The sequence below is a fragment of the Coffea eugenioides genome, chromosome 3 (genome assembly GCF_003713205.1).
Source record: "Coffea eugenioides isolate CCC68of chromosome 3, Ceug_1.0, whole genome shotgun sequence".
Classification (NCBI taxonomy): domain Eukaryota; kingdom Viridiplantae; phylum Streptophyta; class Magnoliopsida; order Gentianales; family Rubiaceae; genus Coffea; species Coffea eugenioides.
Genome location: NC_040037.1, coordinates 5,466,265 through 5,589,043, shown reverse-complemented (window position 1 = coordinate 5,589,043; position 122,779 = coordinate 5,466,265). Strand labels below are relative to the sequence as shown.

Below are 122,779 nucleotides of genomic sequence, written 5' to 3'. Positions count from 1 at the left end.
TTTAACTCCAACTTTCTTAAGATACCAACCGTTGGGTGATTTATAGAAAACTTTATGCTATTACCTTTTCCGGACCTTCCAGTGTCTTGTCTTTTTTTCTTTTGGGGTCTAAAATTACTCTTTTCTTGTATTTTGCCCATAGATGTTAAGAGTTATTTATCTAGATTGAGGCAATGGTTATGTTTTTCGATGGTTAATTCTTTGCAAATTGTCTTTGCTCTAGCATTAGTTGTTTATCTTTACAAACATTGTTAGTAAGAAGTTGTATTATTCTTCGTGATCATGAAACTTCAATTTTTGTTGCTCTTGCACCTTACTCTTAACTATTATGGAATTTTTCGGGTTGACTAATTATATCATGTAATTACGTTCATTTTCAAAGTAGTGAGTTGGGACCCGCCTGAACTAGGATTGATTCCTAAATTTTTTGATGAGTTTGAGTATGAGCTATCATATTTGTAAACCTAATAGGGACTCAAATTTGGGTTCAAAAGAATTATACCTTATGCAAGTTGATCAGTTTGAGCTTAATAGATTTCAACTTATAAAGCCTAATTGACGGGCCTAAATACAACTACTGTGGTAAAAGTGAAACAACAGCTTTGCAGGGTTTGGAATACTAAGTTAACGACCAAAGTTTTAACTCGGACTGGACCGATTAGACCTGTTGATTAAACTAGTAACCGGTCCGGTTAAGTTTCCAAGCTCGTTGGGGGACTAAAAACCATTTCATTCATGTAGAAATGGAAGAATCTGACGGTTCAATGGTCATCCCATTAAATCTTGATGGGTTCTAATGAATTGGCTGTTAAATTATCCAAATGCAATCGTGAACAAAATTTGGTCACTTCACTCCAATGAATTAAAGACCACGTTTAACTTTTCACCTTGGCAAGGAATGCTTCGTCTCCTTAACTAATATACACAAATTTAAGTACTTCATTTCACCATTTCTTTCTATCCTCTCCATTTTCTTATAAATTTCACAGACAATTATGTATTTATTCATTTCTGTCTTTACCTTCTCTAACACAATTTATATCAAATGCTATGTGGTAGTGTATTTTTTCGACAAAAATAATTCTTTTCTTTGACCTTTTCTGCAAATTTACGGAGTTTAATTTGATGAAGTTTTCATTGTTTGACGATAAAGTATAAACTTAGAAAAGATTGAGATGTATTTAAATTGATTCACATGAGCAATAATTACTCGTAATTAACTATTAACAGTTGTAGAATTTTTTTTCTATGATTTTATTGACACAACTCTAAAATATTGGGTCCGTTTGGAAGGTGTGTTTTTCGTATATTTGTATACAATTTTACTGTAACTTATAGTAAAATTTGTAGAAAAATTTTGTGGAGAAATTAAAAAAAAATTTATTTTTATTTTCCTTTTCTTTTTCTTCCATTTTTTTCTTTCATTCCTCTCCTTGTCTTCTTCTTACCATCACTACTGCTCCAACCACCATTGGTCAGCACCCCCATCTTTGCCGCCTCTTTATTCCACTTTTTGTATCTTTCTCCCTCTTCCTCTCCCACTCCTCTTCCCTCTTTCCTGTAGAACTCAAAAAATTTCACCAAAAAGTTATAGAAGATAAAATTTAATGGAACTAATATATATGGGGAGGCAATTTACACATATACAAATATATGTGTAATAATATATTAATCACACACTAAAATAACAAGACCATTAAATTTCACTCTTTTCAACTAATACAATAATAAGACTTCCTATTTATATAAGACTATATGACTCGATAAACAAGTTTTATGACCACAAGAAATTTCCTAACAAGATGTTAATTCCTAAACAATAAAACTACCATAATTTAAATCCAATAAAACTACTAAAAATTTGACTTGACTAAACCACTACTAAATAACAATATGAAAATTTCTATTTTTGAGCTTTGATTTAATATGCCAGTATTGCCTCCTTTAAATCAATCTCTTTCTTGGATCAGATCAAACAATCATGATCAATCATCTCCCTTGCAAATTCTGCCAGTATCAATCTGAACTAATTTTTCATTGTCAAATACTTTTCTCGTTGCAATAATTTACACACTTGGATAGACTATTTTCGTCACACAATTTGAGGTCAATTTATTGATAACTCATCACCTTGTGATTTTCGCAATCACAACTTAACTGACAGGATCGTTCTTAGATTTCCGTCTTCATACTCACAATCAATTTGACAATTTTCGAACCAATCTTATGATCCAATCTTAAAAAACTGGATATTTTGTTGCTTGAAGACCAAAATTGCTGGAAGAGATTCTAGTAATTGTGTTTGGATAGCTACATTTTTTCAAATAATATTTCACTTGTATCATAAATACATTTTCCAACCCATCTTTTTATATTTTCAACCACCTTTTTATCTCACATACTTTATATCACAAAAAGTGTTACGGTAATTATTTCAAATAATATTTTATCCAAACACACTATTTTGGGATTTTCTTGTGTGTTTTTTCCCTAAATCCAAAATCCACACTCTGCTTAGAGTATATTAAATGTGTCAATCACAACTCAATTATCTTGACCTATCCATACCCGCCCATCAATAACCCATTGATCAAAACCTGCCTATCAATTTTGAATGGGTTTATATAGGTACCCAATTATACCACCATCAACTGGACCTATTGGAGAATTGATGAGGACTGAACTACCATCGGATCAGATGAGTGCACTACGCACCTGTATGGATTTAAACCACTTAAAGTGGTAAGCCACATATAGTGGCAAATGGTGGGAGGCAAGGTTAGAATCCTTGACCTCCCACCCCACCAAGCCTTAAAGGCTATGGTGGTGGCCAATAACCCAAAGGCTGTTGGTTAATTAAACCCATTTAATTGGTGGGTAGTGAGTTGATTCGACTCACCCATTTATACCAATTTAAAAATAATTATACATTTAAATTCAACTTTTAGTGAGTGTTAAGCAAATAAATTTGAATTTCTTACTAATCTAATAATAATAAAATACCATTATTTCTTATAAAAAAATATTCAAAAAAATAAAAAAATAAGTAACATTTTAAATGATTCATAATGGATAATTGGGTATACCCATACCCATTTATTAAATGGATATAAATGGGTGCCCATTTATACACATTTATTTAAATGGGTATAAATGGTTTGAAATTTAGTGAGACTTTTAACCATTAACTAGTGGAGGGTATTTTGGGATTTTTAGCAGATTTGTTACGAAAATTTCTGCTCTAACAGTATCGGTAGCCTTATAGTATGAGAAGGAAGTTTCTACAAGTATTTTAATTTAGATAAGTAATATATTTAAATTAATGGCTCGGCTAACCGGTGGTCAATCGGCACTCATTAATAGGAGTCTTAGACCATCATATGTTAGTTTTTTTTTTAAAGTTTAATTAATTTGGAAAAGTGTCTAAAAATAGAGGTGCTATAATTGTGATTACGTATACATAAATTATAAGTTAGATGTAATTTAATGCCTCATTTGATAATCTAATTCAGTACTTAAACTTAATTGATTCAAATTTTAATATGTTTATATGCGTTTGATAACCCAAACTATGATAACCCAAACTAGAATATCTGAATTAATTAAGTGACACTGAATTTTCTAAATAAAACTTGCCTTCAAAATTAAATGATAAACTATTCACTTATCATTGAATGTGATATACACTCAAATGTATCAAATTTAATACTTAACAATTCAATAACTTAATAGATTCAAATTTCAGATATCAGATTTCATATTTCAGTTTTTAGATTTCAGTTTTATTAAACACACCCTCAGTGTACTAATAAGTGCCCAGAACATTAGAATAATTCTTAAACTAATATACAATATATTTATGATGTCAATTTTCAAGTCAAACGATGATTTTATTGAACCAATGAGTCTTTAATGAGTCAATTTTTGGGCCAGTCAACAATTTTATCAAAAATCATGCTATAGACACAAAAGGGACCTAAAGTCCATTTGACTTCTAATAGTTCTTTTTTCTTCTTTTCTCAAAACCCTCACTCAATTCCTTTTCTTTTTTTTTTTTACTCTTACAAAATTGCACTTCTTCAATCGAAAGCCGTATCCCAAATTAGGGCAATCGTCGCCGTCGTTACTAGTGCGGTTCGTAACATTGCAGTTGTCATCATCGCCGGCATAATCAGTCTCATCCTCACCGTTGACGTCAATCGACAGTTATCATCGCCTCAATAATTGTTCCCATCCTCATCGTTGTCATCAATTGACAGTCACCATCAAAAGTCATTGATTAGACGATTTTCCTTCTTTTGTAAGTAGTTACTCTTTCAATTTTATAAGCTATGGAATTAGAAAACTCGAATTTATCTTGGATTTGTGTCTAATCTATCTAGGATTTCTTAATTTGTTTTTATCCTAGGCATTTTGGTAATTTTAAAAAGCAAATGATAATTTTCGACTCTATTGAATGACACCTTCTCCCCAATTCTCATGTTTTCCATAAGTTGTGCCCTACTTTGTAAATATTAACTTCTACTTTGCCCTTATAGCAAATTTTCCCTAAAAGAAAATTCCCTAAACAAATTTAGGAGGGCAAAAGAAATAGGAGGAAATAATAAATCAATAAATGAATAAGACATTAACACTTTCCAATTGTCTTCCCTTCCCTAATCATTTTGTTTCGTTGTTTAGTTTGCTGACATAGTTGTTTCTCTAAATTCAGATTTTCGCATCCAATTTACAATGGAATCCCCAAATTTGCCAGAGGCAGACCAAGTAACGGGTCAGCAAATTAAATTACCCGAAATTCCAGGTCAAATTATCCCCGACATACTTTCAAGACTACCAGTAAAATCATTGTGTCGATTCAAATGCGTTAGTAAGTCATGGCAGAATCTAGTATCTGATCCCAAATTCAGTCTCAAAACCAATGTTTCCCGGGCAATTTTCTGGATAGAAACCAGCCCATTTCTATATTCTGTGAACCCTGATCTTCTTGGTGAAAACATCCTCAACCCATTATCTGAAATCCCATATCGGCCAAATCAAAACCAAGTAATTCTTGGTTCTTGTAAAGGCTTCATACTCTTCAGCTATTCTACCTCAATATACTTATGGAATCCCTCCATTAGATGTTGTAAAAAGGTTCTCCGACTTAGCCTACTGAGGGAGAATTACACAGTAGTCGCCTCAGGAATTTGCTTTGATGAAGTTAGTGATGATTATAAGATAGTTATCCTACTTTCTCCCATTACTGGTAGAAGGATAATTTTGCTTGCTAGTTTAAGAAGTCAAGCGTGGGCAGAAATCAATCATCCGCATTCGATGTTTTCAGCTAAATCTGGCCCTGTTGTTAATGGAAAAATACATTGGGTAGTTAGAGAAGAGAAAGGTGATCGCGACTTGATTTTTTACTTTGACAAAACAACAAATCGTTTTGTCAAGTTGCCAATGCCAGACAACAATGTTGGTGATTCTACTGACATTTTTAGATTAGGTGTTTTAGATGGATGTCTAACTTTGTCGCGATTTGGGAATATTTGGGATCTTGAGCATATTACTGAGGTCTTAATCATGAAAGAGTATGGTGTGAAGGAGTCGTGGATGACTTTGTGCCGCATACCAATGAAAGGTCCACGGATTTGGTCTCCTCCATTGTTTTATATCAAGGGATCAAGAGACGAAGTTTTGATCTCGAATGGTCTCAGTGTAGTGGTTTTCAGTTTGAAAGATCAGACAATGAGGGAGTTTCCCTTTGCAATGATGCCGCATGACTTTTGTATGTATGTTGAAAGTCTAACAACAATCCCTGAACGGCTTCGTGATCAAAGGCGGGAGCAAAATGCCAGTGGAAGCATGGAAAGAGCTGCTGAAACTTGAGGATCAGGTATGTACTTCTTTTATAGCTGATCTGAATTTAGATGGTTTTCAATTTTTTCTGGGCTTAATTTGGTTTATATGCCTGAGAAATAGGAAGTATTAAATTGATTTTTTAAAAAAAAACAAATTGCTGATATACCTATTACTTTGAAACAGAAGTAGCATTTTTACCATTGCTTCAGGTGGGGCTTATGTTCATGTTTTTGTTCTGTTTAAACTTTGATTAGTGCTTCTCGTTTTTATTGGGTATTTCGTAAAAATGGACTCAGAACATATAGAAAAATGGACTAAGAACATATACATTATGGACTCGGAACCACTGGCGATGACTGATGGCAGTTTATTTTTCTATATTCAGGTCGATTATGAGAGATAACAGCTGCTGGATATCTGATGTTGAACCAACACCATAGCAAACTGGACACCTGCAAATTATATCGGCGTTCCTATGAACAGATCATTCGTCCATTTTGGACAAATTTGTCACTTGATGTTGTATCATTGTAAGCTTCTTTTGTTAATCCAGGAATTGATAGACTAAGCCTAGAGTAATTGTGAAAGTTCGGACCAACAATGTTTTAGCGTAGTTCCTACAATGTTTTGAAACTTCATTTGACAAGTTTGCAGTTCTTTGTTTGATTTTGTTTTCAGACTAATATTCGTCTCTTGGAATTTGTGCTACTCAGGCTGTGTATATTTATCTATCGGAATAGTAGGTGGAGTGGAATTGTATCCTATGAAAATATGGCTTGATTTGCAAATGATACAATCCAAAATCCTAAGTTAGAGCTCCAAGTCTGTGTTTTCTTATGTAGGATCTGTCGTCTTGTGCTTTTACATTATTCCTAATTCTTATGGATGGAAAACGAATATGAAATCCAGGTTCAAGCAAGAAGAGAGAGTTGGTTTATGTAGATACTAAAATCCAAGTTCTGCAGGGATCAAGAATACAAGTGCTGGATTTCTAATTTTTGAACTTTCCTCAGTAGGAAAAGTGAAACAGGTTATTGAGTCAAATTGGGTTTATTAATTTTCTGAATTCACCTCCTCAGTACCATCATTGACACAGGGACCACGCAACGTCAAATTCAATTACCAAACATCCCCACTGAAATATTTTGGGAAACGCTACCAAATCAACATAGATTGTGAAAGTTGTTGTGTGTTAGTCTGTAAAACCTCAATTCTTGAAGATTTGAACCACCTTTTAGGGTGAGAAACCTCGATAACACCAATAGTGGTATAAAAGCATGATTACACGCAATTCTGCCCAATTAAACAGCTAGCTTTTCTCGTACGATCAGGTTAATGATCGAATCTCACCTCAGTTCAGATTGACAAATGCGTTGGAGCCAATCTTTTTTTTTTGTGTGTTTAAACCAAGAACGGAGATGTGTTATTTGACAATGTTTGGAATGATGTATGCGCATTTAATCCGAAAAAGGAGTCAGTCTTGCATCTTGTTGAATTGCCAGACGAAACCCAAAAAGTTCTGAATCCAGTGCTATAATGCATTTGGATGTGTTTGTTGAAAGTTTAGCAGCTTTTTGTGATACAATTTATTAGCTTTCAGTGAATTTTAATCCTTTTTTATTCTTGGCACTTTATTGACATTTTTTTATGTAATTTTTATTGTTATTGAAATATATATATATATTTTTAAATAAATAGTTTCAGAGGCACCCAATCAGCTGCGCCACTGAGGAATTGGATATGGATTTATGATCAATTATTTGGATTTATCGTGCACAAATTGAATAAAAAGGGAAGGTGTTAATTTATAAGTATGTGTAAAAGTTTATTGGTTACAAGAAGTTTATTGAACATTATAACTTGACCCAATGATTATCCTGATGACTAGGTTCAACCTCGAGCTCAATCAATGTCTAGAACACAGCAAGGGTTTAGTGGTACATTGTTTCAAAACTTCATATGACAATTTTCCAATTCTCTATATTTCTCCTTTTTAGACTTACAAAAAAAATGCTCTTGTCTATCAGAATAGTAGATGGATTCGAATTGTATCCTAGAAAATAGTAGCTTGGTTTGCAACTACTACAAATTCCTATCCTAATAAAGCAAGTCGAATAAATAGGAGGAAATCTTGGTTTTTATAGACACTAAAATCCAAGTTGTAGAGGGTTCAAAAGTCTTTAAAAAGTCTAAGTACTGGATTTCTATATTTTGAACCTTCCTTAGTAGGTAAAGTGAATTAATTTATTGAGAAAAGTTATGGTTAATTTTCTGAGTTCTCCTCATGATCATTAGCACGGCGACCATGCATTCTGAACTTCAATTAGGGCACATACCCTTCGAAATATTTTGGGAAATACTCTCGCATTTACCAGTTAAGTCTCTTTTGAAGTTTAAGGCCGTTTGCAAGTCATGGTATGCTTTAATATGTGATAAGAAGTTTGTTCTTTCAAATTACGAGGGAAGGAAGCGAGGAGGAGCCTTAATTTTCAAGAGGGAGGCACGCGATTCCTGTTCTATAGAGGTAAACTATTCTATAAATCATGAACTTGTAATTGAGAAAATTGTTCCATGTCCATTAGGTCTCGGTCTAGTTAAAATTCTGGGATCAAGTAATGGCTTGGTTCTTTTCTGTGATAACAAGTTCATGTATGCATGGAACCCCTCAACTAGGACCTGTAAAGAAGTAAGCAGTCTCCGTGGTTTAGAACTCGAATCCATCTGGAGCATAAAGGCCTCTGGATTTTGCTATGATAATTCTTCCGATGATTACAACGTAGTACTAGTCAAGGAAGAAGAGATTATGTCTTTGAGTCTCAAAAGCAGAAAGAACTGGACAACAGTTGCAACCTGCGCTTATGAAATTCTTTCCAGCACTAGTGCTATAGCCCCCATAGTGAATGGAAACCCGCACTGGCTAGCAAACCATAAGAAAAGTGATCGAAATATTCATGGAGAGTTGATTGTTTATTTCGACACCAAAACCAATGATTTGATAGAGTTGCCTGTACCCGAGCTGAGAAATACAGAAGAAAAGTGGATATCAGGTTTGGGTGTTGTTGATGGATGCTTATGCATGATTCGTCCAAACAATGATCAAGGAGAGGTGTTGGTGATGAAGGAATACGGAGTGGGAGAATCTTGGACGACTATCTTTGGATTCCCACCTCGTTTGCAATTGACAAAGGGATTGGAGCCAATCTTTTTTACCAAGAATGGAGATGTCTTGTTTGCTCATGGTTCTAAACATGCATGGGCGTTTAATCCCAAGAAGGAGTCAGTCTTGCATCTTGTTCAATTGCCAAAGAAGCCCACAAACTTCTCAATGCAGTACTATGATGTGTTTGGATGTACGTATGTTGAAAGCTTAGCACCTATTCCTAATTAGCTTTAGGGTGTGTTTGGTACAACATAGAATTGTGCTTGGATTGGATGGCACATTTTCTATAGAATTAGCATTTTTTTTTTGTAAGACTATAGAATTAGCATTGAATTCTAATTCCAAGAAATTAGCACAGATAAGGAAGAAATCTGTTGTAGTGAATTATATCTCATCCAATATATTTGTGTGTTTATGCCTTTCAATTTGATTATTGTTGCTCTAAACATTTCTTTCTTACTCTTAGTACATGTGGAGTTGCAGAAGAAATTAATATTGATATTGGTACTTCTAACAATCAAGATTGCTTCTTTGAACTATAAAATGATCTGCTTACCACATTTCTTTGGGAACTTGGACATTTTTTTATTGATCCTGAGGCTTTTGGAAAAATCACCTTTGATTAGAAGTAAACTAATAATACTACTGCTAGCTACCACCATTATATTCATCTCTTAATTTTCTATCACTTGCTTTTAGCTTGATTCCCAATATTAACTAGTAGTACTTCTTAATTGCTATCTGCTGCTTATGTTTAAATGTCTCCTATCCTAGTAATTCCTGAGCCTGTCATGTTTAATTATAGGTTAGTGCCATCTTCTGGCTATTGATGGGACCATTACCACAATTTTCGACAAAAATTTTCTCCATTTTTATGTACTTGGACATTTTTTATATGCTGTTTTGTAGGATTATGTACAACAACAGCTAGAAACAAGTAGGATAAGGCTTAACTTGAGCAAGACATTCAAAGAGCACATGCTCAGGTTGGTTAATACATGAGAAAGATGCACTTCAATTTTTAAACCAAGTGGATGACACATTTTTATAGACATTACACTTCCATTTTTAAACCAAATGGATAACACCTTTTTATTGACTTTCTTATGCCTTGTGGAGATGACTATTTTTTGACATTTTTCACAGAGCAGGGATTTTTCTCAGGTGGAGATGGTGCTCCTAGTGTGAATTTTACGTATCTTTTCTGTGACCACCTTTTATTTTCATGTTTTTTTTTTGTGCCTTCTTTTTTTTGTTCTAATTTTGGTTAGAACTAGTATATTTTTTGAAGAAATTTTGGTAGTCATATTTAGAGTACTTTAGAAATTAGTGAAATTTAATCCTTTTAGTTCTTTGACCTTTGTTTTTTTAGTGTTTTATTGTTACCGTATCTGCTGGTTTTAGGAATTTCTATTTAAATATTGTGATTTTGTGTTGTAATGGTTAATATTATTATCGTAGTTGATACTTGGCACTATATTATTTTTTGCACATTGGCCTCAGTGGCGCCCAATTTAACTGTGCCAATGTGGAATCGGGTTTGGATTTATGATCAATATTATGATAGGTTTATCTTCAATAAATTTTAAAAGAAGTTGAAGGTTAATTTATAAGTACTTGTAACTTTAATGGGGAGAAGGATCAATAACAGGCATCAACAGGAGACCTTTGCCTGTCTGTGATTCTAGCCCAAGAAAGACAATTTATAATAGGGATAATTTCAGAAACCTCCCTCGAGGTTTCTGACAATTTCATCTAATACCCTTGAGATTTTCAATCTTACACTTACCTCCCTTGACCCTATAAAATGACCATAATAACCATAATATATTAATATTTTTCATTCAATTAAATAATACGCTCCTAATCTTGTACATAGGAATGCACCACACAATTAAATATTTAATGGAAACAAAAACAAGGTCACTTATAGAATAACTAATTATGTCCTCAACATAATTCTAACATATTACAAATTAATTTTAGTTTGGTTTGAAAGATTTAAAGATGAATAGAAGAAGATGTAAGTTGAAGATTTAAATATAATAGGCATGAAATGGTAGTCCAACATTTGAGGGATGGGTTATTATATTAATGCAGCTAGTGAAATCTTTTAAGTTTAACAGTATTGATTTTTTTTCTTTTGTAACTTAGATTGAGATTTTAGAATTTAAGAACTAATGGTAGCGGTGGTCATGATGATAATGGTACTAATTTGAGATATAGGAATATGAAAGGTTTAAAATAGTAGAGATGAAGGTTGAAAGTAGGTTTGAGATTTTGTGCATATTCCATATATTTTTAAATGGAATTTTATAAGAAGATAAAATGAACTTCACAATTTTATGAGGGCAATTTGGGTTATTCATTCAAAATTTTGACCATTGAATAGTTTTTGTTACCAAAATGATAAATTCAAGGGAGGTATGTGTAATTTTTAAAACTTCAAGGGTACTAAGTGAAATTGTTAAAACTTCAAGGGAGGTTTCTGAAATTATTCCTTTATAATATTTACCACGTACGGCAAGTAATGATTTTCGCTGATCGTGAAACGGATGCGGATACCTATTTATTCCAATCCTATGTCCATATAAAATATGAGGTCGATTTTACAGCTTATAAACAAATGGACAATATTCTAAAAGTCGTAGAACTAGTTATGTGAATACTTATCTATTCATATCCTATGTCTATATAGAATATAAAGTCGATTTTACAGTTTATAAGCTGTCTGACTCAAATAGAATTAGTCACAAATAATAAAACGGATGCGGATATCTATCTATTCTATGTCCATATAGAATGTGAAGTCGATTTTATAGCTTATAAACTTACAGCTTATAAACAAATGGACAATATTCTAAAGGCCGCTAGAACTGGTTAATTTGACAGAAAATTTGCTCAAATTGAATGGAAATTGCCGGTGAAATCACTGATCACATCTCAAATGAAATTACTATAGACATACTAACAAGATTGTCTGTGAAGGCTTTGATAACCATCCGTGCCTTAGGTCCGAATATCGGAGGTGGCAATCGAGTCCATGCTAGAATCCAGTTTCAAAGTTATAAATACTTCATCCATCTAGTCATTTCACGTAATTGATTCTGTCCAGCCTCAAGTACCAACACTCTTTTAGTTGACCCGCTGCATTACTCGAATAGCAATCTCAAGAAATTAGGAGTTTTCTCCGAAACAAAAGAAAAGAATAAAATAAAACTAAATATGTAGGTATATTTTTTTTATAAAAAAAATACAAATATATTTAAAAAAATATTAAAATAGTAGAGTCTAGCCGCGATGCTGCCCATGGATGCTAAAGTTAGGAAATCTGCGACAGTGAAAGTTACTGTACATATTTATTATTAAAAGTTACTCTTCTTAACCTTGATTGTATAATTACAACCATGGAAGTTACTAATTGTTTTTTTGGGCCGAAAGTTACCAATTGTTCTCAACTTTGATTGTATTCTAATACAACTCAACGACTTGGTAATGTTCTTTCCTTATTTCATACATTCAAACTTTTGTATGCGCCTATGAATCTCAAATCAAAATCTGTGGTGCTATTGATTCATCCCCGTCAACGAGAGTGTCGTCTTCCAGACTCTAGATCCTTTGATTCCAGAAAACAATTTTGGAACTCCATTGGCATTGAAGCACATCTGTGATTGTGCCAAAGATGAGAAAAGGGAAGAGAAGCCGAGTTGCAAGACCGGAACACATTCCAGAAGACATCATCGTCGAGATACTTTCAAGGCTACCCGTGAAAACTCTCATGAAATTCAAAATAATCTGCAATCAATGGAAATCTCTCATATCCCACAAGATTTTCAGTCTTCGTAACGACGGAAGATGCCGTGAAAAACCCTTGTTTTTCTTCAGAAGGTTGAACAAGGATCTCACGGGAACCAAAGTCAGTACTTCCTGGTCACTAAACAGCGATCTCCATGTTGAAGAGTTTGATAACCCTTTCTCTGGGTACGAATTTCTTGGCTCTTGTGATGGTCTGCTGCTTTTTGGCTATGGGAAAAACATATTTTTATGGAACCCTTCCACTAGATATTCCAGAGCCGTTCACCATCTTCTTTCCTTGGGACATGGTTATCGCAGGGTGCTGGCATCTGGATTTTGTTACGATGATTCTGTTGATGATTACAAAGTAGTAATAATAATCTCTCAACCTAGGAAATCTGAACGAACAATATATGCCTTTGTTTCTCATCTAAAAAGCATAACTTGGACAAAAGTAATTTGCCCTTACGAGGTTCTCCGGACGGATTGGGTTGCTCCATTGGTGAGGGGAAATTTGCATATTTTAGCCCAAGAAAAAGAAGGAAAAAATGGTGGAAACCAACATCCAAATGCTCCACAGCAGTTGATTCTTTGCTTTGATACAAAAAGGGACGAATTCAAATTGTTGCCAAAACCAGACCCTAAGCATTACGAACAAAATCTTGTACATGGATTGGGCGTTATAGAGGGATGTCTTTGCATGGTTCGTCCGGATAAATATGGCAGGGAGCTTTTAACCATGAGGGAATATGGGGTGAAAGAATCTTGGACAATTTTGTTTACAATTGTAAACTCGCACTTGAATGCTCCAAGATATTCCTTGGTACCTGTGTTTTTGACGAATAAGGGGGAAGTTGTAATGGTGGAAAATCACCAAAAAGTACTGGCATACGATCTGAAAAGTAGAAATCTGCTTGATGTCAGGCAGCAAAAGTATCCCGAAAGTAGTCAATTGTTTGGTTTTCCTTACGTTGAAAGTGTGGCAGATGGGAATCAAGAAAGGCCACCGAGAAGGAAGAGAAACAACGACAGATTGGATGATTTTATTTACTTTAGTTATTTAGATCACCTTTAATTTGTTTCTTCATTTTTTATAAATTCATAACGCTATTTGAGACCTACGTATTCTTTTAGGGAAGACTGCATATGTCTTTATTCTTTGCTCTTTTTCGTTTTCCTTGAATGTTTGTAATCTTACCTTTATACGTGATGTTTTCATTTGTGGAATTTGTGATTTTCATTTTCTCAACACACGAATTATTCTCTTCAATTGCGTGGTTCAATAACTAATATCCCTAGTTTTTCCCCTTTAAAATTCATTCAAGTGCGACATAAAATTGTATTGTTTCTTGTAATTTGGTCCAATTTCGTGGTAAGGTGTCAAAATTTTGACAAATGCATCATATATCCACTTACTAGCTTTTTTCTCCACACTCCCTTTAGCTGAAGTAAATTAGGTGTAGGTAGTTTGGCAAATCAGTTCAAGAAGCTTCCAAACGGCACCTCTTCTTTGCAGTTGGGAATTTTCCTAATATGATGACCATAACTGGTCTTGAATATCTCAATCCAATGTCTCGTAATTTCTTATGTTTCCAAAAAGAATCTGTCTATTTCTTTTGGCAACAGATATTATAATTTGATTAGATTAAGAATTTCAAAAGGAACAGAATTAACCCTCAGAATTGCTTCTATTAACTAATCAAATTCTTAACTTGTCTTACATTCAAAGAAAGTTCCATGGCATGGACATTTAATTTTGGAGCCAGAGCCAAATTTGTCAGAGAATTTTCCGCCAGAACTCATTCTTGAGATACTCTCAAGACTACCAGTGGAGTCTTTATTGAGATTTAAGTCTGTTTCCAAGCAATGGCTTTCAACAATATCCGATAAGAAGTTCAATTTTGCTGGAAAAGAAGAACTTTTGCTCTTCTCGTCCAATAAGAAAACACCACCTAACTCTTTCTAAGACCATCAATTTGGTTTCCAATCCTCGTCCAATGGGCTAGATGAATTTGGACCCAAACCTGATATTTTTTAGGCCCTCAAAATGTGGTGCCCTATAGCCTGACAATAGCAAATGGTCTCAAACACCGCCCAGATAACGGTCTGCTTTACACACTGGATGGATTCCTTTAACGGTTTCATTGATTTTGATCCCAAGGCCCATGACTAGGGCTATAATCTAACAGTTGCTCGCAACCGAGCTAAATCAAGCTACTCGTGAGCAAAAATCAATCAAAAACTCGATTCGAACTCGGATTAATTGAATTCGAGTAGCACAATAGGCCAAGCAAATCAAATTCGAATATCTAATAGTAAGTTTCGAAAGCTAATCAAACCTTATCGAGTTATTTAATGTTTATTCTTTAATACATCATTATTATGAAATTACCTGACGCTATTATGAAATTACCTGAGCGTCTACAAGAGTGGTTAAATTTACAAAATGTTTTCGGTCATATGAAATTTTTTGAAGGGCGATAATGCCTTTTCGCTCAAAAATTATCAAAAAAATGAATCTCCAAATCTTCCTGACTCAAGCTTGATAAGGCTTGCATTGATTCAAGCACCATGCAAGTCGAGTTTGAGAGCTCTGAGTTCTGTTAGCAATGCATCGAGTTCGAGTTCAAGCTCCAGTAATATTACTCGCTCAAACTCAAGTATCTTTTCTGCATATCGAGACGAGTTTGAGTATAGTGATACTCGAACTTAATTCAACTCGATTACATTCCTACCGATAACATTTGAACATCGTGGCGCTATACAAGATCGTTTTGCTTGCCTGCAATGATAATTCGTGACGTGTCAAAGTAAATTACTCCTTTTCATTTTCTTATAAAATTAAATTTATTTATTCAAGAATAAAAATTTTAACAAATATTTTTCATAAAATACAATTTTTTCTCCTTTTTTACTTAATAAATAAAAGGTTTTGAATCCAAAATCTCAACCCTCCCCTTTTGAGAAATACTCAACTTACGTTTTTGTAATAACTAATGCTATGTCCAATCTTTTGTTGTTAAACTTTTGATATGTCAGATTTTTTAACGCTCCTAGTGATATAAGACAATACCGAAAAATCGTCAACCATCTGATAAAATAAGGCCTCCTTTCACAAAAAAAAAAAAAAGAAAGGAAAAAAAGGATAAAGGCTTTCTAGAGTTGATTTATTAAAATTCAATGTCGTTTCTCCAAATGACATCATCGATTGTAACAACTAGAACTTGCAATTGTTTCACAATGCTGTCATCCAACAACTAGAAGTTGCAAATTATGAAACCGAGTTTTATAAGCCACCATACTTTCCATTTTCTTTAACATGAATGGGAGATTCTTTATAGCCAAACATCTGTAACATTTGAGTCTATAACTTTAGTTATCGTGTCTGTTGAAAAATGAAACTCCATTTAGCCTATAACAATCACATATTATTTCCTCTTGGGATCAAAATGATACTTTTCATGATGTCACTGATTTAGTGCAAACACTGTAGTACTTCTAATGGTGATTCTCTACTTTACACACCACACCTAATCATGGTGTTAATGAAAATTTCATATTATATAGTGTCTACTTTGTGACTTCAATAATTCCCACAAATACTAACAATAATTGGTCAAATTCCAAGCCGTGGACCCAATTGCAACATCCTAAACCAAGTCCATACATTGAGGACGAATGGAGTCTGCTATGCTGCTCCTAGTAGAGATAATAAATTTGTATTGTTAGGTTAGGTGTTGAGGACTAAGCAAGTGTTTTGATAGACCCACCAATAAAAGACTTCAACATGTCCTGCTCAATTGGTTAACACTATTTGTAATTCTTCTTTTACTTGTTTGGTCTTGTGGTAGAGTCCCTATCAGTATTTGATAAAGCCTCCACTCGTTTGTACCAGTGGCCTTAACTTTTTCTTATTAGCCTTATAACGTACTAATGCATTTCAGTGTTCCCCACTCAAAAATGAGGTCGATTTGATCTTCTACTCTTGGTTTTTTTTTTTTTTTGTCCCTTCCCTTTCTTGCATATTTCTTGTTTATAGTGGATGCAAGCAAACGAAAAGACTTATCCCTTGTATAATAGTTTATAAACTAATGAAACATGCACTGTAGCGAACTAGCCGATCGGTATGCGTTAAAAGTTTAATTCCATATCCTCTTATTTCAACCTATACACACACTCACACACATGTATATGTGTATATGTAAATGTGTGTATATATATGTGTGTGTATGTATACATATATACATATATATATATCTGTGTGTATAAAATAAATTCTTACACAAACTTTTTGCACAATTTTTTAGGTGTTGCATCGAGCTTCTAAGTCCACAAAATTTATGCGCAAAATTAAACATATATGCGAATTCTAATGAATCAAATGGGTTCCAGCATATATAGGAATATAAATTCTCCATTGTTTATGATTTCACCAGCATCAGACACAGCTATTCCCTCATTACTTGCTATGTTGGGGACTAGGACCCATACGTAACACATTGTTCCCCCATTTTCGGTAGTCAAATTAGGATTAGTACCTTATGAGCCTAGCACCTGCTTCAGGCTGGGAAAGATTCAAGTACAACTGAGTAGAGTTGCGTTGTGACGTAATTTAAACCTGTTCAGATTCAGGGTTGACAAGAAGTTCTTCGAATCTGCGATCTAAAGCAAGTTATCCACACGTTGAGGATGATAAAAAGGCAAATGATAGAGTTATAGGTAAAGACATTATTGCAGGGGTGACAAAATTTCTGGTTCTTGGATTCTGATAGACATTATTGAGTCTTTATGATGTAAGGATTTCTACGATCAATCAAACAACTTGTCCAAGTAGTAGCACGCAGACAGTAAATGTGGCATTTTTTGGGCCTTTTCCATTCCATATTGGACTATCTTTTCTGTCAATATGGCCTCCAGAAGTGAAAGGTTCCATCTGGTTTGGTATAATCAATAGTTTTGATGGTAACATTTCAAACTTGTTCATGAAATAGTACTGTTTTAGCATTTTCTTCAACAATCATGGGGAATCTCTTACTCTTCCCAATCTCTAAAAGATACAGTGTTTATGAGGTGGCAATAATTTTGTGCCCTATCTTCATAGAACTACTTTTCAACATGATATCATAACTTCAAGCTTGTGGTTTTCTTTTCCTACTGAATGGGGAAGTTCTTACTTTCTTTGTAAAGATGTTTGAAACTATAAGCTTTTCCAGATGCCATTACCGGCTGAAGAGATATGGCTATTACTGTGCATTTCTTGGATTTATATTCTTCTATGTGCTGTTCATAAAGAACTTAAACCCTAATTGGTATAGAGAAAACATGTGTACTGATTTTGCAAATTTTTTTCCCCTTTGACATAACAAGTGTACTGATTTTGTAAATCAGAGTCAAATTGAATATCTGATTTATCAAACTCAAAGTTGCAAAAGGTTCTAGTAATTGAAGTTTTTGGATTAAACGTGTCAATTCAAGTTCATCCTTTACTAAATAGTTAATAGAGAAGAACTGGATTTGACTTGAATGAACTTTTATAAACTTTTGCCTTATCAAGCACAAGTTCAATCTTTCAAAAAAAAAAAAAAAAAAAGCACTCAGTTTCTTCGTTAGTTTAGGATATGCACATTGTATTTTGTGTAATCAATAAAATTCAAGAAGCTTGAGACTGACTTTAATGGTCTCACAGCCTCAGTCCTTAAAGAGTTAAATTCAATTATAACTTGAATAGCTCGAACTGTATCCCAACCCAGTCAAAACCAAGTTGATTAATCCAACTTTGGACTAATTAAACTGATTAATAGCAAAAAATTGTTTGTTAATTAATCGTACGTTAGTTAGTCCACGAAGCATAAGACTGGACCATCCAGGTGACGTATGAATTCTTGTAACACATTCAAATTTCTTGAAAATAGAAGTACAATAGGAGACATTTCGGACGGAGGAGTCGTAATCTGAGAGTTATGCAATTTCTTCTTGGATCAGATCAATCCCACATTCCCACTTGTTGTGGACTTCAGAGCTGTTGGACCAATAATCATGCTCTTAGGTTTATATTGTTAACAAGTTTTTTACCCGTTCGTTGAACGGGAATTTTCAAAAAATAATAAACTATTTAGTCAATTTTATAAAAATGTCGATATGAAATACAAACTTAATGTATATTTTATTATAACCTTTCTTAAGTATATTACTATATGCACATTGTAATATAAAATATTCTTATAATATAAATTTGAACATCTAATTCAGTAAATAATAATTCAAAAATGAAAAAATAACATTCGACAATACCATAACATTCAAAAACTTGAAAATAAATAAAAAGTACAGTAAATAATATCAAATAATATTCTACTCTTCAGAAACTTATTTTTGTTTTTCTTTTGTTTGAACATTCTCCTCGATTTGTCCATGCAAATCAGCATTTATTGATTTTCCATTATCAATGCATGATAGCAAAGCAGAATAACTAAGAATAAAAAAATAAATGATTTATCGCATTTAAGGCTGTGTATAACAATACATAAAGATTATAATTTAAGAAAGTAAAATAGTATATTAAATCTACCTTCTCATGCATATCTTTTTATGAGGATTCCCTTCCTCTGTGATTTTTGTTGAACCCTCTGATGAATGATTCAGATGAAGAGTATTGAAATGTTATTTATTAAAATCATCTATTATACTAATTGGGATCTGGGAAGAAGATGCTTCAAGTTGGTATTGGTTGTCAGTTCCGCCAATCTAATAATGATTTATCAAAATTAAAGGCAAAAATATTATGTGAGATATAATATGTGAAATATAAGAGAAATTTATTACTAATTCAAGATATATTACTAATCCTATGTGTTCATAAAAAAACAAACAGAAAATAAAAACAAAAAAAAACAAAATTCAAGATATGTTACTAAACTTTTATAATTGAAGATCAACATGCCTTTTAAAAAAAAATATGTATTGAAAGAAGATGTATCTGATAATCAAGAGGAGTGGAAACCCAAAATCGATACTTTAATGTGCCAACCGCATGTACTGAAAATACCTAACCATGAATTTGATGCTTGAAATCAATATATTAGAGGCTATATGTAGTGTAGGCATAAGAAATAAGAATTGATAAGAATATAAAGAGATGTTGATAAGAACATTAAAAGTATGTTTATCTTGATTTAAGTTGTTTAAGGTACATAACTTTGAGTAGGAAATAAGAATCCTATAATAGTAAGAATTCTTATAGGAAATAAAAGTGTGTTATCAAGACAGATTTTACCTACTTTGAAAGACCACCTCAACGATATCGAGTCCTTTAAGTGCATGGACTCCTGTGGCGTGGGTCCACACCCTAAATACTCCCCACATCTGAGCAGAGAAGTATTGTGAATCCTATAACCTAGCAATGAGTATAACCTGCATGTTTTGATTAACAACGAACGGATTTATAGGAATTTACAATCCGGTGCTCATATAGGAATTTATATTTGACCGTACGGGGCAAATACATATAGTTAATTGGATTCAATTAACTTTTTCTTTTCCATAAATTTCGTGTTATGCATTATGTCTTGATAACGCACTTAATAATAAAATTTATTAAGAATATTATTTCCATTCTTGTAGTGATAACAATTCTTATTTACTTTGGTTCCCTATACAGTACACAAATTATTGGCATGAATTTGGAGATATATTTAATAGAGATATTTATGTCTCTTTTATTTATATCGCATTACTTTTCAGTTCCTTTTTTGAGTAGGAAATAAGAATCATATAATATTAAGAATTCTTATAGGAAATAAGAATTGATATATATCTAAACAAAAAAGGAGCAAGCCACGTAAGAAACTACTTGCCGTCTCGTTAAGGCACGTAGGAAAGAGAAAATATGAAGGGATAAGAATGAGGATACGACTTTATTATATATATATATATATATGATTAACCTAGATGGTTGTGATATGAAGTTGGTAAGCAGATTGATAAACATATTGGCTAGTTTTCATTCTTTTCTATTCATTTTTCTCCTTAGATGAACAAATCAAGTAGTCAACCAATATGGTTTCTTGTTACATGTATAAATTAAAGTCATTATTGCCATATGACTAGCTTTTCACATTGCTAAACAGTGGACAATCTCAAAAGACTTGGTAATATAATTGCATTATTATAGCAAAGGATGCTCCCACCCTGTGAGAAAGATCTAAAACTTTTCTTGATTGGCAGTAGCATATTAATGGTAGAAACAGGCAATGCATAAAAATAATGGTAGGGTCATAACCTAATTCTTCTAATAATGTCAATTTAATACTTTATCAACATGCCTAGGACCACTACTATTTGCTTTCGTCATCTTTTCTTTAATTTCCTGATTTCCTTTCCTTTCATTTGGTGGAGATGTTGTCATATCAATGATGAATTCTTAGCGTACCATGACTTTTACTGGTGCACGCCCTCTTCTAGTCCAAGGAAAAAATGCACTTTTCATCCCCAATGTATGAGGTGTTGAACAATTTCATTCCTAAAATTTCAGTCAAAACACATTTCATCCTCATAATTTTATAATTTTGATAAATTTCATTCCTAAAGTTTCATGAAACACATTTCATCATCATATTTTCATAAATTTGATCAATTGAGGACAATCGAATGATTGTTAACCAATTTGAAGAATATCATCACATGACTAGTATGTCCTGTTAATAATTGTAATGTTAATACCTAATTCGGTCATTTATTAAATTACATAAATAATATTGAGTGTGTTCGGATAAGAGATTTTGTTTTTTAAATTTGTGATATGATATATGTGAGATAAAAAATAGATTGGATGATAGGTAAACAATTTGAAAAACACGTATATGATGCAACAAAACAAAATTTTGCTAATAAATGACAATCTAAACAATTCTTTCTTTCACGTTAATATTTTTCTCCAATTGGTTGCAATGGAATTATTTGAAAATTTTCTCCAATTGGCTATAATAGGGTTGTTTCTTCCCCATGATGTTGTTTCCTCTCAAACTTTTGTACAATTTGTGATTAAGAAGAGAGTAATACTGGCTAAAAATTGTTTTTTAAATAATAAAGTGAATTAAAAAATTATTTTTGAGTTTTTGTTGATCCAATGTTTTGTTGTATTTTACTAATCGGCATGCTATGGTCAAGTGATGATATTCCATTCAAATCGCTTGACAATCCATCAATTGTCCTTAATTAGTCAAATTTATGAAACTATTACAATGAAATGTGTTTGCATAAAATTTTAGGGACGAAATCGATCAAAATTATAAAATTATGTGGATAAAATGAGTTTTGACTGAAACTTTAGGGGCGAAATTGTCCAATACCCTAAACAATGAGGATGAAAAGTGCATTTTTCCCTCCAGTCTAATCACATTTGCTACCTGCATGAGATGAATAGCATATTCCTAGAACAAAATATAAGCCCCAATTCATGGAATAGCAAAGAAAAAGTATTAAAAAAAAAAAAAAAAAGGAAACTAATGCCTTTAAAGCAAGCAGAAGCATAATTCAAGAGTAAGAAGTAAATGGAGAAGAAATACTTCATGGGATAGTTGTTGCTTAGTGCTTCTTACTTCTAAACACCTTATCCTATCACAAATACGCTACTTTTAGGTGGTTCATGTCGTTAAGTCTGGTATTTGGCTTGACTCATGGCTTTAATTGGATAATATGCGTAATGAAATCATCAACCTCTTAGAAGTGTGAGAAAAAAATGAATTATGAGCATTTAATTAAGGAAGAAGTGGAGATAGACCTGCTTCATCTGAAAATATTATACTCGCAATATTCATACAAAATTCCCCAAAAAGTCATTTTGATAAGCATGAGACTGGAAGATCAAACCAAATTCATTTTGATGAAGATTGGTGTTGCTGACACTGGGTAGAAATATATTTAATTAGTCATATTACGTCAAATTGTGGAATTGGAAAACCATGTCTACCTTCTACAACTCAGGCGTTTCATTGTTTCTTTTCCGTTTAAAATTTCAGTACATGAATCGTGTCAAAAACGAGGGGGCTTAAACTTTACATCCCTGTGAGAGTGCCTAAACTACTTCTATCATACTACGGTGTCGTTTGCGAATGCGATGACTTATAAAGAACCATTTTTGACATAAGTATTTTTAATAAAAATGCTTTTGAATTACTAAAAATTAGGCTATTTAAATTACAGAAAATTAGTTACCAAACACTCTAAAGATACTTTCAGTACTTAAAAGCGCTCTTTTTGCAGATGCATTGCAATTCCAAATGGAGTCTACATCTTTTTGAGACTTTGACTTAAACAATTTTTTTTTTAAAAAAATAGCCAATTTAAAGTAATGGAGCACATTCATATTTTTATTTGACTTTTCCTTGTGATGACAGAAATAAAAAAAAATTACAAAGGAAACGTGAAATTAAGACACCATTAGCACGATAATCTTCTACTAGCCCGTAAGAATATCAAACCTTTTTTTTATGTACAAAGTAATAAGTTCATTAACCTTCAATGAAATCAGCCATTAGCTCGTAAGTATAAAGGCCTAAATAAGTCAATATATAACTAGAGTACCACAACAACTTGTTTCCCCTTAAAAGTCACATGATTTGGTTAACAACACCAAGTTTAAGAGGAGAAAGGCTCATAAACAAATGAACTAGAATTTGGTTCACGGGATAACAGTTGTAGGCGGCTTGGATATGAGAAATATAGCTTGCAAATCCAGATTTTCTTTCCTTCATTCCCTTGTTTTTTTAATCATTTGCTCACGGATAATGTTCTATGATGTGGATCTGACATAAAGGTGAATTCAAATTTAGCAAGGAAAAACTTTGCTTTACAGGAACAAGGCGTACAAAAATTTTCCATCTTCAGTACAATAAGATGCAATTGTGCAGCGATAGCTAACGCACTACAGCCACTGTTATGTGAATGAAATGTGTTTCTCCGACTGTCCAATCCCTTTGCTGACTTTCTTGAAAGAAGCTAAATGGATTACACAACATCAAGTAGTGCATTTTGTGCCCAAACTTACTTAATGAATAGAACAACCCCAAAACTACATGCGAAATTTGGTTGAAGAAAGAGACACGACACTAAATCTCTAGTTAATTAGTGTAAAGAGATTTACGAGTTAGTGGAAGAAAAAATTATAATTTTTGTCACAAAAAGCTATGCGTTTTGCCATGCATTTTGATGGAAAGATGACTTAGAAATGCCTTTTGCCTTCATACACTAGAAATAATAATTACCATTTCCAATGTACTAATTCTTTCGTGGAAAGCAGTGTACATGGCTAATGACAAAATATGCATGTATGGCTTTTTAATTTACTACTATTTGATTTTGATTTTTTTTCCCTGTCTCGTCCGGGAGAGGTCTTAATCGGATCTTGTCCCCTGACCCTTGTTGCTATGCGAGGGGCAATTTTCTCTTGTTTCTTTCAATAAGAGCTACCAAATGATTTCTGGTCTCAAAGGCCGCATTGTCGTTTGTACTCCATCTCCAAGTTTATAGCTCTTTTACTAAAAAATTGCTGTGCATATACAAAATAGATTGTACATTATTCCTTTTTTTGCCTTAGATTCTGATTACCAAACACATTTTTTCTCCTATTCTGTGACAAATTTACTTTTTATCTTCAATTCCATCCATCGATTTCCTCTTCTTCTGAATTTATTTGTTTCTTTGAATTTTTTCCCCCTTTCAGCTGCTTGATCCAAAGCCTTATGATTTATTCTATCTTTCACTAATTTGAAAATTTGTTAATCATCAGTCCATTCTGGATCGTTCACGTCATCAATGTATCAACTAATCAAATTTTTAATGCAAAACATGAAAGCTAATATTCATGACATGATTCCTTGAGACAGACATAATTATGGCCCTTGAAACAGAAGGGTCCCCTATGATTTTCTGCATGCCCTTAAATAAAAGACTCTAATTGTGAATGGTCTGAGACTCTTAGAGGAGGAACACAATAAAATGAAAGGAAGCAATTTTGCAACGTCATGCACACTCAATTTTAAAAGTTAATGCTATAACTATATCTTCGCTTAACCTTGATTATTCATGATGATGGTAATGATGAATCATGATCGATCATACAATGCCCACTAAGACCAGTACTTGTTATTTTGTGTCACCCTTTCATGCACCACTGTACAGAACAACAACCCAACAGTATGAAAAGAAATTCTCCGAAGCCCTTTATCAGGAATTCATGACCACCACCTCAGAGTTCCTATCAATCTCCATTACATTTCTTCTTTATGTATTTCTTTTTTTTTCTTTTCTTATGTGGATTATGGTAATGAATCTCTACACGTGTTTGAACTCACCAAACAAGTTTCCTAATTTATATCTTGTGCTGTGGCTAAAAAATTGCTGCTTTTCAGACTTGGCAGTAAGTGGTTAGTGCTAATTAGTTGTCGGTCTCTTAAATATGGAACTCTTCCAATCTCTCAATGACTTTTTGATTGCTATACTAATTGAACTTTGGCACATTGGGTTAATAGGTTAATTTTATGTTATCAAAGAACAACATGAAATAATGTAAAAGAAACAAAAGGGCATCACAAATTGGATTCCGCTTGGTGTTACAATGATTGTTTTTTTTTTTTTTTCAATTTTGGACGCAACATAAAGCATAGAAAGCATTTATGGTACATCAAACTTGTTAATCATTTCTGCATTCTACATTTAAATATTCGCTGACAGGAGTTGTCATTTTTTCCTAAAGTTTTTCCAAACGAAGTTGTAACTTGTACGATTTTAAATATGTTAGGTGTTCTTTATTGTGGACTTATCTAACCGGTGCAGCTTAAAATAATGGAGTAAAAGTAATAATAATGAGGACTCTCATGAACAAAGTCCAAATTTATTTTGACAACTTCATCATTTATTAAGATCTTCGAATATGAGAGGAAAGGAGTGTAAATGAGAGATTCTGAACTCGACACCTCCTATTTACACTAGAAAAAAAAAAGATTATTGACTTAAGTACAGTTGGTTCGACAAATAAAATGTTTATGACTTGAAGCCTTATTTGCAATATGGAATGGATGCTTCACAGTTATTATTTTAAATAGATAACGTCTCTTTCTCTATGTGATAATTATTTAGTAAAACAGATTTTGATCTTATAATGTTCATCAATTAACTCACAATTTAGCACATAGACTACTATAAGGTGTGTAACAGTAGCTCATCTTGGTAGCCCACCAAACAAACAGGACCCGACGTAAAGGTGTTTAGGCTAATGAATGAAATAAAGTAGCAAATTTGCATGGCTAAATAATTTTAGTAAGGAATATTCTCTTGTATCAGTATTGTACATAAAAGAATGATTCCATTTGCTTCCAACGTTGGGATCTCATCTACTGAAAAATATGGCAAGAATGTTCAATCCTAAAACGGTGCCCAGCTCCTAAATTGACCAAAATTTTCAATACCAAAGTGCCCAGCAATTTGGATGCTACAAGGCCTTCGTGCTATACATCTTTGTTTGTCAGGTGAACTTTTCTTTATTCTTCAACTAAAAATACAACATGATTCAGCTCTTCTATTAATTATTGTAGATTCTAGTCCTTTGGTTAAAACTTAAATAAACATGAACAAACAATAGTGGAAGTGTTTGGCACGTTAAATTTCCTTATTTTTTTATTTAATTTATAAAACATATGCAAAAGATATACGTGAAACATATATGAATAATCTAGAAATAGGCTTGTCTTTGAGTTTCTTTTCGTTGGTTCAGTCAACCAAAAGATGATTGTTTATTGATACAGCAAGTTATCATATATCGTTTCAAAAATGTGTTTTTCTTGGCCTTCAATGATATAATGTTGCAAAATAACATTTTTAATCAAATGAATATATATATTCTCGCATATATTAATAGGAACATATCTAATTCGTGCCATAGCATTAACATCAACGGGGCATCCACGCCAAACAAATTGAAAGCCCCCCTAATCACAAAAAAAAAAAAAAAAAAAAAAAAAAAGAGAAGTCCAGTATTCTAAAGCAAACTAGCTTCAAAGATCAATCAGTCATAGGGCAAAATACCTTATTAAGGAAATACAAACCAACTTTATGTTTAAGCTTCTTGTTCTATCGGTCACATTAAGTTCCTAACAAAGATAATTGAGGCTCCAAATACAGATAAGATTTTGCATTTTCAGTTGTCAAATCATGGTTGCATAAATTTTGTTTTTATCATTGTAAAATGCTACTCCTACTACAATCTTCCACCATTCAGTCATTTACAGGATGTATCCAAAATTACACCGTTTTCTCGACAGTCCATTTCACCAAAAAAAAAATCTTGAAACTGTGATCTTTGGAGGTGGACCAGTCAACTTTAAATAAGAGTAATCAAACTCCAAATTGTATTAGTCATGCCTGTTCTTTTGGGTTGCTTTTTTCTTTTAAAAAGGAGATATAATAGTGACTTCCTGAAATAAGAAAGAAAAGAAAAGCGTCTTAGGGATAGAACATTTCTTCACACAATCTGTTGACTAGATACATGAAAAGTAAGTAATTCTCGTGATGATCACTCTTATTCTTTCAAATAAAAATGGAATGTCTCACTAAAAGGACCAATAGTTTGAGAGTAACTTAATCCCCCACGTTATTATTATTATTATTATTTTTAAACAATCCTTCACGTTATCCTATATTTTTTTTTTTTTACCATTTCGAGATTTTTTTTTTTGGCTGGAAAGAAAAATTTTCAAAATGGTGTAATTTGTTACCGAATTGCTCATCAATTTTGCCATTGAAACCAAACAAGGAATAAGGCCCTAGTGATCAAAAAGTTGAATCAGGATTAGAACCTATTAATTCTCGGAGAAAAAGAATAGGAGAGGCCATTCATCAAGTCTTAAAGTTTGGGCAATGGCTTTTTGATGAAAATAAAGCATGTCTTAGCAATGTGCCAATTTTATGGGTTCCTCATAAATATTCACGTACTATTTCAATTTATGTTCTAATGGTCCATTTTTAACATTTTGGAAAGAGTTCTTGGTTCTATGTATAGTAATAGTCTTTTGGGCATTTGCAACTTTCAAGCAAACGGTCCTAGATGGTCCTGGACATTTATGTAGTCTAGCAACGTATTGTTGTAACATGTAAGTAGGGGTGTTCACGAATCGAGCCGCTCACGATCAACTTGTAAGTAGGAGTGTTCACGAATCGAGCCGATCGCCAGCTCGAGCTCGAGTTTAAAAACATTAAACTCGTTGGCTCGCGAGTTCAATTATATATTTTTTTTTATTTTTTATTTTTTATTTTAATAGTAAAATTACACATATATCCCTAATATTTTATTATTTGTTAAAAAATTATTATTTTATTCTTTTTAAAAATAAATAATTTTTTTTAAAAAAAATAAATTTTTTATTTTTTTTTTATTTTTTAAGCTCGAACTTGAACTTGACATTTTGAGCTCGTCGAGCTCGAGCTCGAGTTCGAGTTTCACAAAATTAACTGGAGGCTCGACTCGATTAAGCCAAAGTTCGGCTCGACTCGACTCGTTTGCACCCCTACTTGTAAGGACCAACATCCTTTTATTACTTCACTGGTTTTCACCGCGCATGCGACAGCAGGTTTGTTTACCTAATCCTTCAGCATTTTCCAGCATTAATGCATCAAGCAATTGGATTTTGCTAGAAGCCTACATGTCTAGTTCCAGATACTTTCATTGCTAGTTCCCATAAAGAACGCCACATTAATTTCTTCAAAAATGCACTTTCAATTTGCATATGTATGGCTGTTACTAGGTCACTCGCAAAATAGCTTACATGTTGCAAACGCCAGACAGGCTATTGTTAATATTTCACTTTGTACCATCAATAGATGATTAACTAATTCTTACTTAATTGCATCAACTTGTGTTTTGGACCGATTAACTTTTGATAATAACAAATCGATCTCTCGAATGAGGAGGCTGAAATGCCACAATCTGCTAGGTAATTTCCATCGGTCCCTATTTAAAAGTCACATGTCTAGTACAAAGCAATTTAATTAGGGTTTTGTTTCGTTATTCCTTTACTTTTTTTTTTGTTTGGTACAATAAATAGAGCTCTGTTTTGTATGAATACTAGGTGTTATTTTCCAATTTGCGTGAAAAAATGGTCCATAAAGTCCTAGTCCGTAAACCTAGTATTAGATTTGCAGCATCGTACTGTTTTAACAACTCACTGAATCTTAATCACTATGGTTGGCCAAATGGTCAGGAGACAAGTTGCATTGTTGTGCTGTCCTAACAATTCATTGGATGATTCCTCACAAGTTGCAGCATCAATTTTACTCTATACATAATAACCTCATATTGGGTGCAAAAAACATCATAATCTAATATGGCGTATACATGCATGCATTGCTATCTGACAAGAAATAAAACAGTAAAGCATTTTAAGACAGGATAACAGTTGAACTCAGTAAACGATTCAGAAGAGTTAATACAGGCTTATGACTCCAAAATTGTTCCATTTTTTGGCCTCCTTTTACATATGCAATATGCGGTTTTCGTAATTCTAGGTTTCTACTAGAATTGAAGCCATCGGAGATATGAATAATGCTAGGATGCCAGCTGAAATACAATTAATGTGTCAAATATTTTTGTGTTAAAAAAAATTCTTGACAACTAATAACTTTGTATGGGAAAAAAAAAAGGCAACATAGGGTATGTGAAGAGGTGATTTTTGGTGGGTAGTTGAACCGACCAAAATCAGGCTCCTCTGAGATGAAGTGATGTGTATTCTCGTGTCCGAAGTGAATGGCGGGGCTTCTCCCTTGGGATCACTCCGACGATCAAGTTAGTATGAGAACGAGAGAAAAGCAGTAGTATTGTCAAATGAATAGTATGCTTACTTGCGAAATGTACAGGAGGGGTATTTATAGAGTGGGAGTGGAGGTCAGGGCGGAGGGTTCATGCTGGTGGGACCCACGTCCTGACATTACGGCTCTGTTCCCTGCCAGGAGGCCTGACTCTGACACTGTAGCCGCCTGGGCTGGATGACGGGGTTCCTGCGCAGTAGTCATTAAGGTCACCCAGTGCTTTTCAGATAAAGCACTGGTCCTGGGTGTTGTCAGGGGTGTTGACATCATCAGCGTCTAGCCGAGGTGACAGCCAGAGGTGCAGAGGTCATCCAAGTAGGAGACCATGGACCGAGCCGAGCTCAGGGTCCGGATCGGGGAATGACTGTGTTCGTGTAGAGACGAAACGAGGTCACCTCGGCAACAAGGTACTGCCGAGGTGAGCACCCTCAATAAGCCCCCCAAGCCTCGGGAGCTCCGGGCTAGGGAGGTACCGAGGCTTCCTTGTGCCGAAGTCATGAAGAGTCGGGGTCCCGAAACTGCTCCGGAAGATGCGGGGACGGGACACGTGGGCGAGTCAGTGGCCAGGACGTGGCCACTGGTAACCGTCGCGTCGTGAAGTAGTGGGACGTTTCGTGCAGATGGAGTGTCAGTTGAAAGGACGAGTCATTAATGAGGAGAGAGAGGGGCACGTCCTTTTGAATTCGAACGTGGTTGCCTTTTCGCATTCTTGCCGCCTCTTCGGTTTCCCCCCGACTCCCTATAAATAGGGGGTCCTTTTCACCATATGGCCCATCACTTTCTTACTCAATCTCAGACTTGTAAAATTCTTGAGCGTCGCCGAGGTCAGTCCAGCCAGCCGAGATATCAACCGAAGTCATCCACTTCGTCAGATTCCGTAGTCAACAGTAAGTATCTTTCTCTTCATCTCATCATTCATTCATGGCCAAAACGGCTAAAACCCACAAAGAAACTGTGAAACCGAGCTACCAGGCCGAGAAGGTGCCGGACACTTCGGAGGAAACGGCTTCGTCCAGCTCTGGGGGATCGATGTCCGGTGCTGCGGAGGGTTCAGCCGAGGTGGAGATCGTCGAGGCAGCCTCGGTGTCAGAGTCATCCGAGATGAGTGAAGCGGGTTCCGAGGTTGTCTTCAATAACGAGTTCGGACCTCAGATACCCCATGATGAGGGAGTACTGGAGCCAGTAGCTCCGAAACACGCGGACAAAATTGACTTCGGCAAGATGCCGAAGTTCAGAAGTCGAGTGGGGGAAGACAGGGCTCACAAGGTGATAAGAAAGTACCCTTTCAGGCCGGGGTACATCATCACCTCGCCCGGACCAGATGACTCAGCCGAGAAGCCCCCCATGGGGACTGTGGCAGTCTACATCCAGCAGCTGGAAGCCGGGCTGAGGATGCCGACGTCGAGGTTCTTCAGGGACACACTTCGCCACTTCGGCATGAGGATTACTCAGCTCGTCCCAAACGCGGTCCGCATTCTCGTAGGTTTCGAGATGCTGTGCCGACATCAAGAGGTGACCCCGACCGTGGACCTCTTCCGCCGATGTTACACCTTCAAGGCACATGGGACAGATAAGGGATGGTTCTATGTCTGCAATCCGAACAAAACCATCCCGAAACTAGTCGTCGGCGCCCCCAGTTCAATAAAAAATTGGAAGCGTGACTTCATCTTCGTCTCGGCCGTGGACTTCCCACGGGGCTTTTGGTGGAAGCCCATCAAATCGAAGGCCGACGCCTCCGCGGGGGATCTCGAAAAGGAGTCCTTCCAGAAATTGATGGGGTCCGGACTTCGGATCTTCAGCTTGGACAACCCCGAGGCCGTGCTGGTCGATGGGGGAATTAGCCGAGCTTTACTGCCTCCCAACAAGACTCCCTTCTTTTCCATTAAACTTAAGAAACCCTGTAATTTTTCTTTCATGGCTTTTTCTTTTACCTCGGCTATAGCAAATGATAATATTTGTTCTTTGTGCAGTGACCAAACTGTCCGATATCATCACGTCGAGCTCAGGTGCCGAGGTGGCAAAGAGGTCGACAAGGAAGAGATCGGGCGAGACATCGGCGCCTCCGCCCAAGAAGAAATCGCAAGGGCAGTCCTCTAAGACCTCGGCGGAGAAGACCACCCCCACCACGGCAGCCCAGAGCAGCTCGGCGGCTGCGGCCACAGGGTCCGCCTCTTCGGTGCCAGAAGGGGTGCCAATAGTGGTGACCACGGCACGTCCACCTCCACATGGCCGAGGCAAACAGTTGAAATCTCCGGTCAACGCGGTGACGGCGTCCTCACTATGGAACCGTTACCAAAGCCCCCCGGTGTTTTCTGGGAAAGAAAAATCTCACCCCGGCGAGCATTGGTGTCCGGACTGGTCGCTCAAGGTCAACGACCGATGCAGCCACCCTCGGGTTGCCCAAGACCTGGTGATGCAGTCCACCTTGCCGAGAGACTTGGATTTCACCAGGAAGCTGACTCCGGCCGAGATGCTCCAAAGCGTCATGGTGACCACGGCCTCCAACACAGCCTTTGTGGCCGAGATGGCACATCGGTACTGTGAGTTGCTTGAGGAGCAAGACACCGGCAAACTGCAAGATCAGATTGCCAAATTGAAGAAAAAGCAAGTAGTGTCTGAGTCCGAGAAGTCCGAGTTTCAGAGACGGCTTCAAGAGGCCGAGACTAAGGAGGAAGAGTCCGAGGCCACTATCAATAGTCTGAGGTCGGCTCTGGAGGAAGAGCAGAAGAGGTCGGAGGAGGCGAAGAAGACCCATGAGCAGGCTCTCGAGAGCGCAAGGATCTCGGCTGTTGAGGATTTTCGGAGGTCCGAGACCTTCCTTGGGGATCTCGGCCAACTGACGAGGCCGAGCTTCATGCTTGGCTTCACGTCGGCTATTGATGAGGCCGCGACTCACCTCTCCTCCGAAGCTTTGGAGTCTTTGAAGAATAGTGCCAATTATAATGAAGACTCCAAGGAACTGTGCGATCGGATGGCCGATGGCATTCAGGCTGGAAGGAACTTGGCCGAAATCCAAGATGAGTTCAACAAATGGCTAGCTGAGCTCGACGAGGCCTTTGAGGAGGAAGGAGGAGAAGAGGCTGGGGGCGACGTCGGCGAGGAAGAGCAAGGAGTAGGAGAAGAGGCTCACCCCGACGGGGAAGAAGCCGCGGAGGCAACTGGCCAAGAGGGAACCGAGGCGGAGGCTTAGCTTATAGGGTTTTAAATGTAAAACCGAGGTGGGAGATGCTTAGCAGTACTCCTGACCTCGGTCTTTGTCTTCTTTTTGTAATGCCTCTTCTTATTTGAATGAAAGGTCTATTTCTTCGTACTTCGGCTCCTTTAGTTTCTTGATTCGTCCCCTATTTGTCCCCCTTATTTTTTAATAGCAGATGTATGCATCTCAGTATTGAAAAATAACTAAGTAGCTGAAGTGATAACTTAGTAAAAACTTCAAACATAATACAGTCTGAGGTTCTCGGCATGCCAAGTCCTCGGCACTAGAGAGCCATCTCGGTAACTCAGTTTACAATACCCACTTAGACTAGATCCCACAACTCGGTAAGGACCCTCCCATTTCGGACCTAATTTCCCTTGTGGTTCTGCTCGGCTGACCGAGTTTTTTCTAAGCACCAAGTCTCCTGGCAGGAATCGCCGATGCTTGACGCGGGCATTGTAGTAGTGGGCCAGGGTGTTCTTGTAGGAAGCAATCCGAGCTGAGGCAATGTCCCTTTTCTCGTCGACGAGGTCGAGATCCAACTGTCTCTCTTCTTCGTTCACCTCGGCTACATAGGCTGTCAGCCGAGGATTGGGTGTAAGGATCTCAGCAGGGATGACAGCCTCAGCTCCATAGGTCAAGGAGAAGGGCTTCTCTTGCGTGGAAGACCTCGGCGTTGTCCGATATGACCACAGAACACTGGGGAGTTCCTCAACCCAAGACGATCCAACTCGGTGCAGTCGGGTCTTGAGGCCATGCAAGAGAGTTCGGTTGAAATTTTTCGCCTGACCATTGGCCTGAGGGTGGCCTACCGAAGTGAAGTGTTGTTTGATGCCGAGGTTCTCACACCAAGTCTTAAATGGGTTCTCGGCAAACTGTCTTCCATTGTCCGAGATGATGATCTGAGGTATGCCGAAGCGGCAGATAATGCATTTCCAAAAGAATTTTTAAATGGCCAGCCATGTGATGGTCCGTAGGGGCTCGGCTTCAACCCACTTAGTGAAATAATCCACAGCGGTTACCAGGAAGGTATAGCCCCCGACCGCTTTAGGGAAAGGACCGATGATGTCTGTCGCCCATTGCTCAAACGGCCAGGATGAGGTGATTGGAACCATGAAATTCGAGGGTTGGTGAAGCTCAGGGGCGTGGGCTTGGCAGGATGGGCAACTGAGAACAAGATTTTGGGCATCTTGTCGAATGGAAGGCCAGAAATATCCAAGAAGTAAGGTCTTCCTGGCTAACATCCTGTGGCCGACGTGAGCTCCGCACAAGCCTTCGTGTATCTCATGGAGGACCTAGCGTCCTGCCTCGGGTGTAACGCACCTCAGCCAGGGGCCAAAGTATGAGCGTTTATACGGTTCTCCATCGCGGAGCGCGTACCGAGCAGATTTGCGTTGTATTTTCCTTGCCTCGACTCGGTCCTCGGGGAGGATCCCCTGCCTTAAAAAAAGGATGAACGGGTTCATCCAAGTATCTTCCGAGTGCACGGGGCAGGCCACCTCTTCCATGTATCCCAACTCGCTCAGCACTTCCACCAAGATGGTCTTGTTGAGGTCAGAGAATGAGGTGGAAGCCAGCCCGGATAAGGCGTCAGCCCGCCTATTCTGGGAGCTGGGGATTTTTTGGATCTCGAAAGACTCGAAGTACGCGATGAGTTGGTGGACTTTGGATAGATACCGTTGCATTGTTTCGTCCTTGGCCTCATACTCACCAAGGACTTGGCAGACTACGAGTTGGGAGTCGCTGCGGACGTGGATCCGCTGTGCACCAAGCCTGCGGGCTAATTGGAGCCCCGCAATCAAGGCCTCATACTCGGCCTCATTGTTGGTGGCCGGGAAGTCAAAGCGGAGGGCGTATGAGCACACTTCTCCCTAGGGGCCCTCTAGGAGCAGTCCTGCTCCACTTCCATCCCCATTAGAGGATCCGTCCACATACAACATCCACAGGTGTGTGGTGGACACTTCGGCAATGGCGGAAATGGAGTCTCGACCTTCCGTGAAGGTGAGCTCGGCCAAGAAGTCGTCTAAGGCTTGAGCTTTTATGGCGGTGCGCGGCTCATACGACAGGTCGTACTCCCCCAACTCAACGGCCCACTTGGTGAGGCGCCCGCAGGCCTCGGGCCGCACCAGTATCTGTCGGAGAGGCTGGTCGGTCCTGACGGAGATGGGATGAGCTAAGAAATAGGGTTTCAACCGCCGGGCGGCGTGAACTAGTCCTAGCACAAGTTTTTTCACTTGAGTGTATCGAGTCTCCGGCCCACGGAGAACTCGGCTGACATAGTAAACTGGCACTTGGGTGCCCTCATCCCGGATAAGAACAGCGCTGACAGCCTCGTCGGCTGCGGAGAGGTAGAGGTAGAGCTTCTCCTCGGGCCGAGGTGAAGCGAGAGTGGGTAGGTGATGGAGGTATTGCTTCAGCTTGTCGAAAGCAGCCTGGCACTCTTCCGTCCAGGCAAACTGATCAGCCTTCTTGAGCACCTTAAAGAAGGGCAGAGCTTTCTCAGCTGATTGGGACAGGAAGCGATTCAGCGCGGCCAGGCGTCCATTCAGCCGTTGGACTTCTCGGATGTTCCGAGGTGGGGACATGTCCTGAATGGCCTTGACCTTGTCGGGGTTGGCCTCGATTCCCCGGTGGGAAACCAGATACCCCAAGAATTTTTTCGAGGTGACGCCGAAGACGCACTTCTTGGGATTCAGCTTCATCCTCGATTCTCGCAGGACACTAAAGAGATGATCCACGAGGTCCAATATCCCACCTGGCTGTCCAACCCAGTCATGGTCAAAAAGGACACCGGTGGATGGAGAATGTGTGTAGACTTCACCGAACTCAACAAGGTCTGCCCCAAAGATTGCTATCCTCTGCCGAGGATAGACGCCCTCGTCGACTCGGCGATGGGGTATGTAGTCCTCTGCTTCCTAGATGCCTTCAAAAGGTATCATCAAATAGGAATGAATGAGGAGGACCAAGAGAAAACGGCGTTCTACACCGACCGAGGTACTTATTGTTACACTACCATGCCCTTCGGGCTAAAGAACGCCGGGGCGACCTACCAAAGGCTGATCAACCGACTCTTCAAGAATCAGATCGGCCGCAATGTGGAGGCCTATGTGGATGATATCCTCGTCAAAAGTCTCGCCACTTCATCCTCGAGTCTCGCAAGACACCAAAGACTTCCCTCACGTCTGACAGAAAGGATGAAGTGGCGAGACTTTTGACGAGGATGTCATCCACATAGGCCTCCACATTGCGGCTTATCTGATTCTTGAAGAGTCGGTTGATCAGCCTTTGGTAGGTCGCCCCGGCGTTCTTTAGCCCGAAGGGCATGGTAGTGTAACAATAAGTACCTCGGTTGGTGTAGAACGCCGTTTTCTCTTGGTCCTCCTCACTCATTCCTATTTGATGATACCCTTTGTAGGCATCTAGGAAGCAGAGGACTACATACCCCATCGCCGAGTCGACGAGGGCGTCTATCCTCGGCAGAGGATAGCAATCTTTGGGGCAGGCCTTGTTGAGGTCGGTGAAATCTACACACATTCTCCATCCACCGGTGTCCTTTTTGACCATGACTGGGTTGGACAGCCAAGTGGGATATTGGACCTCGTGGATCATTTCGGCCGGCAAGAGCTTGTCGACCTCATCCAATATGGCCTTGCTACGTTCGGGGCCGAAGTGCCTTGGTTTTTGCCGCACAGGTCGGGCCTGTGGGTTAACGTTGAGTTGGTGAGTCATGAGCTCGGGTAGCACTCCGACCACTTCATCTGCGGACCACGCGAAGACGTCTTGGTGGTCCTTGATCAGGGAGATCATTTCTTCTTTCAGGGGTGAGGGGAGTCCGGCCCCTACTTGGACCACTTGGTCAGGTTTCGCCTCATCCAAGACCACTTGTTCCACCTCATCCCCGGGCTCAAGCCTGTTGGGCTCTCCTGCCCTCTGAGGGTCGACGCAGTCTATGGAGAGGACCGCGGGCCTCTTTTCTTCTGACCTCGACGAGAGCCGGGGTGTGACTGCTGCTTGAATGGTAGCGAGGTAGCATTCTCGGGCGGCGCCCACATCGCTGCTCACCTCGGCCACCCCCTCAGGTGTTGGGAACTTAAAGCTTAGGTGATAGGTGGAGTATACGGCTCTCAAGGCGTTGAGCGTGGGCCGACCTATCAGCATGTTATAGGGGGAGTCTGCTTTGACCACTGCAAAACTGACAGGCACGGTTCGGCAGCGTGGATGTCGCCCGATTGTTACCATCAGGGTCACCATGCCCTCAGGGTGGACGACGTGTCCCCCGAATCCAACGAGGGGAGTTCTGACAGGAGTGAGTTGCTCCCTGGTCAGTTTCAAACTCTCAAAAGTTCGGTAGTACAAGACGTCTGCCGAGCTTCCGGGGTCAACATAGACCTTTTTGACTATGTAGTTGTTGGTGAGGATCTCAATCACGAGGGCCTCATGGTTGCTGGAAGCGGCGGGGACGGGGTCAGTGGGACCATAGGTGATGACCTCGGACAACCGAGAGCTCGGCTCGGCCACCTCCATCCCGGCCTGGCGGTAGGTCCGCTTCCGGGAGTTCTGGCTGTCTCCTCCCGTTGGTCCTCCCGCGATCGTGTTGATCACCACGGCGATGTTGGGGCCGTAGCCCGGTGATCCGTCACGTGGAGGCTGCTTGTCCTCCCTACGATCCTCGGGACCTTGGCAGTGCATGCTCGTGTCCCGCCTGTCATCTCGGCGGGGGCCCCAGTTCTCCCGGTGGGAGACGCTTCGGTTGAAGCCTCCATCCTTGCGGACGAATTGCTTCAGGTACCCTTGCCGGATCAAATTCTCGATCTCTCACTTCAGATCGTTGCAGTCTTCAGTCCCGTGCCCAACATCCCGGTGGTAGGCACAATAGAGGTTTGAGTTCCTCTTATCTCTCCTTCCCGGAATTTCAGGAGGGTTTCGGTCGAGGTGATTCTGCCTCATCACAGCCAGGACATGGGTCCGGCTGGAATTGAGGGGTGTCATCTCGGCGTCCGAGGTGGACGACCTTCCTTTTACGATCCGGTCGAAGACACTTCGGCGGCCTCGGAACTGAGTCGACGAGCCACTGGGGCCTTGTTCGACTCGGCCGGCGTCTTTTTTCCTCCGGGAATCTTGCCCGGTACGAGCCGCTTGAGCCTCTCGCTTCATGCGGTTTAGATCTTCACTTCGGATTCCCTGATCTACTCGATCCCAGAGTTCCCGAAGTGTGTGGGGGTAATCCCGGTGTATCTCAGTATTGAAGATTCCCGCGATCAGCCCATTGGTGAAGGCAGCTATGGTTACCTGCTCATGCTGAACAGGTATCTGCACGTTCTCCTCATTGAACCTCTGCACGTAGGAGCGCAGTGACTCGCCGGGGGCTTGCTGCAGGTTCAAGAGGTAGGCTGAAGTCTTCGTAATCGGACGAGATGATACAAAGCGGTGAATGAACCGATCAATCAACTCATCGAGTGAGGAAATGCTCCTCGGTTCTAAACCCCAGAACCACTTTCGGGCCGTGCCCTGCAGGAAAATGGGGAAAGCTCGGCAAATTACTGCGTCGGGGACGCAATAGAGCCGAAAAGCGGAGAGGAAGGCGCGGAGGTGATTCTCGGGGTCACCTCGGCCATCGTAGGAACGCAGGGCGGGAAGTTTAAAGTTTGGGGGGACCATCTCCCCATTGATGTCATTCGTGAAGGGCGGTGCCCTCAGATATTCGGCTGCTAAGCCTCCGGGACGCCGAGGTGGGTCCTCAGCTCGTTTTCCCAGTAGGCCCCGGGAAAACGCCCGGAAAATGGAAGCGATCTTAGACGTCGCCTTGGAAGGGGCGCGTCTGGAAGTGCTCCGAGAGTGGTGCCCCTCATCGGAGTCTTCGCCGGAAGGCACTTCAGGGGACTTCGTCGGTCTCCTCTTGGAGGATTCAGCTTTTTCTTTCCCCTGCCTCTTGAAGTACCTCCCCAGTTCTTCGAAAATGTTTGGGTTATCAGCCACGAATTCGGCCATCTTGGCGATGGCGTCTTCGTTGTTGGGCTGGGTCCTTGGGGACCCTTGTTCTTCAGAAATACGATCTTGCTGGGCTCCTGATGTTTGCCCAGCCCCGGTTGAGGTGACTCTTCCACTTCTGGAGCGCGTGGATCTCATTTTAGCAGTAATCTCGTTCCCACAGACGGCGCCAATTGAAGAGGTGATTTTTGATGGGTAGTTGAACTGACCAAAATCAGGCTCCTCTGAGATGAAGTGATGTGTATTCTCGTGTCCGAAGTGAATGGCGGGGCTTCTCCCCTGGGATCACTCCGACGATCAAGTTAGTATGAGAACGAGAGAAAAGCAGTAGTATTGTCAAATGAATAGTATGCTTACTTGCGAAATGTACAGGAGGGGTATTTATAGAGTGGGAGTGGAGGTCAGGGCGGAGGGTTCATGCTGGTGGGACCCACGTCCCGACATTACGGCTCTGTTCCCTGCCAGGAGGCCTGACTCTGACACTGTAGCCGCCTGGGCTGGATGACGGGGGTCCTGCGCAGTAGTCATTAAGGTCACCCAGTGCTTTTCAGATAAAGCACTGGTCCTGGGTGTTGTCAGGGGTGTTGACATCATCAGCGTCTAGTCGAGGTGACAGCCAGGGGTGCAGAGGTCATCCAAGTAGGAGACCATGGACCGAGCCGAGCTCAGGGTCCGGATCGGGGAATGACTGTGTTCGTGTAGAGACGAAACGAGGTCACCTCGGCAACAAGGTACTGCCGAGGTGAGCACCCTCAGTATGTAAATTAACTTGCATTGGAAAGATAGAGCAGACAATTATTAATTAACGTCGTATTGCCTTCTTGACAACTAATAACTTCACATAGCAGAAAAAAAAAAAGGAACATACGATATAAATTAACTGATCACATTGGAAAGATAAAGCACACAATTATTAATTAACGTCGTATTGCCTTCCTCTCACGTTAAAAGAAACAAATAAGAGGTTGTAATTGATGTACCAGATTATGAAATTAATAGTGAAATTAATGCTTTTTGGAACAAGTGACGGCACCCATATTAACATAAAGAAAGCGATTTCTCTCGATACTTCAACTAGGGTTAATGTTGAATTTTGGAACTGGAAATGTTCTCACAATTTTATTTGCTTAGGCTATTGCATCCATAATTTTCTTCTGTCGACCAAGAAAATATTTACGTAGAGTATGTCTTCAGCCCCATTTATAGACTATATATACAGTAGATTCAATAGTCAATAATGTATAATAATGTAATAAATGTGGGCTGTGAATAATGTATAATAATATTAGAAATTTTATGTGACTATTACTTATGTCACATAATTATAATCTACTAGTAAACTGGTACACCAAGTCTATGCAAGTATTGGTGCATGGACAAACCTCTAAATTAGTATGGTATCACTTCTTGATATAGATCCCAATTACTTGCAGTAAAGGACATTTTCCTCCAAAGCCAATACTAAATAGTAGGCATCATCCAAAAGTACAACGTTAACCCATACCAAAAGGTAAAATGCGTAGAAAGTCAGGTTTTCCTTGGATTGAAGTTTTTCAAGGAAACATTTTATGGTTTTCATAATCATATTTTATAATCAGCTTTTTATTTCACATACTAGGGGGAGTGTCCGCGTATCGCGCGGGTGTTTGGTGTCTGTGGTTAAAGAGAATTTTTCATCGAACGAATAATAGTACATTTTATAAAGAAGTAATCATCAAATATAACAAAACTAATAATAGTATATTCTAATTGCAACACATACTTATACACTTTACTTTATCAATACTTTTACAATTTTAACATTCCCAAAAGATCTCTACAGATGTCAGTTGAAAATCACCCAAGAGCAGACATAAGTTGTTTCAGACAAAGGAATATTCTCCAATGGCTAGTTATAGCAACGTGTTAATACGTCTTTGTGTTAATTGTACAACAAAAGCCACATTTCAATTAAATGTGTCTATAAAATTATTTCAGTAATTATACGAATACATAAGCTTATATGAGTTGTACTCAATGCAAAAACGGTTGCAAAATAATTCCATATTCCAGAAATATCCAGATGTCTCCATAAATCAAGGGATAATTTCAGAAACCTCTCCTGAGGTTTCTTATAATATCATTCAACTCCCCTGAGGTTTTTAAAATCTCACTTACCTCCCTTGAATTAACATTTCTTGTAATATTTTAACCCTTTTGGAGGAAATACAAGAAAGATAAAACTTTTGTTCCAATACTACTCTTATATTATCCTACTTATGAAATTAGAACAACAATAAAAAATATAATAAGGTTAAATTTCTTGACTTAAATTATTTATTTTAGTTGTATTGGAACAAAAGCAAAATTTACATCTTGAAAAATTCACACATATGAATAGATTATTTTAGTTTTCAATACGACTTAAACAATACCATGAATTAAAACATATTTCCCCAAAAAATATCTTGGCTTCCTTAATTGTAATTGTGCACAAAATTGTTTAAGGTGTTAATTACTCTCTAAAATCCTCCTAAGTGATTGATCTTGATTAGATTTAATTTATTCATATCCTTTGCTATTCAACCATGACTTCAATGTAAAGAAATATGGACTATTATTAGCTAGCAATTTATTTTTTTAATTTACATATTTTACTTTTAAAATTTTATTTTGTTTTGGTTTTTTGGTTAAATAGTTATTAAAAGCAAGGGTAATGTTGTTAATTTGTGACCTTTGATAGGAATATTTAGTCTTGTCAAGTTGACAAGGGAGGTAAGTCAGATTTTAAAATTTTGAGGGGAATTGAGTGATATTATGACAAACCTCAGGGGAGGTTTCTGAAATTATCCCATAAATCAAAGTTTTAAATGTGTAAAAATGAGGGCTTTCGCTAAATATATTTAAATACATGCTACCCTCATTGTACTAAAAGTTTTAAAAACAAAAGTACACAATATTTCACATTTCCAAAAAATCCCTATCCATGCGGTTGAAATTCAAACTCCCTTAACCACAACTCATTCTTATATAGTATAAGAATATCAAATAGTTACAGTATACTTTTCTACAGATAATTCAGAAAATGACAATTCAAATAGGACCTTAATTATTCAGCTGAGCTTTTGAAATTAATGTTTATTTCCTGATTAGATCTTTATTAAGAATCCTCAAAATGAGTTGTAGTTTACAATTTTCTTCTCCTTTCTGTTAAATTTCCCATTAGGACTGTTTGTAGTTTTTCTCTGCTTTAGCCCATGTTATAGATTAGAAGATGATTATCTCTCTCTCTCTCTCTCTCTCTCTCTCTCTCTCAGGTGCACTTCTCTCTCTTTTTTTTTTCTCTCATATTATGATTAAGTATTGATTTTTTATATTGTGGCTCCTAGAATGAAGAAAAAAAAAGCACGGTCTAAAATTATGGGAGTGTTACAATTTTGACACCCAAAGTTTAGGCTCTACACACTAAAGTGTTTTCCAAAGTTCCAATAAAAAAAAAAATCTAGTCCTTCATTTCAAAATTTTGATGGAAAAGACAAAATGAAAATAGAGAATTTGGGCAACCGTTACAGGAACATTAATCAAAATAATAAGATATTTTTTCTGAGGATAATTACATATCTTCTGAGTTATATACCAAATAGCATCAATATATGTAATAATTTCTATAGATTTATGCATATGAGAAAAATAAGATGATATAATCATATAATCTTCCTATAAGTAATGTCTCTACAAAAAGATAATAGTTAAATGTTGTATTAAAGTAGTATAAGTTTTGAAAATTGTAATAAAAGTACCTTTCTTTTGGTTTCATTATAACTTTTAAATGTATTTGTACATTTTTATTTTTTTTAATGGAATTTAAGAAGTAAGAAGGGGAAAGAAGGATTTGAACTCAGGATTTCAAATTCGTACATATTCATACTTATATGCCTAATTATACCGAACTCATGTTTTTGCAGCAAACTTTAATTTAATCGTATATTTAAAATAAAGATTGTACTATATAGCTACAAATAGATTGGTGGATGTAAAGTCAGCATAAATTTGGAATTTCCCAAGTTCGGGTGGGTAGTGGAAGATGGATCGGACTATAGAAAGTACGTGATAAATATGCCTCTTTTTTTGGTTTTTACTAAATGTGCCTTTTTTTTTTTTTTTGGGATTAGACGCAGTTCGTCTGAAAGCAGTGAAAACTTAGCCGCATCAAAGATTTTACATTTTAGGGTGAAATGCACTTTACCCTCTTATAGTTTAGCAATTTTTCATATAATCTTTTATAGTTTCAAAAGTTATATATAATCCCCGCATAGTTTAAATTAAGGTATCAAAGTGACGGAAAGAATCCTTTGTAAGGGAATTCAAAAAAATGTTAAGAATATCTTTGTTTAAAAACTAAAATGAACTGAAATAACCAAAATATAGAAACGTAATATATAAGACACTTTAATGCCTTATGGTTTTATATTTTAATACGTAATCTCCTTCTAGTTTAGTGGTTTATCACATAACTCCCTTATAGTTTTTAAAATATATAAATAAACCCTGTAGTTAATTAATAATTTTCAATTTTATAGATATGTACTTTTGACATTTTAATTGATTGAAATACAAATTTCGTCACTTTGATATTTTGGTCCAAACTATAAAGAAGTTATATATAGTTTTTCAAACTACAAAAGAATTATGTGAAAAAATGCTAAACCATGGGGTGTAAAGCGTATTTTACCCTACTTTTTATTGCTTTGTCTTTCCTCAAAGCTATTTCCCTCTATATATGTCACCTTTCTAAGCACCCTCATAGCTCTTAAGTCTGCTACTCTTCTTCTCCATTTCTTCTCGTCTCCTTCTTCACCACTTTTCCCATTTAGATTATCCTGTCTTCCTTTCCATGTACAATGGTGAAGTTCTCGAAAGAGCTCGAAGCTGAGCTCATCCCAGAGTGGAAGGATGCTTTTGTCAATTATTGGATTTTAAAGAAACATGTCAAGAACGTTAAACTGTCAAGAAAATCACATCTTGTTCAAGACAAAACTTGTGGTATTGGTCGCTCCATTTTCAACCCCATCTGCATCTTCGCAAACAAAATCTCTCAAACAGTTCATAATGCTAGGGGTGATCCAGACCTTTTCCAGGTAAGAATGACCATGATTTAACTTTGAATGCGTGGTGGAAAAGTTAATATCCATTAAAGATTTTGTTTTATGAGGCTAATCTTTTAGCTTGCCGTCTTGACTATCTATGCAAAAGTGGCAATTCTTGCTGCTGTTTATTTATCACACAAGTTAAAGGTGGCAAGAAAAACATAAGTTTCATAGATGTCCATCCAAATGCAATGATGCTCTTTCAAGTTCATCTTTGCTTCTGGTAGTGGCCATAGCGCCGAAAAAAAATGAAAAAAGGATATCATTGTCAGGGTAGAAGTCCAATCTCAACTGTAAAATATTTTCAGGAGTGCTCCGTTGCTTTCTGCTCCACTACTAGTATCCCATGATCCTCCTTTTTCGCTATCTTTTTCACAGTTTCATAAAATATTCTTCAACTTTGTGGGTCTCCAAGTTCTGCCGTTTCGTTTGGAATATTCATTTCTTTTGATCAACTTTAGTTCTCCCGAAAACCGAAAACTGGCCATTGAAGTCATATTCTGGTGTTTTGAAGTTGAAAAAGATGCATTTCCACGATTTGAAAGGTGGATACAATAGCAGCGAGACGTTTGTGTCATGACATATCCGTGAAGAAAAGAAACAGTTGTAACAACCCGAAAAAGATGTCGACGGAAAGGACACAAAAAAGAGGAACTAATTGACGTTTACGCAAATTTTTCTTTTTCGTTTTATTGCAGGTGAAAAGGAAGATCAGTCAAGGTGAAGAAGGTGTAGAAGAGGAAGGATATGAAAAGGAGCTGCTTCAACTATTCTCAGAAGAAGATGAGGTGACAAACAAAACATACATGCACATATCAACTACCTTGAATTTAGTTGTCTTACGTTTTATACTTCATGTGGATTAAGAATTTTAGCACCATCCCATGTCAAGAATTTATTATGGCCATGCATGGACAGATTCAGTTGTTCTTCGAAAGATTGGACGAAGAGCTTGAAAAGGTGAACAAATTTTATGAGGCTAGAGAAACCGAGTTTCTTGAAAGAGGAGAGCTTCTGAATAAACAGCTTCAGCTATTGGTGGACCTCAAACCAGTCCTGTCTGACCGACGCAGGAAATTGTCTTCGAGATCCAGTAGTGGATTTCTCTCGAGGTCTTATTCATCCTCAACCAGAAACTCAGACTTCTCTGGTGAGTTCTATGCCTTTTCTCTTGTGTGTGTTTTTTTTTTTGGGGTATATTGCTGTTCAATGCTTTAATCTCTAGTGTTTTTTTTTATTCAACTCATAATTTAATCTCTAGTGCTTGTTGATTTACCACATTTGATTGCACCAAAGAATTTAAACAGTAACTCAACAATTACATAGACATTAATATGCTTATCAATTTTCATAAAAAAAAAAGAATGAAATGGTCATATGAACCATGGATTCTTTCCAACAATTGTGTATTGTGTGGAACAATTGTTTGAGAAGCTCAACCACCCCTCACTATATATTCATGGGCCATGGCTGAAATGTGTGCCTCTTATGCGTTGACCTATGTGGTAAATCACCTGAGTAGAAAAGTACAACTTGATGTTGATTTGATTTCCTGCAATATGACGGCAGCCTCATTAATTTCAGAAAATTTAGGTGGTCATAAACTCTTGGGGAAAGACCTATCAAGTTGCCAAATACATCATAAATTTTATTTATTTGAAAAAATAACTTTCCGGGCTAATTCTAGTGTGGTACCTTGAAAATTATATATATAAACGAATAAAAAACAAGTGAATTAGTCGGTCGATTGCTTTTGGATTTTGGGCAAAAGTGAAACTTGTCTGGTAAAATATGTTGGAAATCAAAATACTTCAAGCTAGGTAACTAACTTGACTTCATTTTTTTTTTTATGTGCCTTTCTCTTTTTTGCCTTTAGACAATCATATTTTGTTCTTTCAAAATCTTCAAGTTGTTTGTAGATTTTCTTGAAAAATGTATGAAGAAATGACTAATTATGATTGTCTTATAACTTGAGAAAGTATGTAAAGTAATGATAATTTTCAAACACTAGGGTTATTCATTCCTTTCTCCCGCGGGTTCCCTAGATTTCTTTTGACTGAATAAGCACAATTTATTAAAATACAAGTCCAAAGTACATAAGTCTCAAAATTCTCATAATCATACAACCGATCTAAGGTAAGTTTTGAAAAGTTAAGCAGTGAAAAAAAATCCGTGATTGTTCTTTTAAGAGTTTCTTTTATTAAATGATGATTCTAATTTATGACAGTGACTGATTAATATTCCTATCAATTAAGTTAATTTAAATCTTAAGGACTAAATTTGACATGCCCATGTCAAGTAGTGTTTCGAAAGACCACTTTGTTTAGCACCATAAAAGATTTTTGCATCAAATCTTAAAGCAATAGTTCCTCCATTTCCAACTTGTGGTCCACGTACAAAACACCTGTAAATTGTGTTTCTTGCACACCATTCATCCACTCCCACCGCCCAGTGGAATCCACGTACGACTCATGAAGCTCAAACCCAAGTCATTGAACTTCAAATTACAGCCCTGAAAATTGAGAGATCAGTCAAAAAAAAAAAATTAAGGGGGACATAATTAATGTCCCGGAAGACCTCTTTCACGGTTGAATTTAAAGAATCCCCCTCCAACGTATAGTTCTTCTAGCTCATGGGAAATGGACTTGGTGGTTGTCAATTCGACTGGACAAAGCAAAGACAGTTTTTTTTTTTTTTTTCCGAAACGATAGAAAGCAAAGATAGTCAGATAGGGCAAAGCCACTCAATTTCTTGCTTCACTATAATTCAGTTGTTCCGTGTTCATTCAACTAAAAGATCAGATTGACATGCCAATTGGGTCAGGCTACAATTGTATAAAAATCTTACTTTTGACAACATAAACCAAAAAAGAAAAAGCAAAAGGAACATGATGTCAAGGTTATATCTCCTCTAAGATTTGCTTCTAGCGGTGTCCTAACCTGATATGGAACTGAGCATTTTTTACGCTAACTTGGCTTGTTGGTAACTATTTCTTCTATATATATATATATTCTTGATTTAAGTATTTTAATGCTTAAATGTAATTGCTGGCAAACATGTACATGTGAGGGCAATCAGCATATGATCCTGAACCTCGTGCCCCGTGTACTCCAAAAGGTTTCGGGATATTGCTGTATATAGGTGATAATAGGCAAAGGCAAATTTATGCCATTAGATGTTTTTACCTTGTCATTTAGTTAATCAACAATCATTAATTTCATCTTTTACATACTAAGGTGAAGTTACCTAGTTAACAAAGTTTTGCAAATTCTTTTTTTTCTTTTTTAATAAATCTTATATTAAACAAATAATATATACACTATCATTATTAGATATATGACAACTAATCGAATTTAATATTTAAAAAAATTACACGTAGCACTTACATGTAAGTTTTTTCTTTGTAAAACGTACATGAGTATCTATTTCTGAATTGACATTTATATTTCAAATAATATTAATTTCCTAAAATTAACTTAGTTCCACAACATAGTGTTCTAAATCTAGTGTATAATTGATGAGGTTCTGATGAGAAGGCTAAGTAGCATCAATCAGCTGTTTATTAATACGCCACCAATTTGCATAGTTGAACTAGATTTTTTTTCTACATGTTTTTAAAAGACAAATATATTATCGCTTCGCAACTTTTAAATATGTCTCTTAAATCTATTTTCATGTCTTGTCTTGCAGAGACTCAAAGTGAGTTTAGTGATACCCCCACAGAAACTTCCCAAACAGATGATGTTATTGCTGCTTTAGAAAAAAATGGCATAAATTTCATCAACTCAGCAACGAGATCAAAGACAAAAATGGGCAAGCCTAAGATGACCATGAGGATTAATATTCCTGCTACTACCCCTACACGTACCATTGCTGCTGTTACATCGATGCTTTGGGAGGATTTGGTGAACAATCCTAAGAAAGAAAGTCCAGGAGATTGTATCAATAGAAAGAAGATTCAATGTGCTGAAAAGATGATTAGAGGGGCATTTGTGGAGCTCTATAGGGGCCTGGGATTACTCAAAAGATACAGGTTTCATACTGGATCTTTCTACGTTTAATCGGCTAAATTCATCGAGATGCATGGACTTATCGATTTAGTTTCATTGCTGAATTACTTAGCCATGCAAAAGCTTTCTTTTATGTTTTGGTAGTGACACCCAAAGTTGAGTGACCATTTCTGACAGCAGAATGAAACTTGAATAGATAGAAAGATTGCCTGTTCTTGCAAAGAAAAAAGAAGTAGTATAAGAAGAAAAGCATAAGAAAAAGATGAAAAAGGAAAAGACAATCGTAGAGTTGGCAATCAAAAGCCTGTGGAAGTTACTTAAACGTATTGCTAACTAAATTGCCTCTGGCTTTTAAACTCGTCAAGTTTCTTTTCACTTGTTGAGTACATGCAAGCATATACTAATGATTTCACTACTTTTGGCAGCTCCTTGAATATGATGGCTTTTATCAAGATACTTAAGAAATTCGATAAGGTAAGTTTTCATTTCATCACCTTTATTTTTTTGGGTTTGTATGGAAATGGTAGGAACTAGTCATTCTTATCAGTTAACCAAAGTAATTGAGCTATCAGGATTACTTCATAGTGTATCAACAGTTCATGAAGATGAATGCTTTTATCAATGAGCGTGTTTAAATAGCAAATTATTTGGGATTTTTTTTTTAAAAAAAATGATATTATAACATTTTTTTGATGTGATATATATGAGATAAAAAAGTGATTGGAAAATGTATTGATAATGTAAGAAAATAAATTTTGACCAAAAAAAATCACGATCCAAATCAGGTTTGGGATATTGTGACAGTCTCCAAACAATTAGGTAGCTAGCTATCACACTTAACACCAAATAATTGACAGTATTATGCCTTCACCAAGACGTGGGCACGTCTTTGTTGCCAGAAAGGAGGTGACATAGACCAAAATGGATCATTGAAGACTTTTACACGACATAATTAAACAATTTGAAGACTTCATATTTCGACTCTGAAGTGCTGAATTTTGCGTTTGATTCTCATGCGGTACTTGAGTAATTTGTAATCCTTAGCTATTTTCCATATGAACAGGTATCGAACCAACAGGCATCAGCAAGTTACCTGAAAATGGTGAAGGAATCCCATTTCATTAGCTCAGACAAGGTAATTCATTGGATCATAACGCAAATGTTCTGAAGGCTTACATTACATAATACAGAACCATTTTTCTAATTGATGAAATTTAAAGTGAACAAATTACAGTCAAAAATAAAATTATCAATATCAGCTCATGACATTGGTACACCCTAGTTACTCAATGCTCCATAGGGTTATTCAGAAACAAATTTTTTTGGGGTTAATTAGTTATATAAGGGATTTTTTTCCCCAAATCATATCTTATACAATTTTTTAATTGTAGAATAAGATTTTGGAATTGCATCCGCATCACGAAACGGTTAGTGGTTCTTAGCTTTCTGATGACGTTACAAATACTTTTTTATTTGTTGTGACAAAGGTTGTTAGGCTAATGGACGAGGTGGAGTCCTTGTTCACACAGCACTTCGCCAACAATGACAGGAAAAAGGCAATGAAATTCCTAAGACCACAACAGAACAAAGATTCTCACATGGTCACCTTTTTTGTTGGTACTCTTTCTCCCCATCTGTCTCTTTACATTACATAAAAGCAACACTCTTTGGAAATTCTAAGACAGATTGTTTGGAACAATTCACTAGACAATTGACTGTAGCATGCATGTGATACATAGGAGATTGCAATTGATAAAATACGCAACCAGGAAGGGCTTTTACCCTTTCTCCACTTTTTAATGCAAAGGGTCACTGAAGAACAATTTATCTTGTTTCACGAATTTGTACAAATGCATAAAGTTGTCCACTTTCAGACACCCATTAGTCTTTTGCATCCCTTTTTTTTCTTGGTGTGTAGTTACCAGTAACAAAAAATTAATGGAGTATGACAGATTAGAACAGGATTTCTATGGATGAATCTTCAGAATCATTCTGACTATGGAAACTTTTTCGTTGTCATCATTGCAGGACTTTTTACAGGTTCTTTTGTAACATTGTTTACTGTTTATGCAATTTTGGCGCATATCAGTGGCATGTTCTCGCCCAGATCAGAGAAAGATTATATGGAAACTGTTTACCCTGTTTTCAGGTACACTTTATCACATTATCTTCGTGGCTTGCACTTCCTTCTCATGCTTTTTGTGCATTTGCATTCTCAAAGGAGGCAGTGTTTGTTATGCAATTGTCATCATTTAAACGTCACTTGTTATGGTCTCTAAGGCAATGTGCAAATTTGGCCATGAATTATGGGGAAAGTGATGTATTCCATCAGTTCAAGTAAACTGTATTTTGTCTCCGATCAAATGACAAGATATCATGTGTGCTGAATTTTCTAATCAATTATAGGAGACTGTATTAATTTGAATTCTTAGATTAGTTCTAGGATGGTACAACTGCTAGGCATTCGTTGATTCCTATAGCCAAGTTACCAAGACATTGCAAAGCCTCATATACAATGTTGTGCAGTACATATAATCCGGGCAAAAATTTGACTCTACCTTTTGAAAAAAGTTTTCATGTACCTTTCCTGTGCAATGCAGCAGAAAATTCTTATGCTACTAGGTGGAAGATTTTGCCAAATGAAATGTCAGTTTTCCTCGATAAAGGGTCAAAAACTCCATCCTTACTTGCCGTCCTTACTGACTCAGGATTTTATTGGAAGAAGATAAACTAACATGTTAGTGCATGGACAATGGAAATGATTTTGTGACACCAGAGTACAATCAAACTCGTTAAAACAAAAGCTTTGTTTCTTCTAGCTTCCTAATGTAGCATGGTCTAATGAAAATCTAAGTCAAAATCATACCACTGACTGCTAAAAACCTAATTTCAATGTTGGTTCAGTTGAAGACATGAACAATCCTCTCTCTCCATCTCTTTCCCATTTTCTTCCTGTTTAATTGTTTGCGGTCTTCCATCTTTTGCCATAGGATTTTAGCCATTTCTGACACCAAAATATAATAGCATAAGGTAATTTAAACTGGAATCAGTTGCCATAGTCACTTTTAGGCTGATGGAAAGTCAGATAGTAAATGCAATGTTTCCATGCTTTCATTCTCCATTTACTTTAAAGTCTATTCCCACAAGCATATTGCTGAATTTATAGGTGTGTCCACTTGCAGCATGTTTGCATTGCTAAGCTTGCACTTGTTTATGTATGGCTGTAATCTGTTCCTTTGGAAGAGTACGCGGATCAACCACAACTTCATATTCGAACTCCAGCCCAACACAGCCCTCAAATACAGAGATGCTTTCCTCATCTGCACCTCCTTAATGACTGCAGTTGTGACAGCACTGGTCATTCACTTAATCCTTCTATCAAACAATTTACCACCAACTCAAGTAGATGCCATTCCAGGAGTCCTTCTCTTGGTTAGTTTTCAATAATCTTGCAACTGACATAACTCCCGTTTATTTCAACTAGTTATTGTCCAATTTGGAACAAGTTAAAAAGGTTAATAATAGGAGAAAATATATGGCAATATGTAATCAAATAAACCACTGATAAACAATAGCATATCTACATAACCAGGTTTTTTTTTTTTTTTTTTGGCCAAATTTTCTGCATAACAATAACAGATAAGATTCATTAAACCAATATGAATTATAAATAACAAAATTAAGATGGTGAATCAATTGTTTTGTCCATCCCTTGTAAACTTTTCAATAGATTGTGCAGTCCTGTATAATAATTAAGTTGAAAAAACTATGCCATCACTCTTAACTGGTTCAGTGGCTTGGCAATTATAGTTTTGTGCAACCTTGTGATTTAAAAATTTATTGCTTCTGGTCAGAATGTACATACTCATAGCTTCAAAAATTGTACTCATTCATCCAGAAGCAAATGTCGGTATACCAATGAAACATGGTTATTTTAGTCCAGTTACATCCATCTTCATAAAGTAGACCCTGCATTTTGACATCAAAGCTGGAGTTCAACTTATTACCTTCTGTATAGTTCTGTGCTTATGTTATTCATCTTTAAATGCACTGAAATATCAGGCTGATTTGAATTGCATTTTCAGCTTTCTCTAGCCCTGCTCATATGTCCATTAAACATCTTCTACCGCCCAACCCGCTACAACTTCCTCAAAGTGATGCGCAACATAATCTGCTCTCCCTTTTATAAGGTACTTCAATCTCATCTTCGTTCATTTATAGAAAAAGATGTACTCTCTATAAATAGTCAAATGAGCCAACTAAAGAATATTTCCTTTGAAATTTCACCTGTTCAGGTTCTAATGGTCGATTTCTTCATGGCTGACCAGCTTACAAGCCAGGTAAACCATCCGACTGAACTCTATTTGTTGTTAATAGTTGACTAATGCAAGCCCAAGAATAGAAAAATTGGTAATTACAACACATTTCATGATAGATTCTTTTTTTTTTTGGGGGGGGATATTTAAATTAGACTAATGCAGTCTGTTCCACCAAATAGATTCCATTGCTCAGGCATATGGAATCAACAGCCTGCTACTTCATTGCTGGAAGTTTCAAAACACACCGTTATGCAACCTGCAAATCAGGGAAAATGTACAGGGAGCTTGCCTATGTTATCTCATTCGCACCATATTATTGGCGTGCCATGCAGGTATTAGAACATTTGATTTATTTAACAGCAAATTCAAATCCATTATCTATTTTTAAGAACTATGATAATGGAACGGACTTAAACCATTATGCTACATACAATTCAAACATTATTGACATCTTATAATGTTAAATTTCCATTTCAAAGTTACTACTACAACAGATTTTTTGTTTAAACCATGAGCAGTACCATTTATTCACTGTATCATTCTGTTTCCTGGATTCTTTGTACATTCCGCTTGACAAAACTTTATTTGGTTCAACAACTAGTGTGCAAGGCGATGGTTTGATGAATGTGACGTAAACCATCTGGCTAACCTGGGGAAGTATGTCTCAGCAATGGTGGCAGCAGGGGCAAGAATTACATATGCTAGGAATCCCTCAGATTTCTGGATGATCATAGCATTGGTGACCTCACTGGTGGCAACAGTTTATCAGTTGTACTGGGATTTCGTGAAGGACTGGGGGCTTTTGAACCCAAAATCAAGAAACCCATGGCTTAGAGATAATTTGATTTTAAGAAACAAATGCATCTATTACATTTCAATTGTAAGCTTCAACCGTTCTCCTCTCTTCTAAATTTTCTGAAAGAAGACAATAAACTGCTTTTCTCCATTCTGATCAGATTACCTCCCCAATGCAGGCCTTCAATCTTGTACTAAGAGTAGCTTGGGTCGAAACTGTGATGCATTTCAACAACGTTGGAATATTTGAGTCACGAATGCTGGACTTTCTCCTGGCTTCACTGGAAGTAATCAGACGCGGGCATTGGAACTACTACAGGTAAAATTTCCTCCAGTATCACACAAAGAGTAAATTGCACTAATCTCTGTGTTAGCTTCTGCCATTGGAAAGAAAATAAATAAATCATTTTTTATAATTTCTTTCATTTTTTTTGAACAGATTGGAGAATGAACATTTGAACAATGCTGGGAAGTTCAGGGCAGTCAAGACAGTTCCTTTACCATTCAGAGACATTGATTCAGATGGATAACCCAAAAAAAAATTAGAGTACGTATATCTAGAGACATCCTACCAAGAAGGGGTCGGGGAACATGTTGAAATCATCAAGAATTGGAAAAGGATCCAGGTTTGGATCTGACAAAACATGGTGATCAATTTCCTTCATCAAAAATTGTGAAAGAAGTGAACTGTGAGGCATCAGACATGTGAAGATGTGACAAAGGAGGCGCTCAGCTGGGCAACATTACCATTCAAGTGTTCAATGGGACATCTGGAGAGTTCTAACTTCAATTACATATAAATAACATCAGTTTGGTCTTTGAACAATTTCTATCCTATCCTGATAACATTCATACTAGTAAAGTGTACCTACTCATGGCGCAAGCCTATTGCTTAAGTTTGATCTCAAAATTGAAATATTTTTCCTAAAAAAGTATATCAACTAATGAATTATGCTTACTTGTAATGGCAAGGATGTTATGAATTTGAACATAAATATTGATGAAGTTAGATAGTACAAGTTGTCTGTGTAGCATTACTCTTTTTTTTTTTTTTTGATAAAAATGAAGTCAATATTGTTAATAAACTAGTGGGAAATCGTCCAGCACGATTTGCTTAACAAAATAATCTGCATTAATGGCAGAAAATACATCGAACATGTCACAGATATATTCGATTTGAAAAATCATTAAATTTAACAGAGTTACAAAATATAAAAGATTATACAATGAATCACAAATCATCAAATCTGACCACTTGAACAAGTTGCTCCATAGACATCTATGCATGTTTGTTCTCTCAAATTTGTTATCCAATTGGTTCAAGTTCAAAACTGATGTTGACATCTGATGAGAGGACCCAAAAAATTTTAGATCTAACATATAGATCTAAAAAAACTCTTAGATATGAGAAAAAATAACAAAAACTAAACAAAACTCTCACTGAGATAGCTTAGAAGAGAAAAAAAACTGTCACTAGAGAATACACTAGGAGAAACTTTATTAAATAAAAAGCAAGAACCAATGGAGAGGAGCCAAGATCTCCCTCCTATGAAGAAAGAATAGTAGGGAGAAGGTTGAGAATAGAGATACTTAAAGAAGATGAATTTGATTAACCAAGATAATTAGACAAGGTGATGGATTAATTCTTGTTATAATTTTTTAACTATATGGATGTAAACACAATTTCTTATTAAGGAGTGTATCAACCAATTAGACAGTTCCAAATCGCGCTTAATAGTGACGGTTATAGTTATCAGTATGAATTTAAATTTAAGAAAAGAAGAAGCAGAAGAAGAAAAAATATATTGCCACAAAATTATTGATGAAGATGTTACAAGTGCAATGTTACTTGTGTGGCACGAGTTGACACGAAAATTGCGCCTTCGTTTCTCAACTCCTTAAGACGTGAATTCTGAACCTAAGGAACACCAACGCCTCCAAACAAAGTAAAGTTTCTATTGAATTCGATATAGTTTGTTCCTCCTCTTACATTTCTTTGAAAGCTCAAAAGTCAAAACCTTTATCAGCACTATATTTTGAGAAAAGCTGCTAAAGTGCAGGTTCTTCATTTTTGCTACCAAAAACAAAAAAAAAATTTACGTTTTAAGATGACCGAATTCATGAAATTTTCCTCCAAGTCAGATAAATTCAGGTGCTTTTTCTATTTCTGGCTCTTTACTTTTAAGAGGGTTCCTTAAGATTTGTTTTAGTATTGTCAAAAACTACAAAAGCCTTCAGTTAAAAAAAAAAAGGCGAATTTATATTGCCATCCATAGCTTTTGGTATTGCTAGTAAATAAGTAACTAGTAATAGATCATCCACCTTACTTTAATGTAAAATCCTCCTTACTTTGTTCGATTAATGTTCATTTTTATTTATTCTTTTTCAATTATTAGAATTTAAATCGAATTATAATTGTATATAACAATGTAATAACAATAAATAAAGTTAGCAAAATTTTTAAAACATAATGTTATGTTAAACTTGTTAATGTTCAAAGAGCTTTTTTTCACTTTATATAAATTTTATTCAACTATCAATGATTTAATTAAAATTGTTACAAAGAGCCAACGTGCTTCATTTGTAAGCCTAGAAGAGGAAGACAGGGATCACATCAAACCCCACCCTTTTTGGCAATAATTACAAAGGGTGTGTAATTTTAGTAACAGAAGGACAATATTATATTATCATAATACTCACTTTTTTTTCCTTTTAACAAAGTCAACATTTTCCAAGATGACTAATTTCCTTGAAGTGTAACGTATATATTTTTAAGGTCCAGGGTTGTAAAGTGTGATTATCCCAAAGTTTAGAGGGACAAAAAGTGTGATTGACCCAAGAAAAATTACCACTAATTGTGTATATCCTTTTGAAAACTGAAATCTCAATTCGTTAAGTTACTGAATTATTAAGTATTAAATCTAATGTACTTAAGTGTACATCACATTAAATAATAAGTGAATAGCTTATCACAAGTTGAGATTATCAAAAGATCTAGATAGGCACTAGGATGATATTCTGATTTTTTTGAGCTCAAAAACACGGATATCCCAAATTTTTTGCCTCGACTCTATACCACGAATGTGATAAAGATCACAAATTAAATCAATGAAATGGCATTTAATATATTGACAGAAACAAGATTTGAAAAAAGATTTAATATGTGATAGAAAAAAGATTTCAAAAGAGAGAATAAGTCGACTCATCATTTTTGAAATCAAACAATTGCAGGTAGACGGAAGAATATTAGAGAAGGAGAAGAAGGGGCAGAAGAAGAAGTGCATGAAAACAAGTTGCTTCAACTCTTTTCTAAGAATATGAAGTGATAAATAGCAAATTTAATAGTAAAATTTGAGCATTGTAATGGAGATAAATCCCATGTCATAATTTTTTTGGTATGGCCGTGCATGTAATTAATCGTAGGATCAACTGTTCTTTGACAAACTCAACGGGAAGCTTGACAAATTGGACGAATTTCATGTGGCTAAAGAGACCGAGTTTCTTGGAAAAGGAGAGATTCTGAAGCAACAGCTTCAAATTCTGCTGGACCTTAAGCAAGTCGATAAGCCACTAGGTCTTAACTCAGACTTCTCCAAACATCTACAAATAAACTATCTCACAAGCAGGTCGAATATGATAACCTCTCGTTGATTTATCATATCAATTCGTTGAATTATCATAAAATACTCATACACAGTCCTTTTACCTATAAACTATCTTGTTGATTTGGTAATTGTCAATTCATCTCAACAAGGCTACTTTTTTGCTCAATAAGGTTGAATGAGTATGTGCATAAGCAGTAAATTCAATTAATCATTTTCTCTTTTAAGTGGCATGCTTAGTTGAAGAAAATCAACGGGTTAGTTGAAACTTGGGTTTTATCCATTTCTTGCATAAATCCCCCTCAAATCAATTTTACACTCTTCTAACAATCTTTATTTCTTTTTAATTAACTTAAAATATTTCTTTATCCGTATATTGGTTAGTTTGGTTTTTCATTTTTTTTGATAAGTAAATTTATCAATTACGCCAGAAATTGGAATTGAATATTAGTTCATGACAGAATTCTAAAAGCAAGTACATTACTTTTTTGTTTTTTAAGTGTACAAATCATTGTAAAAGATTAATCGTTATCTCAAAAAATACTTATTAAATTTTTTTTAACATACGCTATAGTATTTGATGAATATTCTCATATTATCTTAATTTGATGCATAAGAGTTTTTCAAAATTGATATAGTAGTTGAGCATTAAGAATACAATAATTTTTCAGACATAAATATGAATAAATGTGCAAGAAAAATATTGATATAATGCCTTGCATGTACAACTAATCAAGGTCAAAAAAAATTGATGCACTATTGTACAAGCTAAAATACTAGTTTTATTAATAGAACGATAAAGCAATAAAAAAGGAATCTAACACCAACAAAAAATAAAAAATCAACACTCTATAAAGGACAGATGGAACACAACATCATTAAACAATTCAACCACACATCACTAACTAGAGGGGGGGGAAATGTAAATGGAAGAAATCAAAAAAAAATTAGTCAAAGACGTCTAGGGCTCTAACTTCTAAGCCACACAATTGCGTGAAGGTACTAAAGTATAACTATGGTTGTTGCAAATCTGATCCTTTCTTTTAATACAATATGGTACCAAATAAAGTTTTTCTGCGATGACTTCTTTATGTCTTTCCACTAGTAGAAACACAACACACACACCCACACTCAACACACACAGAGACCATCGAGAAACCGGCCCAGAAGAAGCAACCTAAGGGGGACCCACAGAGAAACCCTATCCAGCCAATTGGTGACATCTTTATGTACTAAAGGCAATACAGTTGTACCATGTCCGATTCTGACGGGTTTTTGTATTTTTTGTAAGAATTAATGTATCATCATCACATTACCTATTGTATCGAATATATATATAAAAAATTCTATTCAACATTAAAAACAATTCTACATTAAAAACAAACAAGAAACAAGAAGCCCTTAGCAAGTCTTTAGCTTATTGTTTCTTGATATCTTTTCTCGGTCTTGATGATGCAGAGACTCAAAGTAAATACAGTGATACCCCCAAAGAAGACTCCTCAAAACTGATGATGCCATCACAGGCCTTGAAAAAGAAGGCATAAACTGGATATTACAAACTAAAATATGTTGCTACCTACCACCTATTGATCGAGCAAGTCCACGTTCCTTAATTTTGATGCTATTAGATATGAAGTGTAGCTTACTAAGATGGGTACCAACTATAAATTGATGAGACAGGCACAAATGGTGCTTTCTATTTTGATGATGAAGTGTTACTAGTAACTTGAATGCACAACTAAGCAGGCATCAAAAGGCAAATTTGTTGATGAATTCAACATTTATTCCTTGGGTTCTAATTCCATTGCTTTTATGTGTTTCTGGTTCATTGCCAAAGGCTAATGAAGTGTGAAAATTTAGTTCTCAGGTAAATAAGCTACTTTTTCTTTTTTCTTTTTTTCGTTTTCTTTGGTTTGTAACTAGGATTGATTTTCTTTTACTTAGCAATTCTGTAACCGAGCATCTGGAGCTGTTCCGGTGTCTCGAAGTTGCTTCTGCTTTCTAAGAGGCTTTTTCAATCTATCCATTCGCTTGAACCTGTTGGTGGCTTTGTGGACAAATTAAATGCTAACAGCGAAGTAGAATAATTGATAGCTGATCCATTTAATTTACAAACTTGACGAATCAAAACTGAAAATTGTTGCTACAAATGGATGCTTTTTGTTTCTTTATAAGTTTAGGTTTCTTCTGTGCTTCTTACATGCAACACTCTAATGTTGTCTGTTCTAACAACATCAAAGCAGAAAGGCAAGAAAAATTAGCTCAATCTGAGAACTTTCGTTCTTTCAAAATCTCTGCTATCTTATTCGAGAGGCAATATGCTGTTGACTGGATAGTGATCATTGGATTGACACCAACAGCACCTGGCAGAACACTAGCATCACAAACAAATAGACCTTCTGCCTCCCAACTCTCTCCATTCTCATCCACTGCACCGACTTTTTCACTCTTCCCCATTCTGCAACTCCCCATTTGGTGTGCAGAAAAATATGTTGTCCAATTCTGTACTAAAGATTTTGGTCCCCCTGCTGCCGTAACTTCATCAAGAAACTCTTCTAGTTCTCTTTCACTAGTACCCTTGCACTTGAATTTCTGTCCATTGCTCTGAAGTGTACCTACTTCAACAGCTCCTGCTGCTACCAAAATCCTCAATGCTTGACGCAACCCTGCCGTGAGGTTCTCTTTGTCTGTTGCATCGAATGTATAGCTTATCCTTCCCTCTGACCTGACTTCTCCTGATCCTCTGTCTCTAATCATCGAAAACAAATGAGCAGTTCTGGCATACTTCAGTATCCTTTTCTTTGATTCAAGCCCGGATTCCCAAGGGCGTAATGCTGCAAATGATGCTGGTCCTAAAGCAGGCGATTCTATAAGGGCTCTTACACTGGAATCATCCGATCCCACTTTATGGACAGAGGTGATAATGCCTCCCTCGTAGATTTTTCCCTTAAGTTCTGAATCGGACTCTGGAAAGTATCCCCAAGCCATTAATACTGGATGTAGATGAAGATTCCTTCCAATATGTTGATTCGTCAGACCACTAGAGATCATTAGAGGAGGAGTCAAAAGAGATCCACATGCTGAGATTGTCACTTTTGCTTCAATGCATAGTCTGTTTCTGATATCTCCATTCAAACACTTGGCAATCACTCCCAAACATTTACTCTTTCTTGATCTCCCATATTTATTCTTTTCGAGTACAAACTTCTCAGTTTTGCATCCTGTTATAATCACTGCACCACAAGCCACAGCATCCACCAGCCAAGTTGAATCAGTTCCTTTTTTATCTCCTGTTCTACAACCATAGTTACAAGAACCACAGTAGTGGTTTTCCGAGGAGTTCCTTGGCACAGATTCAACTTCAAGCCCAAGCTTTTCACAACCCCGACGGAGGATCTGGTTCTGGAACCCCTCTTCACTACATTTCTCTGTAACACCAATTCTTTGAGAAACTGTATCCATGGCAGATGTATATTGGGAACTTGTGAAAAGTGGAATTTGGCAATCATTGGCCCATTCCTGGAGCACAGACATAGGTGTTTTGATGCAAGCTGACCAATTAACAGCAGAGCCACCCCCTACTGTTGATCCTGCTAGCATCATCATCTTTCCATCCAGCGTTGCAAGGATTCCTCCTGATTCATATAATTCATTCATGGAGGGTCCTTCTAGGGAAGAGTAGTCTGTCTTAGTGAAATAATTTCCTTTCTCGATGACAACTACTTTCTGGCCAGATTTTGCAAGAACAGCAGCCGCAACTCCTCCACCACACCCTGAACCAACTATTACTACATCACATTTGATCTTGTAGAGCTTCTCTTTAGGATCCTCCTTGACTCTGAGGCCTTTCTGGACTAGGGAACTGACGATGGTCGACTCAGTTTCGTGCGTGGTCTCTACCATACCTTTCATTAGAGGTTTCTCATGTGGCGTAGTTGATGAGTCCTTGCGATTATCCACCTGATAGTCCATGGCTTCCCATGCTGGATTTTTTAAATCATCCCATACCTATGACAAGTTGAGATATCAAACCATGTGCTTTAGAAAAAGGATTTGGATGGTATATAATGACATTTAAATTGTGATTCGACATATGAGTTAGATTTTAAGAACAACTCAAGAGTTATACAAATCGCATCCTTTACAATAAGCCCTTATCCCTGGATGGTGAAGATTTCACTGCATCGGTTACGAAGTTTGCTATCCTATCACAGACAAGGAAAGTTACCAAAGGGGCAACCTAACTCAATTCACAAACTTCAACATCATACTTTTGAAACATGTTTTTCATTTGAGGAAAATGGCTAGAGGTTGTACTAAAATTCTGTTTGTCATTATATGCACAGCATTTGTTACTGAAAATGCATTTTCCTGCTCCAAATATATACAGTATATTAACGTACCTTCAAGATTATACTTCTCAAATTTGTAAAAAATAACTTTCTAAACTGTATATTTTGTGCAGTTTTGCCCCAAGTGGTAGGTGAACTTAACCTAATGTATGCATCTATTGTCATAGTGAGAAAGGAAAAAGAAAGATGTAGAATTAGAAAGTTTTTGTGAACCTTTTCTATCCTCTATTCCTCTGGCACAATCAAGTCAGGCTGCTATAATATCATTCTACCTCAAGAAAAAGGATACTTGTCCAACATCGTTAGGGGTCTTGATTTTTTAAAAAACTATCCATCTGACTTGAAAGTAGAACTTAAAAAAACTGGCAACGATGATTTGTGTGCTTTGGCACGGACTACCAGTCAAGAACAATGAAACCAAGATAATTTCGCATCTCTGATATGATTGTGGAAATATAGCTATCAGCATAAACATTCTGTTTCTGGAAATGGCCAGTTTTGAGTGAATTACACTATTGACAGCTTTCGTAAAAGCAAGGGTCATTTGACCCCAAAAAAAAAATTTTTTTTTTTTTAAAAAAAGGTCAGTTATAGTGGTGAGACACTAATCTCAACCCCATAAAAGGACAAATTTAATTGCTCACCTAACCCCAATTCCCCCCACTTCAGGTAAAAGGGAAAAAGGACAGAACAGCTAAATCACAGAGTAAGATGACAAAATTGTTAATCTTGCTACTGTTTTTGGAACTCACAGTGCTTTTTGTTAAAGAACAAGAAATTCCATTGGTCGGAGACAGCTCATCTAGTGCTCTTGATGACTGTAAAGTGGAAAACCAAGGAGCTAAGCTAATCTTTATTGGCCATTGTTTGTGGACACAAGAGGAGGAGTTGTACCATCCTTGCCTACCATGATCTAGTGAATCGAACATTTTGTGCTGCCTCACATACCAATGGATGTATATGGTTTCAGTAAAGTTATTTGGCATAACACAAGACTGGGTGACACCAAATTTTCTAAGTGGATTTTGTATACTTAAAGAATTGGTCAATGAAAACCTAAGACACGCCTATGCATGCAAGTGAATTCGAGTAAAATACTACTTGATACAATATTTAACAGTTCATTAGAGCGCAAATCATATGCATTACCTGTCAAACATAATTTATTTATTGTGATTACATCATTGTTGGAGAAAAAAAAAACTGTGGCTATTGGGACTCTTAACTGTCCTTTCAAGACCATTAAACCTTTCAATAAAATAATGGAGAAAAGCATTGAGCTGGAATCATTTTGACTCTCGGTTTACTTGCCCCAACAGGAAAATCATATATGCAAACTTCAGTATGTAAGAACAAAACTGAAATATGTCAGCCTGATCAGAGACTAGGCCTGCAGGGAAGGCCATTACCTGAGTGAAGAAGGCGTAAAGACACAAGAACTTGATAAATACAAATGGCAGCCTGATGGGAGTAAGGAACCTATGCTTGAACCATTTCTGGATAATTTTCTCTCTGTTTTCAACTGGGATGTCTGAAAACTTGTTGATGTATGGCCATTTTTCACCAAAACACAGGGTACCACTTAGCAACAAAGTCCCCAGCCTTGTTGAAAGAATTATCAACAGGATTCTTACCAAGATCACAGCCTCAAGAAACCCTCTCTTCACCGCAAGTTCAGCAACCTGCATAAACATCCAAAACATGTAACATCAATTCCATAAGCACTTCAATCAAAGAAGTCATCAAGAAAGTGTTGTCACTGTGTTTTTCTGCGTAATATGCTCTGGCAATTCTTTATTACCTCGTCAGGGATTGGGTACTGAGCGCCTGAAGATTTGTAAAAAGACTGAATAGCTTCTTTAGTTTTGCCATCTTTCCCAACGATCTCTGGAGAATTATTCGACGGCAAAGGTGGTATAAAGGCCTCACAAATACCAGTTAAAGCCTCCAATTCTGATGAAGAAAAACCATGGCTGTATTTTGTTTCTCTTCTCCCTCCCCTCAGCGAAGGATGGCACTGATCTTTTTCCATCTCTTTCTTTTCTCTCCTTTCCCTGCTTTCCGGGACAAAGAAACAGAAGAGCAAAAGCGATACAAGGAGCCAAAAAGAACAGCTTGTTCAATATGTAAAACGGGCTTAACCAAATTTGGAGGCTGAAGAGTGAACAATATGGACCAATGAATTGCAGCTCTCCCTATTTATAGCCTACCTAAGGACTTTGAACTATGAACTCGAGTCAGTCACTATACCCCGGTCTGATCCTAATGTTTCGCGCATTTTTTACCCCCACTTGATCGGGTTCCTGGAGGTGCTACTTGATGCAGTCATCGGAGTAGTTTTCTATTTGGTAAAATATACTTTTTTTCTTGGGGAAAAAAAAAAGCCATCTATTGCATTTAATCCTTGTTTCTTTGAGCTATTCAATCCAGTCAGTTAACTTTCCCTCAAAAGGGAAAACAAAACTGAATAGGAAAAGGAGTTTTGTAACGGATTCTGATTGAGTAGTATTAACACGACTAAATTACATCTAACTCATCATATGAATGCACATATTAATAAATATTTTCCACTCTTACCTTTTCAAAATTTTTCGATTTAATTCTAGTTTTCTTAAAAAAACAAATTAACATTTGAATTCAATCTTAGTTAGTATCAAGCGGGCCATAGTTTTATAGACACCAAAAAAAAGTCTCAAATTGTTTAACATATCAAAATTATCCCGTTAAGCTATATCCATTGTATTTGGTATTTATTTCTCTGAACGACTCTATCCAATCAATTTACTCTAGACTTGTATGCAAGTCACTATGAAATCAGATGCATAACAATATTTTTTATCCTTTTTTGGAGAAAAAAAAAAGCAATTTTAAATGCGATGAGTGGACCAAATTAATAGTAGCTATCATATAAATGCAATGATCCCATTTGGTTTACAAAATGAGTCTCTCAAGTCTCAAATTGTGTGGTCTATGGACACATACGTATGCATTGTTTGTTTCATGCATGCTTTGCCCCCACCTATCTTCCTAGAGATCCCACTTGATTTATTAGTGGATGTACATTCATTCTAAAAAATCTGAAATCTAAAGTTTGAATCTATTAAGTTATTAAATTTTTAAATACTAAATCTGGCACATTTGAGTATATATTACATTAAATGATAAGTGAATATATGGCTTATCACTTATTTTTTAGAGTAAGTTCTGCCTAGAAAATTCAATGTCATTTAATTAATTCAGAGATTCAATTTTTAATTATCAAACACGTATGAATATGTTAAAATCTGAATATATTAAATTTAAATACTGAATTAAATTATTAAACAGGGCGTTGTATATCAAAAGTCTCAAATTTGCTATACATCAAAAGAGTTTTTCTGATAGGCATGTGATAATATACCCAAATCATGATCAACCTAAAATATGAGTGCGCGCGCTAAATTATAATACCCAATTTTCTATACTTTTCTAATTAATCTTATTTTTTCAAAATAACCACACCTGAACATTATATTGATGAATGTTAAGTCTGTCGACCGAGTACTCGTTAGACAGACCCATAACAAAATTATCTGTTATCCTATACATTGGATTTAGTATTTGTTTGTTTGAAGTGTTCTCTTCAATCAATTTACTCGAGAGTCTAGACTTGTACGTTCACTATTGTAAATTAATGGAATTAGATATGCACTATTGCTACTAGAAATGGCGATTTTTAACTGTTGTTCTTTTCATTATCCTCGTAAAATTTGTAGCTCGTAGACAAACTAATGTAGCAAAATGGTTCTACCCAGTGTATTTTGGATAAACTAGCAGGACTGATCAATAAGACCATCATGGGATATTCAATCAATAAGACTATCATGGGATGTTTAATCACTTTTTTGTGGTCGAGGGCCATCTTTCGTCTAGCTGGTGGGACTAAGCTTTCGGGTGCTAAACGTAGCTTTATATGATTAACGCGCACTAATTTTGATGTGATTTTCTGGATCATCTTTTTCTAAGCACATATGGTTTCTACTTTCTTCTTTAATCTTCTACTCATCTCTTGAAAACCATCAAACAAGAAACGTGGTTTGAAACATTGGAATTAATTTTATGTGGTTATGTTTAGTTGAGACTTCCATTGCAATTAAACCAGGGTTTGCCCACTTGCTCAAGTAATTAATTAAACTGATGCCAAAGGAAAGTAAATCGTGTCATGTATTTATTTCTTGAGACACTGGTTATGTGTTGTTTTCATGACAACCTTCCAAACCGTTAAACTAATTCTGATTACTTAAAATCTGGGCTCCAGATTATCCGAATGTGTCCAGGTGTGATTCTGGCTAGACCATAAATGTTGTGTTGAAATGCCAAATTTTAAGGGTTTGGTTGAGTTTGTTGATTCAAACTGTTTGTTAACGTCTAATTCAGGGAAGTGAAATGATTTACCTTTTTATTCTAAAGATTCATATCCACCAATAATTAATGACCTCGCTTTGCATTAATTTTTTTTTTTTTTTTGATAAAAAGCAAATTTCATTAACCAATTGTTGAAAACCATCCAACATGATTTGATTTAATAGTTGTTCTAATGGGATGTATTGAATCCGAAATTTCTTAATTACAGTCCCTCCCTCCTTACCATCCAACCCAACCCAACCTTCTCCCTCCTAATGGCAGGTTAAACATGTATTAGAAATAACAGATACAATAGATCTGAAAATTTTTCGAACAGATATACAAGAAATTTTCGAATGTGGATTAATTTAATCACCGTCTTAGTAGATGGATCTGGTTCCATGTATTTATGTTACAAACGTGGAGCTCGATTCATTTATTCGTGTCCTACTGTGTGTATTTAATTCCTTCTTTTTCAGAAGAACTGAATTTAATTTCTTGATTTTCTTCGTTTTTGGTTTACTAATTAAATTAGTCTGACTATTCAATTTCAATGGATCTAAGGTGGGAAAAGCACGGGCAAATATCTTCCTACGGCCTACCAACAATAATTTCTCATCAATATCATAAAGAGATACTGATGTGGCACCACCAACTAACACGACTACTAATGTATAAAAAATAAAAAAAGGAAAGCTCATTGCTTTGCACTGTTGTAATTGGCTCAACTTGAAATAATTAATGGCCTTTTAACGAATGACATCTAACTATATTGTTATCTTTCATTCTTTCAAGTTGCAACCAATATTAGTAGCAATTCAATTTAAATAGGACAAATTTGATATTGAACCATCAATCAGAAACAAAACCGTTTCTTGAATTAATTTTTCATTCTAAAATATTCGTTTGAAAACCTCATTCTTTGCAAAAATATTCTTTTGTATCGCATCATAAATACGTTCTTTAATCATCGTTACCAACTACCTTTTTTTTATCACACCTATATTGAACCATAACAAGTGCTGCAGTGTGATTCCAAAGAATAATTTTCAAATACTCTTGTGTTCCAATACTCTTTATGGAGACAATTTGCTTTAGACTAATTTTGGTTCTTTCCTCATAAACCCTCATTTCAAAACCACAAGGAACGATAACAAGAAAAACTCGAACTAATTTCCTCAATATTCATCTGTGACTCACGGAGGGTTGAGTTGGATGGTAATTGGGAGAAATATTGAACCCAAGACCTCCCACTTAAAAAGAAATAAAAGAATAAAAATTGTGATTCCTGGTCATGGATTTAAATGTCAACTAAACTAAATAGCTCTTGCATCAAATTGTCATGCAGCAAAATCATTTTTCTTTTGGGCAAAGGGGGAGTAGTTGTGAAGGTCAAACCAGTTGGCTTGCATAAGAGTTCCAACAGGTGCCATTGACTTTAGGAGTTATAGACATCTATTGTGTCATTTCTAAATTAATACATAAACGATTTTCTAGTCAGATTTCGGCAGCAAATGAATCCCATGAGTCAACTGGGAAAAGAACAAAAAGTCACAGTCTCCTTACCGTTTTACATTTTTTCCGTGTCAGGGAAGGTTAAGTCAAATATGTACCAACATTTTTAATGTTTGCAAGTTGCCAAATGATCTCTTACAAAATACCATTAAAAAAAAAAAAAAAATTGCACCATTTGATGAATTGAAAAACCCAATAGGCTAGAGAGTGCATCATCCAATTTTTTTTTTTTTTTTTTGAATAACTTACCAAGAATGAGTTTATCATAGGTAAAAAGTCTTCTTTTTTGTATTTGGGGGTGGGGGTTAGGGGGGTTTGCAATTTGTGATTGGATTTTGGAGAATATCCCACCGACAGGCTTTGGGGAGTTTATAGTTTGTAAATGTTACTTTCTTGGGACCTGGAAACATCACTATAACCAGCCTCTAATTCAGAGAGAAATTAATATGAAATATGAAGTGATGCCATTCTCTAGGTTGAGATTGCAGCAGTCCCTAAAAATGTTTATATACTTTTATGCAATGCTCAAACAATCAAAAAATCCAGTCAAGTCCTTGAATTTTGTTAAATTAATCAATACGGTATGGTGAGGTTAACTAAAAAAACTAATCATATATAAGGTTTTACTTCTTTTTTTTTTTTTAGGAAATGGTAACAATCTACCGTGCTCCTGCACTAAGGTGCATTTGATAAAATTAAAATCTGAAATCTGAAAACTAAAGTTGAATTTTGTTAAAATAACCAAGCGGTCTGGTGAGGTTAACTAAAAAACTATTATTTATAAGGTTTTATAGGAGCATAAATGGACTTTACTTTTAACCCCAACTAATATATAAGGTTTTAATTTTAAACCCAACTCTTTTTACCATACTTCAAAAGATACCAGAGAAGTTTCAGAGAACGCCTTCGTGTCAAAGGGACACAACCAACAACTTGCCATGATTTCGGTTCCAGATCATACCACCAATTTGAATTCAGCGTACACGCATATGGGTTTTATCGTGTTACATTACAATCCATTTGGGATTGCGATACTTTGATTAAAAAAAAAAAAAAAATAAAAGCACTTTTCTTAAGCATTAAAAATATACTAAAAGGGTGTTTGATAACCTTACAAGAAATTTTTTTCCCTATGTTTTTAACCATTTCAGAATTCGCAAGTTTTGATAAACTCTAAAATTCTACGTTGTGAGCAAAAATTAATATTGTGAGACACTCAAACTCCAATCAGAGGCTACAGCTGTTGATATTTTCCCACATTAGGAGTCTTGAGATAAGTGAGCCGATTCGATTGATGAAGGAGTTGCACGAACTAGGTTTAAAGCAAACCCAACAAGATCTCAACATGCAGCAATGAAGGACAACATGACATCGCGAACCTTGGGCGTGAAAGAGGACTATTTTCCTGCAAACAAACAAAGCGAGCATCATTAAGTCTAATTATCTTAGCAAATAGATTTTGGAAAGAAAACCACTGTAGGATCTAAGTTTGTTCATTACATAAATTTTTCACCATCTAAAATTCATGCACTTTTTACAGTTGGGAGTGTTTAGACTTTAAATCATAGTGTATAAATTAGACGGCTACACTGATTACTGGCGAAGACAAATTACACGTATATATTAATGCTTTTTACATTATCGATCTGAAATTTTTCTTGCATGTACCACTGTATGGTTTGTGACGCATTATTATGTCTGTTCATATTTGACCTTTAATCTTTAAAGTATTATTGAAAACTGACGCATTATGTAAGAAGAGATTAGGGTGGGGAAAGAAAAGCAGTTTGATTGAGTCACAAAACCCATAGCAAAAGGCAGAAAGAAGTGTTATCACTTAGTTATCATACATGATCTTCTTGTGAGCGTTGTGACGCCCAACTAATTCGTGTGGTTCTCACTCTTTCTTTTTGCACTTTATGTTTTCTTGGTCCACTTTAAAGCCTTTATATATAAATATGTATTGTCAAAATACCTTTGTGTTTTTTTGGGTAAAAAGCAAAAAAACTCCGTGATAAACCTAATATACAGAAAAGTCCCTTTGTGGTTTCAAAGCGTACAATATGACACTTCATGTTTTTAACTAAATTATAAAGGTGACGGAATCCGTTAAACTTAACGGAAATTACTTATTGGAATCTAACAAAAAATTTATACCTAATTTTTAACAAATATACCTATTCTACTCCTTAACAAATATACCTATTCTACCCCTTAGCAAATAGAGAATAAAACAAATAATTTTGTTGAGTTGTCTTTTACTTAATTATATCAAGGCATGTTTGTCTTTTCATCTATTTCTGTTAAATTTAACAGATTCCGTCACCTTTACAATTTAATTTAAAATACGAGATGTTGTGTTAGACATTTTTAGATCACAGGAGACTTTTTTGTGTATTAGGTTTGTCACGAGGCTTTTTTGCTTTTTACCTTTCTTTCTATTGATATAAATGTGCCTTCACATAGCATTTACAAAAAGAAGCAACTGCTCCATCAAGCCTGTGCCTTTCTTTTACAAATCAAATCACGGGGGAATCTAATTCCCATTTCCCACTTCACATCCGAAATCAGTTCCCATCTGAAATCAGTTCCGAGTTTACATCTGAAATTAATTTAGCAGCAAATCTTGCTGAACAGTTGTGACTCTCTATTGGAGCTTCTACTAACAAAAGTAAAAGTAAGGTACGGTTCCGAAAAGATTCTTTTAGTTGTCCAATTACAAGCCATTCAACCTGTCTCTTAGTACTTTACAGTTAGGTGGAATGTTGATAGATGCCCAATTTTTCTCTAAAGCAAAAAATTAAAGTGTTTTTGGTAGCCAAAGCTATCAAAAGCAACTGGTGCAGCCCATGTTGCTGTCCATTCTCCACCTGTATGGCTGTATCCCAAAACTCCTGCTTTGTTCCTGAGCTTATACGAATGGCAACAAATTGTTTGTCCTTGTGGGTGCACAGCACAGTAAAGCTATACAACATCTCAAAGAAAACCTAACAGATAGTCAGTTGGCATGCTGGAGCTAGCAATTATCGATGGTTCACTGCTGGAGGCTGTGAAAAGAAGACTGATTTTACGAAAGGAAAATAACTTCACAATGATGGATAAGGAAGTTATTTTCCTCCACTCGGTATAACTTATTTTCTGTCAGAAATTATTTTCCCAAATTAATTGACAGCCAAACAACGAAAAATGTGGAAAATGTTTTCCACCCAAACAAACAGACCCATAGTGCAATTCCTTTGCAATAGTGATCAAACAATTGCCTTGTAACATCTCAAGGAAGTCTGAATTAATGAGAGACTTCATCTCTGATCTATCAAAAACAAGTGCATTTGGTTTGTGATCACCAGATCACTCAAAGCTAACGAAGAGTAGTACTATTAGAGCTCTAAAACAACTCGAGCAAAGCGTGCCTACTTGGAGCTTCATGCTAGAGCTAGTTCTATATTTCACAAACAAGAGAAACATCTGATGTCAATTGAGTGTGCTCATGGCTCGTGTCAAAGGGCACAGCTTCAGATAAAGAAGGCCGAGAGGAGGCCTCATGCTTTGCAACAATTTGAACAAGCCTCTATAAATTTTCAGAATAATTTATATGCTACCGAGTTGCAGTAACATTATAGTACAACATTATCTCACAGAAACTAACACAAAACTTAAACAGCAATATTCTAGTAGTAGATTACAAAGCAGGCATATAACCTGTAAGGGGTACAATCGGGTATCCTCCTTTTTGAGTAAAAGGATAAGTCTCTGGAGGAACTATGATGGCTATGATAAATACCTCCAAAGAGCCGGGCGATCTCTAGATACAAGGAGAACACGAGAAGCTAGGTAGTCAAAAGAAGGCGAATACAAGTCATCTGGTCCAATCACCTCTCTGACATTCCACATGTCTTTACCAGAATCAGTATCAAGTGACTGCAATACATCATCTTTCAGGGCATCAAATACAAAGAGGCCTTGTCCGTTAACTCCTATGACGAGTTCAGAATTTCCCCAAACTTGAGTAATAGCTGTGAAATGGGAGTGAGCATTTGATTCTGGTACAACATAGGTGCTATAAAGCCTCTGTTTGCGCAAGGAAAATTGTTGGATTTGAGAGCAATGCTGCTTTCTTCCTGCTGACCTTAAATTAGTGCAGCCCATAAATACAGAATCACCACGTGAGAAAGTTGACTGCACATCAACACCAACTTTAGGAATCTTAAGGCCTATTCCAGATGGTTGGCGAAAATCTAATACATTGATGAAATCTGAGGTGCAGAAAACACCATCATTGCCTTCAGCCTCAGAGGAGCTCACTCTGCACATGAAGAATACACACATTAGCAAATATACATAAAGAATATATACATAAAGAATGTTTTCTTGACCATCGCCAAGTGTCTTAAAATACTAAGTTGCTAAAATATCTGCCTCTTTAAAATGCCGTGACACCAAAAACTAGGATGCTTGCTGGAAAGGAAAATATGAATTGCCAAGGAACTGTAAGAAGTACTGATTCAAACAATACTATGAGATAAACTAACTGAAGACACCATGAGCTTCAACTTGCAGCTGACAAGCTTTTGCAAGAATGTATCAACAAGTGACTCCATGGGCGGGAATCAAATGTTTAAAAGAACATAAAGTACTCAAAATGCATTGAACTGGATGAAGTAAGTTAAACTGTACCTCTGTCGAACTCCTCCGCCCAATTCAGCATCCGTATTGTTCACGTGAAGAGCATCAATTTTCCGGTTGGAAGACGAAATAGATGACAATGCTTGAGGATGAAGGGAGCTGACATCCCAAAGGGAAATAGCTTCTGATTCAGCAATGACTACCTTTCCTCTATTTCTCCACTGCAAAGGGCTAGAGTAATCCATTCCCAGCACAGGTTTCTGCAGCTCCCATTTCATTATGTGCTCTCCATCACGAACGTCATAAACTCGTACCATCCTCTGAGAACTAGCTGCAGAAACAATAAGCGGTCCACAGGGTCTATACCACCACTGTTGGTTCTCTGGAGCAATACTTGTTGACAACACATTTCTTCTGAAAATTGTGTTATTAGGAAGGGGAGCAAGGGCTGTTCTAGCAGTAGAAAGTCCAGTTTCAGCATGAAAAGCACGTACTTCTTTGGTATAAAAATCCCACGAGCAAAAACCTGAGACCACTGAATTCCCAGCAGATGCAGCAACAACATATCGTCCAGAACAACCATCTGCACTAGGAGCACGGATTAACCAACAATCTCTCCACATATTTGGAGAAACTCCATGAGGGGGCTTGTAAGTAGCCTTTCCCTGCAAAAAGAGAAAGCATAATCTCAAAGTATACCCCTAGGTGTCGCAGTATTACCACTTACACGGTCCCCTAGGTATTGCAATATTAACGCTTACACAGTTGCTGTGTCTTAGCTGCATAAACATGAAAAACACAAAAAAACCATTGAACATAACATTTCAGAAGCCACATGAAATGTATTTCCAGCAAAATAAATGCGGAAAGCCGGAGTATTCTCAGGCCGAATTGATGCCTATGTGACCTAAAATATAATAAGATGATTACAGAAAACTATAATCCTAAAGCACAATGGTAAGATAGATGGATGGCTACAATTACTCAGAGTTAATCGATGTAAGCCTTCATTCACTCTAGCCCTTCCAATCCCCCAAAATGTTGAATACCTTGCATACCTAATTGGCTCTTTACATTTAATCAAAATTTTCATAAAAATCTAATCTTCAGTGCAGTAAAAACATAGCCATATACACAAACACAAGCAACATTTATCCTTCTTCCTCCTATTTCAGACTGTAAATTATGACTTTCAAGGTAGACGTGTCAGGTACGAATTAGATACTAAATATGTCAACAATGAGTTCCACTAAATAGCAAACATTGACGTGTAAACATATTTATGCAGGAAAAGAAATATGCAAAAGAAAGGGAATAAATTAGGCATTTATAATGAAGTTCCAAATTGAAATTGACATCCATACCTCACTATTAATTATGTCATAGAAGGAACACGAACCATCATCATGAGCAAGAAGAACTGATTCTCCCTCTGACACAAACCAACCTCCTGTTGTCATCTTCTGTCCAATTTGATTCAACTCATACAAAGAACTATCTTCTGTCTCTTCTTCAATAATCATTCGCGACATGTTTTCTTGGTCGTCAAACTCTTCAAGCTTTTCATCTGCTAGCAGTGTAAGATCAAATGAACCTTTTCCATTCAGAGAGTCTGAGAGACGATTATTCTCTCTGGAAGTTACAGCTCCATCCGTCTCTTGGACTTCACTAATCTCCGGACCAAAAGTCCCAACTCTTATTGTATCCTCACACCTCCCCTGACTGAGGGAAGCCAAGAACTCCATAGCAATAGGATTCTCATCAACAGGACTTATTGACTTCTCTACTTTCAATTCACCATCTGTCACTACAACTTCAATCTTGTGACTTTCAGCACTTTCAGAGGCTGATTTCTGCGATGTCCTATCTCTAAGTAACTTATGATGTGGAAACAATCTTGCTTCTAATTCATTTGCATTCAACGCCTTAACCAAACTCTTTCCTTCATCCACTTTGTTCACTTGCATCTTCTCCGATGCTTTAACTTTCTCAACATCAATCTCAGAACTTGCTACCACATTAGCCTTCAGATCATCATCGTTGTTGCCAACACTACCCATTGCCTTCTCAATCCCTGTAATCTTTTCCTGGATATCAGACAAAATCATCCTTGAATTATCGGGATTGTTCAAATCCAGCATCTCCTTTGTTCTCTTGATATCTGAGGCAATCCTCCTCACCTTCCCTTCCAAAAAAGCAAGCTTTTCATGAAGTTTACTTGGATACTTAACATTGGCACTTGAACCACTGACCCCATTTCCATTTCCATCTTTAATCTTCAAAACACCACCCGATCTGTTCATTATTTTTGACTCCTTAGTTTTTGATTCCTTGGAATTAATTTCACTAACGTCTTTTTCCTTCAATGTCCCAGACAATCCAGCTGCTTTATTCCCCATTATGGAGCCCCTCAATTCACCGCCATCTCTTTCTTTAGGAATCATCAAACTCAATTCACCACCATCTCTTTCTTCATGCTTCATCAAACTCGAAGATTTTGATTCTTTTTGACTAAATTCAACACCATTTCCCAAACAAGATTCCACCTTTTCATCCTTAATATTCTCAATTTTCACGTTCCTAATCAAATTCAGCTTTTCATCAGAATCATCCAACTTGAATTTTACCGAGTTTGAGCTCAAATTAACCTCTTTTTCATCATAAACTTCACCACTTTTTATTAAATTCTCTGCACCCCCCTCCAGAAGCTCACTGTTTTCACCCACTTTCTCATTCAAACACTTAAAGCTCCCTCTTTTTTTCTCCACAGACGAATTCCTAGATTTCCCAGAACTCAATAAACCTCTATTAAACTCGGAAGGGCTAGAACTCCTACCTCTCTGCACCGACACCTGCACCGGCACCGATGAAGTCGACCATCGAGGACGTCCTTCAACCCCGTTATTGGCAAACCCATGAAAGCCATTACCCACTCCATTTGCGGCAGATATTTTATCCATCCTAGGCATGGCTTTCATGATTGGCTTCTGGGATTGCACCATCGCCGCCCGGCCCCTAGATGTAGGCCTTGAGTTCTCCTTTCCGGCGGGCCTCTTGAGACTCTCTTTACTGCCGCAGCCACGGCTGAAAAGAGGTTTTTCAGATTGTGGGGTGAGGGATTTTGGGTGTTTCAATGTGGTGGTGGCGGCGGTGGCAGTGATCTTCGCTCCGCCGCCGCCGCCGCCGCGTTCCTTAAGCCGGCGAACTGATGACATAGTAGACATAAATATGATTTTGTCTGCCAAAAGTTGTTGGAATGTTGGATTTGAGGTGTGATTTTAGGGTGAGGAAAATGAAGTAGTTTTGTATGATTTTGTGAGCTTTTCTTTGGTGTTTTTAAGGTACGAATTAAGGTTAAGGATAGCGAGTAGACGATGAAATGTTGGTGACGAGGGAAAAGCCCAGATTTTTGTGATTTTGAATTTTGAAACTTGCCGGGTCCATATGGCAGCTTTGCCGTCTCCGATTTTAGGGTTAATTTCAGAAACCTCCCCTGAGGTTTCCCCTAATCACACTTAGCGCCCCTTAACTTTGAGAAATCACACTTACCACCCTTGGCAGAATGAAGTGACATGCTGTACCAATCAGTAGAGGAGAAATTACAATGCTACCCCCTATTATTAAGTAATTCTTGTGCAGGAAAATGCCGTAAAAATTAAAAAAAATTGAGGCTATATTAATTGAAAATTGAAAGAACAACATTGCTCTCATTTTTGGCGCACAATTTGAGCGCCATTTTTGTTATCTTGTAAAGTCAATATAATGGAGTAATAGGTGTACATTAGCTTCTTCGCACTATCATTAATTCCAGGATCATGTACAGGGCAATGTGCCTATGATAGTTTCAGGTCAGGGGAGTAATATAAGTCGTGCACAACAAAATGCTACTTTGAATGCCCAAGTTAATTTGCAGGCTAGCACAAGTGCTGCTTTAAAAAAAAAAGTAAGCATTATCATGCCAAAGATTCATGATCAAATTGATCCCGAACAAGTGCTTTTTTTGCTGAACAATAAACCAACATAATATTGATTAAGTTGTAATTTTTTGATGTAGAAAGGAAGGCCTTCAAAGAGAACCAGAGATGCTGTGAACAATGTCACCTATGATGAAGTTGTAACTCCAACATGGGGATAGCAAAACCCCTCTGGACCACCTATACAAGCTACTCAAAATGATGGTTCTCAACCTAGAACTTCTATTAGCATCAACACTTCTACAACAGAGACTTCTCACACTGTATCAGGGCATTTCCAAGTGGTTTTAACGATGTTAAAGGCTCCCTGCAATCCTTACTCTTGGTTTTTGAAGTAGTACAAGTACTCTTTATTATCAAAATGTATGATAGAAGACTTATTGTATTTTTGGTGTATTTCATCTGGTGGAATATGCATTGCCATATACTAATCTTATAATATATAGCAACGCATTGATGCACTAGTTGCTTGGAAAGACACGTTGATGCATTAGTTGTACGGACAGATATGAATAGTAGCACATTTTTTGGAATCTTAGTTTGGCTTAGACTTAGCTAAACATGTGACCGTGGGAAGTACACATCTGATTGGATTGTCACAAGTACCATACAAAACAGGCTCAATTTCCCCAACTTTCTACTTTGAATTGCCTATGACTATGAAGGCTAAAACAGTTGGTAATCAATTACAGCATTGCATGTTGTACTTGGACTTCATCAAATTGATTTTGTAATCTGAATAAAAATGTAGATAGCAATCAGTGTTAGATTGATGCACCAGTTGCTGCAATTTGCCCAAAGAAAATCGATGGTGAATGATGTTATCTTGTTTCCAATCTGCTTAATATAGCTTAAGCACCAAACAGGTGGGAATGGTTTTGCCCAACGGTCCTCTATAGTATCAATGTTAAGAAGCTTCTTGTGCTTGTTACACTTACACCTCTTTAGCTTCTAAAATACTATCACAACATAGTTTTGTTTTTATTTTCATCTTGTAAATTCAAAACTCATCTTCCAATAGGGCAAAAGTGGAATAGAAAAATAGTCTCTCTCCTATAAACAATTTTTAAATATAATTCTTACACAAAAGGGCTGACAATGTGATAAAAGTTGTCATTCTAAGGGTGGTAAATGTGATTTCTGAAAGTTGGGGGTGCTAGGTGTGATTAGAAAAAATCTCAGGGGAGGTTTCTGAAATTAATCCCCGATTTTAAGGCGATTGTTGTTTGTTTAGATTTTACCAAAAGATCATGGAAAGTGATTATAGAGAATAATTAGAATCTATACATATACAACTTACTTGTTGATCGATTATAAATTTTAATTTTTTTTATTAAAAAAATCTATAATCTGAATATAAAAATAAATGTGAATATTATAAAATTTAATTGTCTAAAATTAAAAATCTACAATCAGTTAAAATAATAAATTAAAAATAAGTGCTAAGTTGTATCGAATATTGGTCATTTCTATTACATGATTACGTGTGTTTAGACAATAAATTGTCATAAAAAAATTTTAGAATATTATTGTATTTCTTTTTTAGTAGTGTAATGTATATGAGATAAAGAGATAATTGAAAAAAATAAAAAAAATGTATTTATAATGATCCAAGATAGAAATTTTCTCCAAATAATCACTTATCCAAATGAGTGTATTTGGATAAGGCATTTGTTTGCAAAGAAAGAAAAAATAAATTTGATTACATCATAAGAAAAAAGAAATTTGATTACATCATAAACACATTTTATTAATATTTTTGATTTTCACAATCACCATATTATCTTATATATATCACATCACAAAAAGGCACTAATAGTACAATGGTGTTCCAAAAAAAAATTCAAAATTATCTCCTACCAAACACTAAAAATACATGAACTCTTAGAATATAAAAGTGAAAAAACAAATGGTTAAATGATTGAAACGTGCTCTTGATAAATTAAATTGTATGCATATTTGTTTATGAGCGAATTTTTCAATAAAAAGGATAATTTTATTCCAATATCTAAGCTCATGGCAAAAAGTATATCAAACATGACAAAGATACATAAATTTGATAATAATCTAATACAACAAATCGAAAAAATAATAAACTTGATCATAACATTGAAATTTTAAAAAAATCTTCCATCAGATGAATATCACTATTGCCCAATAAATCTATATGCATATGTTCTAATAAATCAAGATTTTGCTTCTAAGATCTATCAAATCTCAAATCTAGAAAATGAAACAGACAACAAAATATTCTTACAAGGATATCTTAGAAGAGTAAAATTCCCACTGAAAAAATTGGGTGACTACCCTTTGGGTATTCAAAAAAAATTTCCTAGATCCATTGTGGCATGTGGGCATGACAAGTATAGATTAAGTCACCAACTCCAAACCATAGTTATTAAAATCAACCCGGTCATCAACCCAGCGTGAGGATCGAGTTGGCAGGTTAGTGGTTCAATCGCAATTCACTGGTTGAACCGTTGGGTCACACTATATAATAAAAAATATGTTATATAATTAAATAAACACATAAATTATAGTAAAAGTAGTTCAAAACGTCCCTCACATTTTATGAAATAATTTTTTTGTTCCTCACTTTTAAAAGTGTAATCTTACGTCTCTTACAAATTCACATTAATCAAATTTAGTCCATACCTAGATTTCCGACTAGTTTTTTGCAAGAATTCACTGTGTGTATTGCACGTGATCATTTTTTAAGGCAAAATTATCAAATTAGATTTAACATAATTCGATCCATAGTTCCTCACATTTTATAAAATGAATCTTTTCATCCCTTACATTTCAAAAATGAATTTTTTCATCCTTCGTTGATCATGTGTACGAATAGTTTTTTTTTAAACTCGCACACACACACACACATATATATATATATTTGATTTTACTAGAATAGTACGAATAGCATTTAATATATCTTTATTTGATTTCGTCTGAATGTATATACACGGGTTAAAAAAATTATTAGTTTTTTCACTCATTTTCATTTCTTTTTACTCAAAAAATTGAAAACAAAGAAAATATTTAATTCTAAACATTATTGAGTGTTTATATCAAATTAAATTTGGACAGAAAAATAAACAAAGGAAAAGTATGAAAAAAAAAGAAGTAAGTGATTGGCACTTTAAATTTTAATTAATCACAAGGCAAGTAGTTCAACTGTTGGTCTTAAAATTGGTAAGTAGAAATTTCAGATTTAAACTATAATTTGTTAGTATGACTATAGAATACAATGCCTTGTTTGGCAGACAAGTTTTTTATCAAGTTTGTCTACTACAAATTTTTTAAAAACTTTAACTACAGTAACATTAAAAAACTTCTCAAAGTTTTAAAACTATACACTTCAAAATATTTAAAAAAAAACACACACTTCAAAAAAATTTTTAAAAACTTCTACAATAAGTTACAGTAAAGTTTTAGACAAACACCCAAAAAACTCACTTGCCAAATGCTGCCCAAGTAAGTGCCCATTAATTAGATGGTCTTATTGTACAACTTAATAAATGAATTATTATCAAAAGAAAAAAGGCCACAAATATTGATAGGTTCACATAGTAAAATCAAATAGATATATACGTATGGTTTAAAACAAAATTATTGGTTTTAAACCCATGTATATATATTGAATAACATGTGTACAATTGTAATTAATTTATTTAGAAAAAATCAAATTGAGATATATTATATGCTATTCATACTGTTCAAGTGAACTCAAATAGATATGTACATAGATTTAAAAAATATATATTCGAACATATGGTTAATGTAAGATGAAAAATTTCATTTTGTGAAATGTGAGAAATGAAAAAATTTATTTTGTGAAATGTAATGGACAAAACAATTTATTTTGTGAAATGTGATGGACTATGGATCTAATTATGTAAAAATTGATTTGACAATGTTGCTCCTCAAAAAATATTACATGCAATGCAAGTGGTAAATTTTGACTAAAAATTAGTCAAAAACCTAGGTAGGGATAAAATTTGACCAATGTGAATTTATAAAGGATGTAAAATTACACTTTTAAAAGTGAGGGATGAAAAAAGTCATTTTACAAAATGTGAGAAATGTTTTGAACGATTTTTCCTAAATTATAATATAAGTATAAAAATTTTTAAACCTTAACAGGTCGTAATTTGTTCATAGTTCATACACACAAGCCATATCTAAACATGGTTCTCAATTCATGAATTCATGTTGATATTACATTTCCAATATAATTATAAATTTAAGTGTCAGACCACCAAACATAAGTCACAAACAGCCAAAAAGAGGAAAATTGGAAGAATAAAGCAAAGAGAGGAAGAGAATTCTATTCTTGAATTTTGATTTTTTGCTGCGAAAGTGAGAAAGAAGAATTAAGTTAAATCCCTAATTGTTAGCATGATGCAAAGAAAGACGAAAATGCACGAATTAGTGTTCCTGATCAAATGAAAATTTGGGTAACAAAGTCATTCCACAATAATTTCCAAAACCCATCGGGTTTATCAATAATCGTCCGAGTGTCCCGGTTCTTTAGTCAAACTATCTGAGTTGAACGATCATCAATGAATTCCATACAACTTCGATTTAATTAGTAACCCAACCCGATTTCAAGGCCGGTTCATCAAGTTGATCGATTGAACCGTCGGACTGTGTTAGGTTTAATAACAATATATTAATATTCCGAACATCAATATTTGACCGATTTTTTCCCTTTTCTTATTTTATACAAATGATGATATTCTAAGGAATTCGCCATGTATACTTTTAGAAAGTAATAGTGCTAACAAAGTTTCAAAACTTTTGGATCATCAGTGCCATTAGGGATTAGATTACACAATAATCAAATGAAACTGCCCAATTCATACAAGTGCTTAAGTACCTCATCCAAACCAAATAATTACATGTTAGCCGACCAAAAGTTCCTCAGCAATATCAACCAAATTCTCCAATTATCACAAGCCACCGCTTACGATTCTTGTTTGGATTGCTATTTTTTGAAGTTTTTGTAGATAAACATACCATAACAATTTAATGTATATAATGTAAAAAGATAATTAAAAAAATATCCATGTTAAAAATTTTCCTTAAAAACTAGCAATCCAAACGTGCAGAGCTATGAACCTCCCCTAGGGAAAAATGATAAAAAAGAAAAAGAAAAGAACAAAAACAATATGACAAAGCATCTTGGATTTCTTGATTATTGTTGTTTGCTCCTCAGGCCCCAACGTTAATTTAGAACCACAGGCCGCCACAGTAGACCATCACCTGGGATTTAGGGACTTGACATGGGGACCAAGAATTTTCAAGTACAATCTACACGTATGCCTCCAGCCAATCAAAACATACCAGACTCATTTCTTGCACTGGCTAGATAATCCAGCCACCTTCTCAGTTCGAACAATCAAAAGTGCTACAAGAAACTGCCATGGCATCTCTATTTCACCCTCCAATTAAGCCATTATTGTACCATCATCATTCTACATCATCATCATCATCACTACCATCCATAACCCCTTCACCAAAATCATCTTCTAACACAAATAGTTACCTGCCAAGAGCCCGGAATTTGTTCTGCTCTGCTGAGTTTAGAAAAAGAAAATCTTGCATCAAAAGAGGCTGCATTTGCAGGTCAGCCCTTGATGAAGCCTCAGTGAAATACTCTTCAGAAGCTGAGCAATCAAAAGCTGAGCTTGTTAGCTCTTCAAAGCTTAAGTTATTGGTATCCGTTCGTCTCTTTTTTCTTTCTGTCTTTTTATTTCGTTTGCTTTTTTGGAAGACTTGTATAGCTGATTTTTTATATGTTTTTTCTTTATTTTTCCTGTTTGGTTTGATGGTGTCTGGAGTGATAATTGTATAATTTCTCTAGTGGGATGCTGAATTATTGCTCCTTAATTGGGAAGTATCAGTCATCGCTGAAGAACGTGTTTGCTTCAATGACTAAAACAGCCTATGGCCCAATTAGATGCAACGGGGAAATTGTTGGTTAATTAACTCAATTGGATGCATCTTTTAATCTACTTTTTGAGGTCTCTGAAGAATTTAGTGATTCTATACTTCAATTAGTTACATTTAACCTGATTTTGAATTGTGAAGCTGGCTAAACTGCCTTGTTGCTTTTGAATCAATACCATAGAATCTTGCGATGTATCAATTTTTGTATGAACTTTTTTTGTAGCTTCATCCCCAGTATGCCTAAGTAGTTAAGTAGTTCCAGAAATTTCTGACAAGTTAGTATGTCAATGCATTTTTATCTGGATTGGCCAATGTCAATAGTCACTTCTTTAGAACAGAAACATGGATTTGAATGCTTTGAATAGGCTCAACAATAGGTTAGGTTCTGCAAGTTTCTGGCATTAGCCTATTTTTAGTGTACAGATGCTTTTTCAATTAGGATAGCAAAATCAGGAAAATAGTGAAAACTTTGGTACATAAGATATGGACATGGACATCTGTTTGGTAATCTAAAAGATAGCAGAGAAGGACAAAAGCTTGATTTGCTGTAAAGAAAGTATTGGACTCTAGGGTGAGGCTTAAGTTGCCAACCACAGAATCTGGGAATCCTTTAGAGGCTCCTAGTATAGAGAAGTAACACAAAAGATTAAAGGTTATATGTGATTATTGCAGTTGCAGTTAAATAGGACAGTGTTATTCATCCAGAGATTGTAGAATCAAGAAGCTTGCAGTTACTACCACAAATCAGGACACTGTTTTAGACTCTTCTAGTGGAAGATTGGAGGATGTATTTGTTGCAATGCAATCACTTTGGACTTGAATCAGTGTCTACATTGCCATGGTTTTCAACTTGGCCCATGCCTGTCAGCTGCATGCCTTGAGTAACAACTAAAATTGCATGAAGATTAGTCAGAGAAGACATTGTATATGAGTGCATCAACAATCACAAGAATTACTAGATAATGGATTGGACAAATCAAAAAGTTCCTCAGCTATGTCTTTTTGGCCGGGAAAAGGATTCTATCATTGTTTAATTTGGAATCTGATGTTTAGTGTTGCATATTAGTTGAAAGCACAAGGACATCGAGGCTCCTGCTATGACAATCCTGGAGATTAAGCCTAGGACACAAACCTTATTGCCTATCTGTAAAAGTGAAATCACTTTCATTTCTTTTCATGTTGTATTGAATTCATTTCATTACGTGTTATTTATTTCTGTTGAAGTAAGCAAGGATGGTCACCTCCAATTCTGAACTGCTAATTTGATCTTAGTGCGTTGTCATAGTTTCTTCCACTCAAAGACCCTGTTCTGATTCCATGGATCTTGCATGCCTCTGGTTATGAACAAAATGTGCTCTCCTCCTTCATTTGATTACTAGTGAGAAGACTAGAGAACATACTACGTTCTTGTTCCTAGTGCCTTTAATCTTTTTCCTTTTCGTTTCCTTGCTACTTTCCTTCATTGTTTGTTTTGATTTTTTCCTTGGATTTTTGTTTCTAATTTTTAGTTGCTCTGAGTATGTTAGTAAGGATGAATACTGTCGTATAACATCTAAATCAATAAAGTGGTCTGGAATACATGCCCAAAGGTTTAGAGGTTGAGTCTCTGGTTGGTTGGCTCCCATCTCAAGTTAGGCATGCTTAACAGCCCACTTCCTCAGGAAGAGTTTTTTTTGGGGGGGGGGGGGGGGGAGGAGAAAGAGTTCCATTTATATCATAATGGATTTCAATTATCATTAATCTGTACAAGACAGTACCAGCTTTCCTTTTTGACTCTTTAAGTTAAAAGTACGTGGTCCTGGTACAAGGTGCTTGTTGACAGCAGAGCTATATTTGCAACTGTGAATTCCAATCTGTTGTGACAACAATCAAATTTCTTCCTTTGCAATCTGATGTGTGAAATATGATGTTTTGGTATTTATGAGGCTTCAACAAACCTAAATTGCAGAGTGCAGTTTCTGGGCTAAATAGAGGGCTTGCTGCTACTGAAGATGATCGACAGAAAGCAGATGCTGCTGCCAAGGATCTTGAATCTGTTGCTGGCCCTGTCGATCTCTTGGTTGACATTGATAAACTGCAGGGAAGGTGGAAATTGATCTATAGCAGTGCATTTTCTTCTCGCACTCTTGGTGGAAGCCGTCCTGGACCCCCTACTGGAAGGCTTCTTCCTATAACTCTTGGCCAGGTGAGACGTACTTGCTTAAGAAATCTCCTTAAGTGCTGTCGTTTGACTACAGTATGAGATCATACACAAGAATGGATACTTTGACAATGTTTTTTAGATTTTAATGGCAAAAACAGCGGAATTCTCCTTAATGCTGAAGTGAACGAAAGCCTTAAAAGAGGGTTGCTCCCAGGATATCATGGTGTCCATATCTTCCCTCTCCAGATTGTTGAAACTGTGATTTAGTTTATGGATTGCCCACTTGTTTGTTAGACAAAAACTGCATAATGTAATATCGTGCTTTATTATCTCATCACTGATGGCATAAAGTTTTCTGTTAGGTATTTCAACGGATTGATGTCTTAAGCAAAGACTTTGATAACATAGTTGACCTTGAATTAGGTGCTCCATGGCCTCTTCCACCTGTCGAACTGACTGCTACTTTAGCCCACAAATTCGAAATTATAGGTTGGTGCTTACAATTAAACTTTCTACGTCAGTCTGATTTCAGTGTTTCACCATTTGCATCAGTTTACCACTATCATCATAACCTGCTTGTTGGCACATGTAGGTACTTCCAACATCAAGATAACATTTGAAAAAACTACCGTCAAGACTGCTGGAAACTTATCTCAGTTACCGTCGCTGGAGGTACCACGGATACCAGATTTTTTAAGGCCACCTTCTAACCGCGGAACTGGTGAATTTGAAGTTACCTATCTCGACTCTGATACACGAATCACAAGGGGAGACAGGGAAGAGCTAAGGGTTTTTGTCATCTCATAATTTTCAATGATGAGTTCTATCATACCTGCAGTGACTGATGCATCTCTATCATACTTTCAGAGGCAAGTAGATCTACTGTAACTGCAGAAACACGTAAAAACAGGCCCTTCTGCATATGTATGCGCCCACAGACTTGCACTGGAAAACCTCAATGACTAATTTGTCACAATTAATTGTATAGAGATTCATAGATTTGTTTTTGAAGTGCATCAAGAAAGCCATGAAACTATATGTTCCGAGTGGTATCTATAGCCCCTTAAATGGAACTAACTTGATGCCAGAAATATATTCAATGAACCTCTTATTTATCTGGGCTGGTGCTCTTTGGTCATCCTAAAGGTTGAGAAGAAAAAAAATGTTAGAAGGGGAAACTCAATCAATCAAATTTTAAGCTTCATTTTATCTCATGCATTACCAATAACACCCTGTGACTGAAAAGGTACTATTGGTTCTTGTCCCCCTTCCCACAAAGAAAACAAAAGTCGATAGAAATCTTGAGATATGACAAAGCACATTAACTCCTTTTCCCTTTTAGATGAACAAAAGGGCATTGAAAGAGAATCAATTAGTCTTTATGTTTTATCCAAAATGTGAAGACAAACAAGTCTACTTTTGGCATATAAATCACAAATAAGGCATGAATTCTCCATTTAGCACTTTCCTCTGGCTGATCCTTCTACAGTTCAGTTTTTGTGCCCAATTCATAGCTTAACATACAATGATTTGTTATTCGCTAATTGTTTCAACAAATGTTATATATTATCTTTAATTTCGATATTGATTGATCAAATGGACACAAACTTCCTCTGAATAATTGTGTGAAGTATGGAAAGAAATTAACTTAAACTAGCATAGATTTTTTGAGGATACTCTTTTATGATAACTATTTTAGACTTACTTTACCACAAAACAAAACACGAAATAAGAAGAAACTATATGGTAAGGTATGAAATGCGAATTTCAAAAAAAAAACTAAAAATATTTGGGCTATTTTACAGTCATTTTAAGTATGAATCATAAGCTTTATTTCCTTTTTTATCAAAAGAACTTATTGGCTCTTAGAATTTCATAATAAGACTTGCTGATAAATTTTTTGAAATGAATTCCCGGAAGAAATTGTTTGTACACGAAAATGATGGTTGGGCTGGTAAAATTTCATAGGCCCAACCCTGCTTCCATTAAACCCAAAGCATGAGTCATGAGTATTGAGTAGGCGTCCCAGCTATACACTTAGCCGTTGGAGAGTAACGGCTACTTTTAATTCAATTTCAATAAAATTTTAATTTTTAAACTTCAGAAAACATCCCCAAAAAAAATCCTTCTCATTTCTCAATCAAACTCCTCTTCTTTCCTTTGATTCTTTCCATTCTTAGCTCTCCAAAAATTACTCAATTCTGAATCTCCTTCAACATTCAAATCCCATCTTTTCCCTGTTATCTCACACACAGACACACACTAACTCATAAAGAAATCTGTCATCAGAATCTTGAAACCCACAAGAATCCCAATAAAAGGGTAAATATTCCCATCTTTCCTCCTGATTTCTTGTGCTAAATGCGATGGCACCTACACCATCATCAAAGCCCCATTCAATGATGCAGACCCCTTCATCAAAATCAAATCCAGCCCATAATCAAACCAGAACCCCACAATCAAAGCAGCGTCTAAATTTCAACGTTTCTAAGCCATCTCCGAACCCCAATTCATCAGCAATGGCAAAAGAGAGCAACAACCCACCAGCAGAGCATCCAGTGGAAGTAATAGGCCGAATTCGTGACTACCCAGATCAGAAAAAGAATCCCGCTTCATCCTCAGCCTTGCAGATCAATCCTGACAAACAATCTTTAAGGGTCAAGACTGAAATTGGGTACAGGGATTTTAGTTTAGATGGGGTTTCACTGTCTGAAGAAGAGGATCTTGATGCATTTTACAAGAAATTCGTTGAGTCACGGATTAATGGGGTGAAATTAGGAGATAAATGCACTATTATGATGTACGGGCCAACTGGTGCTGGTAAAAGTCACACCATGTTTGGGTGTGGAAAGCAGCCAGGGATTGTGTACAAATCATTGAAAGATATATTATGGGAAGGTGAAGAAGTGGGTGAAGAAAATGGTGAGAAGTTGGGGCCTGCTACTTTTGTTCAAGTGACTGTATTGGAGATATACAATGAGGAGATTTATGATTTGCTGTCTACTAATAATGGTGGAGGATTCAATCTTGGTTGGGCTAAAGGAGGAAGTGCTTCGAAGGTGAAAATTTCCTCTTTTGTTGAACTGTTATGGTTGTTATATAAAAACCGGAAACTTTTGGCTAACCAATGATCACTTAAGTTTGTTATGGAATGCATGAGATTTGATAGTGTTTATTAGTGCCAGCATCATATTCATGTATTTTCTTGAACTTGATAGTCTTAGAATATACTTCGTTTGTTCTTTGCAGGTTTTTAATGAGGTATTTTAGGTATATATTTGTGGAGATTAATTTGTTAGGCATATGGAAAAATGCGTCTATTTCTTCTTTAGTGATAAAAGTAACCTTCCTCATGAAGAAGATGCACCTTCTCACCTTCAAGTAGATAGGGGTTTGGAACTTTGCCTGTTGCATTTGTAGAATCAGTATTGTCGATTCTAGTTTTTTTGTTGTTATCCATGTGCTCGTCCTGCATAAACCTAGAATGTAGCTGAAAACACTCTGTTTTAGCTAGGACCTTGTACAGTGCCAGACCATGGAGAAGTTGGATTGTAAGTACTACAGTTACAGAAAATGGCTATTAAATGTTTGTTTGGCGGATATTGATATGGTATTACTTTATTTCGTTGTTATGTTGGGCTTGGGCACATCAGGATACTATATTCTTGGTCTTTATTGCGTAGGTGAGGCTGGAAGTAATGGGAAAGAAGGCTAAAAATGCAAGCTTTATTGCTGGTCATGAAGCTACAAAGATATCAAGGGAGATACAAAAGGTGGAAAAGCGTAGGATTGTCAAAAGCACACTCTGTAATGAGAGAAGTTCTCGGAGCCACTGCATGGTATCATTTAGCTTATAATTTGATTGCTTGCTTGTTAACTTAGTCGCTCCATTGCTAACACAATCCCACTTTATTCATGTTTGCAGATAATTCTTGATGTCCCTACAGTTGGAGGACGGCTAATGCTTGTAGACATGGCAGGTTCTGAAAATATTGAACAAGCTGGTCAAAATGGATTGGAAGCTAAATTGCAGGTATTGAATTGCTATGGATAGTAGCTTTTGTGGTGCAATTAAGTTATGATCATGTTCTTCTTGTAACCATGATCATGCTCTCTCTGAAATTCAGACAGCAAAAATTAACCAAGGGAACACAGCACTGAAGCGTGTGGTTGAGTCCATTGCAAATGGTGATTCCCATGTACCTTTCAGAGACAGCAAGTTAACAATGCTTCTTCAGGTACATTTCTTTTGTGGTCTGGTGGATCTTTCATCGCGACAACTTGCCAGCTCAATGTTTAATGACTTTTGTGAAATAATTCCAATCATTTTGTCTAGGATTCTTTTGAGGATGACAAGTCCAAAATTCTGATGATACTCTGTGCCAGCCCTGATCCTAAGGAGCTGCACAAAACCATATCCACTCTAGAATATGGTGCTAAAGCTAAGTGCATAGTTCGTGGTCCTCATACTCCAATTAAGGAAAAAGGTGCGGAAGATTCTTCATCAGCCGTCATTTTGGGGTCAAGGATTGCAGCTATGGACCAGTTTATTTACAAGCTACAGATGGAGAACAAGCTGAGAGAAAAAGAGCGTAATGATGCCCAAAAAGAACTTATGAAGAAGGAAGAAGAAATTGCTGCCCTCAGGGCTAAAGTTGCCCTTGCAGAAGGAAAAGGACATGATACAATGGAGGAGGAGATCAATCTAAAGGCAAATCAGCAGGTTCAGAAACTGAAAAGTGAATTGGAGAAGAGGATACAGGAATGTGAGAAAATGGCAGATGAGTTAATTGAAATGGAAAGGAGGAAGATGGAAAATGTGGTACTTCAATTTCAACAAGAGTCTGAAATGCTTCGACAGCGTTTGAGAGAACTTGAATCTGAGCTGTACAAATCACGGGTTGGAGGTGGATCCCTGGACATGGATGGAAACAACTTTGTTAGGAAGCTGTTGGATACCTATTCTGAAGATTCAGGGATGGTGAAATCAATGGATTTGGACAAATCATATGACTTGGATGCTGGAAAGCAAGAAGTGCTGGTTTTTAAAGCAGGAAACGGTGAAACCAAAAGTTATTTGGATTTTGACAGTAGAAAGAACTCAAGAGATGACAAAGATTATGATGATCTTCTCGTTCGGAGCTTTTCCAGCAAGGGATGTTTGAGCACTGTATTTGAGGAGGATGAAGAAGAAGGTAGTGGGGATGACAAAGAGAAGTTCTCAGATGAAGAAGTTCAGAAAGAGGTAATAGAGGAAAAGAAGGTCTGTTCGAGCACACTGGCAACCAAGGCTCCATCTATTCCTGAAGTTTCATCTCAGAATCAAGACAAAGTAGAGAACTTCAGAGAGACATTAGTGGATAAACTTTTGCAAGCAGAATCACCCAGTGAACCTGAAAGTGCTCAAGATACAGCCTCTTCCAGGCTAATGAGGATACAAAACATATTCACCCTTTGTGGGAATCACAGAGAGCTCTCTCACCACATCAGAACTCCTATGCCTGCCCTAAAGAGGTCCGAGAATATTGACCCCATGGCATCACCAGTGAGGACAACTGAAGAGGGCTCGGATGCAAAGTCAATTAGTGATGTTAAACTGCTTCAGAAAAGCCTCTCCAAGGATCTTTTGGTGTCAGACATCCCTGAAAATTTTCAGACACCGATGGGAAACAAGAAGATGGCACCTAGTTCTTTTGAGAGTACCTTAGCCTCAAAGGAGAACTGCAATCCTATTGATGAAAAAATTGGAGACCTTGATGTTTATGTGAAATGGGAGGCATCAATGGAGAACCCTGGGAAGTTCATCACTACACTAAAGGTTGTCAAAGATTCAACTCTTGCTGATCTGCGGAAGTTGATAGAAATTCATCTTGGCGGAGATAATCAAGCATTTACTTTCCTTGTGCTCGGGGTATGTATATCACCCATGATCTTCTTCTATATAGTAATTTATATGTTATTGCATAGGTCACCAGGTAAAATTAGTCATAAACTGCAGTAGGAAAAAATCAGATACTTTTCGGACATCATACCATGCATATCACCCATGATCTTCTTCTATATAGTAATTTATATGTTATTGCATAGGTCACCAGGTAAAATTAGTCATAAACTGCAGTAGGAAAAAATCAGATACTTTTCGGACATCATACCATGCATATTGAGTTGTCATGTCATACATGTCTCCAGTTATTTCCATCGAACAGGAGATTTGGCTGCTTTCAAAAATTCCTCTTCTGCCGTTGTTTTCCTCTTTAAGAGAAATGCATCTTTTGCCTGAGCATAATAGCCCTTTCTGCTTTCTTCCAAACAGATTTTCAGTACATTTTGAAGCCACAATCACAGAAAGTTGCTTCTTTCAGCGTATCCATAAGTGCATTTCCTTATTTTGCTTCCACGTCTATGTTCTCAGCAAACACAAAGCCCTGAAATTAGTTATTGGAAGAAAAATTTCTATAGCGTAAAGCAACGCAAGGATTATTAGAACAAGAACCCAGTAACCACCTCAACTTTACATCATACCCTTCCGTGCAGACGATGTGTATTTGCCACCATTTAATGATGCTTTACATCTTAGCCTTCAGTTGTCGACAGCTGACATGAATATTACTCTCTGAACAGGATCCTTCTGGTGCTCCAGTGCCAAGAGAAAAAGAGGCGACAATGCAGGCATCGAAGCTACCAATTTGCAACAACCAGCTTCCAGGCCGCCTAGCTTGTTTGCGCCCATTAAAAGGAACCCGGAACGCCCCTCACCATCTTCCTTTGAGTCCACTGGAAAACAAACTGCCATTGACTCCAATTTCAAATGTTACAAAGCACTGTGATTATCTCTCTCCAGAATTACCTACACACCTGGATTCAACCCCTTTTGTGACTCTGCGTAGATATTAGGTTCGATGATTAGTAGTTTGATTATGCAGGTTGTGATTGTGTATCAGTGGTATGAAGTGTGTATTCTTCTGATCACGAAACAGCCTCTTTGAGTACATATGCATATGTACTCTTGGTATCTGTAAGCTTTTTTGTGGTTTGAATTGTTGATATCGTTACTTTTCTGTGGGAGATTGTGGTTGATTGATTCATCGCTGATACATTCATCAGGTGAAATCTGCGCTAAAAGAAAAGCATACACTATGCTGAGTTTGATCGTACAAGCAATTCTCCCAAGAAGCTCTCTACCTCCATTTATCAATGGAATTAAAGAAAAAATATGTGTTTTAGGCCTACAATTTTTAAAAATTTTATTTTGGTCCTGCTAATTTATCAATAATGTATTGCCACTGACCAAAGTAAACTGTACATTTAAGGTATTGGATTGTTAAAGATTTTGTGAGGACCATATAATTGGAAGAAAAGAAAGTCACTAGAATTTCATACCAATGAGTAATTTAATGACAAATTTTAAAAACAAAATGATGGACAAGTTAAGGGAGTTTAGTTTAATTATATGATTCTTTACATCCTCCCTCTTTATTTTTTGATTAATTATGTGCTAGCTATTTTCCTTAGTACATTAATATTATTGTTACATGCCGTAGAGCAACAATAACTGTAATATATTTCTGCTTCCACTTGAAATTTTTTTTTTTTTGGATCCACATCCCATAGCGAGAAAAAAATATTTTTTTCTCTGGTAGAAAGCTTTTTTTTTTTTTCCCATCAAAATTTTACTGGTTGCCTTTCCTGCAAAAGAAAAGGGAGTAAGAATCTTGATTGGTGGACTAAATTCTTTTGGGCAATTAAAATTCAAAATCCTTTACAGCGCAAACAGAAAGGTGACGAGTTCTAAACACACCCCGCAACACCCCCACCACAAAAACAACCAGTCAAATGCTGAAGACTTCTCTTATAACCAAACCAGTACAGTTTAGTAATCAAAGCAGTCTACAGAATTTGATCCATTTTAGGCTTTTTCCCACTTCCTCTTAGCTTCAGAAAACTCCTTCTTTCATCTCTTTCTCCAATTGATTGCAATTCTACCATTGGGCTGCAAAGAAAATCCTCCATCTATGGAAGCAGGCCAATCATCACAACACAACGATGGAGATGAAGAAGAAGAGGTTAAAGTTGCAATCTTTCTGCTCTTCTTTTGATAATACGGCACCTTTTTTTACCTCTGCTTATAGGCCTGTACATAAGTATGACCTTGATCATGGTACCACGTTTGTTGTCTGTTAGTATTTGTAAGGAAATGTGGAAAAACAGAAAGAACTACTTAATCCCATTGTAGTAAATTGCTTTTTACATCATGGGTTATCTCAAGTTTGCAGCTTTGTATGTTTGTAGAACCTTGATCATGGCGCTACTTTTTTTTTTTCTGGTTATTTTCCTTTTCTGGTTTTTATTTGCACAATATAAAGGAAGTGAAAACGCATTATTGTAGAAGGCTTTTTATATTGTTGATTTTCTCAAGTTGGTTGCTCTTTTCCTTCTGATTTTGAAATAAGCACGTAACTCTCTGTTCCTTTGGCTTCTATAAACTAAGCATTGCATGTTTTGGGTTTTAATAATGAAGAGTTGTCAAACTTATTTCTACTTTCTGGGAGCAAAGTGGAGTGTTTTTTTTTAAAAAGACTAAAATAAGTGCGTATTGGCTAAATTAAAATTTAAAACAAAAGAAACGACCAAAAAAGAAATTTTTTTTGTTTGGGGGGGGGGGGGGGTTTCTTTGTGGACTTTGTAACATAATCAATTTTTTTTTGGTGTTAGACATGGAATTTGAGGCCATAAAGTTTTGGGTTGCTTTGTAAAAGTATTATTATTTGAATTGAAAAAGTGGCTTCTAAGGCATGGAAACTGTGCAACATTGAGGTTCTAGGCAATCGTACTTGTGTTACTATCTTAGTCTACTTCTCATTGAAATACACATTTTTTTACAACTGTTGTGACTTGCATTGAATTGTGGATGGAATTTTTTAATGTTTCTCTAGGTGGTTAAGAAGCAAATGTATGCAGTAACTTAAAAATTGAAAAGTCAGGCTATTGTGGAATCAAGCAAAGGAAAATTTTCTAAAGGACCTAAGGACCTAGTTAGTTTGCTTTCTAGTGGCAAGCATAGAAGAATTTGCTTCATCCAGCATAATCTAGTGCAATGTGAATTCTAGTGCTTATTTTGTCACTTTGCCAATGGAACTTCAATTCACCAAATAATTCTCTAACCTATCTTTGTTTGTTCTCTCTGTATCTCGCAGATGAACATATACCTGAAGGTCATCAAAACTGTTGCTGTGACTGTAAAGAAATCAGCGACTGTCAGAAGTGTCAAAGAAAAGTTGAATGACAAGGAAGGCATATCCGAATGTCTTCAGCAGGTTTTCTACAATGGCAAAAGGCTTCGGGATGACCAAAAGCTACTCAGTAGCAACATTCAGCAAAATTCCACTCTCCAGCTCTTTGTCCAGAATTTTATGCCAATAAGACTGTTCATTAAAGTGCCATCTGGTCAGAAAATTATTGAGGTTGAAGCTAGGACTTGTGATACCATCCAGAGTTTCAAATGTTTGATAGCAGCCAAAGAAGGGATCAATTCACAAGACTTCAATCTGATTTATGCAGGAAAGCTGCTTGACGATGAGAAGACTTTAGGCTTTCTTGATATTCAAAAGGAGTCTACCATTTATATGGTGATTACTCCAAGGGATCTGTTTCCAGTCTCTCTTAAAATGCCAACTGGAGAAGTCGTGAAGTTAGAAGTTAAAGGGCTGTACACTGTTCATGATGTCAAAATTATAGCTGAGAGTTTAGTTGGTTTCCCCCTAAATGAGATAACTTATCATGGAGAGGAGCTTGAGAATCCAAAGACCCTATCTTCTTTGGGCATTACAGCAGAATCTGTGTTAGAGATGTCACCTCAACGTATTCAGGTATTTATCAAGAACTGTTGTGGCAAAACAATGACTATTGATGTATGCCTTGAGGATTTAGTGAAAAAGGTCAAGGACAAGATTTTTCATAAACTACGATTGCCGGCTGATGTTCAAAGTCTAGTGTTTGAGGGAAAATCTCTAAATAATAGTCGGACTTTGGCTAGTTACAACATCCAAAAGCACTCCACCATTCAGTTGGCTCTCTGCCGACCATCAGTACAGCCTGACTACGCACCATCATTACAGCGCCAGTTCAAATTATCAGATATTGGAATTTCTTCACGAGACTTGCCAAGTTCCATGACTATTTCTCAACTGAAATATATGATCCAGATTAAAACTAGTCTGCCTGTGAAGTCATTATCCATTGCTGGAGACATGTTGCTAGATAAACTATCTATTACCAATTATGGTATCAACAAAAGGACAGTAGTAGTTGTTGGGTGGGATGCACTTTGAGAGTTCAGTTGCAGTTGTGTCTTCCTTTGTTTTCATGTCAGAAATCCTAGTTGATGAGTGACAAAGAAAACATGTCTTGTGCAAGGTTACTGTCTTAATCTTCATTTCTTTCCAATATGGGCAGTTCCTCCTCTGAAGCCTGTCTAGCATTGGAGTTTTGTCATTAGTTAGTGTAAAATGACCCAGATTAGCCATTTGTGAGGAGGTTTAGAAAATGTGATATGGGCATATGTCACTTTCCAACTTCAAAATATTCAGCACAGATGGGTATCCGATTTGATTTTCCCACTTTATGTTTTTCCTCATCTTGTTCTCTGCAGGAAAATCACCAAGTTATGAATTTTGCTTCTTCGTGGATCTCAGCTACATGATTCACTCTGCAATCACGAGACTGTTATCTCAGCTATGTGAATCTTAGTTTGGCAGTATCGAAGTGGTTATGTGAATTACCCCTGGACAAGAATATGTTCTTAGCATGTCTCCTTATGGAGTTGCTGAAAGAGGTTGACAGGAGAGACCAGTATCTGTAGCTTTTTCAGCTTGCTGATCCTTCTTTAATGCTCTTTCAATGTCTTGATTTTTCTTGAAATCTGCCTGCAGTTTTCATTGTGTGTATATATGCTTGTTATGAATTAACATAGATACTCTGCATATTTGTGATGAATTTCTTTTCCTTGCCTAGATTAGGGAGAAACAAATACGAAGGATGGCATGCAAAAGAATGGCAGAGCGCTTTTTTTTTTTTTACCTTCATCGGGCTAACTCTTGCAGATATAATACGCTAAGCACTGAATTGCAGAGAAATTGAAGACCACAGCAGTACTATTAGACAGAATAAATAAACATATGTCTTGAGCATGTCCTAGAAAATGGAATTTCTTCCTAGTTTCTTCATAGAACACAGCACTAACATTTGACAGAATCAAGTTGAAACATCCGCTGGGCTCTTCTTTTCAACTTTAAGGAAATCAAAATTGTCATCATCCAAGAGGGCACGTTGATGTAGGGGCGGGCATATTCTTCTTGGAAATCTTGCCGATCGCCAATGCTAACAGGCTATTAATCGTTTACAGACTGGGACCAAAGGAAAAGAAAGGAAAAAAAAAAGAGAAGGAAGCAGCCGAAAAAGAGAATGTCACACATTGGAAAAAGACTGCTGCAGTTTCCAAGTTGATGAAGAAAATCTTTTACGCATTATTCATGTTCAAACATAAATATAAAGCAGACTATGAATTAATCAAAAGCACGAAACCAAGAAGAGAAAACCTAAACAAATGGCACCATTTCTCAGAGTTAATTGCAACATGGCCCTTCAAGAACTGTTCGTATGCCATGTGCCCGCAAACTTTCTGTTTGAATTGCTATTTTTAGAAATTTTTGTAGGAAAAGCGATAGTAATTTGATATATACATATATATATATATATATATATATATAAAAGGTAAAAAAGTAATTGAAAAATGTGTTTACGAAAAACGTAAAAATCTTTTTACAAAAAATTACAATCCAAACAAATTGTTTAAATTAAAGAATGATAGAATCTACAAGATCCAACTTAACTAATAGGGACATTAATCAGATGAGACTTAAAAGTCCTTAATTTGACTCTAAAGCCTTCCTCCTTCCACCCTCGGACTCTAAAAAAAAAAAAGAAAAAAAAGGATAGAAGCCCTTGATAGAATGACGCCCAATTGCTATCACAATGACAATAAAAGGAAACGAAAAAAATTAGTCCATAGCATAACTGTATTGAACAATTGCTGGGAATTGCACATGGTGTAGAAACTAATTTGCAAATGCAATAGTGTAATACAATGGACACTAAATTAAAGAGAAATTGAAGTATTAATGAAATTTGAACATGAGCTTCATATTACAATTTTAACATCGGGTCTGTGGACATAATAATTAATTTGTCCTCAATTGTAAGCTTTAATTCAAGCATGAACAGTTTAACTTTGATGTTTAACAGCATGAGGTCGATGATCAAACAGTCATGCTGGTTAGAAACTAGCTGGTCAGAAATATTAGGGAAGGCGGCCAGTTGAGTTTGGTATCCTGCAACACATAAAGAAAAATGCCAATGAGTACTTATTCGAGAAGCCAGAATGCAGATAAGAACCACCTCACACTACCAAATTGCAGAGATAGTTGAAAACAAAAGAGAAAGACTTGCAGCTGACCTGATTTTTGGTGAGTCTTATTGAAGAGAAATTGTAGCTACATGGTGGACATGGAAAAAAAAATCTACAACGTCTTAGTTCCCTCAATAAAATCATTTCAACAGCGATTATTTCCTGTAGTGTTGAGATGAATCTCAATCCATTTATCTCTCAACTTTTGACAGTCTGTGACCTCAAGTTTCAAAAGATTGCTCATAGCTCCGTGGTCAATCCTCCACTTCTCTAAGTTGTGCAGTCCATAGAGCTCAAGTAAAATAAAAGCTCTAGAATTTCAATATCGTAGCTTCTTCAAAATTGACCCATGGTTTCGAACAATAATTGGTTTAAGAAGCGAAAAGTACCTAATTTGCTTTAAGATAATGTTAACAATTGACAATGAAGCGTAGTCTAGTCAAGGTGAAATTGAGAGGTCACAAATTTGGGTTATGAAGGGGCAAGTGAAAACCACTATTGATAACACATGAACGAAGATGTTAACTTGAGATACTAGTAGATAAGAGCACGCACGCACACATATATATAAAGGAATTTGGGACAGAATTGCATTCTTCACTAAATGATCTTGCACGACGATTTGTAGAGAAGCAGAATTTGTACTTACTAGTCTTGGATTCTTGACAGCTGATGTGCTCAACTTGTGATAATCTGTTGGGAAACAGGAAGTTTGGAATTCACAACTATAATCTGTTGTGAAATAGAAGGTTTGGGGTGTGAATTTGCAAGGCTTAAACAGGATTTTGCTTAGAAGATGGACAACATATAAATGAAGAAACTTTTTGTACAGCCTAGCTTAGGATGTAGACTCACCCCCAGACCGTGAATGTAATCTAAGCATAAATTCAGTAGAAGAAAGTAGTCGTGATACAAGGGGAGAATTTGCTTTTCCTCAGTAAGGGAAAGACACGTTGATTTTATTCAAAAGAAGTACGTGAATTATAATACTTAACTAGTTTTATACCCATTCGTTGAACGGGAATCGTCGAAAAAAATAAACTATTTAGTCAATTTTATAAAAATGTCGATATAAAATACAAATTTAATGTATAATCTATTATAACTTGTCTTAAGTATATTACTATATGCGCATTGTAATATAAAGTATTCTTATAATATAAATTTGAACATCTAATTCAGTGAATAATAATTCAAAAATGAAAAAAATAACATTCAACAATACCATAACATTCAAAAACTTGAAAATAAATAAAAAAATGCAGTAAATAGTATAAAATAATATTCTACTCTTCAGAAGCTTGTTTTGTTTTTCTTCTGTTTGAACATTCTCCTCGATTTGTCCGTGCAACTCAGCATTTATTGATTTTCCATTATCACTGCATGATAGCAAAGTAGGATTTAATTAGCCACACTATTTATGGTATTTGATGTATTAAAGTGGGTAATAATTTTATAGTAAATTGTATTTGTAGACTTAGTTGACTATATATGATGCCCATGACAATCTTGTTGCGTTGACCCTTGAACACCAACATACATAAATTTCGCAAAAGAAACCAAAATAAATTTTCCCCTTTGAGTTCATGATCACTCAAGAGGCATAGGCCAAATGCTTATAATATGAATATTTAACAGTAGTGTCAAACATAGCAAAAAAAATTCAACTAAAGTAACTAACAGTAATAATAGCTAAAGACACAAATTTCGTGAAGAAATATCTTAGTCAATTGATTATTAAAAATTTAAGAACAACATGGGACGTAATCAACAATAGCATTTACTTCCATAAAATTCTTACATCTGAAGATGAACATTTTTTTTAAAAAAAGAATCTTTTGGCTCGCTGAAAACAATTTCATTACAAAAATTCTGGACAACAAAACCCATGAAAATTTATATATATGAGGTGAAAATTTGATTAAAAAATATTTACGAAAAACATACGTAATTTTTGAAAAAAAAATGGCAATCCATGCAAAACCTCGTTAGTCAAGGAAGTTGTTCATCTACTGAATCAACAACTATTTATTTAGTTTTTACTTAGCATAGTTGCATCATTTTTGAATTTTTCATTCATCTTGTAAACTTGAATCTTTCAGCAATTGTTTGTTCTCATTTTTTTGACATGTTTATAAAATGAAAATTATCATGCATTCGAAACGGCCCAATAGGATTCCGTTTTAGTCAATGTCATAAGATTGATCTTCGCATTAATCAGTCAAAAGAAAGACTCCAAAGCTATCCACAGAACGGGTGCACCCATTTCAATGTACTGACGCGTGCATGACTGCATGTGCGATTCCCTTAAAGCTTATTTCTGATTCGATGCATGTGACCAATTAAAGAAATTCGATGGAAATTCCATTTGACAAATTTTCAATGGATCTTGCTCATTTTGTCATGTTCAACTTACAAAGAGCAGGTGGCATAATTTTATTACTCAATTATTTAGAGTTATCTACTTGGGACAGTAAAAAATTTATTTTACCCAAAGTGGTCTTTGAACCAATTAAAATATATAACATTAAATCAATTACATTTTGGGACTGAAAACGTGCATGTTAAATCAATTCCTATGTCTTCATACAAAACAAACAGAAAATAAAACAAAAAATAAATAAAATTCAAGATATGTTACTAAATTCTTACAATTGAAGATCAACATGCCTTTTATTAAAAAAAAAATATGTATTGAAAGAAGATGTATCTGATAATCAAGAGGAGTGGAAACTCGATGCTTTAATGTACCAACCGCTTGCACTGAAAATACCTAACCATGAATTTGATGCTTGAAATCAATATATTAGAGGTTATATGTAGTGTAGGCATAAGAAATAAGAATTGATAAGGATATAAAGAGATATTGATAAGAATATTAAAAGTAGGTTTATCTTGATTTAAGTTGCTTAAAATACATAACTTTGGGTAGAAAATAAGAATCTTATAATATTAAGAATTCTTATAGGAAATAAAACCACAATCGTCCAAATAACTATTTTTTTTTGAAGAAAAGATGATTTATTAATTGAAATTAGTTACTTTTCTACTTCTTGTAGTGATAACAATTCTTATCAGACTAAGAATTGATATATCTTATCGGACCAATCATATAATATAGGAAATAAGAATTGATATAAATCCAAACAAAAAAGGAGCAAGCCACATAGGAAACTACTTGCCGTCTCGTTAAGCCACGTAGAAAAGAAAAAACATGAAGCGATAAGAATGAGGATACGACTTTATTATATATATTTATGATTAGCTTGATTCCACAAAAAATATAAACTTAAAAACAGAAACAAAGGATTATTTAGGGTAAAATACATAAAACCCCCCTGTGGTTTACCTATTGTACATAAAACTTCCTCAGTATTTAAAACCCACACATAACCTCCCTATACTTTGGACTTCTTTGGAACTTGGATGAGAAGCATCCAAACTAACAGAGTTTGTGATACACGCGTGTATTAAGTGAGTTTCAAGTGACATTGTCAAGGACAATTCAGTATTTTGCAGTTTTTTGTCATTTTCTTTTTTATTTCCTTTCCTTTTTTGGGTTTATTTTCCTTCTCCATTTCTTCCCTGCTCACAACCAAACTGGTCAATAACACCAAAATGGTCAACGACACCGGTGAATACCAATCATCATCAGTACCACCACCGATCACCAGTAGCTCCACCATCGCCACCAATCACCAGCAACTCTACCACCAATCATCACTAATTTCAACGCTCAATGATCCCAAAATAACACCAAAAAATTTCCAATTAGATAGAGCGCAAAATAACAACAAAAATTCTCAATCTAATAGTCTCAAAATATTAACTAAAAATTCTCAATCAATGATCCCAACCTAACACCAAAAGCCTTCAACATATTAATCACATAGTGGCTCTGCTATCAACTTCAAATTAATCCCAAATTCAATAGAAATATGAATAGCAAAATTAGATCTGACGATGGCCATTTGTCGGTGGTGTCAGTTGAAGGACGGATGGAAGGAAAGGAAAAGGGAAGGAAAAAAAGAAAAATCAACTGGCGGGCAAGGAGGAGAAATCGAGGTCCACTGCCTTCATGTAATTGGAGAGTGAAGACCCTCTTGGCTTGCTTGGAATACTGAGAGACAGAGCCTCCTAATCAACTGCGATGGGGCCGAGACCTTCGAACGATTGGTGATGAAGATACAGACGAAAGAGCCGGTTTTGTTGCCTAAGAAACTAATGATTCAGAGGAGAAAGAGACTAAGATTTAAGTTGCTGCTTAGATTTAGGTTCTTAATTTTACAGAAGAACACATGAAAAAATCATGAGTCTAGATCGGCGGTGATAGAGATGCTGTTGAAAATGAAGATGGCGAGATGGTGATAGCGAGATGATGGCAGCAATGAAAGGGTGGTGTTGGCTGGATTGATGGGCAAGAAAAAGAAGGGAAAATCAATGGAGAAAGGGAAAACAGAAAAATGTTCTGAAAAAAAGGAAAAAATAAAAGCCCAGAACGTTTTGACATTTCCTTGAAGAAGATGATACTTCTTATAAAATTTCAAATGAGCCCCTTAGTTCTACCTTTGTTTCAAATGAAGGAATAAAGTTTTTAAAACTTTAATTGAGCCCTAAGTTAACCTTTGATTTAGTTTGGAAATAGGGTTAATATAGGAAATTTACATCTTTCCATCAATTTGGATGATTTCTGTCCATTATCCAAAGAAGTCCAAAGTATAGGGAGGTTATGTGTGGGTTTTTAAATAATGAGGAAGTTTTATGTACAATAGGTAAACCACAGGGGGTTTTATGTATTTTACCCTATTATTTATTAATCCAACTTTTAAAAATTAAATTCTGTGGCCTCTTTCTTTTTTTTTTTTTGGTAGTTAAAGATTGACGATATGTACTGAACTTCACTGTGCAACCAAAGCATTAAATTTGTTTGGAAGTTGATATAGTTTACTGTAAGAGAAGAGGTTTTGCTTTTTCTTTCTTCTTCTTCATTTTTTTTAACGTAAATGTAGTGAAACAATGAACTTGTGCCTCGCATTTCTAAGTAGTAAGATGGCGCAGTTAAAAGAAATATTGAAGCAAAAAGCAAGCATCTGCTTAACAGGCAGAAGTGCAAGTGGGTGTGTGAAATGACTAACCTATCGTTGGTATAAAGAGGATCACACTTTACAACCTTCTAACTCCATTTAGAGAAGGCAAGGAGTTGCCAAATCTCAAGCTAATATGTGGGTAAATTTTGAATGGAATTTGCTTCTTCCTTCCTTGGTCTCCCAACTTAAATTTTGCCTTGGAAAAAATATTAATTTCTCTAAATATTTTTAGAATATTATTAAATTTGTTGATATTCAAAATTTAGTTTCCTTTTAAATGCTTTATATTGTATATTATCTTCTTAGAATTTTGTGTATTATCTCCAAGGATATCCCACTATTAAACATGTATTATGATTAACATTTGTAATTAATTGGCTATTTCATTTGGTAAAGTCAAATTTGCAGTATGTTCATATTGATAGATACTTTTCCTTATGTAGGGTGATAAGAAAGAGAATATAGAATCATAGGTTACAATGCAAATTTAACATACTAATGCATATTTTAATTCAATACTCGGTACATGATTTTCGCACTATATTTTGTGGATTTGATTTTATGGGTGTTTTCTTAAAATTATCTTCGTAACGAAAAATTTGTTGTTAGACAACTTTGGCTTATTATATTTTGGATTAAATTGCTAGCGGATATTGAGTGATTAAGCCAAAGAAATGGAAAAAAAATTAATTCGCAATTCATTATTTTCAAAATTACACTCATTAAAAAAAAATTTAATTTACTGCCACTATTTCGTCCAATGTGTTTATAGTTTATAGTGGCAGCTTTCACTTGGCAATTCCAATGTGTAAAAGCGATCGATGATGGTTAGGATCATAAAGCATGTTGAATTATGAACTGCAGGGCTGATCGATGAACAAAATGTTCTGGGCATACCATAAAGCAGATGTAGATTAATTACCTGAAATTTAGGAACTTCTATCTATCCTGCAAATAAATTTTCTTTGAGAAAAGGGCGAGAATGGACCTAGGTAAATGAACGAAATCATTGGACATCATATGATTTGATTGAACAATTGCTGGAAATTGTACAGTCTCGAAACTTTTTACAACAGCAATGGGCACCAACTGAAAGTGAAATTTAAGCAAAAAACAAATTTGTATGATGTTACAATTTTAACAACTAGTTCATGGATATGGTAATTATTTTACACTATTACATTGTAAGCACGAATTATCTAACTTTGATGTTCAACAACATGAGATGGATAGCCAAGCAGTCGCACGAGTACCATGCATAATGTATAACCAGCAAGGAAAAGTATAAGCAGAAGAAAAAGAATCCACAGATGCTTGCTTGTTAGAAATTCTGAAGGAAACCAATTGGGTATCCTGCAATTCATAAAGGAAAATGCCAATTAGTATCCATTCACTTACCTAGAATGCACATAAATAAAATCACCCGGTGCTAACAAATTCACAAATAAAGCATATATTTGTTACCTTGTACTTGGATGGTCGTCAGCATGCCTGCAGCATCTTCTGCAGACCAGAAAAAATTACACAAAGAGTAAATTAAAGAAACAATAGAAGTTACGAGTCCGAATAATACAAAAAAAATATGATCATCTGATAATGATCCTATCTGCAAATTAAGCTGTAATAGTTTAAACAAAACTGGATGATCTACTGAATATCATATTTATGCAACCTAATCATTATCATTATCATTATCATTATCATTACTATATAAAAAGTATGAATGTTGGTATTAAGGAGTGCAAGTGTAAGCACTTTTTTATCTTAATTTTTGTTATTCCTAAATTACCCTCATGTCTTTTAATTAGAATTATTGCATTTTAAGTGGCACTAATTAAAAGAAATAAAACACTCCAATTGATTACATTTTAATGGTATTGGTAATTATAATTAAAAATTTCTTATTAAAAACTATTTACCTATCCTTGGACTCCATCTCCTATTATTATACGTATCAAAATTTCTTAATTGAAGCATGAAAAATTTCTCATTAGTCATTAGTTGAAATTGTTAAAAAAATCAATTTCAAAAAATAGATATTCTCTAGAAAATGGAGAAACATATATATACAATAAAAAGTATGAATGTTGGTGTTAGGGAGTGCAAGTGTAAGCACTTTTTTATCTTAGTTTTTGTTATCCCTAAATTACCCTCATGTCTTTTAATTAGAATTATTGCATTTTAAGTGGCACTAATTAAAAGAAATAAAACACTCCAATTGATTACATTTTAATGGTATTGGTAATTATAATTAAAAATTCCTCATTAAAAACTATTTACCTACCCTTGGACTCCATCTCCTATTATTATACGTATCAAAATTTCTTAATTGAAGCATGAAAACTTTCTCATTAGTCATTAGTTGAGATTGTTAAAAAAAAATCAATTTCAAAAAATAGATATTCTCTAGAAAATGGAGAAACATACAATGACAAGAAAAACCCTTATTCATCTGTATATCTTCACACAAATATCACGAGAAAATTTTACAACTATACACTTTTACCAATATGAAGAATTTTTCACGTTGCACCCAATAAAATTTCAATATACAAAAAATGATGACACCGTTATAACTGAAATAGCAGTATTAAACTAGAAAATAGAAATCTAAAACAGCACCATACAAACCACTATTATCATTAATAGCAACCGATCAAAACAAGAAAAACTAAACTAAGATTGAAAACTATTTATAAAATGACATAAAGTAAATAGCAAATGAATTAAAAAGTTAGAATACAATTCAAATAATACCAAAGACAACATCTAAATCACTGATATCCAAGGAAAGACAAACATTGTTATTGACAATAATATAGTAATACTTCATTTGTATTGGTTTGAACAAACCAAATCCATCCATCAAATCAGAAACCATCTCCAATGATAAAATAAGAATTATAATAAGAGTAAATATAAAATGAAGAATGATAAAATGAAAATGATATCCAAATTATTTTTGGTGATATCCAAAATACCCTTATTTTTCAAATGATTACATATATTTATTGTATTGCAATATTAGTGAATAATGGAAGCGGTTATGAAATGAAAAGCTTTAAAATTAAATAAATTTCATTTATGGTGACAATTGTAATTAAACAGATTTAATGCATTCCAATAATTGATAATAATGATAGCAGTTATGGATTCAAAGTTGGCAATTAAAAACTAAAACACTGCAATATACAAAAAATTAATATTAAAATTATTAATTAGCCACAATTCTCATTCCAATTTCTTGATCATAAAAAAAACTAATATTAAAACCAAAAATATTGTGCTCATATGAAAAAAGTAGACTTGTTACTCTTGCTTCACATTGGATTGTGCTAAAAACATGAATAAAAGAAAAGGAAAATAGAAAAATTCCAACTATCTCTATCTATAAAATTTCAATTGTTAGGATGTACAAGCCAAAAAAATTTTACGTGATGGATCATTTATACTCCATTATTGACAAATATAGAATTAACATAATACAAAGAATTTAAATTACATTTATGTTTTCTAACTTAATTATATTCTTCGTTTATAAAAAATTGTGATGATTGTGGTTTATATGCAATAGAGTCATGAATATACAATAATTTTGGTAAAACATGATATTATCAATATTTGATATGTTAGAGTTCAAGTTATAAATCAAAAAGTCTTTGGTTCATGATTTCAAATTCAATCTTAAGGGATATGTCAACTATATTGAAATGTTTTCTGTCTCTTTTCATTTAATAAAATTTTTAAAAGTAACTAGCTTAAAAAGATAAATAACATAAAAATACTATATTATGATGTTGATGATCAAAATTTCATAAAAAATTTTAGTATTTGAAAAATAATATATTTTAAGATATTACAATCACGTGCAAAGCACGTGAACTATTACTAGTGTTGACAAATGTATCAATCTTGGAGAGGAAAGTTGTGAGTAAAACAATGTATATGTACAGATAGTCACGCATGCGAAGACAACAAAAGACAACCCAAAAAAAAAGGGAGAAATGAAGTTGACGTGATGTTTGGTTATTCTTATCCAAGATGGATTTTTTCCAAACGGGAGACAATGTCATAATCTACTCCTACTTGACCATCAACTGTTGCAATTCTTCAATAAATTCAGCAGGCATGTCAGCGGTACTAAGTTCCTTGACTGTTGAGATGAATCTCAATCCAATTGGAGTCATATTCAACTTTTTACAATTCCTGATCTCAAGTTTCATAAGATTGCACATAGCTCCTTCATCAATCCTCCACTTCTCTAAATTGTGCAGTCCTTTGAGGGAAAGGTTAGTGAGACTAGGAAACCCCATGTTGTGGCAAACCATTTCTTTGCCCATAAAGGAATTCATCAGCAGTTGAAGTTCTCTTAAGTTGGGGAGTTTCTCCAAAATTTTCATGGGGTCTTCTACGATCTCAGATCCAAACAGTGCCAAACGTCTCAGACTCGAAGCCAAATTTGTTTCGTACCTAGGTAATTTGTTGCCTAGGTTCCCTTCAATCATCAACTCCATAAGGTGGCGACAGTTGAAAACCTTCCTTACAAGATTAGAGTTGGTCCCACTTTCATTTTCAGTAAAATTACAGTTGTAGATAGCAAGCAACACATGCCCTATATTGGGCCAATTGACCTCGATGCAATTGAGGATTAAAGAAAGGCTCTCATTGCCATAAATTGTTGCAGAAAACTGTTGAATATTACTCAGTTCAAGAAGATCTGCAACTTCCATTGTATTGGTGTCGAAATCAGTTATTACCTCCAGCTGAACTAATCCACATAATCTAAATTTTCCTTGATCAACCATTTTCGCACTATTACCAGGAAAGAGGAGATGCCTCAATCTTTTTGCTTTCCACACTACATCTAGCTTTGGTATTTTAGTAGGATTCATCCAGACAGACCCTTCAAGATTTAGGCTCTGTAAAAAGGGCAAGTTAAGTACTTGTAATGGCAACTCATCCATCTTACAACTGTTGAAACATATAGACCTTAGGTGAATCAACTTTCCTACAAATTCTATTGACTTCTTGTTCACAAAAGTGTACTAATCAAAGCCTAGAATTCGAAGATATTTAAACCTGTTGAATATTTCAGAGGATGTCCATGCCATATCTACCGAAAAATTTTCACCTTGACTCATATCGGTAAAAGTAATGGAACGTAGTCGTGGTGAGAGTCGTTCTATAATTTTTCCTATAGCATCACCTTTAAAGTTTCCATCTGTATGGATAGCCAGTCTATATGTGTTGAAAGTGGTAGTGTCATCCATAATAACAGGAAAACATTCTAACACCGGTTGCCTTCCACCTTGAAAATCCACAACCTTGACATAGTCTTCTTCTGAGCACTTCATTAAGCATAGTTCTCTCATAAGGTCATGAAGATAGCAATGCTTGTACTTTAATAATCCTGGTGCAGTAAACTCATCGAGTTCAACAATAACCATGGACCTACTTACCAACTCGAGCAAATATTGTTTTGCAACTACCCCTGCAGTCTCTTCTCTTCCAGATTGTTTCTTCGGCAAAATTATTCCTTCAGCCAACCATGTGAAATACATGTCAACTGCATCTATCTTTAGATCCTCTAGGAAATGGCCAAAGGAAAGAAAACATTGCTTTAAGTGGTATGGTAGGGCATCATAACTCAAAGTCAAATGTCTTTATTACCATCAGAGCCTTCTTTTCCCAAATAAGAGTCAATGTCTTTATTCACTACTGTCCATTCATCTAAAGATGCCTTTTTCCTCAAGATCCCTCGAATTACTGATATTGCTAATGGTAGATAGCCGCACTTCTGCACCATTTCCCTTCATATCTTCTCTCTTTCAACTTCAGTTCTAGAATCTGCATAATTTAGTTGCATAGTCAAATCTTTTAGTGATGCACAATTAAATGATTTTTTGCTTTAGTACACAAAACATCACTTTTTCTCAGTTACAATCCATATAATGGAATATGGACAGTCTACATTTTAACTGTCTTTTCACTTGTTCAGACTTCTAATACAATAACTAAAAGCTAACAAAACCCAAAAATTTTAAGTTGAAGAATTTGTCAATCTTCAAAAACTAAATCCACGATGAAATATTTTTACCATTTAATTTGTCTGCTACTGAAGTGATGAAAAAACTGCAAAAATCAAAATAATGCTAAAATAGAAGGGATATGCTTTTTGTTTTGTATAAGTTTTTACACATAAACTTGCGTATCAATCATGATATGACTTACACATACTATTGAGCTTCACTAAGAACATTAACTTGTATTATAAAGTAACTGAATGGAAAAATTGTATTATTTTAGAGCAATGAATCTTTTTGTACCTAATAATCTGTATTTTTTGAATAGATGTTATAATTCCAAATGTGAAGTACAATAATCTGAATCTTTGGATAAGCATACAATATTCATTTCAAGCTGAAAAGAGGACAAATCTTATGCTTTCATTTGGTTTATACGATGTTAATCTATAGGCTATTGGCAAATATGCCTCAGTTAGATTAATGAAATTGTTACCATAAGTTAAAGTATGTTGCAAAAGCTTTCAACGTTATATGGTAAAACAAAGATTATCTTTCAAATGCAAATTAAATGAATGTTTTTACCATTCAGAGAGATGTCAAATAGAATGTGGCGAGGACACATTTTTGGCAAAACAAACAAGCAAAAATATGCTAAGCTTGAGGGTTCACATCGTCAAATATCAAGGCCTTCTTTCGAAGTAGCTCCCAAGTTTCGTTGCTGTTCAAAACACTGAGTTCGTGAACCCGTCCAACTTGAGCTACTTCAAGGTTACGAGTTGTAAGTAAAATCTTACTCCGAGATTCCTTGATCAATGGGAAGGCTGGTCTGAGGCAATTCCAATCAATTGTATTCCAAATGTCATCCAGAACAACCAAGCATTTCTTCTCTTTTTGTTCTTTACACAGCTCATCCATCAATTCCCCGTCAGCCATGGCACAACTGTTGCAAGTTTTCCTCCAAAACTTTTCTAACTTGGCATTGCTGAGTTATACACACCCAAGCAAAGGCATCAAATTGGCGCCGAATCCCATCATGGTTGTAAATTTTTCTTGCAACTGTGGTCTTCCCAGAACCCCCCATTCCCCAGATCGAAACAACTTTATGGTGCGTATGCTCATCCACTACGAGGTATTTCAATTTCTCAATATCATTATTCATCCCTACAAATGTTTCTTCAACCTAGTGAGCATAAGTCATTTGTAGCCATCGCTCTTTTTCATGAGTTGCAGGATTATTAGAGCTTTCTCCTTGACTGACTGCTTTTATACCATAAGTTTGCATACTTGATGCCATACCAGCTATTTCAGCTTTGATATTTCCAATCTCAGCACCAATTTTTCGCAATGCTCTTGTTTCTGTCAATATGCAAGCAAATCTTTTGCAAGCTTTTTTGAATCCCCTTCCTCTTCTGGATGAAACTTCAACAACATATGTCTCAATGACATCCTCAGCTCTATAAGCAAGACTTATGATTTCTCGTATCCAATTTTGCACACTTGTTCTTTGTGTTGCCTTGCCTCAGCATCTTGAAGAAAACATTGCATCCTCCTGAACTCTATGCAAATTTCATTGATTCGATCACTTACTCCAGATAACAGCTTTGCTTCTTCTTTTAACAAAACCCAGAGACTTTCTATGGCGATAGAAACAATAGATTTGGCCATATTATTGCTAGCAGATAGTATTTGCACCGCCCAGACTTCTCTAGAAATTCAACAAATTCATAAATTTTTCTGCATAAAAAGATCACGTGAAATCAAAATATCCTTTTTCCTTGGAATCAATATGCATGCGTAAGATTGAAGTTCACATACTACTTGTACTTTTGTAGTTGTGCAATCATGAATAACTAGTATTGGGCCGAGGCACAGAGCTTAAACTCAGGAGTTTTCATCTTTTCGTGTATATTGGATACAATGAACACTATCAAATCAAGGAAGATTAAGAAAAACTACTACAAAAAAAAATTGACATGGTAATTAACAAAGTAAATAAAGCAATTTAATCAAAGTATCCAGCACAAGCGAGCATACCTGTTATCATACCTATGAGGATTGTTTGCATTTTGTCACTTAAGATTCAACTGGTTCACAGGAGCATTTTGACAAGTTGGGCCACACACTAAATGGAGGAGGATAGTGAATGGATGGAAAAGTAAGAGTTGGAGATGCAGGAAAAGAAGAGATGCGGATCAATTGGAGAAGATGAGAACCTTTTTTCGAATGAAAAAGTAAAGGAAGACTGGATATTTTTATATGGGGATTGGTTTTAGGCTTAATTACAAAGTACCCCCCATAATTCTGAATCAGTAGCAAATTTCCTCCTATATTTACAAAATCAATAACTTTGACCCTTATTTACAAAATCAATAAAAAAATATTTGCTTTTAATACTATAAATCAATAATTAGAGCAGCATCACTTTCTTTAAATACTTACCTAGTATTTATGTTAACATAGGTTTTATCAAATTTAATTTGATAGTTGTATTGGTTATAGTATTTTTTATTTTTAGTAATTTTTTTTAAAAAGCTTTATATGCTCGAAATTGCGTATCAACCGATATTTAATCGTATGCAGCAACGGATGTAGAATAACCGCGACCGTGACGTGACTGCGACCCATGATGACGAACCATAGTCGTAACCAAGGCATTAAATTTCTTTGGATGTTGATATAGTTTACAGAAAGAGAAGAGATTTTGCTTTTTCCTTTTTTTTTCCATAAACGTAAATGTAGCTAGAAAATGGACTTGTGCCTTGAATAGTTGTATTTCGAAGTTGTAATATGGCAGGTAAAAGAAATATTGAAGCAAAAGGCAAGCATCTGCTTAGCAAGCCGAACTACAAGTAACGTGTGAAATGAGTATACTCGAGGAACAAGACGAAGAGCAAGAATCCTACCAATGATAAATTATATATTAACCTAGAAATACAAGCTTCAAAAGGCTGGAATTGTCTAAACAAGAAACCGTATGAAGTACCATGAGAAGGACAGAAGACAGGAAAAAAGCAAGAAAAGTGTAGACATGAGAATGAAGCAAGAGAATTAAGGCTGCATTGCCATTAGAGAAGGAAAGAAAGGGAAAAATAAGAAGAGTGTAGACATGATAATGAAGCAAGAAAAATAAAGCTGCATTGCCATCAGAGAAGCAAATCATATCATGATGACAGGTTCCGATTTTACAAAGATTTCATACTGTCCAATCATGATGAAATTTGATATGTTTCAATTTTTGTCATAAAGAAACTCGCATGCACCGATTTTTGAAACGTAAAAATGAGTTCAGATCAATTTCAGAGATTAAAAAGGAGCAGGGGAGACTTGTGCAGAATCACAAGTACCCCTTTTGGACTTCATTTTAGCTTAGGTAGATACGTCTGTATTTTGATATGATCTTAAGGATGATTACATACATCCTTGAGCATGGCAAAGTACCTATCGTTGGTATAAAGAGGATCACACTTTACAGCCTTCTAACTCTCTTTACACAAGGCAAGGAGTTGCCAAATCTCAAACTAATATGTGGGTAAATCTTGAATGGAATTGCTTCTTCCTTCCTTGGTTCCCCAACTTAAATTTTGCCTTGGAAAAAAATTAATTTCTTTAAATATTTTAGAACAATATTAAATTTGTTGATATTCAAAATTTAGTTTCCTTTTAAATGCTTTATATTATATATTATCTTCTTAGAATTTTGTGTATTATCTCCAAAGATATCCCACTATTAAACATGTATTATGATTAACATTTGTAATTAATTGGCTATTTCATTTGGTAAAGTAAAATTTTGCAATATGTTCATATTGATAGATTCCTTTCCTTATACAAGGTGATAAGAAAGAGAATATAGAACTGGAAGTTACAATGCAAATTTAACATACTAACACATATTTTAATTCAATACTCGATACATGATTTTCGTACTATGTTTTGTGGATTTTCGTACTATCGTAACGAAGAACTTGTTGTTAGAAAATTTTGACTTATTATATTTTGGATTAAATTGCTAGTAGATATTGAGTCATTAAGCCAAAGAAACAGAAAAAAATTAATTCGCAATTCATTATTTTTAAAATTACACTCATTAAAAAATATTTTATTGCCACTATTTCATCCGCGAAGTAAGAGTCCTGGCTCCGCCACTAGGATTATGTTTATACTTACAGCTTTTACTTGGCAATTCCAATGTGTAAAATTTTCAGTCGTAGCTAGTAAAGTAGTAATTTCAAAGCAAAGGATTCCAGAAGATTGAAAGTTCTTTTTACCAGAAACCTGTGGATCTCTCTAAGAATTGGTGAAAAAGTTGTGCAAAATTTTTTCATATCATTGTAGATGTTCTCTGAGTTTCCTAGCACCTCCATGAACTTTTTCCTATCTGGAACAAGCTTCAGAGCTATCGTAAAACTTGAACTAGCCAGCTAGCCAAGCCATTTTTTCAAGGTCTTGCTGTAGGAATCATTGCAAGCTTGTGAAGTTGACCAATCTTGATGCTGTGCTAGATTTTGAAAGAGCTCCACTACGAAATCCATTGCTCTGCAACAGAATAAAAATTTCTACATATTAAAACAGACATTGACAAGAATGAAATAAATGGTAACACAATTGCAGAAGTGGTAGATGCTGGTTTCTTTGAAGACTTATGGACCATAATCGATGCTAAGATTGATTACAACCATGTGGTTCATTCTTTCTTCTACCTAGTTTGAAAAAAGCTACAGAAAGAGATATGGATGCCTAAAACTTTGCTCTTCCTACTCTCCTCCTGTTACTCAAAGCAACTAATATGCTCGACCTGCTTTTTCCATTTAATCCAAAAGTTGTTTTTTTAACTATAAGTGAGACAAGACTGCTTGTCCCTAATCCTTCATTATTAGCTGCAGCAATTGTCTAGAATTTGTTAAATGGCTGTGCAAGTTCGGAACAAAATGCAATATGTATATAATAAGCATCTGGAAATATAAATACTAGTAAGAACCTTGTCAACCAAAGAAGGGCATTGGTACAGCTGGATGAAGCCTTGGCAAATTTTGTTTCAACTTCTGATTGTACTATGCTGTACAAGTAGTTGTATCTAGATGTATTGGAAGAATATTTTGATTCCAACCTCTGCAAGTAAAATAGGAAAGCATGTTCAAGTTTTCGAAAGACGAGCACGATCAGAGAAGTGAACCAATTAAATATATCAGATGATTCGTGTATGGTAGATGAACAAAAATGTAGCCTTATCTGGTGATGTGCATATATGTTTACACTAATCCCTGGATCTATGTAACCATTAGGTCCATTTTAGATCCCATGGAGACAATCAACTTCCAAATTGTGGACCTTCCAATATTCTGATCAGAAATTCCCTGTTACACTATGCTACATTCTTGGTTAAGCTTACTGCTTCTTTAAACATGAACAAGTTTCTAAATTTAAAGGGCCTGCTTCTCAAGCCAAGTTTGTCCTCTATTCATAGTTTGTCTCAGATAGCTAGTACAAATTTGTTAAATTGAACAATCCAGGGATGATTTCTTAGGGCTCTGACTATTTGCCATGGAAGGCCCTATACCAACTGGCAAACAAGCCTGACTTATGATTGCTCTCAAAAATCATAATACTTCACCCTAGAATGCCATAGCTTTGAATCTCATGTCATTATGCTCCATCATCATCCAAGCAAAGTGCATTCCTCATCAGCATTTGCTCAATTGTTTGTTGCATGATATGAGATAAAATAATATCAATCCTCTGTATTCGTTAGAAACAATTCATCTCAAGCATGTTCGGCATTAACTAAATTAACCAAAGAGGATGTCTTACCGATATATTACCGCTGACATCAGATTTCACCACAGTCATTGCAGCATCAGAAATGAAAAGCTGTAGGGGATGAAACCGAGTCATGGTACAGAAGATATTGCCATAAAAAAAGGAAAGAGCATTCAGATTTGAGATGAACATTAAACAAAAGGGCAGAATTTAGGAAGCTGAATTGGAGAGACATGAGACAATGATCGACTTCTATGTCAATCCTATTTGCTAAAAGGGCTCTTCTGTGTCATTAATCCCATTTATGGAAGAAAAATTGTATTAGACTAACAGAAAATCCAGGCAGATAAAAAAGAAATTTAAAGCTACAATTTTTTATATTACAACTATTTTAGAAAATTCAAAACAAGATCCAAAATCTCAAAAAAGAGAAGTTGCAGTTGTGATGTTAGAAATTCTACTTGACGAGTGACATAGAGAACATGTCTTGTGCAAGGTTACTCTCTTCATCTTCATTTCTTTCCAATATGGGCAGTTCCTCCTCTTAAGCCTGTTGGAGTTTTGTCATTAGCTAGTGTAAAATGACCCAGATTAGCCATTTGTGAGGAGGTTTAGAAAATGTGATATGGGTATATGTCACTTTCCAACTTCAAAATATTCAGCACAGATAGGTATCTAATTCGATTTTTCCACTTTATGTTTTTTTCTCATCTTGCTCTCCGCAGGAAAATCACCGAGTTTTGAATTTTGCTTCTTCGTGGATCTCAGCTACGTGAATCACTGTGCAATCACGAGATTGTTATCTCAGCTATGTGAATCTTATAGTTTGGCAGTATCGAAGTAGTTATGTGAATTACCTCTGGACAAGAATAGGTAAAACTATGTTCATAGCATGTCTCCTTATGGACTTGCTGAAAGAGGTTGACAAGAGAGACCAGTATCTGTAGCTTTTTCAGCTTGGTGATCCTTTTTTAATGCTCTTTCAATGTCTTGATTTTTCTTGAAATTTGCCTGTAGTTTTCATTATGTGTATATATGCTTGTTATGAATTAACATAGATACTCTGCATATTTGTGATGAATCTCTTTTCCTTGCCTAGATTAGGGAGAAACAAATACGAAGGATGGCATGCAAAAGAATGGCAGAGCGTTTTTTTTTCCCTCTTCATTAGGCTTTATACGTCGAATCGAAACTGTTAGTTATGAGATTTTAGCTTCCAAAAATGTGCATGCTATAATTTGTAGAATTTTATGAAAAGATCACCCTCAAAGAGAACTGATGAATAGCTCAATCGATTTCACTGATCATTGCCAAAAAGTTGGCAAACTCTTGCAGAAATAATAGGTTAAGCACTAAATTACAGAGAAATTGAAGACCACAGCTGTAATATTTGATAGAAGAAATAAACATATGTCTTGAGCATGCCCTTAGAAAATGGAATTTCTTCCTAGTTTCTTCATAGAACACAGCGGTAACATTTGACAGAATCAAGTTGGAACATCTGCTGGGCTCTTCTTTTCAACTTTAAGGAAATGAAGTTTGTCATCATCCAAGAGGGCATGTTGAACTTGTTGATGCCAACTACATCGCAATTGTAGAAGCGGGCATATTCTTCTTGAAATGTTGCTGATCGCCAATGCTAACAGGCTATTAATCCTTTACAAACTGGGACCAAAGGAAAAGAAAGGAAAAAAGAAGAAGAAGGAAGCAGTTGAAAAAGAAAATGTCACACATTGGAAAAAGACTGCAGCAGTTTCCAAGTTGATGAAGAAAATCTTTTACCCATTATTCATGTTCAAACATAAATATAAAGCAAACTATGTATTAATGAAAAGCATGAAACCAAGTAGACAAAACCTAAACAAATGGCACCATTTCTCAAAGTTTATTGCAACATGGCCCTTCAAGAACTGTTCATATGCCATGTGCCCGCAAACTTTCTGTTTGAATTGCTATTTTTAGAAATTTTTGTAGAAAAATAGTAGTGATTTGATATATATATATATATAAGGTAAAAAGGTAATTGAAAAATGTATTTACGAAAAATGTAAAAATCTTTTTACAAAAAATTACAATCCAAACAAATTGTTTAAATTAAAGAATGATAGAATCTACAAGATCCAACTTAACTGATAAGGACATTAATTAGGTAAGAGATAAAAGTTCTTGATTTGACTCTAAAGCCTTCCTCCTTCCACCCTTGGACTTCAACAAATAAAAAAAAGGACAGAGGCCCTTGTTGATAGAATAACTCCCAATTGCTATCACAATGACAATAAAAGGAAACGAACAAAAGAAAAAAAAAGGATAGAGGCCCATGTTGATAGAATGACGCCCAATTGCTATCACAATGACAATAAAAGGAAATGAAAAAAATTAGTCTATGGCATAACTGTATTGAACAATTGCTGGAAATTGCATATGGTGTAGAAACTAATTTGCAAATGCAATAGTGTAATACAATGGACACTAAATTAAAGAGAAATTGAAGTGTTAATGAAATTTGTACATGAGCTTCATATTACAATTTTAACATCGGGTTTGTGGACATAATAATTAATTTGTCCTCAATTGTAAGCTTTAATTCAAGCATGAACAGTTTAACTTTGATGTTCAACAGCATAAGGTCGATGATCAAACAGTCATGCTGGTTAGAAACTATCTAGTCAAAAATATTAGGGAAGACGGCCAGTTGAGTTTGGTATCCTGCAACACATAAAGAAAAATGCCAATGAGTACTTATTCGAGAAGCCAGAATGCAGATAAGAACCACCTCACACTACCAAATTGCAGAGATAGTTGAAAACAAAAGAGAAAGACTTGCAGCTGACCTGATTTTTGATGAGTCTTATTGAAGAGAAATTGTAGCTACATGGTGGACATGGAAAAAAAAAATCTACGACGTCTTAGTTCGCTCAATAAAATCATTTGGCATGTCAACAGTGATAATTTCCTGCGGTGTTGAGATGAATCTCAATCCATTTATCTCTCAACTTTTGACAGTCTCTGATCTCAAGTTTCGAAAGATTGCACATAGCTCTGTTGTCAATCCTCCACTTCTCTAAGTTGTGCAGTCCACTGAGCTCAAGTAAAATAAAAGCTCTAGAATTTCAATATCATTGCTTGTTCAAAATTGACCCATGTTTTCGAACAATAATTGGTTTAAGAAATGAAAAAGCACCTAATTAGCTTTAAGATAATGTTTACGATTGACAATGAACCGCGGTCTAGTTGATAAGATGAAATTGAGAGGCCACAAATTCGAGTTATGAAGGGGCAAGTGGAAACCACTATTGATAACACACGAACGAAGATGTTAACTCGAGATACTAGTAGATATGAGCGAGTGCGCAATGGGCACCAACCGTTTGCTTGAAGAGCCAGGCAATGTGCCTGCAAATAAATTTTGTTTGAGAAAATGGAGAGAATGGACCTAGGTAAATGAACGAAATCACTGGATAGCATATGATTTTATCGAACAATTGTTGGAAATTCTACAGTCACAAAACTTTTTACCACAACAATGGGCACCAACTAAAAGTGAAATTTAAGCGAAAAGCAAATTTGTATGATATTACAATTTGAACAACCGGTACATGGATATGGTAATTATTTTACACTATTACATTGTAAGCTTTAATACAAGCACGAATTATCTAACTCTGATGTTCAACAGCATGAGATGGATAGCCAAGCAGTCGCACGAGTACCATGCATAATGTATAACCAGCAATGAAAAGTATAAGCAGAAGGAAAAGAATCCACAGATCTTGCTTGTTAGAAATTCTGAAGGAAACCAATTGAGTATCCTGCAATTCATAAAGGAAAATGCCAATTAGTATTTATTCACTTAGTTAGAATGCACATAAATAAAACCACCCGGTGCTAACAAATTCACAAATAAAGCATATATTCGTTTCCTTGTACTTAGATGGTCGTCAGCATGCCTACAGCATCTTCTGCAGCTTAGAAAAAATTACACGAAGAGTAAATTAAAGAAACAATAGAAGTTACAAGTCCAAATAATACAGAAAAATGTGATCATTTGATAATGATCCTATCTGCAAATTAAACTGTAATAGTTTAAACAAAACTGGATGGTCTACAGAGTATCATATTTATGCAACCTAATGTTGACAAATGTATCAATCCTGTAGAGAAAAGTTGTGAGTAAAACAATGTATATGTATAGACAGTCACGCATTCGGAGATAGCAAAAGACAACCCAAAAAAAGGGGAGAAATGCAGCTGACCCGATGTTTGGTTATTCTTATCCAAGATAGATTTTTTCCAAATGGGAGACAATGTCATAATCTACTCCTGCTTGACCATCAATTCTTCAATAAATTCAGTAGGCATGTGAACGGTCCTAAGTTCCTTGAGTGTGGAGATGAATCTCAATCCAATTGGAATCATATGCAACTTTTTACAGTTCCTGATCTCAAGTTTCATAAGATTGCGCATAGCTCCGTCATCAATCCTTCACTTCTCTAAACTGTGCAGTCCTTTGAAGGAAAGATCAGTGAGACTAGGAAACCCCATGTTGTGGCAATCCATTTCTTTGCCCATAAAGGAATTCATCAGCAGTTCAAGTTCTCTTAAATTGGGGAGCTTCTTCAAAATTTCCATGGGGTCTTCTACTATCTCAGATCCAGATAGTGCCAAATGTCTCAGACTCGAAGCAAAATTTGTTTCCTACCTGCGTAATTTGTTGCCTAGCCTCCCTTCAATCGCCAAGCCAATAAGGTGGCGACAGTTGAAAACCTTCCTTACAAGATTAGAGTTGGTCCCGCTTTCATTTTCAGTAAAATTATAGTTACAGATACCAAGCACCACATGCCCTATGTTGAGTCAATTGACCTCGATGCAGTTGAGGATTAAAGAAAGGCTCTTATTGTCATAAATTGTTGCAGAAAACCATTGAATATTGCTTAGTTCAAGAAGATCTGCATCTTCCATTGTACTGGTGTCAAAACCAATTATTTCCTCCAGCTAAACTAATCCACATAATCTAAATTTTCCTTGCTCAACCATTTTCGCACCATTACTAGGAAAGAAGAGATGCATCAATATTTTTGCTTTCCATGCTACATCTAGCTTTGGTATTTTTGTAGGATTTGTCCAGACAGACCCTTCAAGGTTTAGGCTCTGTAAAAAGGGTAAGTTAAGTACTTGTAATGGCAACTCATCCATCTTACAACTGTTGAAACGTATAGACCTTAGGTGAATCAACTTTCCTATAAATTCTATTGACTTCTTGTTCACAAAAGTGTACCAGTCAAAGGATAGAATTCGAAGATATTTAAACCTGTTGAATATTTCAGAGGATGTCCGTGCCATATCTACCGAACAATTTTCACCTTGACTCGTATCGGTAAAAGTAATGGAACGTAGTCGTGGTGAGAGTCGTTCTGTAATTTTTCCTATAGCGTCACCTTTAAAGTTTCCATCTGTATGGATAGCCAGTCTATATATGTTGGTAGTGGTAATGTCATCCATAATAACAGGAAAACGTTCTAACACCGGTTGCCTTCCACCTCGAAAGTCCCCGACTTTGACATAATCTTCTTCTGAGCACTTCATTAAGCATAGTTCTCTCATAAGGTCATGAAGACGGCAATGCTTGTACTTCAATAATCCTGGTGCAGCAAGCTCAAAGAGTTCAACATTAACCATGGACCTACTAGCCAACTTGGTCAAATATTGTTCTGTAACTACCATTACAGTCTCTTCTCTTCCTGAATGTTTATTCGGCAAAGTTATTCCTTCAGCCAACCATGTGAAATACAAGACACTTGTACCTATCTTTAGATCCTCTGGGAAATAGCCCAAGGAAAGAAAGCATTGCTTTAAGTGGTATGGTAGGACATCATAACTCAAAGTCAAAATCTTCATTATTCCTCTATTACCATCAAAGCCTTCTCTTCCCAAATAAGAGTCAATGTCTTTATTCACCACTGTCCATTCATCTAAAGATGCCTTTTTGCTCAAGATCCTTCCAACTGCTGATATTGCTAATGGTAGATAGCCGCACTTGTGCACCATTTCCCTTCCTATCTTCTCTCTTTCAACTTCAGTTCTAAAATCTGCATAATTTAGTTGCATAGTCAAATCTTTTAGTGATGCACAATTAAACGTTATTTTGCTTTAGTATACAGAGCATCACTTCTCCTCAATTGTAAAACCATATAATGAAATATGGACAATCTACATTTTATCTTTCTTTTCACTTGTTCTGTCTTCTAATACAATAACTAAAAGCTAACAAAACCCAAAAATTTTAAGCTGATGAATTTTTCAATTTTCAAAAACTAAATCCACGATGAAATATTTTTACTATTTAATTTGTTTGCTACTGAAGTGATGAAGAAACTGTACAAATCAAAATAATGCTAAAATAGAAGGGATATGCTTTTTGTTTCATATAAGTTTTTACACATTAACTTGCGTATCAATTACGATATGACTTGTACATCCTGTTGAGCTTCACTAAGAACATTAATTTGTATTATAAAGTAACTGAATTGAAGAATTGTATTCTTTTAGAGTAGTGAATCTTCTTGTACCTAATAATTTGCATTTTTTGAATAGATGTTATGATTCCAAATGTGAAGTACAATAATCTGAATCTTTGGATAAGCATACAATATTCATTTCAAGCTAAAAAGAGGACAAATCTTATGCTTGCATTTGGTTTCCACGATGTTAATCTACAGGCTATTAGCAAAAATGCCTCAGTTAGATTAACGAAATTGTTACCATAAGTCAAAGTATGCTGTAAAAGCTTTCAGTGTTATATGGCAAAGCAAAGTTTATGTTTCAAATGCAAATTAAATGAATGTTTTTACCATTCAGAGAGATGTAAAATAGAATGTGGCGAGGACACATTTTTGGCAAGGCAAACAAGCAAAAATATACTTAGCTTGAGGGTTCACATTGTCAAATATCAAGGCCTTCTTCTGAAATAGCTCCTAAGCTTCGTTGCTGTTCAAAAAACTGAGTTCGTGAACCCGTCCAACTTGAGCTACTTCTAGGTTACGAGTTGTAAGCAAAATCTTACTCCGAGATTCCTTGATCAATGGGAAGACCGGTTGGAGGCAATTCCAATCAATTGCACTCCAAATGTCATCCAGAACAACCAAGCATTTCTTCTCCTTTTGTTCTTTATACAGCTCCATCAATTCCCTGTCAGCCACATTGACATTTTTCTTCTTTTCTGGATCTAAGTACAGCTGTTGCAAGATTTCCTCCAAAACTTTTCTAACTTGGCCTTGCTGAGTTATACACACCCAAGCAAAGGCCTCAAATTGGCGTCGAATCCCAGCATGGTTGTAGATTTTTCTTGCAACTGTGGTCTTCCCAGAACCTCCCATGCCCCAGATCGAAACAACTTGATGGTGCGTATGCTCATTCACGACGAGGTATTTCAATTTCTCAATATCATCATTCATCCCTACAAATGTTTCTTCAACCTGGTGAGCATAGGTCATTGTAGCCATCGCTCTTTTTCATGAGTTGCAGCATTACTAGAGCTTTCTCCCTGACTGACTGCTTTTATACCATAAGTTTGCATACTTGATGCCACACCAGCTATTTCAGCTTTGATATTTCCAATCTCAGCACCAATTTTCCGCAATGCTCTTGCTTCTGTCAATATGCAAGCAAATCTTTTACAAGCTTTTTTGAATCCCCTTCCTCTTCTGGATAAAACATCAACAGCATATGTCTCAATGACATCCTCAGCTCTATAAGCAAGACTTCTGATTTCTCGTATCGAATTTCGCACAGCTTGTTCTTTGTGTTGCCTTGCCTCAGCATCTTGAAGAAAACATTGCATCCTCCTAAACTCTATGCAAACTTCATTGATTCGATCACTTACTCCAGATAACAGCTTTGCTTCTTCTTTTAACAAAGCCCAAAGAGTTTCTACGGCGATAGAAACAATAGATTCGTCCATATTATTGCTAGCAGATAGTATTTGCACCACCTGGACTTCTCTAGAAATTCTACAAATCCATAAATTTTTTTGCGTAAAAAGATCACGTGACATCAGAATTTCCTTTTTCCTTGGAATCAATATGCATGTGTAAGATTGAAGTTCACATACTACTTGTACTTCTGTAGTTGTGCAATCTTGAATAACTGGTATTGGGCCGAGGCACAGAGCTTAGCCTTAGGAATTTTCATTTTTTCGTGTATATTCGATACAATGAACACTAACAAATCAAGGTACATTAAGAAAAACTACTACAAAAAAATTGATATGGTAATTAACAAAGTAAATAAAGCAATTTAATCAACATATCCAGCACAAGCGAGCATATCTGTTATCATACCTATGAGGATTGTTTGCATTTTGTCACTTAAGATTCAACTGGTTCACAGGAGCATTTTGACAAGTTGGGCCACACACTAAAACAAATGTCTTATTTCATTTCAATCGGTGTACAACCGAGCCTAAAATTTTCAACTCCTTCATTAATTAATTCAACTGACATAGACCCAGATAACTAGAATTATATATAGGCTGGAGAAAAGAATAAACTAAAGCAAAGATCAAGAAAATTTTTCTCCATTACGAGAAGTTACTTGCGAATAGTTGAGGCTCAAAAGTCTGCATATCTATATGGTATCTGTGTATCTTTTGTGTCTATCTATACTCCGTAGAACATTACGAGAAATTTTGAAGTAAAAGCCCAACTTGGATTCCGTTTTTTCATTCCCAAACAACATTATCTTGTTTGTAAATTTTAAAAAACTAATCTTTATGGTTTACGTGTATTGATAGTCATAGCATGTAACAAGTCTGAACACATCTTGACGCTGTAATTTTTTGTATCACGTTGATGCTCTAAATTTATCATCACAATACGAGCTACAAAATTAAAAATAAAGCTCTAGAATTTCGATATGATAGCTTCTTCAGAATTGACCCATGTTTTCCAACAATAATTGGTTTAAAAAATGAAAAAGCACCTAATTGCTTTACGACACCATTAACAATTGACAATGAAGCATAGTCTGGTTGATAAGCTGAACTCGAGAGGTCATCAAGAGGTAAATGGAAACCACTATTGATAATGCACAAATTAAGATATTATCTTCGGATACTAGTAGACAGAAGCATATCTAAAGGAACTTGAGACAGGATTTCATTCTTCACAGGATGATCCTGCACGAGGATTTGTAGAGAAACAGAATTTATACTTACTAGTCTTGGATTCTCGATAGGTGATGATGTGCCCAACTCCTGATAATCTGTTGGGAAATAGGAAATTTGGAATTCACAATTAAGGTGTGGGGTGTGAATTTGCAAGACTTAAACAGGATGTTGCTTAGAAGATGGACAAAGTATAAGTGAAGAAACTTTCTTTCTGCTACATCCTTTATACAGCCTAGCTTAGGATGTAGACTCAACCCCAGACCGTGAATGCAATCTAAGCATAAATTTAGAAGAAGGAAGTAGTCGTTATACAAGGGGAGAATTTGCTTTTCCTCAGTAAGAGAAAGACTTAAATTCTTCATCAAGGCCCAAATTTTTTATGCAGTTAAAAACTTGAGGATATGATACCAAACTTCACGTCGTAACCAAGGCATTGAATTTCTTTGGATGTTGATAAAGTTTACAGAAAGAGAAGAGATTTTGCTTTTTCCTTTTTTTTTTCTTTAAACGTAAATGCAGCTAGAAAATGAACTTGTGCCTTGAATAGTTGCATTTCGAAGTTGTAATATGGCAGGTAAAAGAAATATTGAAGCAAAAGGCAAGCATCTGCTTAGCAGGCAGAACTACAAGTAGCGTGTGAAATGAGTATACTCGA

At 35.8% G+C, this 122,779-nt stretch overlaps 13 protein-coding genes and 1 pseudogene across 14 annotated transcripts; 7 read left to right on the top strand and 7 right to left on the bottom strand.

Moving 5' to 3' along the window:
• Positions 1-4,731: 4,731 nt before the first annotated feature.
• On the top strand, positions 4,732-5,868 carry LOC113765837 (F-box/kelch-repeat protein At3g23880-like). Its single transcript, XM_027310083.1, has one exon. It carries the CDS (start codon positions 4,732-4,734, stop codon positions 5,866-5,868), a length of 1,137 nt encoding a protein of 378 aa, XP_027165884.1.
• A 2,278-nt stretch (positions 5,869-8,146) lies between these two features.
• Positions 8,147-9,229, top strand: LOC113765836 (F-box/kelch-repeat protein At3g23880-like). Its single transcript, XM_027310082.1, has one exon. It carries the CDS (start codon positions 8,147-8,149, stop codon positions 9,227-9,229), a length of 1,083 nt encoding a protein of 360 aa, XP_027165883.1.
• Positions 9,230-12,683: 3,454 nt separating this feature from the next.
• LOC113765834 (F-box/kelch-repeat protein At3g23880-like) lies at positions 12,684-13,871 on the top strand. The gene has a single exon (XM_027310081.1). The coding sequence runs from the start codon at positions 12,684-12,686 to the stop codon at positions 13,869-13,871; it is 1,188 nt and encodes a 395-aa protein (XP_027165882.1).
• A 23,790-nt stretch (positions 13,872-37,661) lies between these two features.
• On the bottom strand, positions 37,662-38,834 carry LOC113765833. The gene has a single exon (XM_027310080.1). The coding sequence runs from the start codon at positions 38,832-38,834 to the stop codon at positions 37,662-37,664; it is 1,173 nt and encodes a 390-aa protein (XP_027165881.1).
• Positions 38,835-43,714: 4,880 nt separating this feature from the next.
• On the top strand, positions 43,715-54,008 carry LOC113766913 (phosphate transporter PHO1). Its single transcript, XM_027311073.1, has 15 exons — positions 43,715-43,951; positions 44,659-44,748; positions 44,879-45,110; positions 47,651-47,993; positions 48,396-48,444; positions 49,034-49,105; positions 49,458-49,587; positions 49,999-50,119; positions 51,153-51,402; positions 52,056-52,160; positions 52,266-52,310; positions 52,469-52,621; positions 52,891-53,169; positions 53,264-53,403; positions 53,524-54,008. The coding sequence occupies exons 1-15, from the start codon at positions 43,715-43,717 to the stop codon at positions 53,612-53,614; spliced, it is 2,337 nt and encodes a 778-aa protein (XP_027166874.1). The 3' UTR covers positions 53,615-54,008.
• Positions 54,009-58,746: 4,738 nt separating this feature from the next.
• On the bottom strand, positions 58,747-63,223 carry LOC113766844 (long-chain-alcohol oxidase FAO1). The gene is made up of 3 exons (XM_027311004.1): positions 62,840-63,223; positions 62,448-62,720; positions 58,747-60,694 (listed from the first exon to the last, which is right to left on the bottom strand). Exons 1-3 carry the CDS (start codon positions 63,068-63,070, stop codon positions 58,949-58,951), a joined length of 2,250 nt encoding a protein of 749 aa, XP_027166805.1. The 5' UTR covers positions 63,071-63,223; the 3' UTR covers positions 58,747-58,948.
• Positions 63,224-70,487: 7,264 nt separating this feature from the next.
• On the bottom strand, positions 70,488-74,903 carry LOC113764590 (KIN14B-interacting protein At4g14310). The gene is made up of 3 exons (XM_027308531.1): positions 72,924-74,903; positions 71,611-72,224; positions 70,488-71,239 (listed from the first exon to the last, which is right to left on the bottom strand). Exons 1-3 carry the CDS (start codon positions 74,781-74,783, stop codon positions 70,705-70,707), a joined length of 3,009 nt encoding a protein of 1,002 aa, XP_027164332.1. The 5' UTR covers positions 74,784-74,903; the 3' UTR covers positions 70,488-70,704.
• Positions 74,904-80,855: 5,952 nt separating this feature from the next.
• Positions 80,856-84,745, top strand: LOC113765070 (plastid-lipid-associated protein 6, chloroplastic). Its single transcript, XM_027309119.1, has 4 exons — positions 80,856-81,252; positions 83,434-83,670; positions 83,991-84,117; positions 84,221-84,745. The coding sequence occupies exons 1-4, from the start codon at positions 80,959-80,961 to the stop codon at positions 84,433-84,435; spliced, it is 873 nt and encodes a 290-aa protein (XP_027164920.1). The 5' UTR covers positions 80,856-80,958; the 3' UTR covers positions 84,436-84,745.
• A 1,025-nt stretch (positions 84,746-85,770) lies between these two features.
• Positions 85,771-90,667, top strand: LOC113764586 (kinesin-like protein KIN-10A). Its single transcript, XM_027308520.1, has 6 exons — positions 85,771-86,687; positions 87,312-87,467; positions 87,554-87,661; positions 87,756-87,866; positions 87,965-89,539; positions 90,250-90,667. The coding sequence occupies exons 1-6, from the start codon at positions 85,995-85,997 to the stop codon at positions 90,520-90,522; spliced, it is 2,916 nt and encodes a 971-aa protein (XP_027164321.1). The 5' UTR covers positions 85,771-85,994; the 3' UTR covers positions 90,523-90,667.
• An 810-nt stretch (positions 90,668-91,477) lies between these two features.
• On the top strand, positions 91,478-94,620 carry LOC113765245 (polyubiquitin-like). 2 transcript variants are annotated; one of them, XM_027309360.1, is made up of 3 exons: positions 91,478-91,691; positions 92,823-93,494; positions 94,277-94,620. In XM_027309360.1, exons 1-3 carry the CDS (start codon positions 91,641-91,643, stop codon positions 94,325-94,327), a joined length of 774 nt encoding a protein of 257 aa, XP_027165161.1. In that variant the 5' UTR covers positions 91,478-91,640; the 3' UTR covers positions 94,328-94,620. The 2 variants fall into 2 exon arrangements, with proteins under 2 accessions (XP_027165161.1, XP_027165160.1); XM_027309359.1 differs by having other exon boundaries at positions 91,481-91,691; positions 92,823-94,620.
• A 10,640-nt stretch (positions 94,621-105,260) lies between these two features.
• LOC113765832 (probable disease resistance protein RF9) lies at positions 105,261-106,984 on the bottom strand. The gene is made up of 3 exons (XM_027310079.1): positions 106,849-106,984; positions 106,258-106,765; positions 105,261-106,149 (listed from the first exon to the last, which is right to left on the bottom strand). The coding sequence occupies exons 1-3, from the start codon at positions 106,982-106,984 to the stop codon at positions 105,261-105,263; spliced, it is 1,533 nt and encodes a 510-aa protein (XP_027165880.1).
• Positions 106,985-108,384: 1,400 nt separating this feature from the next.
• On the bottom strand, positions 108,385-119,006 carry LOC113765831 (annotated as a pseudogene).
• Positions 119,007-119,932: 926 nt separating this feature from the next.
• Positions 119,933-120,451, bottom strand: LOC113765830 (putative disease resistance protein At1g50180). Its single transcript, XM_027310078.1, has one exon. It carries the CDS (start codon positions 120,449-120,451, stop codon positions 119,933-119,935), a length of 519 nt encoding a protein of 172 aa, XP_027165879.1.
• On the bottom strand, positions 120,448-120,918 carry LOC113765829 (putative disease resistance protein At1g50180). Its single transcript, XM_027310077.1, has one exon. It carries the CDS (start codon positions 120,916-120,918, stop codon positions 120,448-120,450), a length of 471 nt encoding a protein of 156 aa, XP_027165878.1.
• Positions 120,919-122,779: the final 1,861 nt, after the last annotated feature.

Excerpts from the sequence above, each read along its gene's own strand:
- LOC113765070 (XM_027309119.1), top strand. The coding sequence starts at position 80,959 with ATGGCATCTCTATTTCACCCTCCAATTAAGCCATTATTGTACCATCAT. Across the intron at positions 83,671-83,990 it reads TTCCTATAACTCTTGGCCAG|GTATTTCAACGGATTGATGT; the intron begins GTGAGACGTACT and ends GTTTTCTGTTAG. Across the intron at positions 84,118-84,220 it reads CCACAAATTCGAAATTATAG|GTACTTCCAACATCAAGATA; the intron begins GTTGGTGCTTAC and ends TGGCACATGTAG.
- LOC113765837 (XM_027310083.1), top strand. The coding sequence starts at position 4,732 with ATGGAATCCCCAAATTTGCCAGAGGCAGACCAAGTAACGGGTCAGCAA.
- LOC113764586 (XM_027308520.1), top strand. The coding sequence starts at position 85,995 with ATGGCACCTACACCATCATCAAAGCCCCATTCAATGATGCAGACCCCT. Across the intron at positions 87,468-87,553 it reads GTTCTCGGAGCCACTGCATG|ATAATTCTTGATGTCCCTAC; the intron begins GTATCATTTAGC and ends TCATGTTTGCAG. Across the intron at positions 87,662-87,755 it reads GATTGGAAGCTAAATTGCAG|ACAGCAAAAATTAACCAAGG; the intron begins GTATTGAATTGC and ends TCTGAAATTCAG.
- LOC113766844 (XM_027311004.1), bottom strand. The coding sequence starts at position 63,070 with ATGGAAAAAGATCAGTGCCATCCTTCGCTGAGGGGAGGGAGAAGAGAA. Across the intron at positions 62,721-62,839 it reads AGTACCCAATCCCTGACGAG|GTTGCTGAACTTGCGGTGAA; the intron begins GTAATAAAGAAT and ends ATGTTTATGCAG. Across the intron at positions 60,695-62,447 it reads TTTACGCCTTCTTCACTCAG|GTATGGGATGATTTAAAAAA; the intron begins GTAATGGCCTTC and ends AACTTGTCATAG.
- LOC113764590 (XM_027308531.1), bottom strand. The coding sequence starts at position 74,783 with ATGTCTACTATGTCATCAGTTCGCCGGCTTAAGGAACGCGGCGGCGGC. Across the intron at positions 72,225-72,923 it reads ATGACATAATTAATAGTGAG|GGAAAGGCTACTTACAAGCC; the intron begins GTATGGATGTCA and ends CTCTTTTTGCAG. Across the intron at positions 71,240-71,610 it reads GGCGGAGGAGTTCGACAGAG|AGTGAGCTCCTCTGAGGCTG; the intron begins GTACAGTTTAAC and ends CTTCATGTGCAG.
- LOC113765245 (XM_027309359.1), top strand. The coding sequence starts at position 91,641 with ATGGAAGCAGGCCAATCATCACAACACAACGATGGAGATGAAGAAGAA. Across the intron at positions 91,692-92,822 it reads ATGGAGATGAAGAAGAAGAG|ATGAACATATACCTGAAGGT; the intron begins GTTAAAGTTGCA and ends TGTATCTCGCAG.
- LOC113765834 (XM_027310081.1), top strand. The coding sequence starts at position 12,684 with ATGAGAAAAGGGAAGAGAAGCCGAGTTGCAAGACCGGAACACATTCCA.
- LOC113765829 (XM_027310077.1), bottom strand. The coding sequence starts at position 120,918 with ATGGACGAATCTATTGTTTCTATCGCCGTAGAAACTCTTTGGGCTTTG.
- LOC113765832 (XM_027310079.1), bottom strand. The coding sequence starts at position 106,984 with ATGGTGCAGAAGTGCGGCTATCTACCATTAGCAATATCAGTAATTCGA. Across the intron at positions 106,766-106,848 it reads GGGAAAAGAAGGCTCTGATG|AGGATCTAAAGATAGATGCA; the intron begins GTAATAAAGACA and ends GCCATTTCCTAG. Across the intron at positions 106,150-106,257 it reads TCCTCTGAAATATTCAACAG|TTGTAAGATGGATGAGTTGC; the intron begins GTTTAAATATCT and ends ATGTTTCAACAG.
- LOC113765836 (XM_027310082.1), top strand. The coding sequence starts at position 8,147 with ATGCATTCTGAACTTCAATTAGGGCACATACCCTTCGAAATATTTTGG.
- LOC113765833 (XM_027310080.1), bottom strand. The coding sequence starts at position 38,834 with ATGGCCGAATTCGTGGCTGATAACCCAAACATTTTCGAAGAACTGGGG.
- LOC113765830 (XM_027310078.1), bottom strand. The coding sequence starts at position 120,451 with ATGACCTATGCTCACCAGGTTGAAGAAACATTTGTAGGGATGAATGAT.
- LOC113766913 (XM_027311073.1), top strand. The coding sequence starts at position 43,715 with ATGGTGAAGTTCTCGAAAGAGCTCGAAGCTGAGCTCATCCCAGAGTGG. Across the intron at positions 48,445-49,033 it reads TACTTAAGAAATTCGATAAG|GTATCGAACCAACAGGCATC; the intron begins GTAAGTTTTCAT and ends CCATATGAACAG. Across the intron at positions 51,403-52,055 it reads TTCCAGGAGTCCTTCTCTTG|CTTTCTCTAGCCCTGCTCAT; the intron begins GTTAGTTTTCAA and ends TTGCATTTTCAG.